The sequence below is a fragment of the Epinephelus fuscoguttatus genome, linkage group LG19 (assembly GCF_011397635.1).
Source record: "Epinephelus fuscoguttatus linkage group LG19, E.fuscoguttatus.final_Chr_v1".
In the NCBI taxonomy this organism is placed as follows: Eukaryota; Metazoa; Chordata; class Actinopteri; order Perciformes; family Serranidae; genus Epinephelus; species Epinephelus fuscoguttatus.
The window spans coordinates 17,090,394-17,234,572 of record NC_064770.1 but is presented as its reverse complement, the minus strand read 5'-3'; the positions used below and the strand labels follow the sequence as shown (position 1 = coordinate 17,234,572).

At 40.4% G+C, this 144,179-nt stretch overlaps 5 protein-coding genes across 7 annotated transcripts; 2 read left to right on the top strand and 3 right to left on the bottom strand.

Annotated features, from left to right (window-relative positions):
- Nucleotides 1-39,284: 39,284 nt before the first annotated feature.
- Nucleotides 39,285-44,661, bottom strand: mrm2 (mitochondrial rRNA methyltransferase 2). Its single transcript, XM_049561172.1, has 2 exons — nt 44,335-44,661; nt 39,285-40,491 (listed from the first exon to the last, which is right to left on the bottom strand). Exons 1-2 carry the CDS (start codon nt 44,621-44,623, stop codon nt 40,055-40,057), a joined length of 726 nt encoding a protein of 241 aa, XP_049417129.1. The 5' UTR covers nt 44,624-44,661; the 3' UTR covers nt 39,285-40,054.
- Nucleotides 44,662-46,136: 1,475 nt separating this feature from the next.
- Nucleotides 46,137-52,352, top strand: nudt1 (nudix (nucleoside diphosphate linked moiety X)-type motif 1). Of its 2 annotated transcripts, none has more exons than XM_049561398.1 (4): nt 46,137-46,340; nt 46,456-46,616; nt 48,866-49,011; nt 51,800-52,352. In XM_049561398.1, the coding sequence occupies exons 2-4, from the start codon at nt 46,465-46,467 to the stop codon at nt 51,925-51,927; spliced, it is 426 nt and encodes a 141-aa protein (XP_049417355.1). In that variant the 5' UTR covers nt 46,137-46,340; nt 46,456-46,464; the 3' UTR covers nt 51,928-52,352. The 2 variants fall into 2 exon arrangements, with proteins under 2 accessions (XP_049417355.1, XP_049417354.1); XM_049561397.1 differs by lacking the exon at nt 51,800-52,352 and adding an exon at nt 50,700-51,672 and having other exon boundaries at nt 46,147-46,340.
- An 832-nt stretch (nt 52,353-53,184) lies between these two features.
- Nucleotides 53,185-64,947, bottom strand: snx8a (sorting nexin 8a). 2 transcript variants are annotated; one of them, XM_049561395.1, is made up of 14 exons: nt 64,771-64,947; nt 64,606-64,672; nt 63,789-63,916; nt 62,366-62,495; nt 61,329-61,519; nt 60,898-61,018; nt 59,035-59,171; nt 58,798-58,878; nt 58,551-58,711; nt 58,224-58,353; nt 58,060-58,128; nt 57,383-57,532; nt 55,660-55,809; nt 53,185-53,757 (listed from the first exon to the last, which is right to left on the bottom strand). In XM_049561395.1, the coding sequence occupies exons 2-14, from the start codon at nt 64,640-64,642 to the stop codon at nt 53,677-53,679; spliced, it is 1,566 nt and encodes a 521-aa protein (XP_049417352.1). In that variant the 5' UTR covers nt 64,643-64,672; nt 64,771-64,947; the 3' UTR covers nt 53,185-53,676. The 2 variants fall into 2 exon arrangements, with proteins under 2 accessions (XP_049417352.1, XP_049417353.1); XM_049561396.1 differs by lacking the exons at nt 63,789-63,916; nt 64,771-64,947.
- A 1,128-nt stretch (nt 64,948-66,075) lies between these two features.
- ttyh3a (tweety family member 3a) lies at nt 66,076-96,249 on the top strand. The gene is made up of 15 exons (XM_049561311.1): nt 66,076-66,495; nt 66,976-67,158; nt 70,252-70,421; nt 73,335-73,446; nt 73,604-73,824; nt 74,983-75,078; nt 75,979-76,051; nt 78,029-78,104; nt 83,206-83,261; nt 84,008-84,100; nt 84,972-85,064; nt 85,843-85,979; nt 88,178-88,351; nt 88,811-88,886; nt 93,753-96,249. Exons 2-15 carry the CDS (start codon nt 67,033-67,035, stop codon nt 93,825-93,827), a joined length of 1,578 nt encoding a protein of 525 aa, XP_049417268.1. The 5' UTR covers nt 66,076-66,495; nt 66,976-67,032; the 3' UTR covers nt 93,828-96,249.
- Nucleotides 96,250-107,964: 11,715 nt separating this feature from the next.
- lfng (LFNG O-fucosylpeptide 3-beta-N-acetylglucosaminyltransferase) lies at nt 107,965-115,496 on the bottom strand. The gene is made up of 8 exons (XM_049561996.1): nt 114,971-115,496; nt 111,023-111,071; nt 110,708-110,810; nt 110,463-110,616; nt 110,277-110,362; nt 110,002-110,167; nt 109,690-109,775; nt 107,965-109,597 (listed from the first exon to the last, which is right to left on the bottom strand). The coding sequence occupies exons 1-8, from the start codon at nt 115,376-115,378 to the stop codon at nt 109,531-109,533; spliced, it is 1,119 nt and encodes a 372-aa protein (XP_049417953.1). The 5' UTR covers nt 115,379-115,496; the 3' UTR covers nt 107,965-109,530.
- Between the last annotated feature and the right edge of the window lie 28,683 nt (nt 115,497-144,179).

Below are 144,179 nucleotides of genomic sequence, written 5' to 3'. Positions count from 1 at the left end.
GTAGCATGTAGGCTGTGTCAGAAAATAAACTGTCATATAATCACTCAACTGGAGCAATGTGCAACCACATTCAACTCAAGCATTTGGATCTTAACCTGCACAGAACAATTGCTGCTGCTACTGGCGGTGCTAGCCAAACTCAGCCCAAATTGACATTGTTCACCCAGAGAAGCTGTGATCCCGCCCGGTCTGAGAAGATAACGCAGCTCATCACGGCAATGACCTGACAAGATATGTTTACACTTAACTTTGTTGACAGTAAAAGCTTCAGGAAGTTAAAGAGGACATGAAACACTAAACATAGTTATCATAATTTAAAGAGGGTCTCTCACCGTAAAAAGATAATTTTAGTTTAAACACTGAAAATGAAAGGAATCTCAAAATCCTGTCATTTAAGTTCAGCTGTTAAAACAAAGGGTGGCGCCATGTCTGTTATGTTGCCAGACGTGACATCACCGGAGTGGTTGTCAAGCTAGCTATCGCAGTGAAGTGAAGACAGTGGAGCATTTCTGAACTGGGTTGAGCGCCACACTTTTTGACAATGGAGGAAGACGAACTGGAGAGGCCTGTTGAGTCTGTGACAAGCCCCAATGCCTACGCATATGAGCCTATAAGGCGTGGGAATCGAGCAGTGGTATAACATGAGTTTTAGGTGAAAACTCTCAGGCCCGGATATTTATATGGGTTGTGGTTAATTTTTAGTTTCGGACAGTAACTTTGGCACATGCACCATGTAGTGTTGCCGACCCTCTCCTGGCTGCCATCCTCGTACGGAACAGCTGCCGCCTCCTCCGCAAAATTGTGACTTTCCCCCTCCTTCTCATCACTGGCTCAAAAGCATAGGCTACTAGGTTTGATGATAGATCAATATATCTTTCGGCTTTGTCGTCTGACATCTTTTCACTCGGTAAATTTCCTAAACTACTGCTTCTTCGTCTTCCTCCATCTACAGACAGTGTCGTGAAACCAACCAATCACTCCGATGACATAGGCAGTGACGTAAAATAAAGATAGCGCTGAGCACGGCCCAAAATGTATCGTAAATGCATTTAAAAAGTGGATTTTCTCTAAAATAGGCTGACTTTTCCGACTTTTTATTTCGTCAGTATGTCTTAATAATGCTGGTGTCTGTTCGGTTGTTTCATGTCCTGTTCTGTGGAGTCTGAATGTTCATGTTCACATTCATACCACACAGTGCACAGTGTCTCGTACTTCAGTGGCATTTAATATTATCTAATATATATTAATATCTGACATAGTTGTTGAGGATTGTTATTAAAGGCTCCATAGGGCTCTTAATGCACACAATATTTTTTGGGACAGTGTTTCAAATACTTAACAATAAATTGTGCTAAATTTTGACTGTTTTCTGAGTGTTTTTCTCTTTTTAGACTAGTTGGCTAGTCTTAATTAAATTTTTCGTTTGGTCGACAGGGAAATCAGTCGCCAGGAACTTCCCTAGTGGAGACCTCTGCAGATAATTCGGCTCCTGAGGCCTTTATGAAGCAGGGTTTGGGGTTTGCAAGTTAAGGGGATAAACCACAGGAGTAACTTACGATAAATTCTCTAAACCCCCTGGTGGCTACTATTTTCTTCCTGCTGGACACTGAATGTTCTTGTGGAAAACACTGAACCTAAGAGGTGCTATGTGTCAATTTACAAAACAGGTAATTTCTTTCACTTCATGTTTACCAAGTTATAAAGTTGTAAGTGGGTAAAAAACTTACCCTTTTTAAGTGGTATACATACGGCTCAAGCCTTATTGCTCTCTGCAAGCAAGTTTCTGGAGGACATCTTCACATTAACGTCAATTCAATCAATACTTTCCATTTAAACAATGAATAGATCTATGTAATTGAACCTCCGGGGTCCAGTCAGAGCGACTAAATCATTTATCTAAATGGTTAAACAGCTCACTGATACCTGTTGTAATTTTGTGAACTGCATGCAGTGAGCTGAAAACATTAGGAGCTGGAAATGAAAGACTGCATTGATGGCTGTCGAAAAGACTCTGTCAGTGTTTTCCATTGAATTTCTGCTCACAGCAAATGGGCTAATATTAGCCAGTCAATGTACCGCGAAAAACTGCATGAATATAAATAACTATTTTATTGAAATGATGTATTCTTCAAACATCTGTGCACGATACATTCTGCACAAACATTTTTTCCAGCACCAAAACCAGCTGAGAGGATTTTCTGATGTTCACATTATCCTCAAACAAACACAAGACAAGAGATTTACAACACTGTCAGACACCATCTCTAACAAATCATGTACAATTTCAGTAACAAGGTGACATTTCCATTTTGTCTGCATCATTTGAAAGGAACAACATGGAGGTTTAACAGGAGTAACTGCAGTAGTAGTAGTAGCTGTATTTGTAGTAAAGATACTGTGATGTTAACATAAAGACAACGCATTTTCTTTTTCACTTTTCTTACAGAAGAAACAGATGTCACATTTCATCCTTTTCCTACCACACCTGCAGCTTATGACTTTCTTTCAATTGCTTTTCTCTTGTTAACCACACTGGGTGTCTAAATGCAGCAATTAGACAAAGCCAGTTACATCCCACAGCTCCATATCAGGCAAAACTTTTCTCATCTGATCACTTCTGTATTTCTGAATTGCACTTTGAGGTGTCATAGAAACTGAGGACGTGTATTTAGACACAATTGAATTGGATCCTATTTAAAATCCTTGTAGTTAATGTTTTTGTCCTTCTCACTGTTTTTATCCACAGCCGCTTGACAAAGGTGATGCAGGCCTGTTTTAGTCACTTCACAGAGAAATGTTTAACATCTCAGAGGAATGGAACAAACCCTAATTCAGATGTGTTGGAGCCAAAGCAACCAGACGTTAAGCTTTGATGTTGCACACTCCATCTGAATAGTTTACAGGGAATCCCATCAAGAATTACAGCAATATGACGAGGCGGTAACCTTGTGAGATTACCGTAGATTTTCATTCTGGTTGGGAATGCCTGCAAGACATTTCCACCCGCAGAACCTGGTGCTTACTCAGCTTTGTGGTGAGTTAAAAGGAACTTAAAAATGAAAAACTTCTTCACAAAATGGAGAAAAAAAACTGTTAAATGTCACACAACAGGTGGGTTCCTTTTCATCCACCTCCACCTGCGTTTATCATTGATCTAGTGGGGAACAATGATACTGCATACTGATGAGATTTTAATAAAAAATAACCCAAAGCCTTTTACAGCCACTTTTCAAAGAATGAAATCATCAAACAACACGTCGTTTAACCCACCTTCCAACAGAGAAAAACATAAGATTATAAGAACACTGTCTAGTTTTATCTCCTATCTTACAAAGTATTATTTTAAAAAGCCATGATACCAACACCAGCAACCTTATAATGATAGTAATACCAATAGTCTGTTACCGCTTATGCTGTTGTGGGTCGCAGGGAGCCTGGAGCCTATCCCAGTTAACATTGGGCGAGAGGCGGGGTACACCCTGGACAGGACGCCAGACTGTCACAGGGCTGACACATAGAGACAGACAACCATTCACGCTCACATTCACATGCAAATTCCACACAGAAGGGCTCCCCTACCGCAGGATTTGAACCCCCGAACCGGGTTCAAACCAGGAACAAGGTGACAATGCTAACCACTGCTGCACCATGCCACCATTTGAACAACTCTTTTTAAAAAAATAAAATACTAAGTAGGAGAAGATGTCAAATGCAAGGGGTGCAATAAAAGATTTTAATAGGCCATGGAAATTTCAAAAAAAAAAAAGTTTAGCTTAAAGATCATCATATGGATCAATGTCTTTGCATTGATGATGCAACATTATTGATCACTGAATTGATACATGATCCACATCAAAGGATGTTTTTGTAGTATTTCAAATGGTTGGCTCTTATTGTAGATATATTACTGTTTATATTTCACTTGTGGGTGAATAAAAATCATTCTCAAAGATTGAAATTGTGAATATGTTATAGGAATAATCCCTACAAGTGATACAATTCCTAAGAGATGCCACAGGTGTGTAGCATACCCATACTTTCAAACATTATGGTGGCAGCTTGGCACGCTGAACTGTCAACTTCGCAAATACGCCACACTCATTTTCATCACTCCATGGACTGTATGGGTCGTAACTGCTGTGGTAGTGAGCCGATCACACATTTAATTAAACTGAAGAACACCTATGATGATTGGTTGCAAGGAAAACCACACAAATAATATTTCATCTCAAGATCTTGGTACAAAAAAAAGGATCAAATGCAGGTATCATTTGACTGGAGAAGTTTCAATATTACTTGGCACTGGCTTATTAAATATGTGATACCTTAAAATGTATCAAGCACAGATACCCAGCCCTACACATTACATTAGTATTGACATGTCTATACTCTGTCTTGCCTCTGTATGCATACTGCATCCGTCCTCGGGACAGCCAGTTTTTAATCATACACAGTGCAGCATGCTGCAGACATATTGCCCTGTTCTCAATAACAGCATACTAGAAACAAGCAGTACATAGAGACAAGGATGTATTGTGTTGTGCAATGCCCGTGTCCTTGCCTGGCTATTAGAAATCTGTGCTTTCATTAAAAAGCAGATAACAAGCAAAAACATGTTTTTACTCATTTTTCTTTGTACAACCTGGACAACACATTTGCCTGTGTGAAGGCGTACAATATGCAGGTCTGTTACCATCTCATTTGTCTCAGCTGACAATCAGACACCCTGTCACCTTTACTTAAAATAATGGTTCCAACAACTACACTTAATGACCAGATAAGATGCTAGCAGATACAACATCCAGATATCACTGTTTACAAGTACATTTCATAAAGCACGTCCATTTACAGTGGGTGCACAAAATCAGTTTGAACCCAAGTGTAGCACAAATGTTGGTAACCCTGTGAATTACAAGCCAGAGAATTATACAGTCTGGTATGCTGCAATACAGTGATACTGCCCAAGCCCACATTTTCCAAGCTTGTCTGAAAATTTGAATCAGCAACCCCATCATTCATTTTCTAACTTTTAGGGCCCCACAGTAGAGCTTCAATGAATATGGAAGAGGAAGTTCTTTATTAATCCTTTTTGTTAAACAGCAAATTTGATATTAAAAAAACACTTTTGCATATTTTTCATTTGAAAATATTAAATGGTTGCCTTCTAATAGTGCTGGGGAACACATTGGGGATTGTTTCACACCGCAACAAGCAGGAATTAATGGGCCAGCAGCATAAACTAATAAAGGGAATGTTTATCTTCCAAAGGACATGTGTCATTTGAATTGAGGCACAACTTAATATGGCTCGAATTTGAGGACAAAGCGAAGGAAACTGCTGCAGGACTCACTGTTTTAGTTAGCTCATTAATTGGTTGGCAATTATGGAAACAAATCCTTCAGGCTGTTCTGTCTTCTGCAGCTGTACTGAATACTGTATATATTGCTCTCGGATCCATTAGCGATAGTCTCTTCAGTCCAGTTTTAAAAAATGTAAAAGATGCTCCAAGCTTGAAGGCAAATGTCCTGAGATCACTGAAAATGCAGTTCATTAAAACAGTGTTTCTTTTTCAGATACACAATACTTCTTCATGGTGTCAATGCATACATTATGAGTTTGTGAGAAACACTACAAAGTACACTTTCTGAAAGCAAAATCAGAAGTAAAGACATCCGACACATAGATAATGCAGTATTTGTCATTGTTGTTTTTCACTTCTTATACATGAAAGCACTTATTTCTGAAGGATTTTTCCGAAATGTCTCCCAAACCAGCTTAAAGATGAAAGGAAAACACTAATGTTTGTCACTACAGTGTAATATCCTACATACTTCTGACATTCTCCATGTTATATTTTCCACCACATGAGGATGCCTTTGTAATGTAGAGGAGAGTTTAAAGTTGTTTCTGTCATATTTCACGACACACTGTTGTTCTTCAAAGCAACAAATGGAACAATTTTGTGTCGGCTCTCAGATGTGCATCAGGGCCCGAGGATGAAAGCATAAAGATGGCTTCATTGAACATATAAGAAACCAAAGTTATAAATAAATCTGCATAGTTTCTTCTCTCCTGATATTAGCAACCATTGATCCAGCAATACTGGGATGGTACAGAATGTGTTCATTTTGTCTGTAAAAGCTTATTTTAATGAAACTGAGTGAAAAAATTTGATTTTTTTTAGTATTTGGATGCACTTCAGAATTCAACATATTTTATTATAATTATTATAATCAATGTATCATATATCAGAAAGACTATGGAGGAATTAATCTACAGGCACATCCACACAATCACCCTTGGATGCATGAGACACAAACACACACTGCTAAATTACACATCAGTGCTCTGCACTTGTACATGTGGTGTATTTATTTACTCCTCCAGCAATAGTATATGTGCTCATATATTTATTCAATAACATGTAACCCTATGTATGTACTAAATGGTACATACATTAGCTGAACTGATTAGACACTACGCCAGTAATTGAATAATCGTTTGCCTTTTTTTTTTTTTGCAAAAACACCAAAAATGTACTGTTTGCACCTTCAAGTGTAAATATTTGGTAGTCTTCCATAGCAGTAAGCAGTCTTCCTCTCTAAAATAATAATAATGATGATTTTATTAAGGACCCAGAGAAAGGTCCAGAGCTTACCACGGAGAAACAGACTATGTATGTCTATGTACAAAAACACGATAAAATAAATACAACAAAAATATAAATATATATAAAAGACAGGAAATAACCAACAGTACATTGCAAGTTCATATAGAAAGACAAAATTCATAACCTGCACCCACAAACAAGCTGGAGAGCCAGTGGCCCCACACTCTAGATGAAAACCTGACTGAGGCAGGGCAGGTAGGCACACCAACATTTACAAACATTTAGCTGGCACTACACCATCATAGAAGTTTAAGAAGCAGTCTCATGCCATCATTATAGGCCACATTAAATCTTTGCATGTTGCTCTTTCCAAAGGAGTACCACAAGTTGGCACTAAAGTGACAGAAAAAAACAAAATGCTCTAAAAAGAGCTATCTTCACGCTAACTGAACTACTAGCTTGTGCATACAACTTGCGACACTGTCTGTGAATATCTTTATTATCAGATAAATCATTGACAATATAATGGCTGAGATATTTAATCTCATCACACACTTTAAGAGCAACACCAGATACAAAGAATTCAGGATACTTATTTTCTGTCCTCTTTACTTCTGACAATCATAATATTGCTCTTATTGGCATTATATTTGATGTCAAAATCAGCACCATAGTCAGAGCAAATCTTCAACAGCTGCTGTAGGCCAACACTATACAGGCAGGAGATTACAAAATAATCTGCAGTAATTAACAGACAAAACAAGCCAATTGCATATCCCAACTTGGGCCCTGGGAGATCATGCTGAGCGTGTGTCATTATTTCCTGACAGGTCATAGACCCAAAAATTAACTGACTGTCTGAGAAAATAATCAGCAGATTATTCTATCATGAAAATGATCATTAAATTCAGCCCTTCATCGAACACTGCAAAGTTTTTCAGAAAAATAAGAGGATATAGAATATATACAGAGGATTAAATTATAAGAGGATATTTCCATTTCTTTCTCTTATTCATGGGAATATAATTCCTGTGGAAGAACTCACATTCGATGAAACGTGGGATGTTAACTGCACTTAGATGATCAAACCTCACATGAAGTGGATTTATTGAGAATGCAGAGTACTGTGTTGATATTTGGCATGAGTCTCTCTCCCCTCTCATCACTCCCCACATGCACCAAGCTTTGCATATCCATAATAAACTTCCAGTCAGTAGTGCCTTAGATACAATACTGCATTAAATATGGCAGAGTTTGTGTGACGGGCACGCATATCTAAACATCGCATCCCACCTGATATGCAGCACCAAGCCATGAAGCAGATAATTGTTAACAGTATCTCAATATTCACAGCTTGCAGCAGATAGTCTTATGAAATGTTATGAAGCGATGATAAGCTGCAGATGACCATCAGCACATGACTTTCAGATCAAGGCTGGCAAAGAGTGAAGCTGAATGTATCAGCAGTCTACACTATAAAACAGGAGCACAGTGGTTTAGAGGTGATTATGAAGAAGAGTAAATAAACCCACTGAAAAGGAGTGAAATGTTTCCTCTAATTCTTAGCTGCACAGGAAGCGTGTGGGGGGAAAAAAATGTGCACCTATCCAAAAGAGGAGGAAATGATTATATATCAATAGGCTGTGTGCAAGACAACAACAATGTTTACATCCTTGAAGCCAACCCTCAGTGTTTCCTCCACTGCAGCAAGAAACCAAACAAAAACAACAACAAACAGAGGGACTACTGTAACAAAACATATCCAGCCCAAAACACTCCTGCTACTGACATCAGCATAATGAAAGCATGATAATGGATATGCCAAACAACAACCATATGAAAAGTAAGCTCATCACAATTCACACTTAGCACCAACATAGCAGGAAACAGTAGAAATTAGCAGCCAGCAGATGGTAACACATTGTCCATAAAACATCAACACACAACACACAACTGATTAAAACAAACAGCAGCAACGTTAGAACAGTAATTTAGCTTACTTTGAGATGGGAAGTTAATTCTTGACCTTGGTAACATTGGTTTACAGTCCATAAAAGCCCTTTAAGTGGTTAGAAAAAGGGTTAAACAGTAAGGTTAGCTGCTTTGTCATGTTGCTCAGCAACGAATTAGAGTTCACGTGACATCAAACACACATGCTTACCTTGCTGCGGTGTTGTTTGTGCACTTCGCTGAGTAGTTATGTGGTTTAAAAGTTGTAGACAGCAGAGGGAATCACCCGTTTTTGACGTGAAGTGAAAGTGTGAGGCCCAAAGCTAATTATGAAGTGCTACGGGTGCTGCAGCGGACCAAAATAGCGGGCAAGGCCTTGACATCTTTCTGCAAAGGGTGAGTTGAATTTATGTTAAACTGTGTCACGTGTCTGCACTCAAAGAGCTCGGCAACATATTAATGATATGTGATATCCCAGTATGCGACTATATCCTCTTAGATTTTGGATATTGTAATATTTTTTCATAAATTTGTCCATTCCTGGTTTTAAAGGCTGCATTACAGTAAAGTGATGTGATTTTCTAGTTTTGAAGTTTTATTATTTGCCCACGTAGTCATTAGACCCACATTACTGATGATAACTGCGTAAATATTTTTTCAAAAGCACCAATAGTCAACATTTAGTCAAAAATATCATAATATTAGCCTATATTTTCTCCATGTCACCCAGCTGATGAAGGGTGTAGGTCACAAGTTTACCATACATAGATGCTTTGGACAATGATAAGATGTTTGCTGATATCACAAAGTCTGCCATGATACCATTTCAGTTTAATTCAATTCAAGGGCCTGGATCAATATGAGACAATATCAGTAAATATGCTCACTGTCTTTTTCTCAGCTTCTTCCCATTATCTGCCTGGCGCCAGGCCCTAAGCACTGTTTGAATGTTTAGGAAGGAGATTCACTTGGACAGAAATAATGACACACACGCCATGGGAATTTCAAAAAAGAGGTGTATCCTATAGATGGCAATATGTATTGAGGTTTTCACTTTGCATTCATGAAGTTAGATTGTTGATTATCAAATGGATATAATTCTTGATTACATTTTAATTAGTTAAGCTTAGTTAAGCTTTATTGGCATGATATTTCATGCGTGTCATGTTGCCAAAACACAATTACAATTTAAGACAGTGAATTCAGAAACAATTAACCAAAAAGTAATAAAACAAAGACATAAAATTTGAAGGAAAACAAAAGTCATCATGTGTAGGAGCAAATAAATAGACAGAGTGTGATCTGTGAGGAGATGGCGGTTGTGTTGGTTGTCTAGACTGTGACATGCATTAACAAATCTTTCAGTCTCCAGGCAGATGTTGCATTTTAGTCTGGTCAGAGGGTGAATCGAAATCTTGGAGTTTGCATTTGATTTTCGTAGAGAAATTTGTCCTGATGTCTTCATGTGTGCTACATTATAGCAGGAGATGTTGCTCTGCCTCCACCTGTCTCTGAGGACAGAGCTGACACAGCCTGTCTTCTGCAGGCAACCAGGTCTGCCAATGTCTGCCAGTCTCTATGTCCAGGCTGTTTTCACTGAGTCTGCACATAGTCAGTATCTTTCTCAGTATCTTCTCTGATCTGTCACAGTGGTCAGATAGTTTGCCATTGTGTACTGTCCATTTAGGGCCAAATAGCATTGAAGTTTGTTTTAGTAGATATCTGATGGTTGATGTAGTTTTCTTTGTCTTTAGCTATAATGTGGTTGGGCTGGTGAGTGAGGGTTGTCCAGAGGCCTTGTGCTGTTAGAGCAGGTGAGCCTCAGGACCGACTGACTAATATATCTATCTAGATCGATGTATCGTTACACCCATAGTTGTAATTACTGCACACAGGTCTGAATTAACAGAGAAATGACAGCAATGACATTATCATAAATATATGATAAACATTTAAATTAAGAATTACAGTATATCAATTCCAAATGTAATCAACAATAAATAATGGAAACAAAACAAATTAATAAACAGACTGTACCTATATGCAATCTAAAATATGAGCTAATACAGAAAGTAATCAGGAACTTGACATGACAGGTAAACAGCAGCTCTTTAATTAACTTTAATCCAATTAAGAACTAATCTGCAGTATGCTGTTAGATTTACAACATTCTGTTATATTATATTTTTTAATAATCCCTAACTACCCTGCTGAGGTTTTATTTTTAATGAACACCATATTATCATGTCACTTTTAATATGGAAAATGGCTGATGTAATGTGGTAGAAACCTGGTAGAGAATTAGGTTCATAATTGTTTTAACTAAGGCTTCCAGTCATGTGCAGCAAAGTTTGTTCATTATTTTGCAATTTAATGGGATTTTTTTTTCTCATTTAAGCTCAGCCTGAAGACAATTGTTTTCCCTCCTTCCGATGAGTTTAAGTTGCTCTTTGTTTTCTCTGTCTTCAGCGGGTCTTCAGCAGATTTAATAGGTGCATGCTGATTTTAAAACAATTATGATGTGCATTTGCCTTTATTTGTGGAGATAATTAGTGAAAACTTAAATTCAAAGTGGCTCTGTCGTTTTACAAACCCATGACACACTCAGCTCATTTCTAAAGAACTATTAAGGACTGTATTTTGGGTGGATAACTGTTTAATCTCATATATTTTTAATTTTGGCACAAATTAGCCAAAAACTAAATGTTTCATTGTGAAGGCAGTGCGGCATTTTGATGTTATTGCAGAAATAAATCTCTGGTATTATTGGATGTGGTGTAAAACATAAAGGTCATAATTTGCCATAACCAAAGGAGCTTCCTGTGGTATGCTGGAGACGGCGAGGACTCAGAAAGCAGACTCCTCCAGTTTTTATAATCGGAGATAACACGACCATTACAGTCACTGTAATAACTGTACATGGCAGTTATTCAAATCTATCTCTGTAATATCAGCATCAGCGCCTCCTCCAGTCATAAACCTCAGCAGAAATCACATAAAGAGGGAAGGGAATTACTGTTTTAACTTTTATATAATGAGGCAATTGCCCTGCAGATGAGTTACAGGTTTCCAGACTTTATTGGACAGGCTGCAAATCCATACAGGCCCAAGTCGTTGTTGTTGTCAGAGCTGACTTCCTGAACTCCATATCCTCTAAGTTCAGAAATTGCAGAGGCACAAAGTAATCAAGCCAAAACAGATAACACAATAGCTGACCTGAGATTGTTTATTTTAAATCTACAAATATGCCTCCAGGAAAATCTTCAAGGTTTTCTTCTCAGTATGATGGATGTAGTTTTAATTATGCCTAAAGCACAACAACAAGAATACTGATTTAACCTGGCAGAACATCAAAACGTAGATAATGCTGAACCCTGTTAGTTTCTGCAGCCTTCTGCTGATGTATTTATCACCTTTATTTTGTTCCTGTGTCTTTTTTTATAATTTATATCAGTAATACTTGTAGATTTGTTTTGGATTACTTTCAAACTTCAGATGTCTGTGAAGCATGTCATTGTGAATGAATTGTGAAATGTAAAGTTGCCCATCCATATATTTTATTGCCCCATAAAATGCATTTTTACATTATATCTAGTGGGTGGTGAAATATGAAAATATACTGCAGACATTTGGCTTTTACAGTGTGTCAATTAGTGTACTCATGTTTGTCTTTTAAGGGGGGTACAGGGGTCATGTCCCCCTCAATAATCAAAACGTTGTCCCCCAGTAAAACCATGAAAGGAGCAGAGGACTTTTATTTTAACTCTCCCACTCTCCCAGTTTGTGGGTCATAGCCACGAGTGCACTGATTACGACTGGCAACGTATCTATCACCACTGCTTTCTTCTGTTGTTTGTCCGTCAACACAATGCTTAGTCATCACCAGTTTGTCTGTCTGAATCTGGAAGTCCCACAGGATCTTAGCTTGGTCATTCTCAACCACCTTAGGAGGCGTCTTCCATTCTGACCTTGGGGACTTCCAGCCCATAGTCAGTGCAGATACTATGCCAGCCACTTGGTTATGGCGTCCCATGTACGCTGTACCTGCCTGCATCTTACACCCTGCTATTTTGTGCTGAACTGTCTCAGAAGCATCTTTGCACAGCCTGCACCTGGGGTCCTGTCTGGTGTGGTAGACCCCTGCTTATATTGATCTTGTACTAAGTGTCCTGTTCTTGTGCTGCCATGACTAGTGCTTCTCTGCCGTCTTTCAGTCCAGCCTTTTCCAGCCACTGGTAGGATTTCTTGATATTGTTGGTGGTTTATGCCATGCAGGGGCTTGTCCTTCCATGATGGTTCATCCTCCTCTTCTGCTGTCTGAGGTATTCACTTAGCAGCCCATCTTTAGGGGCCATCTTCCTGATGTATTTCTGGATCTTGGTTGTTTTGTCCTTTGCAGTGGCTCTCATGCTCACCCAGGACAAAACAACCAAGATGCAGTAATATATCAGGATATATACGTCCTTTGCTCCTTTCATGGTTTTACTGGGGGGCAACATCTTAAATATTGAAGGGGACATGACCCCTACGCCCCCTTGAAAGCTACACATGTGTACATAATTAATTGGCACACTGTAAAAGCCAAATGCCTGCAGTATATCAAAAATAATAACATGTTATATTGCTATTTCATCACCCAAAGGATATAATGTTAGAATGCAGATTTTATAGGACAATAAAATATATGGACAGGCAGGAAATTAAGTGTTTGAAACACCAAATTTTCTAGCAGAGGACCTCCACCACTTTGTTTCATCTGTGTTTCCCCTGTGTATCCATTACTGTTTTTTTTTTTTTTTTTTTTTTTTTTTTTTTTTGCTTTGTTTTGGCCACTTGGAGGCAGTCCAATAAGCTGCAAACACAAAAATGATATATTATCACTCTGTAAAGTCAATATGGCAAACTTGTTAGCAAACAGTGGCTTGTTTTTTCTTTTTCACTTCAATATTCACTCTCCTTTACACCCTATTTTGGCCTCTATCAACACCTGAGAGAAATCTGGAACTACAGCAGCTAAATGCCCCACCATGCTCACCAGTTAGTCGCCAACTTTGTCTGCTGTTTGGTGCTGGGCAGATAGTGTTCAGTGGATTTTTAGAGCGTTTCAGCTGCAAACAGCTGCCCCCCGCTGCCAGTTAAAAGGGGCTAAAATGCTTAGTAGAGCCGAGGGGAACAGCAGGTATTGAGTGGCTTTAATTTTTAAATTGATATTCAAAATCTGCCAGACTCTCTGCAGCCCACTGCATTACACTTTAGTAAAGGTCAGCTGCAGATTAAACCTACCTGTAGAAGTTTTAAGCATGCCATTAAACACACAAAGCTCTACTCGTTTATAGTCGCTGCCAAAGACACATGGGACGTGTGCCTGACTGCTGACCTGAATTAGCAGTTTGATGCCTTTGGCTGCACCATGGGAAAAGGACAGTCTGTACTTTGAGCAGTGACAACTAGTTTCACACTCACTTCAGGTGGAATATTGTTAAAGAGAGAGCCTTTAAAAACTGAAGACTTGATTGATAAATACACCTCAGGAGGCAGAGACTGAGTGAGAGACCTGAAAATGAGATATTTCCAGTTAGTCTTTATAGCTACAAATCTGCGTGTTGACATGAAATATGTACGTCCCGTTTGTGTTTCATCTTTCAAAGAACAATTGTATAACTCCTGTGTCACATTCACATGCCCTCCAGATCTGTCAAAATATGATTTAACAGTCCTGAAATTGGAAAAAGGAGTGAAGTAATACATATCAATGATACATTCATTTATAACCCAATTATATACTCTTCCTATTACCTTATACTTTAATACAAAAATGATTTCACAGCTTAACTAATAATAAATGTCTTCAATAAAACATTAGAATTAGCGCAGACTTCAGCCGTCTCGCAAGATTTAGAAATGCAATTAAGGTGATACTCAGAATTGCTCACCCAGAGTCGATTTGTTTTTGTCTCCCAGTTTAAGACCGGCCTCTTGATGATAGGTTACTCATCTATTGTCACCGCAACTGCACATCCACCGTGATGATGGAGAATAAGCTCATTTCAATTTTGTCATGGATAATGCCACCTGATTTTCTGCTGCTGAATCTCAACAAAACATCTATCAAAGTATCCACATAAATCATCCCTGACAGGGTATTTAAAAACAAATACACATTAAAATCACAAATGCAGAGTTACACGGCACCTTGGCTGTGCACTGACTCCAGCTCAGTATCATCAGCCCCACATTCGGCACCAGATCATCACTTAAGTCTTCTTCTTCTACTCCTATTAGTGTCCACAACTACACTGATTAATAATGGCATTTCATTTTTATTTTTAATAACATGCAATTGCTTTCTGTGCAACAATGTAAACGTGTAAATGATAAACAACAGTGCATGAAACAAGATGGACAGCAGAGTTGTGTGTGTGTGTGTGTGTGTGTGTGTGTGTGTGTGTGTGTGTGTGTGTGTGTGTTTCTGTTTGTGTGTGCGTAACCACCCAGGCGGGCCACTGTAGAGGCTGTGATGAGAAACAACTTTCAGCTACATGACTCACATATTTGGATGAACACACAGAAATCAGGATTTCATTGAACGTCGATGCACCACTGGCTTGGAGATTTCCCGCTTCATGAAAACACACAAGACTTTGGCCAAGAATAATCAATCAGTGTGTTCTGCCAGTTCAGCCGTGAAACAAGTTAAAAATGTGCCAGTATCCTGCAGGGGAAGAAGCGGTACTTGTGGTACTTACTTTGATGTAATTTTGCTCTTTCCGATAGATAACCAATATCTGCCTGCAGAGGATGCTGCGATTATCAAGTTCAGCCCTGCGGTCGACCTGCCTGTTGCATTGGAATGTGCCACCAAGACTGTGAGGATGCTCAATGGACGGTTTTCCATGTCTCCATCTGTCTCTGAGGTAAGGGAAGTATGAATCAATCATGCCCAGTCTCCTCAGAAATGACTGTATATTCACATTGGATGTATCAGTACAGAAATTATCTCCAGTGCCAACATTCAGAGCCAGCTGGAAAAGTAGTATACCGTTTATGTAGCGTGGTGGAAATTAAAAGTACGGATAACAGGGTTAGTAAACAGGCAGGTATCCCAGGTATGCCAGGAGAGAGGTTTGTGTCTCACTTTCAGACTTAATGTTGCTGAAGCATTTTAGTAACTATTGGACAGATGGTCATTTATCGTGGTCATTCTCAGGATGTCAAATACTTTTGTCATGTTTGGGTGCCAACGCAAAGGGCTTGCAACAAAAACGCAGGGTTGTCCAGCAAAAAAGTTGAACCAGACTTAACTTTAGTTTCAAGGCAGTGTGACATCATCCAGCCAAATATTGCATGGCCAATGACATACATGCAACAGCAAACATATTTCCTGGTCGAACACCATCTGCTGTTTACTGTCACCACCCAAGCCGTACTAGAAACCCACTCGCCAGAATAAATGTTGGCATTGTAAGTCTCTGCAAAGCCACAGATATGTTGCATTAGCACATTTCATATGTAGCAGATATGCTGAAACTTTACATTTCAATTTTCAGTTTTATATTGGGACAGTGCTGTGGTTAATGTGTGGTTATATTGGACACAAAAAACACATGGTTAGAGTTAGGAAAGTACCTTCTACGGACTTCATATAACCATTTTTATTTACTACAAACTCGGCTGGCAATGTTTTAAACTCTTGTTACGCTTTTATTGTTTGTTTGCTGCTGTCTACTGCTTAGCAGCCATCTTGCCTAGGTGTCACGCCATCCAACATCTCATCCTCCTCCTGATGTGCATCTCAGCTCATATAGGCTACATGTAATCTGAACTATGTCACTGAACAAATGTACAATGCCAACATTTTATTCTGGCAACTGGGCTGGTACCGGAAACCCGATTTGTATGGGTCCAGTTCACTGATCCAGGCTGTCCTAATGCTAACCATTCAAGGTCAGTGCCCAACCATCTTTGCACATGCATAGAACAAATCAGGTTGTTGGTACAGATCGGTCAGCAAAATTTACATCCTGATCATTGTGACCAAAGATAAGCTGTGGTGAACTGTCAGAGTTGTAAAATCCTTTCTATGACAGTTCATTGTTTTGGTGTCTGAGAAGCTTTACTCCAACTAAACTTCCTGGATAACATTTCATCATCTCACTGGTAACTTCAACGATGCAGTTTGTTTGTTTGTTTGTTTGTTAACACGGAGCTGTTTTGGTCAGAATGCCTACTTAATTTTGTTAATTCTATGATTCTATAAAAATTTCAGCACACATTAGGTTTCAGTATGTATAACCTTATTCGAGATTCACAGAATTCAGTCACCTTAATTGTAACCTCAAACTTTTTTCCTACTCACTCACAAGCTCATGGTAAACTAATTATTGTAATTAATGGCCTCATATTAAACACAAGTGATAGCTGCAAAATTTGTATTGATTTTCAAACCAACAATGTAAGAATGGCCTGTAGTTGTTTGCTGTTTCATTCTGGCAATGGCCCTGCAAGAATAGGACTGGCTCAGATGTGTGTGTGTGTGTGTGTGTTTTCTGTGTGGTCGGTTCAATGAGGGCGGTGATACACACCGTTTTCATTTTTTACTCAACATTGTCTTTTACTTCTGTTCTGTTTCTCATCAGTTTTTTTCTGCTGCTATTGACTGTGTTTTCCTGAAGTAAATGTGAAGCAAATGTGGCATTATTGACTGAAAAGTCTCATTTCAACACGCGGCAGTGGAGCAATTGTGTTATCAACATGACTGCAAGCCATATAAACTTTCACTCTTGAGTAATAAAGCTTCAAATTAATTAGGCAAATCGTGTTGTTGTGTTTGCTATCAGTGGCCCAGGCTGCAGTGTTTCATCAACACACAGCACGCCAATACTCGCCATTTTCCAGGAAAGCACATCCGCTGTTTGGAAACAGTTTGTTCACGTCCTGAGTGAGGGACTGAATGGGGCTTTAGCAGAGTTCTTAACAATATAGCATAAATTGAGGCTGTGGGCCGCCCAGCATTCTGGCTTCCTCATTTGCGCCTCAATTGGTCTCGTCTGATGAAAATAAAAGACTTAAAGCCATTCCTGAAACAGACAGTCTGACTGAAGGTGCATCACTCTTCACAGTGTTGAAATATGCACGTTTGTTAAACCTGACTGCTTTTCCTTTATTGTACCATGAAAAATGTAAAGTATTGTTTCCTTCAATATAGGGCTGCAGCTATCGTTTCTTTTAGTAATCAAGTTTTCTATTATTCTGCCGATTGATCGGGGAATTGAATAAGAAATACTGCCTGTTTTTATGAAATTATTTGAGCTTTGTTTCAGGGCAAGAGTGATGTATAAAAGAGAAAATAATAAAAAGTCTCTGAAATGAGAGAAATGAGCAACAAATTTGCTTCATCTTTTTGAAAATTCAACATTTCTATTGCTTTAATTGCAAAAACATTTGTCTGTGGTGTGCACTTTAACAGTTGTGACAGATCAAATGAAACATCTGCTGTCTGTAAACTCAGCTGCTTGCTTATTTGAACATGGTGGAACCTTCTGCCCAAAGCTGTCCAAAGTACGACTCTGTGATTTAAGAGTATAATTTTTTTTTTTTAATTGATACTTGGCCTTCATAATTATTGCACTTTAAGTTCCTATGGGTAGTTTAGACTCATTCACTGTGGTCAGGGGGTGCCTTTCACCTGCTAACCCTACTTACTGCAATCCCAATTAATATACCTGCTGCATTTAGGCTCCATTTTCTACTGTATGTGCAGGGGCAGACTGGCCATCTGGAGGTTCTGGAGAATCACAGAACGGCCGGTACTCCAGGACGGCCGGCGGGCGCCACGCAGTCATCACCATTTTTTTTTTCTTTCTTTTTCTCCCTGATAATCTACTGTTCCACGTCCAGTCCGCTAGGTGGCAGCCTTTAAATTGGATGCCAGCCGGCCCATAGGTATCTATGAGCCGGCCAATCAAATTGAAGAAGAAGGAAGCACATACCGTATGCGCACTGGTTGTTGTGGGCTGGGCCGAGTCAAAGTCCAGGGCTGTTTTTTAGTCCCAGTCCGCCCCTGTGTATATGTGTCTGAGAATGAGTGCATGAGTGTGTGAATGAGTGAGTGAGGGGTGCACATGTGTTAATGTGTGTGTGACTAATGTAATAACATGAATGACGCTAAGGCTTTGACAAATTGACTACAGCAGTTTATTTTCCATGTCTTGCCATATTCTCTAGCAAATTGGCTAATACGCATGATACATCACCAGGTAATGTCAGCCACCACACTGATGTCTGATATTATTCAGCCATTATAAATACATTATGAATCTCAGTGATTAAGTTTAATTAAGGTTAAATTCTTTGCCTCGCAACTTTTTAGTAATTGAATTATTCGAGTTACTCAAGGAATCATTTCAGCCCTACTTTAATGTAGTGTATTAGTGGTTTAAATTCCCCTCTTGAACTGAACTACAAGGTAAAGACCCATAGGTCTAAGGCTCTGGGGGCACCTGGGACAGAGACTTTGTTTACCTGCCTCAACATTTCTTGTTGTAAAGTCAATCAAATGTCTACAAAGAGACACAAAACGACCACAACAAGACACAAATAGACTAAAAAGGGATGCAAAATAACTATAAAGATATGCATACTTTCTACAAAGAGACATAAAATAGTCAAAAACGGATGTAAAACAACTGCAAAGACATGCAAAAAGACTACAGGAAGACATAAAAACAACTACAAATGTATACTCAACCACAGAGACATAAAACAGTCATGAAGAGATGCAAAACATCTGCAAAGACAAGCAAAAACACTACAGAATACATATATACAAAAAAAAATACCACAAGAAGACATAAAAAGGTCACAAACAGACTCAAAACGAGTGCAAAATAAGTGGGGAAAAAAACAAGGCAAAATGACTACAAAGAGATGCAAAACAAAATACAAAGATCCACAAAACAACCACAAGGAGACATAAGATGGTCACCAAGAGATTGCAGAGCAATGCGAAATGACCCCAAAGAGATGCAAAATGACTAAAAACAGATGCAAAATTATCACAAAGAGACACGTAATAAATACAAGAGACACAAAATGACCACAAAGAGGTCTAAAACAACCAGAGGAAGACATAGAATGGTCACAAAGAGATCCAAATGGGAACAAAACGAATGGAAAGCAATGCAAAATGACTAAAAACAGATGTAAAACTAACATAAAGAGACACAAGAGACACGTAACGACCATGAACAGGCACAAAATGGTCACAAGGAGATGTAAAACAAGCACAAAACAAGTATATATCAATGCAAAACAGGTGCAAAACAATCAGAGAGACATAAGAAAAAAAATCACAAAAAGACAAATCCCCCAGAGACTACAAACAACTACAGAGAGATGCAAAATGATCAAAAAGAGACACAAAATGCCTACAAACAACACAACCGCAAGTCTTGTTTTGTTGTGTGAGGGGTGGGGGTTTTTACATGTCTGCTGTATGCAGCCTATTGTCTCATAATCGGCCCATGCTCAGAGCCGTTGAACCAAATATCCAAGTACTTCCTGCCACACACACATTCCTCCAAACATATTGAGAATCAAGTTGTAAGTAAAAAGCATCAGTACAAAAGCTCATGTCAGTAAGTACCACTAGCATTTCATTTTGGCCATGCTGTAATAATGTTCTGATCTGAAATGGCTCAGTAAGTAGGAAGCCTGTCAAAAGGTAAAATGTATGCCTCTTATTTATGGAACGTCAATAATATGGATGTTCTATCTGCAACTTGCTCCTTTGATTAACTCACTTCATTCGGATCTACTCTCATGGGCTTGTTTCAGTCCACCTCCAATCGATGACCCTTTCTGTTTATTAAATAGTCACATGATCCCGAGTTGTATTTTTAGCACGGGCAATGCAATCATTTATTGCATTGCCATGCTGATTCCAGATTATGCGGTAAATTCTTTATGTCTGCTATAAAATGTTAAGACAGCAGCGTCAGGCATATGGCTTTGGTTTAAGTTACGACATGATTTAACATATTTGCTACTGTCAGACTTCATATTTTTAACATTATACAACCAAAAGCGCCCTCATAATATACTTACATTACATCAGAATCACTTTGCTTAATTCAGAGCTTTACTATTATATTTCAGTTCCCATTTCTAAGCACATAATTGTTTTGGAATCTTAAGTTTTTGGTCTTTGTAATCGGCTGAGCTGAGCTACATCACTTTACAATAGAGAGGAAATAAAGCAGGACAATTACTTTTACAAGCTCTGTTCATTAAAAAGAAAATCCACCCCTCATTCAGGATTGAGACGCGTTATTCCCATGACTTTCAGACTGAGTGCACTTCATAATGATCCAGGTCATTCTGTGTGGATGTGGACCGCTCTTAGCTCTTATAGTTGAAACCACAGATCCACAAATCTCATGAGGACTGGTAAGCTGCTGCATTGACAGTGATTGCAGTTACGGTTAATGTGATGGATGGATGTAGCCTTAAGAGCAGCGTGAGAGGCTTATGGATAAGTCATGGCTGAGACAATAACTTCCAACAATAACTGCAGTGGTTTCTACCTAAGATGGACCACTTTGCATATAGCAATGGCTCTGTAGCTACTGGCAGTTAGAAGTAAAGATAAATTAGTCCACACATGACATTAAAGACTAATGTACCAGCAGTGGAATTGGATTAAACTTAACAGTCTCACTCAACACCAGTGTTCCGGCCTCCAGCAGCGTGCTGTCAAGTCTGTTGGTGCAAACTGACAATAGACCTGCATTGATCATTTATCCAGCCAGACAAACACAGGGCCTTTCTCAGCAGAGGTCAAAATTTTTGCTTCATTAGTCATTTTTTGTTTTCATTAATACACACTCAAATCACATCTCCTGTTGTGAAAAACAGCCGATTGTTCCACATGAAAACAAACAAAATGCATCACATACTTCCTTCCTGACACAGTTGATCAAACACTGGGATGATTTAAAGGAAAATCAGCAGAAGAACTGCAAAGGTTTATGACTAGATACATACACACACACACACACACACACACACATATGTATATGTATATATATATATATATATATATATTTATGTTATGACAAGTTATCAAATGTGTTGCCGTTAAATTTGCTGCATGTCACTCCCCCTCTCTCTCTCCCCCCTTCACACTTCACTGTTCTATCAATTAAAAGCAAAAAATGCCCATAAAAATATCTTTTTAAAAAAAGAATTCAGTTTACTTTCATAGATTAACTCCATCTGATTTATGAACAAGAATCTAGCAGCTCTGTCAGACTGTAATCTGGCAGTTGTACTTTTAGCTAAATGCTAGCATGCTGATGATAAGCAGGTATAATGTTTACCATGTGCACCATCTTAGTTTTGCGTGTTAGCATGCTGACATTTGCTACTTAGCAACTTAACACAAAACTCAATCAGCTGGTACCAGACGTCAATGGCATCAGAAAGACATTGAACCTTTATGTTGGACAGACGTTGAATGAAAACAGGGTTAGCGATATTTTAAATGTCTAACGACGTTGTGTGGATGTTCACATTATGATGTTTTGCACATGATGGGTTTTGTTCTCCACACCTAACTAAATTCTGCATCAAGATGACTTTGCATGAGCCATTTGGAAGATATTGGATTTTGGTTACTAAACAACACAACTTAAAACCCAACAGAATACCAGCATCATCTTCAATTTCAACCATCATCATCTTAAATTTTGGTCACCTGACGTCACAACCTTAATTCAACCAAATATAATCCAAATAATCTATATCAACACATTCTCACTCCGACCTTGTCACATATTGACGTGCTTGGTCATGGACTTTCCACATCCACATACGACATGCAAGGAACCCTAGGTGTGTTGGTTGTTGACGTTCTGGGACATCGTGTTAAATTCTCTTCTTTCAAGATACACTTTGCTTTTCATAGGAAATTTAATGTTTACATACAGTCTCTTTCAAAATAAACGTACTACGTCAGGGACACTGCAAATTGATGTTTTTTTCCTTCAACAACAAACACACATGGTTGGGTTTAAAGTTAAAAGTTAAAGTGGGCTATAACTATAACAGTGACTGGCCGTGTATCACGCTGACATTAAAGGACAGCTTTTTTTGTCGGTGTCTAACGCCGCAAGTCACTGCCCAAGTGCTGGATTTCAACAACTTCAGAGTGACAGCGGGCTCACCAGATGGAATAGAAGGAATACTTCACACCCCAAGTGACCATTTGTGCATCAATTATTTCAACCCAGATCACGTTAATTTGGTGAAGAAAAGTTTGTTTTCTCTCATGCCTCTGGTGAATGAATAATCCAAAAATGGAGAAAATTCTTGATGAATGTAAGTAAAAGGGTTCCATGATAAAGAACAGCAAAAATATGTCAAAATGTCTGTTTACAAACTCACACAACTCATGTAGTATAATCAGAGATATTGGATAAAGGAGATACCCCAACGTAGGCTTATCCAATGTTAAGAAAACGGTTACTCTTCCTGTCTCCTAAGTGGGCGTGGTTAGCTCTCCCTCCAATCAGAGCCTGTTCTCCCTCAACCCCATTCAAAAGAATTGACCATAAATTGATCATGTTAATTTTCCTCATTGACGACAATACATTCAGAGCTGCCACAAGTCTCCTACGGGGGCGTGGCGCTGACGTCACTGAATCAGGAAGTGAGCTGAGTGGGGTATCTCGCTTTATCCGATATCTCTGGTATAATCCAAGTCTCATTTATCCATTCGTATGCTCAGTACTCCTCAGACTGACAGCCCTTTCCAGTGGGGGACTGAACTAAAAGTGAAACTTATCTATGCTCTCTTCAAAGCCAGACTTCATTGACAGAGAGGGTAATTTTATCTCGCTGAACATGGGAGCTGCTGGTCTACCACTGCCTTCATCAGTTAGTTTGTAATATTGTGTGACTTTGATTCTGAACTAACCTGTTACTGTCATTTAACACAGATCCCTTTAACTTAATTTCATCAAGATTTCATCAGTTTTTGGATTGTTTGTTCATTGGAAACATGCAAAAAAAAAAAGCAGTTTTCCTCAGGAATTCAATGTAACACAGGGTGAGTAATTGATCATTCGAAGGTGAAGTATTCCTTTAAAGGAGGTTTTTAATAGTTCATCCTGAGATTAACATGAATGTGAGCACCAAATGTCATGGCAATCCATCCAATAGTTGTTGATACATTTCACTTAAAACAAATATCAACCTCATGGTGGCATCACAGGAAGAATCAGGGGATCACCAAAGTTAGTAGGAGGCATTCTCTCAGGTATGAAGTTTTCATCTTCATCTATTTTGTTTAAATTATACAGGTTGATTTAAATATTAATATTCATCATATAAAATATGTGACAGAGTAGCTGGACTAAGGAATAAGAACTGATTAATATAATTCATGTGTTCTGATGTATCACATGTGGAGGCCACAGTGTCACAGTGGAGCGCTCATATGAATATAAAACTTAACCAAACTTTAAGGACAGACTGAGCCTCAGCTTCCTGCACCTGCTGCATAAACCAGCTGAATAAAAGAACAGGAAATTGTATCACAGCGTAAGTTTGTTATTTGTCGTGTCTCTAGTCCAGCTGAGATCATTTTCTGCAGGAGATAAGACACTTCAATTAGTCAACTCCTGCTTCACATTACTGTTTAAGTGGCAAGAACCATTTGTGGTCACACGGCAAGTTAGAAACCTTGATTACAAGGGAGTGTTCATACAAACAAACCACTTATCGTATTGACCAACTATTGTGGCTAAGACAGAACTTTACTTTTTTATGGACACATTCATTCATCTAACCAGTTTTTATATGAGATTTAAATCTATTTTTTGAGAGTCTTGTGCAAAATTACAACACAGTTACATCACATAAACCAGCACATAATCTAACCACCAGAAGGGACAGTGATGCACTAAAACCAGTCATTAAAATAAACCATTTCCTGTGAAGCTATACATCGAAACATTTGCATAACAAAATGACTGAGAAAATATAAAAATACATGCACATAATCATATGACATCCTGAAACATAATTGCATATTATTTAATGCAAATATATGAGGCACTCACTCTGTATACAGGATGGTTTACTGCTGCTGTGCATTTGAGCGTCTCAGTTTATCTGGAAGGCAAAGTGAAGGCAGAGAAAGACAAGGACAGAGTGACCTGTGCAGTTATTGTGGTGATGAGAGGTCGTTTCATTTTGGCTGCCTTGACAATGGTGATTTTTCACCATTAGGTTCCATTAGTTTTAGTTTAAGACTTTATAAAGGAAATTATTCGGCATAATTTGCTATCACAGCTTGTGAGGAATGGCGGTGAGGCGATTACACAACAGCCCAAACAGAGATTGTGAAGGAACCAAGAAAGTCCCATGAAGGGTGAACAGCCTTATATAATACCATGATAATAATGTAGCACTGAAGTGAAAATTAAATATATTTCTAGAAATAAATCTGATGAATAGATTAAGTATTATCAAGGCATTACAAATATTTATATGTATTTAAGACCAAACACAAAACAGCCATGCAAAACCACTACAAAGACAAACAAAATGACCACAAATGTACACACAGTGATCTTAAGGGAAGAAAAAAAAGCATAAATGGTCACAAAGGGATCCAAAATGAGCACAAAACTAGTGCAAAGCGATACAAAATGCCTGCAAACGACATGACCACAGGTCTTGCTCCATTGTAGGAGGGGTGTTGGGCCTTTTACGCGTCTGTCCCGAGCAGCTCATTTTCATATAATCGATCCAAGCCGGTAGTTGTTAAATTTTACCATTATCCCACTATTTCCTGCCACACACACATTCCTCTAAACATATAGAGAGTCAAGTTGTAAATCTATTGTAATCAATTCTCTATCTAATCTGCCATGTATTTATACAATACATCAAGCAGGATAGCAAGGGGTCAAGTCTCCTGCCCTCTCATGTATAAAATCTATACCACTAATATGGGTATGTGTTGCATATGCATGTATGCATACATAAATGTAGGAATGTGCATCGTGTAGGTGGATTTGTCACATTGAAGTACGCCCATACAAAATCGGCTGAAAGTATCGAGCTGGAGCTGGAAAGCAAGTACTTATGCCATGTCTACGTCATATGTGACAAATGGAAGAGATGGGGATGTTGACAACTTGTGAGTGTTCGCATCATTGAACAAATCAAAACAGTTGTATGATTAGATTATTATTATGATTATGATTGGGGGGGGGGGTGTCAGGTGGTATCTATCTGAAACAAACTGAAAATTCATAGCCCACAATCTCTTCTAAGGGGGTGTTACATGCTGTAACAGTTTATTAGACCACCCAGCTTTAATGTGTACCTTCTCCATCGGTTGCCTGGCAACCTCATTGTGATGGCAAGACTCCATGAAGTCATTATGCCTAACTACTGTTCACCAAAGCACAAACACTGTAAGGATAAAATATGAAACATATTGCTTTGACCATGCGGGGCTTTGGATCGATGAGTTTTCTTGAAGGACATGAAGCACTGAGACACCCGATGTGAAGTATGTGCAGCCAAGCATGACCCAGGCAATAACACAGCAGGTCTTCAGCTATGATCACTTATTGCCACAGGTGATGCAGACTTTTGAAATCAGAAATCTATAAATCAACTGCTTGGTACATTGGCTTCTTCATGATAAAAAATTTAATTGTGTCCTGTACAGCTCCTGATATTAAACTGCTCTGACAGTAAACACCTAATGCCTGACAATTCTTCTTCTTCTCCTTCTTCTTCTGCTATCTCAGCAACCTTGACTAAGCCCAGTAAAACTAAAACGATGCCCTTGGGAGAAAAATGTGCAAAGCAACAATCCCAAAATACCAGAGAGTTGTTTTTCAGGCAACATGTTTTCTTTTTGCTGGAGCTTTGCTCTTTCTTTCCTCTTTTATTTCAGAAAACCAAAGGACCATGGCAAGAGATGTTCTTTCATTTAACAGAAGGCTGAGGAAAATGGATGAGAGAGCAATTCTGAAACAAAATCAGAACAATAAAATTGGAAACAAAGAGACCGCTCATCCTGCATGGGGAGGGGAGTCCTGTCACAGAGGAGAAGTTTTCAAAAATGGTGGCTCCTGTTGAGGCTCTTCTGCACTTGAAAAGAAATGAAAAAAAAGGAAGGCAACAAAAGACTATTTCCATAAAATAAAACCCAGACAGAAAGAGATGAGGCCACCATATGGTGAGGCCGTGGAGATAGGTTGTGACTGCGCAGAAGGACGGGGACAGATATAGAGAGTTAATGGGACTCAGGTGCTGCTCGTTGTCTCATCAGGCCGCCCCTCACCTCTCTCCGTCTCCTGACCAACAACCCAGCTCGGCCCTGCTTGCCACACACATCCATCTTTTGTGGCCTTTTTTTTCCTCTTCTCGTTTTCATACCTTTCACGTTGATGTGTTGGAATATTGTCAATTTGTTTCAAAGCTTAGACAGAAACTAATTTGAGGCCACTTTCTCTTGTTGTTCTGCACAGCACTGCGATAGAGACTGCTACATTAACTTTAATTCTGACGAGCATCTCATAAACAGATTCATATATTGTTCACTTCAAAGGCTTTTCAAAGGTTCCTGTGGCGAAAAGGCAAAACAAAAAACATCCCAGAGCAGCTATTGTGTATGTACAGAATATATAAATACCAGCTGACTATTTTCCCTGGAGAATCTGGATTTCTTATCATTTTATACTGTAGAGAAAGAAACTAAGGTGGCCCCTGAGGGTCAAAACACATTTCATTTCACAGAATACAACATACACAACTACATTTCAGAAAATACTACATTTCACAAAACACAATATCATTTCACAAAGCAACATTTTAAGAAAACATCAATTCATAAAACAAAAATGACATTTCACAAAGCACAAAAACAAAACAAAAACAAAACGACATTTGGTTGTGGTTGTGTTTTGTAAAATGTTGTTGTGTTTTCTGAAATGTTGTGTTATGTGAAATATTGTGCTTTGTGAAATGTCATTTTTGTTTTGTGAAAATGCCACTGTGTTTTGACCCTCAGGGCCACCGTAAGAAACACATGTAATTGTTAAAGTGAGACCAATACAAGGCTGTATTATAGCAGTTATTTGGTGTTCAAGTGATATGTTGTTTGTTTGTTGATATGTTATTGTTGTTGAGAATCCACACCACCTTAAAACTGAAAGGTCCTCCACATTAATGCAAATTATAAGAATATTTCAAATCACAGCTTGAATCCACCAAACCGGTAAAAAAACAGGTACCAAGTATAATCCAATCCTCTTGCATAACAATGAGGACATGTTTTCCTCTACATTCATCAACCTCCTGCTGCTCGCCGCTCTGAGAGAATGTTAGATGCGTTGCCAAAAGTGTTGTGTTCCTCTCCTGCTGATAGAATGACAACTCCCCCAATAGGTGAAGCTTTACACCTTCCAGGAATGAGATGAGTCAACCATACCAGCCAGTGGAGCACTGTAGGGGCACGCAGACAACTCGTCCGATCTCTTTCCCATTCTGCTTGAGAAAAACAAAACCCAGCACAGCACCCCTGGTTGAACAACTGCCTCTCCATACAGTGCTGACATGAACCCCTGGGGCACCTGCTATACAACCATGTCAAGTTCTGCCTTCAGCATCTTTGGAAAGATTAATGAGCAAGCCCACTCCAAAAGACTCCCCTGCGCCCTCTCTTACTTTCTAAGTAATCCAGGGGGGGTTCCAGTCATTACCTGAGATGCTAAGTGGGTGAATTTACTTCAAAGTCCTGGATGTGATGAATATTCTTCATTTATATAATTACAGCCCAGCTGACTTCCACAAGATGCATAAGTGTAATTTTGCCCCAACAATTGAAACATTTTTCAAAATTAAATGAGAAAATATTCACTGGCTGAGAGAAAATTTATAAGTAAAGTAAGTGGTTTCTCTGAGTCAGCCACTTTGACATTTTGCCTGACTTGGAATACAGATAATGTAAGCTTCTCTGTTCAATATGTAAATATGTAAACAGTTACATGAAGTAAGATGTCATACAATTAGCCCTTGCACCATCTGCCTTCGGCCCAGACTTCATTCCCAGTTGTATTTTTTTCATTTTGCAATCCACCAGCAAGCAGATCGGCCCCACGTTCCCCAGAAGATCGCTCCCCGCCTGTCCTGTGACAAGTTAATTAAATGGAAAAGAAAACAAAAACCCAATTAAAACTTTTTCCATATTTCTGCTCTTCGCACAGAGCACTTAGACTGAGAAATATGCATGCGTGTAGTCCCACACTGATGATTCACCATAAGTTATCCTTCCTGTTCACTAAGAACCAGCACAAGAACATTCTTTCTTATCGGTAAGGTGGGACAAATGCCCCACAACCACTAAGCACAGTGGAACTGCAGAGATGTAAAACAAAGATGAAAATGCTATCGTTGCAGCCATGTCAGCTCAAGTCAAGGTTATATCGCCCAAAATCACAAACAATGTCTCAGCGGACCAACATCATTGGGGCGTCATGATAGCTCGGGGGGGGGGGGGGGGGTGTTACGACACTGACCATGTAATCACAGCATCCCCATCTCAAATTTGCCCGGGGATTTTTGTTGCATGACATTATTTCCCTCTCTCCCCACATTCCTTGTCAACTCTCTACTTTCCACAATCAAAACAAAAGCAAAAATCATTTTTATGAAGTCACAACATGAGAGGTTTTTGACCCAGCCCAAGCTGTGTGGGAACAGAAGGGAAGACTCCTCAAAGCAAACATGTATGAATCAGATTTCCTAACATCTGAAATGTTGTTATTGTTGTTTAGAATTTTATTGGTAGTTTTGTTTAACCATTGAATACATAATCTATAGATACAGAGGCAGTGTTGGCACTGCACAGCTCTGTAGTAAAATCCTCTGTTTTGGGTTTGGTTCCCTCAAGGTTCAGCCATAAACATGTCAAAACTCCGGTTGAAAAGATATATTAAAATGCAGGGGGAGTAAGCAGTTGTAATTATTCTCTCATAGTTACCAACAGCAGCTTTAATGCAGCTTTTTTAGTCTCATTTGAACACCCAAATCAGGAGTCTGGTCCGTTCTTTGCAGTGGCTCCTCCAACTGTATCCATTAGCCAATGACCAGTTTGTCCTGTACAGAAGAGTGCGCTATTAGAGCTGGGCATGTGGGAAAAATATGAGACGAGGAAGATTTTTTTCATTTTTCATTAGGAGAATAAAGTCAAAATGTCAAGAACAAAGTCAGACTTTGAGTATTAGTGCCAGACATAAAAAACAAATCAGAGGAGAAATATTTTTTTTTCTAATTTCAGGAACGAGGTTAAAATTACGAGAATAAAGTTGAAAAGAAGCTCAGCATAAGTTTAATCAGGATGACTTTCTTTGTGCTCCACCATTCACAATACTCTCCATCACACTCTCACTGCTTCCTCTAATCAGCTGACTATGGGTGTTCACTCTTCTAGATTTCCAATCAAGCTGCGCCACGACTTCTCTCAGCCAATCAGGATGCTACTGCAAAATTTTAAATCTGCTCTCTCATCTGCTGCTGTCAGTTGTCATTTTAGGCACCCAATTCCACCCCGTTGACCTCCAGCCATTGCATCCAGAGTCCAGCAGTGTGTCTCAAATCACATACTTCCGTTAGTACACTTCCATGTAGTATACTATGTGCACTATCTACTTATCGGCGTAGTGCGCAAATTTCGACAGGGTAGTGTTGTCTCAAACCAAACACGGCCGTTGTGCACGAACAGGAAATGACAACCACAAACTAGCATTAGCATTCGCGTTATTGTTTGTGGTACCAAATCATTACAGATACTACTGGCTTATATCTGACAACAGTATTGTGGTGCGTTCATGGTCACACAGTCCTCCGCCATTTCCAGTTTGAAAAGTGGACCCTCCCCTTCCACTACGCAGCCAAGGTGGCGACCATTGAGGGCGAGAAGTGTCCATAGTTCCACACTCAACTTCTTGATCGTTTTGAGTGCGCCATCTGGGTACTCATAGTGTACTGCATTTTTCCATGCTTCTCAGTGTGAACGCACTTATACACTCAAAATATTAAGTCTAAGTACAGAAGTATGTGATTTGAGACACAGCACAGGACAAGCTCAACAAAGATTTTTTCCTCTACTTATCCAGATCATTGGCACTTCTTCATCTTCTTCTCATCTCATCTTCATCACCTCTACCACCAGCGTCTAGACCCTAGGGAGGTTCCCTATTCGACTATAGATTCATCACCCTCCTTTAATCATACCATCTCTATGGAGTTTTCACATTTTTCATTCTTATATGCACATGTTCATAAATATTCTTTTTACTATAAAAAAAATGAGTCTCTCCTGATTGAAATCATACCAGCATTAGCACATATGGCTGCCTCCACAATATTCCTTGTGTAGATGAATTGGTGAAACTGTACTCCAGAATCAGGCAATGTGTGTGTGGTGTGGTAATAAGTATTAGGATGCTGAAGAGATTGTGCCAAAAGTTGCGTCTCTCCAGAAGGAGAAACCCCAACAAAATGGAAGAGGTGGTAATGACAGATGGAGAGGTATTGATGGTTATACTGCATACAATACAGAGACACAATTTGATGGACCAGAGAAGTTGGTTTTGTTCTCAACATTTTGACTTTACTCTTGTAATGCAAATTTAAAAAATGATCCTCCTCTAATGTTTTTCCCTCGTGCCTGGCCCCAATGCTCTTCTGTAACATTAAGATGACGAGATAATTAAAAAATGTAGACCCTCATAGCAGATAAAGAACAGCAGCACTTCACAGTTTGGTGCCAATAACTCTCCGCTCACAAACTGTAAAGGTTGTAAATCATGTACACTGATCAGTATCTTGACAAAACAAGTCATCTGGGTATATGGAGATTAGAAACGGACACTATCTTCACAAGAAACACGGGGGTGTAGCAAACAAGGGAGAAAAATCTAATTCATGCCTCCTCATTAGCTGATTCACAGGAAACATGATTTTAAGATCTAACTATTACAGTCGCTTGAAGTGTTTACAGACTGATAACTGCTCTTTCTTTCTGGTCTTCAAAGGATAGCTGGGGATGATAATTAAGCATTATCATTCATGAGCTCCAGAGGGTTTAAAGCTATACTCAGTTTTAGAGGGTTTGAAAAAAGAGAGCTGCCACTTTGAGCCATAATGTTTCATCAGCTTAGACCCAACTAAGTACTGCAATTACTAACTCTGATCAGTTCGTTTATCAATGGAAGCTATGTGGACAAGTGTGTTTAAGTGCAAATGCAAAGCGGACAGTAGCAAAGGATGGTGCTGACATAAAGAGGGACTAACACTATATATAATCCCCATCATCCTCCTCATCTTCCTTCCACATTTAAAAACTATGCGTTCATGCTTGAAAGATGGTTTCCTTTGCCAAAACCTAAAAGTCTGATACATTACCTAAAGGAAATCCACACTGGCAGCAAGAATGTTTACATAAGGTTGTCAGCTTTCCATCTGCAGTCACTTTCCATACTTTCTAGTAAATGTCAGGCTGAGCTGATACAAGGATGCAAAATGGTGCCACAGAGTGCAACCTCTGCTTTGTTTGTTCTCCATAGCCTGTGTTTTGTTTCTACCTTGTCCCTTTAACCCTCCTCCTACAACCATCCTTCACCCTTTGTGCAATAATGCTCCTGACATTTTTCCGCAGGACTGACGCAACCTTGAAAAAAGCAAAGATCAAGAGGCGATTGCTTGATTATTCACTGACATGGGTCCTTATTTTACGATAGCACCAGAGATGCAGAAACAAAAATAATACCTGGAAGTTTTTCTGGCAAACTTTTATGCATCGTGGTGTGAAATGCACTGGAGCGCTGTGGCTCCATCATCATGTGTGAACAGGCATGAATATTTTAATTGCATGCTTCATTTTAAACTCCCACATTTTCTGAGGAACCCAGTTGTTTACAGGGAAATTTCCCTGTGTTATTATGTCAAATGGCTTGCCAAAACAGCGACATCATAAACTGAAAGTGGCACCAATAAAAAGAGTTGCAGTCGTCATAGCGTCCTGAGATTTCAGATTCATTTAGCTGTGGAGATGGTATGAAATTATCATCATAATAGTAGTCATTACTTTGTGTCAGTGAATGCCTGCTTGGCTCAGTCTGCTAACATTCGGGGACGAGCTCAGGGAATGATGAATGTTGTCAGACGAGCAATTCATTTTGGCAGCTCAGGTCAGCCAAGGGAATGAATGGCACGATGGTTAGAAATGATATTACCATTTCTTTAATTTCCTGTCAATTTGAGACTTTCACTGTGTTAATATTAGAGCGACTGTTTGTTTTTATTATTCAGATGGAGCAAAATTAAAAGAGGAAGCATTCCCTCTGTGAAAATGTACCAGGTTTTTGAGCGTTGTTGTATCAGATGAACATCATTTGCTAGTTTGTATCTGAAAACCACCACATTTTCTAAATCACTCCAAAGTCCAGCAGCTAAACAGCTTTTATAAAAGCATGCATGCAGGGAACAAATTGATTCTGAGCTTTTCTAATTTGATGTTTTCTGCAGGCTTTTGACACCAAAGCAAATAATGTCGGCGCACACAGGACGAGGCTGATGTATCAATAAAGAACTCGCTCAAGTGAAAACAATTTTATCCATAATAACCTGCAACTAAAAAGAAATACCTTCCTCCCAGAGACTGTTTATACACAGAATTCCCAGGCAACACTTGATCAAGGTGACACTTTTAAGTGGCAGCTGATTAAACTCATCTTCATCACCACAATTTGATCATAAATCCCCTCCTGCACATGAACTACAGAGGAAGAAACTTTGTGATATTTGAAGTTCACCTGATATTAGACTGAATTTTCAAATCATTACATTCCATCTTCAGTCTGACACTGCCTCCACTCTTACTGATTTCCATGGAGGATAGGGATTTGATTTTCCCTAACCACAACAACACATCTGCCTAAATGCCTAAATAACTAAATAATTGAAGTCGACACTGATGCGTAGCCATGCCAACATACTTGTTTTGCCACCAGAAACCCAATTTGTGCACGTTCTATCCCCTGACCAATGGGCTCTTTCTGACCCATACCATTTAAGATCAATGCTTATTCCCAGCCACCTTTGTACATGCATAGAACTGAGTTTCCAGTATGGATCGGGAAGCAACAGAGTGGAGTGAGGTAAAAGCAAACTACAATGTTGGACGATAGTAAGAAGACATGTTTAGAACAGCCTTGATAGCAGCATCTGTCTTGTTGTTATTACTCGTCATGGGCTCTGGTGCATAGCTTTAATTGCTTTCTATGGTGTAAAATCACCTGAAAATAAGAATTGTCGTGTTTTCGTTACCTTAGAATGAGCAGTTTATCTACATAGGGAGAGGGTCCTTGTCCATGGAGTCTGCCATGTTGCACCACCATGTTTGTACAGTAGCCCTGTACATACAAACCAAACACTGGAGCCTTTCGCAATTTTTTTTTTTAAATGTGAAACTGCTTTATCAAGTGTTTTTACCTGCTATATTACCAGGTGCTGTTTTGGAAATAAGGAGACCTCTGTAGATAATTCAGCACCCCGTAAAAACTTTGGTTCTTAAGTTATCAGAGAAAAAAGGTGAGCGCTCATTAGCAGGTGCTGGACTAGTGGCCCATATGTGACATGCCAAACAGCACCAGAGAACACTGATTTGTAACATGAAACTGCTTTATTTGATGTTTTTACCGGTTTAAATCACTGGGTCTGTTTGTTTTGGAGAGGAGGGAACCTTTCCAGATAATTCAGCTCCCAGTAAAAACCTCCTGAACCTCTGTGCGCAAGTTCACGCAAAGCATATAGGAGAAGTTTCAGCTAGTTGCAATCTGCAATCCTCACTGCAAGATGCCACTAAATCCTATCAATTCAACACACTGCTCCTTTAAAAAAGCATTTAGGCTCTTGTATGAGGAACATTAGCATGCCTTACCTTTGATACTGTGAATAGTGTCACGCTGTTAAGTTCATGCACATATTTTTAACAAAAAAAACAAAAAAAAAAACAAATCAAAGCAGTTCAAAGAGGTTTTTATGCAACAGATTTGTTTTCAAAATTCAGACAATTATGGAGTGGATTACAGCATCTCAGTGCCAAATCTGAATTTAAAATTCGCTGCTCTCCAACTGTTTTCTCTCTTAATTTACTAATATTTACATCTGAACCTGCAGCTGGCCAGAGAAGAATGAATTAACCTGTGAATGAATCATCATTCATCCTGAGCTGAGGTGCTCAGCTCCAGTGGAATTTACATAAATCCCACAGTAATTTTGGAATAATTTGAATCTAAATAGCAGAGGGCTGAATAATCAACAAGTAATGAGAAGTAAAATTGGTCATCTGTTCACATCTTTCACTATCAGCTTCATCAGCAGGCACGGCTGTTGCCATTCATTCCAAACAGTCATATTTAGAGGTCAAGCCCCCCCTCTGTGCAGTTTATTTGACAAAGAGGCACCAAGGTTTCAGTTCGTACTGTGTTAGTCATCACTTCTGAGACAGAGAGGCTAAATAGCAGTCTTGTTAATTTATTCATGTGAGCCATCTCTTCCTTTGCTGCCATAAATGCGAACTCAGTCTTGATTAAGTTTCTAATTTTAATTTTGTGGGATGATCACATTTTATAAATCTATTCAGGAATAATTTGATTTCATAAACAATAATAATTTATCAGTTATTTGAAGGAGTTCATTTTCATAAGAAATTGATTTTGCAGTTACGCTATAATGAACATGTACTCAGCCAGATAATTTATAAAGGATTTTTTTTTCTACATGGGCCACCCTGCAATTTAACAAAAATACTTTCTGACTTCCATGAAGTTTGATGTTCAAACTTGATGATTTTTTTCTTAATGTACTTCTTACATAGAAAACAGATTTATAATCACCTCTTCTTAAAATGTTATCTCCAAGCATTATGCATAGCATTCATAATACATAACATCCTCTAACTGCTGATTATCAGACCTGTTATTAATCTGTGAATGGAAGCAGGAGCCTCATAGTGTGGGGAATAGTGGAACAAACTACCTGGGGCCCAAAAATCGGCAGAACACTCAAGAAGCCATAAATAAAAAGCTTGTTTTACATCTGCAAATTTTAATTTTACATTGTCAGCCTCATTAGCAAATTATTATATGTGGCTAAAAAAAAATAGTTTCACAGTCTATTCTTTGTTTCTAAAACACTGTTGAAGCCTCTGATGCGCTCTCTTCCCTGTGTGAGCTGTAGATGGTTTAGTCCACCAGCAATAAGGTTAAAAGGTTAAACCGTGGTAATTGCATGCTTTGGGGAATTCAGAGACTTTCAGGCAATCATGTCAAAAAAGAAAGAAAGACATTAATAATAATAATTTGACGAAAACAGTTCAAAACAGTGACAAAATCGTTTCAAAAGACAGTGTCTTAGAGTAGCTATGACTTAGCTACCTAGCATCTTAGCTTGCTGATAAATTAAGCATTACCCTGAAGTCCCTCCGTATTCTCATGTTACTGAGGATACCACAGAGTGGCTACTAAAATATGTATCATGCCACCGCAGCTGTTAATGCTGAAAGATTGGGATCAAACATCGAGTGAATGCTACCCAGCAGCACTTTAAAACATGACTCCAGAAAAATCTTTTATTCTGAAATACAGTAATCTCTTCTCTGCGTGGAGGCCAGAAAATATATTTTTTACTACCTTTTCCCATGCCTAGTGTATTAAAGACTTAAACAACCACGAAAGAAATATTATTATATTATAATCCCGCTCCAGGCAATCTTCATAGTAAAAGTATCTCAGATTTATTTGAGTAATTTTAGATTAAAGGGACAGTTCACCCCAAAATCAGAAATAGATGGTTTTCCTGTTTATCACTCTGGATTGTTTTGGTGTGAGTTGCCGAGTGTTGGAGATATCAGTCACAGAGATGTCTGCCTCCTCTTTAATATAATGGAACTACATGGCACTCGGCATGAGGTGCTCAAAGCACCACATAAATATATTTGAAAAACTCAACATTGATGTCTCTTTCCAGAAATCAAAGTCTGATTACTCAAGACAAGCAGCTAGCCCTTGCTCCAAGTGTTGCTACAAGTCACAAGAAGATGTCCTCATTTTCATATTGGTTACATAATCTCACATTAAAACTTTGCTGAATTAGATTCAATCAAAAAATCCTCAATAAGAGCGATAGCATTTAAACTATAGTGTACCACTTTTTTCACGCTTCCAGTCCAAAGAGCAAGAGCATCACCGTAACCATAGAAGCTTACTATAACTGACCTCCCATGGCGAGCGGCACCTCCTCTCCTCCTGCCCTGCTTGTCCCACACCTGCTGCAGAGTGCAAGAGAAGAGGGGAGACCCTGTACTGATGGTAGGAGAACTGTGGACTGCAATTACACTCAGCAGCAGGCACGGGAATTAATTACAATATATTGCTCTCTTTTTCCCTGATGGTCTGACTATGTTGCTGAATTTGTTGCTTGTCGCTTTTTTGAAATAGAGTCGCTAAGAGGATCTGAAAAGTTGCTCAATAGATCTGACCACTCAAAATGCTTTAACACTACATGTCACATTCATACACTGGTGGCTAAGGCTACCCTACAGGGTGCCACCTGCTACTCAGCTTTAACACACTCACATTTGAGGTTCAGTATCTTGGCCAAGGATGCTGTGGCTTGCAGGAGCTGGGGATTGAACGACTGATCTTCCAATTGATGGACCACCTGCTTTACCTCCTGAGCCACAGCCACCCCAGTCTAGCAAAAAGTCACCAAGGTGCCATGTAGGACCTATTTTCTTTCTACCTAACAACACCTACCAAACATATCACCACACAGAAGGAAGTGTGCTTCTACTCATGGATGAGAGGCTCATGCTAATGACACTGTGAGATGTAAACTTTAATGGTATCCTCCTTGGCTGAGCTGTAATGTTAGCTAGCTCAGTGGTGCTAGGTGAGCTAGCAGTAGATGCACACTTCCTTCTGCACAGTGATACAGTTGGTGGGTGTAGTTTGGTAGAAACAAAATAGTTACTATATGAAACTGCTCACAACAAGGTCTGTGGATTATCTTGAGAAACCCGGTCATGATTTCTGGAAAGAGACATTGCTGATGAGGTTTTTAAATATATTTTAGCTGAGTGTTATCTCGTTCCATTATATTCGAGAGAGTGCAGACATCTTTACAGCTCATGTCTCCAGAACTCTGCAACTCAAACCAAAACAATTTAGACCAGCAGTTCCCCACTGGTGAAATGCGGTCCAAAAGTGGGTCACATGCCCATTCTGAATGGACCACAAGTGACTTGTAAGCATGTCAAATTGATTAAAAATACACTTAAAGCCACAGTGTGTAGGACACTCTCCCATCTAACATTGAAATCATATATTGCATTCAAACGGATAGCACACTCTAGCACCTCACTGTTTCAAACGCGTATTGCCACACAATGAAACCACTTCATGGAGTATTCATTCAGGCTCCTACACAGACACACGCGACACGAGTTGACAAACCCCCTCCTCACCATGCTGGCTGTGTTTACAACGTAGGACTGTTGGGGCGGGTGTAAATTGAAACAAACCAATCACGTCTTGTCTTTTGACAACTGACAAGTGGCTCAACCTCACACACCTCATCCCTCCCCTTGCATCACTGCGCCACTGACAGCGGCACTGGCCTGTGATTGCATTACCTTTCTCCTTCAGCAGCTCTCTCCACCTGGGAAAGGCTACCCCAATGTTGACCCTCATTTTTTGAATTTGCCGGTCACGTTGCCTTTTTGATTCCCTTTTGTGCTTTCTTGGCGACGAGGATTCCGTCTCCCGTGATGCTGCATATGCACGACCCTGCATTATGCTCAAAGAGTGGGACTTTGTTATGCTGCAGTAGTGCAGGCTTTCAAATTTGCTAGGGTAGTAGCGAAGTGCCTCTTGCTCTTCTCCTTCGACTTCTCAGTCACACAGCGACTTACCCGCCCAATGTACAAACAAATCCAAAATTCTCCTTTTACAAGAATAAGTCAGATTATTGGTGGAGGTAATAATACACCAAAGATGACATATTTATGAATGCAGACATCATTTTTTGCCAATAAACAACTGAAAATGCTACACAATGTCCCTTTAATTTTGAAGTACAGTGATTTTCCACTATAGAGCATGTAGCCTATTTGAAAGTGCCGTTTCTTGCTGTAGAGTGACTGACTAACAGACAGACACTTGTCAGAGACAGCAAACTAGCTCGACGACATGGCATAAACTCAAGAATAACGATGAAAATATCAGACTGTGTGGGACTTGAACTAATGACTAAGGAGAAATCTGGGCCCCGTGGCTAGATCAGTGGGGAACCACTGATTTAGACTAATAAAAAGCACAGGTAAGAGGAAAAACATGTTTTTTTAAATTGAGGGTGAATTGTTCTTCAGTTATTTGTACATTGAGGGGCATGTCCTGTCATCTTTCTACTGTTGGCATAAAATGGGAAGGGGGGGGGGGCACTCAGACGCATGAGCATGCAGCCAAGATTTTTTTGCTATGCTGCTGGTACAGCTGACAGGTGTATACTGTGAACCCCTACATAGATCTCTGTAACATCAAATATGTAAGTTATGTCGTTTTAAAGCAGCTTTAGTAGAAATATCCTTTTATTTCATTACCAGTGATTCAGAGCTCTGGTCAGACAAAAATCAAATCAGTACAAAAAAGCACAGAAACAACAATAAATAGTACTTTTCAAAGCATCCAACACTGCGATTTAAAGAATCTTGAAAGAAAATCTGTCTACTGGGCTGAAAATATTTTCACAGGAAATGGACATCTCTGCACTGTCAGAGAGCAGAGCCCGACAACACTTGCAGCGTGCCAAGCTTCAGTATCATCCCACTTCCCATTAGTCATGCTGTATGTGACTCTGTATTAGGTTGTCCCTTCATAAGCTCTCAATGAGAGAATGATTACATATTTCTACATGGCTGGCAGTGAAAATTATTAGCATAAGCAGCACTGGTAAATGATTTTCTGTAACAAAGCAAATACCAAGCTGACTGTGTAGAACAAACACTGTGGGGCAAACAATAACTTCAGAGAAAACACAGCATCGGGCTCTTGAGGAATATCACACTGATGATTCTTGCATAGGTTTACATATTACTGATTCACTGCTGCTACTGTGTTAAGTTTGCAGGGATAAAAATCAGCACCGGCAGTATGTAATGTGTCAACGCCTGCAGCTGTGAGCCTCACTGATGTCTCAACAGTGCCACCTTTTGATCAGAGCTACTGAGTAAGCCTGCTCTTCATGTTTAATCTTCAAAAACACAGTCTGTGAACTTCCATAGAACATCTAAATTGGAAAAATTGTTAATTTTAGGATACACATAGGACAACTTGAAGACAGCTATGATAATTGCACTGGTTTTCTGTACATTCTAGCGAGGAAATATCTCTCAGCTGAATCCTTCCTGCTGGCGTTTGGCTTTAAAGTCTGAACACTCTTGAACACACTCGAGAGTTTCTCCTGGAGTTTATGAGCAAGGATCCCGTCCCAGTATTTGCAAACCAGAGAGCCCCCTGGCTGTAAAATCCTCTCAGCCAAGTCTATCAAAGACAGACACATTGTGATAAGTTTCTCGTGGTCCATCTCTCGGAAACCGCTGGCATTGGGTGCCATGTCGCTCAGGATGACGTGAGCCTGGCCGTTCGGGAGCAGGTCCCGCAGCTTGGCGTGTGTGACTGGGTCGGTAACATCATGACTGGACAGGAAGTGGGCACCGTCCAGAGGTGGTATGTTCAGCAGATCGATGCCGACAACTGTACCATGAAGTGACTCTGGATCTAGGATGCATGAAAACATTTCAAATGTAATTTACAAGGAGGTATTATTTGTTACTCGCATCATATTTGATGTATCGTGGGCTGACACAGCAATGTGGTTATATAACACAAACCAACAGGTGATGAACTGTAGCTATTACCACACAAATAAGAACTAATTATAGCAGAAATGCAGTGAAGTCACATCCTGAGTGATCTGTGAGCAGTTAACCTCTTTCCCTGTTCCCTGTTTTAAAATAAATGCATTAAAAATAGCCTATGCTATACTTTTCAGAGACAGATATTACTCGCTCATTTTTAAAGCTGTAATTTCAGCGCTAAAGGAAAGTAGTCATTGGTTGAATTCAGGCTTTACTGATGACACTAACAGCTAACTTCGAACACTGTTAATGGGCTGAATGATTCCATTAGTGGTGATTTGTTCGACAACCTTAAGACCTTAAAGCTCGTTTATGTGCTCTTTAATCTATTGTTCAATATTAAAGGGACAGTTCAGCTGTTTTGAAGTGAAGTTGTATGCAGTGCTTATCCATAGTCAGCTCTTTCAGACAGGGAACTGAACTGAAACTAAAACTTATCTATGCTCTCTTCAAAGCCAGAGTCCATTTACAAAACAGTAATTTTTAACACAGGAGCTGCTTCTCCACCACTGCCTTTAATAAGTTAGTTTGTTTTAGTTATCAGGTGACTTTGGTGTATTGAAGAGTCAGTTTTGATTCACCATAGTCACACCATACCATAAACAAATTACAGATCAAGGCAGTGGTAGACCAGCAGCTCCTGTGTTCAGCAAGGTAAAATTACTGCTTTTGTCAGTGGAGTCTGGTAGCTTTAAAGAGAGCGATATAACAGCTTTAGTTCCCCGCCAGAAAGGGCTGTTTTTACAAAGGTAAAGTAGTAAAAACAAGTAAATATAGCATGCACTTAGACAAGTTTTTTTTAGGTGGGCCTTTTTTTGTGTGTCTAAATTACATTTTGCTGCCGGCCCCGTCCACAGCAGTACTTTGCTTAGCTTCTGTGACAGTGTTCCTGCCTGCTTCTCCAAACTGGAGGCATGCTGACCAACATCTATCAATGTGTTCTCATCCCAACCCTTCAAATATCACTTTGTCGGTGAACTTTCACGTCTGCATATGACATGCTAGGTATCCTCCTGCATCTGTTGCTGATGTTCCAGGAGCGTGTCAATTTAAGCTTGTCACATGAATTGTGTCTTCAAAATACACTTACATCTTCACAGGAAATGTACCGTTTCTGCTCATTAGATGCATACAGTCTTTTTTTTTTTTAAATAAATTTGCAACATAACTAACTAACACTTTGGATTTTTTTTTAATATTTTATTTCCTCATGCAGCAAAAGCAGGTGGTTAGGTTTAGAAAAATACATCATGGTTTGGCTAAACATTCAAACAGGAAGCAAACAGCGGGGTGAAAGTCCAGGGTTTGTTGGACCCATCCACCTCCCCTCCCACCCGCCCTATAGGCACTTTCCAGCTTGATTTATTACTTTGTTACCACGGTATGTTTCATAACGCCGTGAAAGGTTTTCTTGTGCATCAGTATCTTACGTGGACGTCCACTGACATAGGACAGGTATATGATGAATTTAGATGGTGACCCCTGCATCAACAGCTGTTGCTGCCTGGTGCATATTACCGCCACAAAATGTGCCTTTGTGCATCAGTATCTAACGCCTGATCACTGACAAAGCGGTGGTATTTTACAAGTTCGGAATAAGAACAGGCTGGTAATTCACATCCTGTCAATCAATCAACCATTCATTTGTCACATGGAATTATACAAAGTACAACTCCAGTGAAATGTGAACCCATCAGCTCATTTAACTTGTGCACTGTAATTTAATCCTTTTTGCATCTTCTTACATTGTTGGCTGCTGCTTTATAACTGTCCATGTTTCCAGATGGTTCTGTTGATCTATGGTTTCTGGTTGTGGAATGATTTAACTGTCTGTGCATCTGGCTGTATGGTTGCTCCTCCTGAACATGGCAGTGCTGCGCTGCTGCTCTGTGGAGGTTAGCAGTTATCCACAGCAGGATGAGGACAACACCTCTCATCTCCACCATCACATCAGTCCTTAGTCACCATAAAGCACACACCTCCTCTCCTCCTCTCACCAGAGTCCTCTGCTTTGCCAGATCACCATAAGGAAAAAAGAGCCTCCTGGTTGAATAGCGCTGTGCAGGATTTAGTCAGTTGTGATCAGTCAAAGTATATCATAGTTCCTGATATCCCAGTGGAAACTAATGCAGCCAGAAGGTTGTCCAGTTTATTTTCCATTACCTGTACAATGGCTAGCAGGCGGCAGGTTCAGCTGGTGTCCATTATTCTCCATCTTTTCCTCGATGTTTACTGAAGTCTACATTTGGAAACCTTGACCTGGCTAGCTAGCAGCTAATTAGCTAGAAGTCGGCAGAGGGAGAGTTTACAGACTGGTGCCTTGATTTCCTCATCCTGATGAGGAACTTGCAGCCACATGCCACCACTGTCTAACACGACCACAAGCACCACTAACACTTGCAAAGTAGACACAAGAACCTAAATGTAGCATAAATGTAGCAGAGCTGACAGAGAGGCTGCTGAAAGAGTCCACACCTGCGCATTCTGTGGGAAAGTATCTCATACAACCTCACTTAAAAAAATCAAAACTATCCCTTTAAGTTAATATATAAATTACCACACTACTGTTAGGTATATGTCTGCTAACCAAATGCTTACTTTTTTTATGTAAACATCCTATCCTCTGATGAGTCACTAGTTCCCATTAGTTAGAATAAAATGAACTTGTATAGACTTAACGAGGTCCTGATATTGGTTATCCACCACATGTAACATCTCCTCTGCTTGTTTATTTGCTGCATGATAATGTAGTGCATACTTTACAAAACAACATGCACATACAAGTGACAAAAGTAAAACTCTGGCCAGAATAAAAACAGACATGATGCACTGTTGATTTTTAATAAAGTAAATAGAAGGCAGAGGCTGACTGCCAGGTGGAAAAAATAAAACTAATCACTAAAACATTCAAAAACACTTGACATCACCAGTGACATCTACTACATAAGCATACTTAACATTCTGTTAAAAAAAACCCTGATAATTACAGAACATTGACTCTGACTTTTTCTCTCCATTGGTGTAAATTTTAGAGGCTATCCAAACTTTCAACTGCAGGGATGTTTCATAATGACTGGAACTCATCAAACTTAATTACTTATGACGACACAATAAAAATTGTTAACACTTTTATGAACTGTCCATCGTTTATAGTTAATTGCAAGTCCAGCCTTTCAATTGTGATGGTGTTATTGTTCCCTAACTCCCCATAAACTCTGACATACACAGTATATGTATTACATAATTACAAAAGCGATGGGCAGACATTGAATGATACAATACAAAGTCATACCAAATATTTAAAAAATGAAAAAAAAAAAAAATGTAAAGAGAGGTACTGAGTCAATAATATAATTGTTCATATGCAAATGTAAACAAAAAACTCCTATTTTAGTAAAACTTGATTATCTTGAAAAATCTGTTGAGTAGTTCCTGCAGTGTTATTTATTCCTCCATAGATGACTGCAGCCAGAAGAATATTTCTAATTATTTTTGGATGAGTTATGGCATTTCCCAGGACTGACTAATAAACAGAGCGCGTTCTCCAAGAGATGATAACTTAGAACAACTTCTCCAATAAACTTCAGTAATATTTTAAGGACAGCCAAGGTCTTCAGTACTTCTCTGACACAGCCTCAACAATACTGAATCATACTGCCTGGTGTCCCTGTTATCAGTAGGTGTCCCCTCCTATGTGTCTCACCTGTCCCGGCTGAGTTGACCCTCTGTACCGCCACCTGGCTCCAGGCTCCAGGTGCAGCTCCACAGTCCACCACACTGTATCCGGGCTTTAACAGCCTGAACTTGTCATCTATCTCCAGCAGCTTGAAGGCGCTTCTGCACCGGAAGTTTTGGGCGTGAGAAGCTTTAACATACGGGTCTTTGAGCTGCCTCTGGAGCCAGCGCTGCTCGGCCGCAGTCTTTCCCTTTAACTTCTTCATTAGACATAAGGAGGAGTGGAGAAACCTCCTCTGTTGGGAGAAGCACCACATTGTTTTCAATGCGGAGGGTCATGTCATGTGTAGCGTGTGTGAACTGCGCCTGCGTGGGAATACAACTCGCTATTGGTCAGAGGCAAACACTGTGCGTCACACGTATATGTGTCCCCTCACAGCAAAACACTAACAACAGTTCCTACATGGGATAGTCTTGTGTCTTTCAGCTCAATATCTCAAACATTTAAACTTTTTAAATATGAAAATTATTTTTTATGCATTCACCACACCCCATCAACACTGCTGTAATAATATTATTTTCCACTGAGGGCCCCAGGCTTTGAAGAAACACACCATTATGTAGTTAATGTATTTTTTTTGTTCATTTCAAACCTTTTCAAGTCACATATTTATGCATTTTTATCTATCTATCTATGAAATATATACGATACGATGCAAAAGGATACTGTACAATATGATACAATACAATATGATACAATAGACTTTATTGTCCCTGTATGGGAAATTTGTCTTGGACTCAGGAGCTGCACAAGTATTGCTGTCTTATAATAATAGTCCAGACTTCACAGAAACACATCATACGTAGCCTAATTTGTGTTTTTTATTGTTCCTTTCCAAAGTTTTCTGGTCATGCATTTATACCTTTTCATCTATCTGTCTATGAAATATATATGATAGGATACGATGCGATGCATTACGATACGATACGATACGGTATCGTACAGTATGATATGATAGGCTATACATTATTGTCCCCGTGGTGAGATTTGTCTTGGACTCAGGAGTTGCAAGTATTGCTGCCTTATAATAATAGTCCAAAAGAAATGAAGCATACACCACAAAAACATAAAAACACATAGCTACACATAACAGTATTGCACATCAGCCATTCATGTATTACATATAACGCCAGCACTCAACACAGCACCATTAGCAAAACACAACACCAACCCCAAGCATGTATAACTCAATAGTTGTTTGTCAGTTTACTCACATCTTTAGACTGTTTATTGTACTGTTGTAACATGGGAATTTCTCTGGAAAGCAATAAAGTCTTACCTACCTGTATCTTACTGTATCATAGCTTGTTTTATCTTTGTTTTATTACTTTTTATACCATTAAGCTATCTGTAAACCATTTGAAAAATGTTATAGGCTATTTAAGTTTAAAAATATTTTATTATTATTATTATTATTATCATCATCATCATCATCATTATTGTTATTATTATTAGTAGTAGTAGTAGTAGGAGTGGTAAAGTCAATACGTAATCTAAGGTTGGTATGTTGTGCAGCAGCATGCAATTTTACATCATAATATATCGACACATTATATTGATATATTTACAGTATATCAATTACAATATATTCACATTTTCAATCAAATTGTGGATTATTTTAAATCAACAGGTGTGTAAAGAGAGTTTATGTGAGTAGTTTGAGTGGAGAATACGCACACACTGTATAAGGACACGTCAAGTAAAATAGCCGACATCTTTAATTTTCTGGGAGCACGTTGGTTGTTTCTAGTCGAACATATTTCAAGGTTACACACTCAACTGATCTTTCAATTTAATGGTGGGACCGGTAGATCCAGTCTGACGCTGATGAACCCAGTCCGTGCTCCTACATATCAGCGCATCATGTGACGTCGCCTGTCGCGCTGCACGCGGGAGTCATTCAACGTGGAGTCTTGTTTTTATACAGTACTTCTTCTGTCGTTTTATCGGCTCACAGAGCAGAAACTGAGCAGGTGATGATGTTAATGCAGAGCTTACGGAGCTCATACAGTACAGAACTGCTGCTATTGTTGCTCCAGATGGTGTATACGGTGTGTTTGTGTCGCTGACTTCCTCACTTCCTCTCAGACAGGTGAGATGTTGACCCCCAAGCTGCTGACCCTGGTGCTGGTGGTGCAGCCGGGCAGGGTGCTGCTCGGCATGAAGAAGAGAGGATTTGGGGTTGGGAAGTGGAACGGGTTTGGGGGCAAAGTTCAGCCTGGAGAGACCATTGAAAGTGCTGCAAGGAGGTAAATTCATCTCTCAAGTTGTGTTCACGAGCCTGAAATGCTGAGACACTTAAACACACAGTAGAAAGGATTAATATCCAAAATAGTTCTGATAAAGCCTGAATAAAAACAAGCTGTAAAAGCTGTAACAACAAAAAAAGGTGCATATTATTACATCACATATAATAACACATCCAACATGCATTAATAAAAACAACACAACAGGAGGTATGAAGCTGTGTTTTTGCATTTATAATCAATCAATGTGTGTATGTTTGGTGTCAGAGCAGGTGAATGAGTAGGGGAATAAATGAGTGGTGAGTCTGGACAATGTTTGGCTCATCAGTCATAAGCAGGAAGTTTGTTCCAGAGTAAAGGAAGGAAACCTTGAAGGCACTCAGGCTCCAACCCAAGCTGTTTTCTCTCAAATAAGACAAAAAGTCCTGCTTTGTGTGAAGAATACTCAGAGACTTAATAAATCAGTAATATCTCAAAGCTATTTTAGTTACGCTTTTAAGAAAAGTATTCAGGGAATCTAATCAATACTGGAGGAAGCATGTGACAAATCCTAGTTCTTTATCAGTTAAAAGTACTCTGTGCTGGGAATGGTAATACTGGTATGAAAAAAACTTTACACAATGCTACGATACCATAGCAAAAAGAAAAAAGTGTTAGGTAGAATATGTGGCTATGTGTATATATGGAGGGGCAGGCAAATTGATACCATAAAGAGGCCGCAAGGAAGTCAGCTACAGCCAAATACCTACACAAGGAGGCTTCTTATGATGCATGGAGGGTTTCATCCCAAGTCCAGCACCCTGAGACTGGACACTAAGTGGAACGAGGGGGGCCGAGGACTGGAGAGCGTCAGAGTCACTATCCAGGACGAAACAACCAAGATCCAGGAATACATAAAAAAGATGGCCCCAGAAGATTGGCTGCTAAGTGAATACCTCAGGCAGCAGAGGAGAGGGATGAACCATCATGGAAGGACAAGCCCCTGCACGGCATGTACCACCGATAGATTAAAGAAGTAGCTGACATCAAGAAATTGTACCAAAGGCTGGACTGAAAGACAGCACAGAATCACCGATCATGGCAGCACAAGAACAGGCACTTAATATGAGATCAGTAGAAGCAGGGGTCTACCACACCAGACAGGACCCCAGGTGCAGGCTATGCAAAGATGCTCCTGAGACAGTTCAGCACACAATAGCAGCACAGTGTCAGATGCAGACAGAAGCAGCGCAGCACATGGGACGCCATAACCAAGTGGCTAGCATAGTATCTGCACTGAGTATTGGCTGGAAGTCCCAAGGTTACAATGGAAGACACCTCCTAAGGTGGCTGAAAATGACCAAGCTAGGATCCTGTGGGACTTCCGGATCCAGACTGACAAACTGGTGATGGCTAACCAACCGGACATCGTGTTGATGGACAAACAACAGAAGAAGGCAGTGGTGATAGATGTCCCGTGTGACAGCAACATCAGGAAGAAGGAACACGAGAAGCTCGAAAAATATTAAGGACTGAAAGAGGAGCTAGAGCACCGGGGGCTGTGACCCACAAACTGGGAGAGTGGCCCCAGCAGATTCCAGGGACAACATCTGAGGTCTTTGTCCAGAAGAGTGCAGTCCTAGGAACAGATAAGATACTGCGCAGAACCCTCAAACTCCCAGGCCTATATACTATATATGTATATATATCCAAAGAATCCATTGATGTACATGTACTCTACTGAACCTAAAGTGTTGCTCAGGGAGATAATAATAAAGAAACAAGTACTTAACATGGCAGATACTGTATCAGAGCAGGACTTCAAATCCCCACACTTTAAGAGTAAACAGCATGTTTGGTGGTTCTGTAAACTTTGAGGGAAGTAGTGTTGAGTGGGGAAACCCAATTCACATCAGTCAGTCATCAGTAAATAATGGTTCTTGAATGCACCATGGTGGCACATGTTAAAAATCAACCTGCAGTTTTATTTTGACATATTTTGTTTGAAATTTATAAGGAAAAACATTAACAATATCCCAAAAATTTTTTGCAAACTAAAGACATCCACTTACTGGATTTTTTAAGAGCTCTCAACCACATCCCAAAGATAACTTTGTGTGTTTTAGCATGGGTACACAAACAGATCCACCACTGGGAAACACTGATATCATCACTCTACTTGCTTTTAGATCCTGTGTGTGAAGTGTACCACGAGTTTATTTTAAAAAAGAAATACACATTATTAAATATTTCTTTGATGTTGTCATTTTTAGAGAGCTGGAAGAAGAAAGCGGGCTCACAGTGGACGCTCTGGAGAAGATCGGAAACATCAAATTTGAATTTGTTGGAGAAACGCAGCTGCTCGACGTCCATGTTTTCCGAGCCGACGATTATAATGGAGAACCAACAGAGTCAGAAGGTATGAGTCACCATAATTTTTTCAGGGTTTTGTGCTTATAGGAATATAATAATCATAGTGAAAGCTATAGTCTCAAAATAGGTTTTTAAACAGTTACTTACAAAATGAAGTGTAATTGTCGCCATGCTAAAAATATTCATGGCCTTTGTGGAGAGGAACTTCACATTATTGTTGTACATAATTCCAAGTAACCAAAATGTAATCCTGCAAAAAATCCCTTTTTACTTTTAGTTCCTCTTAATCTCGACTTCCTTTTATGTTATCTCATTGCCAGTCCAGGCTTCATGGCAATTATTGTTCTGTATTGTCCTTAAAGTTTGGGTATGAGACCCTTTGGGAGTCAAAACAGTTTTCAGTTCTACTTTAAAACCGGATAGACCACAATGACCCTTCTGAGTTGATTGAAACACTTTTCTGGCAACTTCTCCCACAGACATGACTGTGAGCAGGGTGAGCACATTAGTTAAGAGGAAGAATCTTTAAGGGCGCTCTCAGTGGTAAAGTTTAAAGGGCTGTAAATACACAAAAGAAAGAAGAGGCCCTCAACAGGAGGAATGCAGAGACCTGCAGTGATCTGTATTTCCTGAGAGTTTAGTCAAGGTCAACTGGGTGAATATTAGAGGCACACAGCAAAGTGCAGCACTCAGCCAAAGAGTCTGGAGGTCAAGAGAAGCCAAACAGCCAAGGGGTGAGGAGATAAATGGAGGAAAAAGCTTAAATGAAATGTGCTGAAGTTGATGAAAAGACAGAATGTAGAGCTGGTAACACTGATTTGACAAGATAGGAAGCAACAGCTGAGACTCGGGGAATAGTTTGACTTTGTTGAGTTTCGGAAGCAGTTTGAGAAAGTGGTAATGTTTAATAAATTAAACTTTGTACTTCGTCCACAGGGCAGGGTGGCAAAAGTTAGCGACATAGTTTGTTACAAAGTGCAGTTACAGGGGAAGCCAAGCCCCAGTGGGAAGTGTGATCTTTTTTCTTTTTTTTCAGTTATGGGAAATCAATGCCCAATTTCTTCCTTTTGTTTTCAAACAGAGACTAAATTTCCCCCTAAAATTCCATATTTTAAAAATGTCCACCATTTTAAATCTTACGGTTTGTTTATTCACTTTCCTGCATCTTATTGCTGACACTGACACTCAGAGGGTAGATTCACATTTATGCTGTCTCTTACTCACATGTGCTGTACAGTAAAAGAGTTGGTAATTGGTAAGAGTTATTCTTTTTAATAGCTATGTAGAAATCTCTTCTTAGTGCAAGTCCAATATAAGAGATGATCGACAGTCCTTATTCTCAGTAAAGCATTAACTATCACAGACAAATATCCAATGTCAGACTAAATCATCCAAGTTTTACCTCAGTCGCTGTGCGCTCCCGTGATCTCTATCATTTGCCCAGTGTGAGGTGGACACCAAACTCAGTCCAAGCTGTATTAAGTCAGTCTTTTTCCATTAAATCAAACTTGGCTAATATTACTATGAGTTTTTAGTCTCATGCAGACAGTGAAGTTCAGTGATGTGAACATTTTTAACAACCAATAGCTGCATTCTCTCCAGCACCAAAGAGAAAGCAGCCAACCAGGTAGACTGTAGACATGGAGGGGACTCCGGAGGGGCAGGAGTGTGGAAAAGTAGTCTCACCACCAGACAATCAGAGATCTACTTATTATTTTCCTTATTGTTTTCTAGAGATGCGGCCTCAGTGGTTCGAATGTGACAAAATTCCTTTCAGTCAAATGTGGGCCGATGACATCCTGTGGTTCCCACTGATGCTCCAGAAGAAGAAATTTGTGGGATACTTTAAGTTTCAAGGTCACGATGTGATCCTCAGCCACAAACTGGAGGAAGTGGAGCAACTGTGAGATGACCTGCGTTTTTGGGGACATTTTTTTTACTGCAACAAAAAACCATCAATCTTCCAAAGTTCCTCTTTAAATTTTAAAGCTGTCACACGGTTCAGCGTTTGTTGTTCAGTTTCACTTGTGGGAGGAAACGGCAAGATTCCAAGAACCATGTTAACTGTACGTGTGTTTACATGTAAAATGACTGTAACTTCTTCTTTTCTTTTTTTACGTGTTTTCTTTAGAAATATAGCCAGCTGAAGATCTTTTTTTTTTAGTCACACCTTTTTAAAAATGAATAAAATAAAGCCATTTACTGACAGAAATATCCATTGTTATTTTATTTTTCAGGATAACTGATTTAACACAGTTCAGCAAGAATTCCTTTGATAAAATATTTACAATATCTACACTGACAATTTTATTGGATTTCATATTCTGTGCAAGTTAGATAACTTGATTCCTGATGCATTTTTCTTGCCAAAACAAATGTTTCATACTGTATATACAGTATTACAGTTTCTTCATAGAATAAAAGTTGAAATATGTGCACATATCCTGATTTGCATGTTGGCATTGCTCATTTCAACAGTCATTTCGGTGTGTTAGATGGTGTTAGTTGGTGACAGTTTGTGAGGTAACATGAGAGCGTATATGGCAAATTGTCCCTTTGACTTTATGTTTTATAAAATACAAGATAAACTGTATGTGTATAGACACTAATATGCATAGTTGTTTTCATGCCAAATATCTGAAAAATAGAAAGTCTAATAGTGTATGAAAAAGGATGAAATGGCTTGTTTGCCCTGATACACACTGGGCCTCATGCAGGACGCAATATATTAAATGTCTGCTTATTTTTGTTTATATTCAGTTTGTTCTTATTTTGTTTGTACCCACTGATTTCTGTGACTCACCAACGTTGTCTTATTTTTTCTCTTCTCTTAGGTAAAATAATATTTATTCTGACTCACCAGATGCAGACTGTGGGTATACACCTGACATTGGCTGCCTATTTCAGCCTGCATTCTCCTCCATTTCCACTGTCTGCGTGTAACCATTTTGCAGGCACATAGTCACTGCATCCTCGGCTTAGCAGCACCCAAGATGACTGATTGGTTTTAAGAAATACAACCCAGAGCGCTTTTTTCCCTCTATACCAGAATAATAAAGGGTGCTTCCAAAATTTTCTCTAGGCCCGGGGAGATAGGTCTGGGTACTGGGTAAGAAAATTTCACAAGTGGAAATTCACTTCTACCAAGATAAGAAAAAACACCTTGTTTTCACAGTCCACAAATTATTTGTCAGCAAGGAAACAAAAGTTTTAAATTTGAGGGACATAAAAATTGCTTCCATTTCATATTTAAACCATTTTCTTTCATTTCAGTTTCTGTGCATCCCTCTGCTGACACATCATTTACAGCATCACAACTTTTTTGGCATTGCTGGTTTTTCAACTGTCTTGAAACAGCAATCAAATGCTCTGGAAAATCATATTAAATTTGTGTATGTTTATCTGACAGTACATCGATTTACTACCTCTACCACTCTTACGGCCTTTTTTTGGTGGCACATCTCCAGTTCTTGGGCATTGACTATTTACACATGGCACAACACCTGCCCTTATATAGTGTTTAGAGGGGTGTTAGCTTTGCTATGATCAAGTGGGATTCATCATTCAGCAGCACTCCTGGGTAAGAGCAGATCTGGATGGTGAAGAACGTTTGGTGCACCTGGAGTTAATTTCTCTTATTTTTAATAGAGAACTAAAAGAAAATATCAGAGAAATTTAAGAAAATGTTGCTGCATGAGGCCCATCATGACACAAATTTTAATGAGGATTACTTTAACTGCCTCCATCTGTAAAGTGATCCAGCCAAAAACCTTCCAGTAAAATTAAAGTAATACAGGCGATTATTAAATTTTAATTGTGTAGGAATCCTGTTATATGATTTACTGCACATTTATTGCATTTATTTTATTTTAATTAATGTATATGATTTATCTTTGGTAGTAAATCAATAGCTTATAGTGTTATAATCGACATTATTATGCCACTAGTGCCATTTTTAATCTGTAAATCTCAAATCTCTGCCCTTTGTAGTATTAGACACTTTGAGTGTAGGCCTTCCAAAATAGCTTATAAAAAAACTGGGAGTCAATTTAAGTAGAGAAGGCAAATATGTTTCTCTATATAAAAGTAAACACGAGAAATAGCACAATTGTCTATAAAAATATAAAGTATGCTGCTACACATCCTTATGAACTAAAATCTGTATCAAAAATACATTGGTCTGAAGTTATTCAGTAAGTAAAACCTTCATGACTGGAGATTTAAAATAATCCCATCCTTTAATAAAGTCAAACTCTCTGTCCCTCTCAATTTTTCTCCATATTCTTAGTGTATAAAACTTGTCACAAGGTTAAGTTATGAACAGGTGCTGTAGGAAATGAGTTGGAATGCATGAATATGTTGTGCTGAACGTCTGACACGCTGAGTGGTCCCTTGTAAAATAACATTTAGAGGATTTTCCGTCCTACATTATTTCCTCATCAAGCAGAGCATAAAATGACACATTTATGAGCACACTGTCTTTTCCAGTTACATGGTTGATGATCAAACCCTGAAATAAGTCGAGAAGTTGAGAACTCATTTACATAAAAAAAAAATCCCGTGTATATATGGTGTGATAGAAGACTTTGTAGAAGGAAGAAAAAAAGTTGTGTAATCTACATTTTTCTTTAGCTCACAGAGCAAGTTATTTTCCAGTTTGTGATCTTCATCAGTGGCTGTGTTTCTCTCCTGCACCTCCAGTATTCAGGCTTCAGATGGGGGGCTTCAACCCGTTATTGCCGCCAAAGAGACATCCCAGCTTTGGCTGGAGTTCATTCCACACCGCTCCCATCTGGAAAGAAAGCAAAAGGTCACTTCTCTTCATACAGATTTCCTTTAGGCTCATTATACTAATAGAACAAACTGCATCAAAATCTTTCTTTCAGGAATCATTTTCAGGAAACACTGACAGCTATGTTCACATTACAAGAAAATGTAGGAAGATTCCCTTTTTTTTATTTGCTTTCATGTGACATCTGATAAGTGTGGGCACAGAAATCCAATTTTTTCCAATCAGATTTGGGGCCCCTTCGTATGTCTTCGTCAATCTGATACCTATCCTCTCATGCGCCCGCTGTGAGAGCGCTCATATCAGAATTCATGTGTGTTTTTCCCCATACATTCATAGTTCTTCCACATCATACTTCACTATGCAGGCACATAGCGAAGCGGTCTGTTGAAACGATAGAAGGCTGCTGTTGCTGTACTGCGATAGGCTGGCCCAGTAACATGTCAATAGAGCCTGACTGCCAGATGCTTTCTGATGGGGACAGCTTGCCAACATGCTTTAACAATGTTGTTGTGAGGCGCCGACAGAGATATTGGAGTGTAGCTCTGGACATCCTAAGGTTTGGAGGAACTGTTCCTTCATGAAACTGTCCACACTGTGGTCCCACTAATCCTGACTCCTCCCACACCCACACCTCTCTCTCCACAGAACTACCAGTAATAACTGCTAACTGAGCTACAGCTTTGGTGTTCCATCATCTCTTTCCCCTTATGCTATTGTAACAACAGCTCTTAATCCAGAAGCCTCAATATGCCAAAATGTCACATTACCCCAAAAAACAAATGGCAGTCGATGATGTCATACTGCATAGGCTCATAATTGGCCATGTGCTTCTGTTTGGGAGAGTGCCGTGGGAGAAACAGCCCTTTCAGCTCAACATATGGCAAGCTGTCATCTGACCTCTGCAGCAAAATCATTTGGGAGATGAATGTTTGCACAATTATGTCATTAGTTTTTCTCCAGTAGGTATAGCTGTGGCTGGAGCAGCTATGTAAACCGCCAACCAGCTACATGACTTAACCACTGTTAGTTCACGATCAGGCCCCTGCACTCCTTGGTCAGAGGAGCAGAGGCCCAGCGGAAAATGCTAAGTTAGCATTTAGCTAACTAGGTATGAGGGTCAAAAGAGAGGCAGGTAAGGTTAGGTTTTGGGGTAGGGTAAGGCTTACATCTCTTAACTTAAACGGTAAATCATGTCTTAATACAGTAAATGGATAAAGAGGGATATTGCTATGTTTGGCCTTGTGTTTAAGTCACTACAAGTGACTTTTTAGCTGAGTTCAGATAACCATCGCGTTAGTGGGTTTGTCTTGTACTGAGGGTGGGCGCGGCTTGCAGGGGCATGACATATAGGCTTTAAACAGAATGTGGCTGCAGCTATAAAATGTCTCATTTTTTTCCCCAGATACCGGTTTTGCAAATGTGATATTTTTTGTTGTTGTTCGATGTATGTCACATTACTGGTTGCATGTGAGGCATTTCGGGGCAGAGATTCATTCACACTTATGTCAGATAGACTACAGGTCATTCTAAACATGAATGTGAATCGTCGAGGAAGAAGGATCTGATCTAAAAACTTAAGCATTAAGCACTGTGATGTGGACGTAGCCGTGACATTATATTGGAGTTTAAGTGTAAAAGGCTAGGTTCAAAAAGAGCCATCTAACTTAATAAATATACACAGTGTGCTTTATTTGATTTTCAAACAGGCAAAGGCATATGGGAGATTCACTCGTCTGTGTGAAATGTAAGTCGGCTCAGATCCTGCATGAGTAGAGAACATCTCACCAGTGATACCATCCATCATTATTAGTTATTTCGTTGGACTTCAAAAGCCAATTTAAAACTGATTTGACCCTTCTTAAAGGGTCTGTGGAAAAATGATTTCCACACAAGTGGTCTCACCTCTCTGTGTCCTTGGACCTGGGAGTTAACGAAAGCCCCCAGAATGTGGGATGTGATTGGAAGGTAGATGAAGATGAGCTGTGTCTCTTGATGAAGGCAGAACAGGGAAAAGTAGTTACGCAGCTCCATGGTCTGAATGGCGTTCTCTTGCTATTAACAGAATAATAAAGAAAATGAATTGGGAAGTTGTCATCACTTACCGAATGATAATGATAATCAGTAAGAAAAAAAAAATTGTGGAAATTTTCCTCCAACGATACTTGAGATGTGATGAGGACGATAAAGCTCTGCTCAAGCAAGGAGATGGTTATAAATCATTTCATTTCATTGTTAATTGGCTCCAAATTTGATTCACAAGTGAACTATTGCTTAATCCTCTCCTTCTGACTTAATCAGTTACTGACACCAACACTGGTTGGTGTTAGGGGTGTAAATCACAAGTTTCATCACAATATGGTACACAGATTCTTTGGACAATGATATGATATTTGCTGAGGGAGGGAGTGCTTTCGCATATACACGCATTAAACAGAACGCTAGGGAGGACTTGCTGTGGACAAGCCTACTGATTGCGTTTACTGTAGCCAATACTGTTGAATGTGTGTTGCGACCCCTTGCCAACATTTCAGATTTACCGTAGTTACTAGTTTAACTCTGTGAACAGCAATGAGGCCAGCCTGCTCTCGGCTGGAGAGTAATTCTTGCCACCACCATCACCTAAGCCTGTGGATTTCCCCAACGAATTTGACAGGGATGAAATGGAGAAAGAAGATGACCATGATGAAGTCGTTTGAGTTGAGATCTGAAGCCAGCAGCACTGCTGGTGAAGGAGAGATGCAGCTCATCCCTGCGATGAAGCTGATGCATCTCAATGGTAGATAAAGTGTTTTGTTGGACGCAAAATTAGTATCCAGGAAATGACAAACTCTAAATACTATTAAAAATACCAACAAAATGACTTGTTTATCATTGCCGGGCCAGATGCTGGCATATAGGTGACAATCAGCAACATGTGTGATTAAAAAAGCAACTTCGGCTTCATGGGGACTTTCAGTCTTAAGTAACTGAATAACAGTTGATGACAGGGTGGGTCAGCTGACAGTTACAGTCGTCTAAGCCCAAACTGACAGGTCAGAAAACTGCCAACTTCTACTCTGGAAATTCATGACCACATTTGCTAAATACAGACAAACCACACTACAGGAACTACAGTCACAAGATGAGAACCAACAGGGAAACACCAGTATCCAGTAAGTTGACAAACTGTTAACTGCTGTTAACTGGTACTGAACCTAATGGGACTCTTCTTTGTGCCTGTGCGTGAACTTGGTTCATTTAAAGCTCTTACTCATGAAGCTATGTTAATGTATCTGTCCCCTTCAATGAATAAATCAATGCAATTTCTCAAAATTTTCTCTCGAAAATATAAAATAGCATAAAAATCTTTTGGTACAAACTCTTTAAAAATATCTCACATCGCTTTTACTTACATGCAGGAGATGTTGTTTAAAAATGTATTGTATACATAAGTAGAGTGCTGAATTTGAGGATGGGCTAATGAAGGGTAATGAGATCTGTCCTTGCTGCGTTTCAGGGGAGTGTATTAGCGATAGATAAACTCAGGCCAATTTAGCATTTTTTTATGACTAAACTAAAACAGTTTGCTGTCAATCAGGACACATTGTCAAAAATGGAAAGAGAGAAACCGAAGGAGATTGACCACCTGAACAATTCGTGACTCCAGCTGCTCCACAGATGCCTGCTCTTTGGGCTGTACTGTGGCGCTCATCATCTGCCTCTTCATCATTCCGTACTTGTGCAGAGCTCTCTGGTGCTCGTGGAGCACGCCTTTCTCATGGCGCTCACAGAGATCCTAGAGGAAAAAACACTGTCAGCTCTTCTTATGTGCCTCAATGTGACATGGTAATAAGAAAATTAACAGTAATACACAACAGCCAAGGACAATGGAAGAATGCTGACATGATAATGAATTGAAATTACCATACATATTACTGTTAATAGATTTAGTAGAGGCTATAGAAAATGCAGCTTTATCTGCCCACCAGTCCCCTTATTTAATCTCAAACCACCCACTACTAAGAGCTATGTTGCTAAGTGAGATAGACTGGTTGGGTGCGTTGTTATTAAAATTAATCATTACATAATTGAGTTACTAACCGAAGATGGATTTACTGTAAATATACAGCTCCTCGTTGTGTCTCTCCATCAGAAAGCAAGAGATTGATTTTACTGCCTTGATGGATAAAATCCGTTTTGCAGTACTTCATAAAGTGAGCATCATTGGACTGGGAGGTGAAATGTGCAAACATCAAAACAAAATCACCTGTCCCTGGGGGTGGACTCGAGTTAAATGAGCAGAGCAAAGTGAAACTAACTCACTCTGTACGACTGCAGTAAATCCAGGAAAAGATTCAGTTTTTCCACAACATCATCCTCTTCCCGTCTGCCCTGAGGACATAAGCAAAACAACATTTATTACCCATTGCCAGTTTTGGACAAGCACAGCAGAGCAGGTGGTGGGGATGAAGGACTAAGGGCTATACCTGCTGAGCAGCTTTGTCAGACAGCACGGCGAACTCCACAGACAGACTCTTCAGAGATTGACGCAGGGTCCCCCAGGTGCTTTGTGAGGAGGCCAAGGAGGGAAGAGACGAAGTATCTGAGCCCAGCGTACTGTTGAAAACAGCGTTATTACAGAGCCAGAACCCAACACTGTGATGTCTTAGTTGCCAAACTCATTTCAAACTAACAACCATGAAGAGACCCAACAACACAGAGGATTTGGAATCTTATTAACAATTGTTTTCTTAGCCCGAAACCTCTGCATACAAGACACAGACTTTAACTTTATACCCATAATAATGAAATACCTGAGCTCTCTGCCAAACATGAGAAGATCAGTTGCATTCTCCTTAGAGCGCTCCGCCATTTTCTCAGCTCTGTCCCGCAGCTTCTGAAAGCTGTTGTGAATATTTCTAATCAGCTCTCTGCTTGTCGAAAACTGAGCTTGAATGTCAGCAGGGAGATATTCCTACAAAACAAATCAAAGAAATTCTAAATGCAGGTAATTGTTTAGGAGAAAGTAGTTTTTTTTTTCATCGTACATATGTGACAAACCTTCGCCAGGGTTGCGATTCTGTTAGTCATGAACTCATCACCCGTTTTCTTGTAAGTGTCACGCAGCTTAGTCTGAACATCCTGTTAGGGAGGACGGTTGGGGAGCATGAGTGGAAAAAGACACTGAGTAAGTGGAACAGGATGCATCTCACTGTCAAGTCATCATGATGATAATGCTCATTGCGCAACAGCCGGTGACACAGCAGGAGGCAGCGAGTTACAAAAACTACAACGTACGGAGCCACTGAAGGTGAGGAAGGTCTTGACCAACTCGTCCTCTGAGAAGAATGGGTGCCTTGCCACCAAGTTAATGAATCTGCAAAGCGCACGTCTCCTCCCTTCAATGAAGTCACGCTCAGAGACGGAGGTGAGGACTGTGGACAGAGACAAGAGAAAACATGACGAGAACACATTAAGCAGTTTGACCAGAAGGGTTAATGTGGAGAGAGTTGGGGCTACAAACTTAAAAAGGGATAGCGGGTTAGCAAATACAAATGCGACTTTTATATTTAAAGTCAATCAAAATAATGTAGTATTCCTTTAAAGGGGCAGTTCATCATTAGTTAGTTAGTTTCATTAGTTATATCAGCGGTTCCTGGTAAGCTAGCAGTATCGGTTAGCTACAAAGTAATCTGTAGATGCATGCTTCCATCTGCACAGTGATACAGTTGGTGAGTGTAGGGTAGTATGGTAGGGAGAAAATAGTTCCTACAAAAAACTGCTCCCAACAACGTCAGTAGATTATCTTGAGTAACTGGGTCATGATTCCTGTAAAGAGACATGGCTGTTGAGTTTTTCAAATGTATTTTTTGGCACTTTGAGCACCACAAGCCGAGTGCCATCTAGCTCCATTATATTTGAGAGAAGGTAGACATCTCTACAACACTTTGTTAACTCCCAACAAAACAATCCAGATTAATAAATAGCACTATGGGTAAGAGGGAAAATGTGTGTTTTTGATTGGAAAAAAAAAAAAAAAGAAATACCAAAGGAGAACTATTTCATATGTGAAAAGAAGTTCTTTAAAGTCATTTGTGGCTCTATAGGGAGCAGGGCAAATTAAATAAATTGCCTTGAGTGATATCACTTGAGTCTGCGCTAGTTGGTGGTGAAGGCTACATGATTAAAAATGAAAACTTTCTGGGGGTGTGGAGTTTAAAGTTACGTTGCCTCTGTAGCCTGCTCTTCCTCTCCGCCTGAGGATAGTGAATCTCCATCCTAAATATTGGTGATGACGTTGCATTGTGGGTAATGTAGGCAATGGGTTTTGACAAGAAATAAGAATGCATGGAATTAATACATAGATATGTATTTCTTGTTCTCTTGTCCTCTCTGATGCCACTATTTGAATACGTTTTGTCTGACAGTGTTATAGAGGTGAAATGCTACAATCAGTGGAGTGCTCCTTCAACATACCGCATGTAAATTAGCCATTTTCAAAATCTTACTCAAATCTACAAACTTCCTCTGCACTGATTACTGAAAAAATGAATAATGAAGTAGATCTTGAGCTACACATATCAGTAAGATGAGATGAAAAGGGCACAACTGGCGTATTTACACGTGAGGTTTCTTTCGAACACATTTTGTACTTGATGAAAATCTCTAATTGAGACATTGTCTTATCAAGTGTTTTGCGAGGATTCTAATGTGTGTTTGTGTGTGTATGTGTGTGTGTGTGTGTGTGTGTGTGTGTGTGTGTGTGTTTTGACATAATTATCATTCCAAAGCAACAATAACTTATTGTGAACTGAAACCAGCTCATTTTACACATCACTAGTTTCCTTATTTCTTTCAGGCAATAACTTTGATGAACAGCGATTACTGTGCTTGAAACAACAGAGCCTGCGGGAATAACAGCTTATATTAAAATATAACATTCATTATTTATCAAGCAAAAGCAAAAGCAAAACAAAAAAACACTCAGTTACCAGAAGCACCTGGATATTTACAGCTGACCTTTGAGTAAAGCATAGAAACCCAAATCCAACAATGCTCAGGAAACAATAATGGGCTCAGAAAGAAAGATGGAGGAAATGCGGACACAGAGTAATACAATAGTAACTGTGTAGATGTCAGAGTTCAGACAGAGTAACGTACCTCCCTTTAACATTCTCTTAGGTGGCAGCGCCGGCACAACTCTGTAGGCGAATCTCTGAAGCAAAACCTCATGGAAGACATCAAAATCACTGTAACGCCGGTAAACTGATATTTTATAATGCTGAAAGCAAAAAAAGCAGAGAAAGAAAATAATCAGAAAATGGTTAAGAGCATTCAATATTAAAATTTCTGTTGGTTAAATGGCTAATAACTGAAGGTAAATCTGAACTTTTCTTCATAGAGACTGAAAACGTCTACACGACAAAAAACACTGGCACTAATGTGAATTGGAAAATGAGACGTTAAGTGAGAAGAAATTATTTTGCACCAGTGCCATCGAAGTGAGACAAACAAGAAGAATCCTGCACCGTTTGTTAAAGGTTATTCTAACACAGTCATTTGCATGCAGTGGGAATAATGGGATCCCTTGCCTGGCTGGTGACCTGGTACTCCACATGTTTGAGGAACAGGCCCTTTTTCTCAGGTATGAGCTCAACCTGGACTGTGTCCCTGAGAAGCAGCTTGTCCAGCGTGTGAGACATTGTCAGAACGTCCTCCTGAGCCGGCTGCATCCTTAATGCTTTCAGGTCACTTGGCTCCCCGAGCTGAGGTTTTGGTAACTCTGTCAAGCACACAACCAGCACCAACCTCTAATATTTGTTTTTATGAGTACATCAAAAATATGTAGAATGAAATGAATTTCCTAACTGTGAGGAATGCTGGTTTTAAAACCACTTTTCTCTTTTCAACAGATTACTACGTGTCTTGCTCTGTTTGTCTTTAGTTGGCACAGTATTGTGCCTGGTGTCTGGTATTCATCCCTTTCTGTGCATTCCAAGAAGGTCATGAATTGAATGTAATGTACTGCGACAAATGCAGAAAACTTGTTCTTGCGCAGATGAGGAAGTGGCATGCAGCTAGCTGCCATACTGCCCACACCTGAAATAACACTGAGAGCCTTAAATAATCACAGAAGGTTGGGAATGGATCTAACTCAAGCCAGCATAATGGCTACCTCTATGAAAACCATGAAACTCCCTCCTATCATCTTCCCACTGTGGGACTATAGTGAAAGAATGCAACACTTAAACATAGCTGAGGCTTCTCTACCAAAATAAGATAAAACAAATAGCTGATTTACATCAAAATTCTGGCTTTTATTCTGTTGTGATAGAAATGAAGTATTGGGTAAAATTTATATTTTTGTACAAATACATTACAAATAAATACTCCTAAATGAATTTGAATTATTATGATATGCAGTATATCTAACTTAAAACAACAGGTGAATGTATCCCAGTGTTAACCTTGAGTCTGTGTGAGACAATAAAGGAGTGAAATTTGCCCTGTTCATATGAAATGTCTTACGGTAGCAGGATAGCTGAGGTTGCCCTCACACACACACAGGAATCATCAAGCTACTCATTAAGCAAAACCTTTACTGCTCTGCTGTCACACTGTCACTTACCTTGTATGCAATTCTCTAACAATTTGGGGCTTGGTTGCTTTCCTTGCTGAGCAAGAGCAATCAAGGCGAGTGCTTTATAAAGTGACAACTTGCTCAGGAATCCATCTGTGGTGTCAACATGCTCAGCAATCTGAGGGGGACAAAGACAATATGATGTGAAGCTCACCGCTTTTCGGTCCAAGATCCAAATTCAACAGTGGTCTGCATTCCTCGACGCAAAAAAGTGCTCACTAGACACAAAGGCGATGATATGCTGAATGGTCAGGAAAGGGGAAATTCTTCTGAACCATGACAAACATTTCAAGCGCTAAGCGTGATTTCATAACACCAGTGTGTTGTCGCATTAGCTCATATCTAAAACCAAATCTGTGTCTTTCACAATCTGCTAACCTACACACAGTACCTACCTAACTTCCTGTTGACAACACATTACTCCTATATCTGTATATATACAAATATATTATCTGTATTGCCTAATATAAATTCCCAAAACATAATGCTGTATTAGAATCAAACAAATATTCAGAGAAATTTCCAATACCATTTTTTCCTTCCTGATGCCAATTACAATTCCTGAACTTGTTTGTCTGCCAATACCGAGTAAAGATCCAATACCACTGGGTTAAAAAAAATGTAACAACATGATGTGAAATGATTGGTATCATAGTTGTCACTAAACCCTTTATAGTACATTAACGGAAACATACAGAGAATGGACACAATAGAACTGTTTGATTATGTAGTTTGACATTTTTCTCATGGCTAATGTTACACTTTTTATCGAATATCAAGTCTTTGCTGCTCTAAAACACTAAGACAGTAGTAACCATTGGCTGCACAATACAACTTGATGTGCGGGCTACTGTTTTAGAGCAGCAAAGAAGAATGACTCCCGGGAAAATGGCTGTTTCATTCTCTTATGAAACTACTTGAAAGTTTATTGGCACCGACAATATCGGATCGGTGCTGGGCCTGTGTACTTGTCGACACTTGATCAAGCATTTTAGGCAGTGTCGCATGGCATTTCCAATACTGGTATCGGTATCAGAGCAACTCTGCACAAGGATATTACATGCTCATGTGTTTAACTTATTAATTCATTGCTTTAATTAAAACATGAGTCTCAGCCTTTTCAATTTACTAATCAATAATTACCTCATATTCCAGTCTCTTTTCACCCTGAAGCCTCAAGACTATAAGAGCCAATAAGTAGATATAGAGTATGTGGATGCATGGATGGACAGGATACACAAAGTATATACACATGTCAGGTAAAAGACAAGAAGCTAAAAGTGACACTTGTTTGAAAATGTTCTTTACTGTTGTTTCTAGTGGGTGTTGCCTCTGTATCATTACAAACGACAGCTTTTTTCAGACTGTTGCTTGCTGCAGCCGCTTAATGTTTTAAGTGTGAGCCCCTCACCTGGCCTACAACCGTCTTGGAGAGATCGGTCCTTTGGAGCAACCGCTGAAAAACTTCAACCTGCACTCTCTCATCTGTCCTACAGCGGATGGCCTCATATACTTCCCTGTAATAGGCAGGAACTGAGCCTAAAAGGGGAACAACACCTACATGTAGCATCACAACCACCCAAGTGTAAGAAATAGTTGATCAGAAGCATAGCCCTAATGAAAAATCACTGCAACATAAGACCTTACCTTACACCACCTTTTGACAAGACTACTCATTTTATTTCCCATCATATGACTTTATATGATCCCAACACAGATTGTACAGTTTTACTTTTCAAAGTATCCAAAACAGCACATAATCAGCTTTATCATAGCTTTACAGTAGTGAGCAGTAGATAAGATGGTGATATGAAATCTGACTTCTAAGTAATATACAGCTTATGTACTGCAACCGACTGATTTTCACGTGGCAGGAAAAAAAAATCATCAAAACTTTCCTAAACCCGTTGCTTATCTTTAACAGCAATAGTTACTGTAGCTCATCCGGTATCAAGAAAACATTAACAGGCGAATTAAAATAACATCAAGCACTCATGGAGGGGGTTTACAATGGAGCAACTTCATTTTGAGATCTTAATGTACCCAAAAGTTCTCATTGGTCAGTTTCCATCGCGACTTCACCGAGCACATATATCCACGTTTTAAAACATCTAACACAATATTTTCAACCGGTTTGACACTGCAACCCCAAACAAAGCAGCAAAGTGATTAAGAAACGACATGGCAATACTGTGTTAAGAAGAGCAGAAGAAGTTTTCGCACTGTACCTTCATTGATCTCTCCTGCCATGGCTCTGACTGTCATGTGAGCGCAAGAGCACCTCCATGTGATTTCCTGCAGAAAAGAAAAAACAAGTAATTTATTTCTTAAAGTTGCAGCGAGCGCTGGGTAAAGTCCAAGTGTGCAGCAGAGCGATATAAACCTACACTTACATGCACTGACAGCTAATGAGCATGTCATGTCCTGCAGTGGTGAAGTTTTAAGAAGTGAAGAAGCGCTGGTGTTTGTTTGTATCAAAGCAGCTCAGTCAGCAGCTGTGTTAATGCAGTCAACATTTATCATAATAGTGTGGGAACTGTTGTCTTAATAAAACCTGTTTATTTCCTGGTTTCACTTGGCTGCAAGTAAATTTGCTTAAAACATTCTGTTCCTCATTCTGTATACTTGGCTGAATAACTGACGCTGCGTTCAAGACCTCCTCGGAAGTTTCAGTTTCTGTGATGCTAAAGCCATAAAAACGAATTTCCTGATATTTAAATACAATTACTATACTCGGTACATTTACTCAGGTACTGTACTTCTATTTTACTTGTACTTTACTTGAGTATTTCCATATTATGCGACTTCTACTTTACTTCTTTTACTATTTCCTGAGAAACTAGTGTACTTTTTACGTCACTGCAAGTATCGTTAATTTAGTTACTTTGGAGATTCAGATTAAAAATACAAAATATAATCAACGAAAATTTATGATTTATTGTCATTGATTAAAATAAAACTTTGCTGATGGCCAAAGGGTAAATTCACAATTCACACAGAAATATATAAAGTTAAAAATTTGGCTCCACTTTTACCAGCTGCAACATTAAAGTGATGAACACATGAAAACATTAATAATCATAATCCATCATTATATTATTCTGAAATGAACCATGCTGTAGATAGATAGATAGATAGATAGATAGATAGATAGATAGATAGATAGATAGATAGATAGATAGATAGATAGATAGATGCACTTTATTGATCCCAGACTGGGAAATTCTTTTGTTACAGCAGCACATAAAAATTAAAAGCAGTAAAACACAAAAATATACATACCACACCAGAGAGAAACTATATATCAAAAAATAATAAACCTTAGCATACTCTGTAAGTATAGGATAAATATTTATTTAACATCTTTAGAATACACAATGTAAAAATATGCTGTATTGTAATATATTGCCATGTGCAAGGTTATGGAATAGACTCTGGTATTTTTGTACTTAAACTTTTGTAAAAAAAAAAAAAAAAAAAAAAAAAAAAATTTTGAATACAAAACTTGCACCAGATTATTTTTTAGGCACTGTGGTATCGATATTTCTATTTATGCAAAGATCTGAGTTGCAGTCTACTTCTTCCACCACTGGCATTTGCATATTTGAAAACAAGTACATGACTTCTATTTCTTCCATTTCATTTTGTTGCCACAGCTGCATGTTTTGAACACATATGAGGTTAAATCCCAGAAATCCCTGCTTTCTGCTCGTATTGACCACCAACACTGTGTCGCCTCCGGGTGGCGCTACTGGGTCATTTTGATGCCGGTGAGGTGGGCTGTGTGCGGGCCGGGCCGGGTAGACTGCCAGCTGGGTGAATGTCGTGAACAGTCGCCGCGTTGGCCCCAGTCTCCCCGCACTCCGCTAATAACTGGATGGATGATTTATCCGGAGGCGCTTCTCAGAGCTGTTTCGGTGGAATAAGACTGCAAGAGAGGAACCGAGGGATTAACCAACTAAACAAAACAGGATGTAACTAACCGCAGAGCAGAATGTCAAGTGGAACAAAAGAGACTTCTTGTTGTTATTCGCCTCCGTGCTCGAGTCTCATCGGACTGAACTAACCAGCAGCTAAACCGGCTAACGTTAGCTGAGTTAACGCTAGCTATATTGCGGGTAATACTAGCTTTTAAAACCACTGCTTTTTGACGAAATTTAAATGGACCACGACACTGTGGAGTTTTCAACTTACACAACAAGAGGATAGCCGCTGGCGACACAACAATTGACTTAAGTGGCATGTTAACAAGCTAACTAGCATCAGGTCGCCCGGGGTTAACCTTAAGCTAATGTTAGCTACTAGTTAATGTTAGTAAGCTAGCTGGCTACATCAGTGTTTGTCAAGTTAGGGAAGTGCTGTCTGGTCGTGCTTGTAATACTAATTATCTTAATACATTGTGTGCAGCTTTTAAATTGTGTATTGGATGAGATAGATAAATATTTTTGATTGACACAGTTAACATAACATTTAAACGATATCTAATGTGAGCTAGCTTACTAACTTTATTTCTAATGTTAGAAAAGCACTACTGTTTTTGTCTTTCATGCCGGATACAGACAGACTTTATGAAGTGGATTCCCCCTCTGTGTTTACAGTTTCAAGCATCCTTGCTTGCCTGTTTGGTGAGTGGATCTCATTGACATTTCCTCGCTATGGCAGCAGTGGTTAGCTACTCTCCACCATGGTGGGTGAACCTTCTACACAGACTTCCCCATTTCAACTTCATGTTCGAGCAGACAAGCAGTGACTTCCGGCCAGAGGACTGGACATATCAACAGGTAAGACATACCTCACTGACCCCTTGCCTTCTCTCACATGACCCAAGAGGTCGTGATTCCCAGGCATCCTACAGACGCCTATTAATGTGTCTTTCAGTGTTACTTTCAGTCTAGTATTCGCCTCCAAGAGCAGGATAATAAGAGTGTGTTCAGTACTTTCTCCAAATGTAAAGCCTTAAATTCAAGTCACAATTATTAGTATTTCTTTGTGCCAGATGACCTGTCTGCACCTGTTCCTCCTCTTCACCCTTTGATCCATGCCACCATCTGTGTGTAGCTGTTCTTTCCATGTCTTGACCTTTTCCAGACACCAACCAGCTGGCATTATATAGTATGATCCAAGATACCTAAGTTGAGCTTATCAACCATACTCTGCTTATTTTATTTTCCTTAAGATATAATCATAACCTGTATTTTGTTGTATAATGTGAGGGGCACATGGACTGTGAAGTAGCTTTGCAAAAAACCTTATCTGACCTATCTTAACCTCATCTACTCTGGATGTCTAGATTAAAGAGGTTCAATTGGTAGCATACGTCCATAAGTAGGCTGCACAGCCTAATGAATATCTGAGACTGGGGGGAGGGGAGAGCAGCATGGCATTTGTTCACATGGTTAATATTAAAGAAAATCTCTAAATTTAGGTCAAGTGGTACTTCGTTTTCCGATTGCAGTGGTAGTTTTGACGGGTGTTAAGCACTTACTGTGTTCTAATTTATGCAGATGCTATTGGTTTCTGTCACGCCTCAGTTGGTGTGCAGGTTATGTTTCTCAAAACAGTGATTGACACAGACACCTATTAGCTTTGACCCAAAGGATCGAGGCTATGCATATATTTTGTTTAAAAAGAAGTAGTAAAATAGCATCGCTTTTGTCAGATGGCACAGCGTTAACTTCAGATGACCTTTTTGGTTTAACATTCAACAAAGAAATCCTACAAATCCTGCAAATCCTCCTAAGAAATTCCGTGGAAACTGTCAATTCAACTGTTTAATGAACTTAATTTGCTGTCTTGTAAGATGGGGAGTTGTTTACTTTGCCATGGGCGTGATAAAGAGTTAAATGTACCAACATCATTTATTTTACCATAAAATAAGAATAATTGTCTTTAACTAACTGCTTAATGGACTTTGTTTGCACTGCTCCTTTTTCAAAATCGTTAGCTTCTGTGGTGCTGTGGTTTTTGAAAGACACTGAGTTATGAGCATGCAGCATTATGGTTTCACATACCACTTAGGGCAGAGGGAATTAACAAAAATTATGGGGTCGTTTTCAACAAGTTAAACATTGCCAGATATGGGTGGAAAGCTTAAGATGGTGCATCCCTTTTTCTGTGGAAGTATGATTCAGAAAATGCAGAAGTGAATCATGGTCCCTGAGAAACAGGAAGACGTTCCAGACATGCATCATTGTGAGTGGCGGTGTTGTGCTGAAGCTTGTACAGAAATTCATGTTTTAAAACGAAAGTAATCAAAGCTGTAAAACTATAAACATCCTTGTTTAACGACTAACTTATGTGGATGTCAGATATTTGCTTTCTGATTTCAGTTCTAGTTCAGACAACATGAGCATTTTGAGGACTGTATTGTTTACCTGAGGTAGCACTAGAGTCCATTTGCTGAAAAAGGTCGTCATTGTGCCACCTCACTGTTGTTATTTTCCATCTCTCTGAGGTTTCACTGGGAGCCTTTTTCTGGTCGGATATAGGAAGGGTTCATTGACTGGATAATGGCTGCAGCTTTGTATGTTTGGCGCTCACTTTGTACAGCTGGGAAGTTCACTGTAAAAAACACTGTTAGTAGGATATGGATATTCAGTGGAAATTTAATGCATATTTTATCAGCATGCATATAGAGCTGGTGGAAGACATTATATCACTCCCTTTACACTGTTATTACAACAAGAGCAAAACATAAGAGGTGTGATGACAGGCTGCTAATTATTGTCAGTGCAATGCTCTCACTCAGGCTTCAGGGGAAGTCTTGACTTGTCATCTGTCAGTAATGTCACTCTTACCTCTTGCACAGATAAAATGGAAGCAAAGCACCAAAAGTAAAGTGCTGTAAGATTTAAGTTTCTACTCCTGGATGCACCCAGTGAGCCCTTGGGTTGAATTGTGCAGAGCAACATACAGGAGCCAAGTCATTCAATGGTATTTGTGTCTTATTACCCAGTCTGTCATTTGTTTTGTATCACAGTTGCTAAACAGGATTAGTTCAAAGGAGAAGTCTCACCAAATGCTGTGTTGTCAAGACTGTGCTTTGAGCCTGCAGTCGTTCCAAGATTGAGTTCACTCACTGCTGTGAAGCGGGTCTACAACCACTGCACCAGGGCGTGTCAGTCACTCTGATGCATCGTTGAGAAGACCGAACAAACAGAACAACCCTGGGTTTTTACAAAACAAAAGTGTCAGGATGAAAATCTGTCCCAGCAGTGAAATCTCAGGAGTATACAGTGAACACAGAAGCCCTCTGTCTGACCTACATAGGAAGTGCTGCTGTTGGCTTAAAGGTTAGACAATGATAGTATATTGCTCTAGCGCCAGCTTTGAAATGTTGCCAATGTGCGGCGTTGATAGTTGTAAATCTACAGCAGGTATTACCAGTTTTGTCTTGATGTTATTGCATAAAGTATTTCTCTCTCAATGTTTTTTGTATACCACTTTAAAGAGGGCCTTTGTTTTTGTTGTTACTGTTGACCAAGTCCACCACTGGTACTGTACTTATTGTGCTTAGATGAACAGGCTTTTATGGTCTTCTTCAAAACTGAAAGCACCTTCTGTTCTTTTGTAATCAGGGAAAGGGATGAGGCATCTTATTTTAGAGATGTTTTCTCGTGATTGTAGTGCATGCGCCACGATCTTGTGAACAAAACTTGCTATCAGTTTAATTTAGTATCATATTCATTCAAGCTTCTGGTGCACACTAATAAAAAATCGAGTGTGATGTATTTGAAGGTTAAGCTCTTCTTCAAGACTACTTTGTGGTGTTTCTCTGTGGGACATTTTGGAAGCCCATTATCTCCCCCACTGTTATTGATGTGAAAGTGGTATGAGCAATGAAGTTTCCACAACCCTATCCCTCTGTCCACCAGTCTATCCTCTTACTGGGAGGTGTGGCGCTCGCTTGTCTGGCCCTGGACCTTCTGTTCCTGCTCATCTATTCCATTTGTCTGTGCTGCCGGCGGAGCAAAAATGAGGAACAGCCCAACGCTGACTGCTGCTGCACAGCCTGGTGTGTCATCATTGCAACACTCGTCTGCAGGTGAGTCCAAACACATAGGCCTTGTTTTCAGATCCCCAAGCATAGTCACATTTTGAAATTTTTCAGTTAATCCTAAAAAAAGTTAATTCAGAATATCCTGAGACAAATTGATGCATTTTTTTGGAGAGTATGTATTTGAACTCTTTCTCATGCTTTGAGTTATTTGGGTTTGACCGGGCAAGACACAGTAATCATGTCTGCAAATGGCATTCACCAGTTGTGTCCTTGATGTTAGCTGCTTTGCATCCACACACACACACACACACACACACACACACACAGACAAAGATACAGGAAGAGGAAAGACACCAGTCACTTACTGACCAATCTTAGCTAAACATGTAGATTGCATGGAAATTATGTGGTCACCATGGAAAGCTACAGATTCACATAGTAGCACGAACTACCCTGAGGCAGTCTATATCCTTAAAACACCAGAGCACACAACATTAACTCTACGAACACACAATTTTGTAATTACAATAATAGGAATAAGTAGTGCAGAGTGGTATGACCAAAAATGTATATCACAGTAATTTTTCATAGTAAATCACGGTATCTCTTCCCTCCTTTATATAGATGTACCACAGGGGATACAGCTTGAGTTTCCTCACCTGCACAAAGCTATTTTGACTTTCACTTTGCTAGCATAGCCTGCAGACAGTAGTTACCTATGTGATTGCTGTTTATATAACTCATGGGGAAGGCAACATCATGTCACACCGCTGTCTTTAGGACAGCAGGAGAAGTTTCTAGTTTTGTTGTTTCTCTGTCATCTCTGATTCTGGAGGTAACCATGGTGTCTAGAAAAGTGGAGCTGCAGGCTGACATTACCAGTAAGCTCCGCTGGGTTGTCTTTGAAGTGTTTTCTTCTTTTTCGGGCGCATGCAAGTTGGATTTTTTAAAACCAAAAAAGCTTCCAAACAGCAAACACAGCTTCTCTCTTGGGCACAAGTTCTTCTCGTGCCTCTCCAGTCATTTGGTCGTCATCCTCCTAGAGCGACAGAGGCTCTCCCAGCTTAATGGTGCAACAACTTGTTTAGGTGTCACACATTGTTTTGTGCTATGGTGTATTGCCCCGTTGGAGAATATTAGTTAGAAGGGTGTGCAATTTAAAAGGCTCCCCTCTCAATACATACTATGCACTTTTCTTCGACCAGGTTGCTCCTCGCGATGAGTTCTGTAAGGAATATTTCTACCTGTTGAAGAGTTGCAGCGAGTGTTTCAACTATGCACTGGTATGGTGGTGTATGAAAAATTCATATCATATGGGAATTTAGACATTTGAAATTTTGCTCAGTCCCTCAGTATTTCTATATGAAATGGTCAAGAAAAGAATAATATGCTTGCATAGCTGGCAAATGCCTGAAATTCGACACACCCAGGATCAAATTAAATCGCATTTCTGTAAAACAACTTCTAACCAGAAAGGACTTAATCACTGTAAACTAAGCATCTGAGGCATCTGAGGCAAGACTTAGACCCAGACTGATGACCACAAAATTGCACAGATGACAAGTGAGTTATACACTTGCTAGGAATTTTCAAACAAAAATTGTACAGTAGTGCCGAAGGAAATTACAGTTCCATATGAGCAGACATAAAACACAAAGACAATAGGAGTACTATGTAAACAATCTTCAATTTTATGCTTTGTTATTTTTGTATTTTATTTGATATTTGCAGCAGATAGTGTGAGAACTGTACCATCTGGACATGCTTTTTTTATTCTTGAACACTGCATTTGTTTCCTGTTTTCCTCCCTCTGTTGATGGGCCACTGGAGAGCCATCACGGTTGATTCAGAGTAGCACAAAGAGCTTGGGGACCTGATGAGTACAAGAACTGCATTACAATCACTGTATCTGTGTGTGTGCTTGTTCCCCACGCAAAAGTGTGTTTTAGTGAAAGCAGGAAAAACAGAGTCGGAGAGATCATACATATCTATGCTTTGTTTTGTTTTGCTTTTGTTCCTTGGCGGAGTTCTCGCTGGGCATAATTGCACAAAGAACTGCACCACTGTTGACAATATTGGGACTATCATTATTTTATTTCTGTTTTTTACAGTTATTTTTTAGTCTTGTTTTCGCTAGTATTGAAAGAGTTTCCACAGGTTTGTCATCACAGCAGGGAGTTTTGTTTTTTGCAGTGACACTGCTCCTGTTCACCTTTTCTCGCTGCAGAGTGTGAGAGGAAGAGATTAGCAGCCCTCCAGGAAGCGGGGAGAGCCCATTGATTCACTGAGTGCTGTTGGCTGTACACTGTTAGACTTGTTCTGACTTGGCTTTGAGTGATTCGCTTATCATCAGCCTACTTGATAAAATCAGCTCTGGCATAGGATGGGGGTCAGCAAAACGACCAGCAGCTGCAGCACATAAAGAGATACCGGTTCTTGCTTCAAATTGCTTCTCAGAGCAAAGAAAGAGAGGGTTTTTTTTGTCACTGTGTCACTATGAATGGCTTCTACTCTATGCTATATATCAAGATAGTGGATCATAGATTGTGTACAAATAAATTGTTGGAATATTTTATTTATTTTTGTTGCTGTACCTATGGAAACTGTTTCCCATGCAGTCGCCAGAACTGTTTCTGCAACCTGAAGCCTGTCTGTGCAAATGAGAGCTGATCTCCTGCCTCAGTACAGCCTTTGTCAGCCATAGTGTGGGGTTTGGGGCATAGCTGGTCCATTCCTCTGTGTTTCCATGGTTCTGTATGGAGTCTTTCTGCTGGAGCTGAAAGGAGCCTGTTGACTGGGGTCTGAACTGACAGGGTTAATGTAGAGTTCACACGCCTCTCTCCCTGCCTTGCTATCCCCCTCGCTTGCTCTCTTCTCTGTCTCCTCTCTGTGTCTTTTTTAGCTAATCCCTCCTCCTCACCACCCTGTCTCCCCACCCTTCCTTTTGTCTCCCCTCAGCGCTGGCATTGCTGTCGGTTTCTATGGGAACGGCGAGACTTGTGATGGAGTGAACCGGCTGACGTATTCCCTGCGCCATGCTAACCGCACAATCACTGGAGTGGAGAAGCTGGTGAGACTAAGGGCAGAAATTATGCCAACGTGTTTAATAATTCATCGCCCTTCTGCCATGAGCATCCCTGGTTTCCCCCCTACCACTAAAGCTGTGTAGTGAATCTCCTTTTACTTCATCTCCACCATGACCTTGTTTGTCCCTGTGCTGGCTCTAGGTATATAACTGTACATCCTCATTGAACCAGACGGTAGACAACAATCTGCAACAGCTTGAGGCCCAGTATGCGCAGCACGCGGACTACCTGTCCATCATCCAAAAGCTGCAGGGCCAGCTGGACGAGCTGGTCAGGCAGATGGTGGAGATCCCCTTCTGGGACAACACCAACATCTCCCTGGAAGAGCTGGCCGTCAAGATTGAGCTGTATGATTGGTACAGGTAAGACTGTAATAGTGCGGTCCAAGCAATCACTCAGACAAAGAGTTTCATATAGCATAATGCAACACATTATATATTCAGCTTCTGTCTGATGCCGGAGAGTAGGGAGTGGCAGCAGCAGCAGCAGCAGCAGCAGTGAGGGACGCAGACAACAACAGACCATGATTTATGTGCCTCATCTCTTTGATTAAACTTTCAGTGCAGACACACACTCCTTCACTAATTTAATGGCTTGTGAAGACTTGGCTGTCAGTCAGCTCTGAGTTCATATATTGTTGAAAAGTTGAAAGTTACTTGGCTGAGGCCGCACTGTTAGATATGTTTCTGAATGAAAATCTTAAGTGAAGAAGGAAGCAGATGCGAGCACAGACAACAAGGAATGAGACGTGCTTGTTCGGCATGTCATTAGGCAGCTGACTTACCAAGAATCTCAAACCTGCATTGAGTTTTCCAGTTTGGTAGAAAATATTAAAGAGTGGTGGTAATCCCTCTGGGCTGTATTGGGTTTGCTTACCTGTATGCCTGAAGTTATAAATATGCAAGTGCCTGGCCAAATGACTCACAATGGTTTTCAGTGTCTCAACTGGAATTCAAAACAGAAATTATATTAGATACACATTGTAAATACAAATTTAGGGTTTGCAAGGTCATTCATGTCGTCTAAGTTAATACTGGTGGCCAATTGATATTTTTTATAATTAGAATAGCAACAAGGTCTGTGAATTATCTTTAGTAACCAGGTTAGGATTTTCAGAAAGAGACATTGCTGATGAGTTTTTCAAATGTAGTGTTTGGGTGCTTTGAGCACCACCAGCAGAGTGCCATTTAGTTGCATTATATTTTAGGGAAGGATGACATCTTCGTGGTCGATTAGTCCAACACATGGCAACTCACACCAAAAATATCTACACTGATAAATAGCACTCCAAGTAAGAGGAAATATAAATATCTTTGAGGGTGGACTGTCACTTTAAAAGAAAGCCCTGCTTGTTTTAAATATATTTGTTTAGTTAATTGTAACAGAATAAGAATTTTGCTTTGATGAGATACGTGTTTAAATTATTGTTCTTGCTCTAAACATGAAGCTCTTTATTTGTGATGAGATGGTGTGCTGTGCTGCTCTTGGCCATTTGTTGGTAATGACATTTGTCCTCACAGGTGGCTGGGCTACATAGGCCTGCTACTGTTCGACGTCCTCATCTGCCTCCTGGTGCTGTTTGGCCTCATTCGCAACTCCAAGGGAACACTTATTGGGTGAGTCTCATCAAGGGATCATGGCCACAAGGGCACTTAAGGGAAAATTGTTCTGCCCTGGGAAATAATTTAAGCTGTTGTCACAGAATGAGCGGCAATTATTGCACATGTAGCCTTCAGGTGATCAAGGCCACCTTGTCATTACAGTTTAGTCACGATGAATTTATGCCCTAAAAAATACCAGCCCAACCACAATTCGTTTAGCAAATCACCATGATATTCTCAGTATTTGGGTGATTACTAATAAGACTTCGTGTTTTATATTCAATAGAGCAGCTGCGAAGGGCTGTTTGCCTTTTATAGGCACTAAAAATAACTCAGTAAATGCAATAAAGTCTGCAAAAGAAAATGAGACTACTTAGTGTTTTTACAGTTTTTCCTTTTATGGTAGATAAGGGCAACAAAGCAAATATATAATCAAACAATTAATTTGTTCTAAGTAAGTCAAATAAACAGTAGGAGCAACATTTATAATTAGTTTCCATGTATTTTTAATTTCAACAATGGTTAAATTCAGATCTTATAGTCAGTTTTTTTCCTTAATTCCACACTTGTTCCAAAGGGTTTCCAGCACATCATTATTTAGCAGCATTTAACTTAAATTATTAATTAAATCTGTTGTGTTAATCTGTTTATGGACCTACTGAGCTCCCTCTCCTTTTGTTTTTTCCGTATTTCAAACTAAACTTGCACAATTTCAAGACTGTGTTTGAAGATGAGATTAGTGTTTTCCATACAAAAGGTTACAAAAGGCTTGATACATACTAAAGGATCAGCTAAATTAGTGTTAACCTATCTCCCTCCGCACTGTATGGATTGTTGTTGCACACATGGATAGTTTTGCTGTAATGCTACAGGTTAAAGGTACTTAAACCTCTCACCTCCTCTTGCTCTCCCCAGGGTGTGCTTGTTTGGAGTGGTGGCTCTGGTAATCAGCTGGGTCTCCCTGGGGCTGGAGTTGGCCGTCTCTGCGGTAAGTGTCTCCACCAGAGCATGATCCTGTTTTCCAGGTAGAGCTGCACAGTTCATTACGTATAATTGGATAACATGATTTTTGTGTGCTCAGCCAAGGAGTGTTGAAGTTGGCCCAGGAGGCGTGTTTTATTTTTCTTAAACTGAACAGTTGAAGTGGACTAGACTTGTTTTAAGACATATAAATACTGATATTAGGGGTGTCACAATATACCGGTATTGATGATAACCGGGATATTTAAAAATGAATTCTTGATGTCATGTTAATAACACAAATATGATAATATTGTGTGAATACTCCAGTACATCTTAAATCATTTCTGTTTCTTTATGATCTTGCTTTGTCTCCCTCCCCCAACGCCATCTGGTTGCCTTTTTACTATCCACAAAGTGTAATTGCTTTTTTGTGTGCATTCGTTATTGTTACAGACTCTCTATCTCTATTTAGAGACAAAAAATTCAAAAATCAAAGTTAAAGATGAACGTGACTGACAGAATTGTTATTGCCTTTTTTCTACTCTTCTATAAATATTGCAATAATATTGGCAACAATAATCATGTAGTGAAAATCTGATCAGACCTAACTCATTAAATGTGTTTTTTCCACAAAATAAGTGAAATTACCTCACTTACTGCTGGAAGCAAGAAGTCTTCTACTTCATTATATAAGTCCATTCTTAAGTTATGTTTACTAGTGGTTTCAAAACGCATTTTTTGGTACTTAACACTCTCTGTAAAACCAAAAATGGAATTTCTGAACAAGTTGGATGGGTGATATAATCTTGCTCAATCTCTTTCTCTTGCACTCATAGTCAATCCTCAAGTCACACCCAAGCCAAACCGCCTACCTGAGCAGGACATGTGCATCACAAAACCTCTGTCTTTTCATTTCAGTGCCCATGTTAACAGGTTAGAGCAGCTGCACAGCTTGGCTGCAGCTCATCTAGAGTTTCAGCGTGTCGCCTATTTTTTCCGCGTGAAGTGCACAGTTCTCAGTAAAGATTGAGAATGAAAATTAACTGTTGGTAGTCATGTTGACATCACACCAGCAACATCAAGTTTTCAGCCTTCAATTTTAATGACTATATCTGTAATATATCTCACACACAAAAACATAGGAATATGTATGTTAAACTCAGCACTGTTTCTGTCTGTAGAGTTTCTGTGGACAGAATCCCTTCATTTGGCTTCTTATTGTGAAACACATGTAGGACTGTGATGTGGAAAATTCAGTGACTTGCACGGCTCCGTTAATATAAATGTTAAATGTTATATTATTGACGGCCATGATCAGAGGCAAATTCAGTGTAGAAAGATCGGGCTGGCAGGCAGCACCACAGCAGCAATGTTGTCTGTGTTGGTACCAAACAAATGTAGCAGTCTAGTGAGGTAGCTGTCACAGGTAGACGTAAGTGGTCTCACAAAGATGTGCTCTCATGTACTGAAATTGAGCCCTGATTGATAACGTGAATCGGTACTCTGTAGTACTGATGTAATTCGGTCCATACCCTTAAAAGTAGTGGGGGGGAGCTTTTATTAATGTCCTCAGTTTTTGTTGAAACCGCTATTCATAGTAAGAACAAGTATTTTTGCAAACGTTGAATGTGAATATCGAATTGTTGTAATTAGTTGCATCAAAATCATAGGAATGCTTTAGATTAGCAGTAGTGCGACCTGTGATCACAAGCAAAATAATTGGGATTAGCATTGTAGCCATAACATTCCAGCCAAGGTTCACAGAAGACCAAAGCAGCTAATTTGGCTGCCTCATGGAGGACAAAAACTGCTTAACTGATGCTGGAAGCTCAGCTGGGATGGAGTCAGCCTGTCACATTGTAAACACATTTTGAAGCTGCAATCAATCACTCCCATGTTCTATCAAGCATGACAGTGCATTTAGTGTTGTGTTAGTTTGCAGCAAAAGTGTCACTACAACTGTGTCTTGTTTGTGTCAACATCTTTATTTTCTTGTTTTTAGACCTCCAGTGACTTCTGTGTTGCTCCTGACACGTATGTCACCAAAGTGGCAGACCAGTATGGAGTCATCAGTCAAGGTAGGAATTGCACACAGGTTTCACTCACATGGCGCTGAGATTACCATGTTGTTATGAGTTGGTCGCGTATTCGCTCCAACATGTCCCTGAAATGGTGAATATTAGTCATCTCAAATTGTCGAGGACACATTAGCCTGAATTGTTTAATCCCCTCCCCCTTCCTGGGCTCAATGCTCTGATTATTGTGCAGCAGTGAGGCGGCATTGTTCTAAAGAGCGGGGCTTGGTCTCGTCCATACATGGCCCATAAAAAGGCTCTAAAAATTACTGGCACATCTGCGACAGGGTCAAGAGGGCAATGAGCTGCCTTTTTAGGCAATACAGAAGCCTCTCTAACACATCTCGTTTTAGTAATTGCCCAATCTGTCCCATGATGGGCTGCGTGTTAGGGAAAAGAATGATAGTGCCTTGGGTGTGTGTGTGAAGCAGAGTGTATGAGGGAGATAAGAGCAATGGAGAAAATAATCAGACACACAATATATTTCCTGCATCTGTCTTCAGTCCTTGGAAATAAAAATGAGAGGATGGTGCTTAGAAATTAAAATACCAAGACTTCCTGCCCACTTGATATTCTTTTTTTTCTTCCATCATCAGCTTCACAATTTGTCTGCTCTCTTCTTCAAAACGTGGTACTTGCTGAACACAAACCAAGCTTTTATTAGTTAAGGCAGAAGTCAGAGCGTCAGCTGTAAATAGTGTGACTTCAACTGAACCATGAGGAAAACTATGCACTAAACTGTATTATGCTGCAGCTATGGAGCTGTATTTTGCCCCAGGGCTGATTTGTGCAGGATGGGGGTTTTCTGTTCTATTTTTGCCCTATAATACTCGTTAACTGTTCAGCTGTTGAAAGAATCCTTGTTATATTCTGACAGTTCAATTATGCTCATTATTATTACAGTAATATCGCAAATATAGAATATAAATAACGCCTTTACATAAAGGTTACTTTTTGAAAAGGGAACATCTTACTCAGAGTTGTTGTATGTTTTCCCTTTATAGCTCATATCTGACTAAAATAACACCAGACAAATCTCTGGAGAGAACAAAGTGTGTTATTATTACAGTGAATTTATTGCTTTCCTCCTCTGGACCGCTGTTATATTTATTTGAACATGCATCATTTCAACAACCCTCATTGTTATTTTTCATTCCTCTGCTGTCTCCTCATTGCACAATTATGTCAGACAGATGGTTTCAATCCAAACAGAGAGAGTGAGAGTTGATCTGTGTGACCTGTCATCTTGCAGCCAATTTATTTCTCTGTTCTCTGGTGATTTACTTTGTTAAATTCTTAACAAATGGTAGCAGCAGTGAAAAAGATAAGCTGCATTTTCATTTTTCCAAGACAAGGACTTTTAAATCAGAATTTGTAAACCTGAATAACTATGTCAGCACTTAAAATGACTATATTTTAAAGGGCTCTATTCAGAATTCAGAGCATGTAATTTGTCTGGACACAGTTCTCAGCATGGAGGAGGCTGAGCTGGCAGCCGTCAGCTAACGGTGCTAACTCCATAGTCAGCACTAAAATGGCAACTGTGCTGGTAGAGCTAACAGTGTTAACCAGGGGGACAATGAAGGGGGTGTGACGATGCCATCTTGGTTAAAACAAACACAGATTTAAGGACACGATGCATGGGGTACATATGCAGCACATCACATAGGTGGAGCGGGATTGTTTTTTTTTTACCTGCTACACAGTTCTGTCTTCGCAGACAAAAAACAGGGTTGCTCTTCTGCTTTCCTCTGATGCAATGAGGTATTTATTTTTTATCATTTTAAAACAAATTGTACTCGTTTTTTTACACAGTTATATGAAGTTTTTTCCTGTCGGAGCGCTGTGGAGCCACAAATAGAGAAAAAAAAAAAAAAGACCAGTCGCCAAAATATTATAATGGGCACACTCTGCCACAGGCATGCAGCAAATGTGTTGCGCTGCATCCATGTCTCATGTATTTTGGCCTCTTGCACGACTTCATTCCCTTCTCAGGATGCTATTGCTCCACTATATTTTCACATAGCAAGTAGTGGTTTGCTGCTCTATTAATGCTCTTAATGTTCCATACAGAACCTGCAAGTATTTATTCACTCACTAAACTTGTTTTGAGACAGTTAGTCTCCCTCTTAAGCATTTGCTTGATTATCTTGGTTGACATCTGGTAGTGAACAATTTTTCATGCTTGGAAAACTTGATAATCCTCAGAGAGCAACTTTACTGAAGCTCCAAGGACTGAAGGCAGATTTGTTTTGACTCCCTCTCCCTTCCTGCCAAAATGTTGAACCTGGTGGGATAAGGTGCTGCCAATTCTCTGTCCAGTAAGCAAGCTTTCTTGTGACCATAGCCTGAAGCCACAGCTCACTAATAATCTGACTGTAAAAGAGACTCAAGCTGTCCATGATGTCGTAACTGAAGCTTTATTCTGAGGTTTTCATAACTAAGTCATGGGCAGAGCAGATTCCTAATTTTCTGCGACATGGAACAGTGGCAAAAGAAGTAACAGATTTATGTAATGGTTCCTGAAACATATATTTGTTTGATCATTACTTAAGTCCTATTTCAGCCCATTGTGCATTATGGCAGAAAGAACTTATTCTGTATGTCAGCACAGTCGACATTAAGTGATAGAAGAACGTCATTTATTCCATCCATTACCAAAGGTCAGACTGTAGGAAATGTGCTCTTCGTGATATTTCTGTGTGTGGGTGTGTGTATGACAGAAGCTTGCTTAATATGTACCTCTCTGTGCCGGAAATCCTCCTCTTGAGCTTGGTCAACTGTGTGGGAAAGAAGCTCCTGACACAGCAGTGAGTGTGGACGTCACTCGCACCATGTGCTCAGTCGGCGGTGGCGTTCTCACAGCTTGTATTTGTTGACGTTGGTGCAGCTTTTGAGTCACTCAGGATTTCTCATCGACTCCTACTCACTGCTTCTAGTTAGTAGCTAGAGTGGGTTGTAATAGCATGTGAAAGTCCAAAAGTTTAATTAGAGTCTGCTTTGCTTCCTGGTGTACCGTGAGCAGAATGCAAGTTCGGTCATGTTGTAATTTTAACAATAACTCCAGAGATGATTAAACCGGTCTTTGGGCCGTTATGCAGGAGGCTCTGTGCAGTAAGAAGGGTTATACCTAAGTCTCTCATTGGCTTTGGGTGCTATTGTTGGAAAAGTGTTGCTGCGTCACGGGAAAAAGCACATTCATTCATACTATACAGCACATGTGAACTTTATTCTTTTGGAACATTTCACCTCATAGCTCAGGATTAGCTCAGTGGGAGCACAGTTACAGAAGCAGTCAAGCTCTAACAAGGCAAGCGGGGACACAGCGAGACAGAGCTGGAAAACAAAATACAGTGTCTCTGCATCCGACTGTTACCTGACTACTGGCCTCTAGTAGTGCCCAAAGCAGTGATGTGGGGAAGAGAAAACACAATATAGCATGAAAAAAGAGATACCAAAATCAAGAGTCGAAACTACATTTTGATACAAGAATGAGCAGGTATGATTAAATATAATAGAACGGACTGTGAACTATTTGTAATAGACTGCATTGGCATCGCTTTCATGTGGCCAACAAATAATTTTAACACAGTTTGTACCCTCCACCATGTGATGTGCTGTTAAGAGGTCATATCCATTTCACAAATTTGTGCAGCACCATTAATATTTTAGAAGGAGGGGTGACCCAAAGTATTCCATGTTTAAATATTCCACAGTTAATAGTTAACAGTTGCAATAAGCTTTAAGTAGCTTCTATGGGGTGCCCCTTTTCACATGTCGTGGAGCATACTTTGGTATACTCTGATGCTGATGTGTGTGCAGCTGTACCTTTTGTTGACGTGTGAATAAACATAAACTTAAACTTAAACTACTCTACAACTCTACAATATTTCCGCTCGATATTAAGGTATTTCTACACATCGCCCAGCCTAAGGGAATTGAGAGTTCAGTCTTGTCTAAACTGTACAAATTGTCTGGTCATGTGTTGGCTTATGTTCTCTGGCCAAAACTACAAAAATAAGACTGAAGTTGTGATAAAGCGCAAGTTATCACGATAACAGGCTTTTGATTGCACTTTCGCTTGTGGCTGTTTGGAACGTAGTTAAATCACCTCTCCTTCAAACGTGTTTGGACAACACGTACAAACTAGTGTGTTCAAGCATTGGTCAACCTTTGACGGCATTCTGCCACTCATTATTACATGCCTCCACTCTGATCAGTGAGCTTCGGAAAATGAGGTGTTTTGAATGCAGTATTTTACTCCACTAGTGCACTGTGCTCATGCTCGTCCCAAAAAACAGTCGTACAAAGCTTTAAGGACCCCCCATATCAGATGATCTAAATAGTCAAATAGCACCGCAACCAGCAGATATTTTCATTATCAATCAATCTGCCAATTATTTTCTTCATGAAACGATTATTTTTTGGTTAGTCCAAATTTACCAACATATTATAACTTAACTCGACTGGAACTGGAGTTTGAGGCCGATATCAATATTTGGGAATTAAAAAGAATCCAATAACTTTATATATGGGCCATTGTGATTATTTACACTGTTGTTGCAATTGCGACATGAAAGGAATGATATTTTTTACATCGTTATTCTCTTTTTTTTTTTTTTTAATTGAAAAACACATTAAGATGATTATGGCATATTGGTGTGTATGGTGTGGTGATTTTCAAGTCTGTGGAATATAATGTGTAGGTCAGGATGCCTCTGCAACACAACAACATCTAATTTAAAATGGTATTTGACACACATTTTGCCTTTGACAAATATTGTGCCTCTTGCGATTTGAAAATTTCAGTTGGCTACACTGTGATTTCATAGAGTTTTGATCAATTGTTAAACCCTACTGATATATCTATAACAAGCTAATAAGTGTGAATAAACAGAAAATCAATCAGCAACTTTTTTGGCACAGTAGTTGATTTGTTTTTAAATGTCAGAAATCCATTTGTTCTAGCCTCTCAAATGTAAGGTTTTGCTGTTTTTCTCTGTCATATGTGATATTAAATTGAATACCTTTGATGTTCCAGTTGCAACCCCTCAGCTAATTTATGTGGCCCTGCTAACGTGTTCTGTCCTTTTTTAATCCACAGATATCCTGCAGCACTACCTTAGTTGCAATTTGGAACAAACAAACCCCTTCCAGCAGGTTTGTTGCATATTTTACTACACATTTGTGTATTTAACGTGTTAAATACAAGCATTTACCCTTTAGATAAATACCCATATGCTCTCTGACTGGTAGCTTACTAGCTCAATATTAATGTCATGTTTATGAAATGAAATTCTCAGCAGTGACAACATTTTAGACATATTCTCTGCATGATGTATGACCTTGTGGTAGGTGAGAATTCAAGCTGGCACAATGAGTCACTCCCATTGCCCCAAAGAAGGACTCTTTTTTTTCCATGCAATAGTACAATACTTCCCATTCTGCCAGCAGGAAAACAGATGCAGAGCAGCTCTTCCTGTTTGTCTGTACTGATAGCATGTGTGCGCATCAGAGGATGTGTGTTAGAAGCTAGAGAGGCAGAATGGCACTTTTACTGTGAATCTATAGTTTGCTTTAATGGACTACCTTTATTTCATCTTGTAACCCACATGAATAAATCAAAACATCTGAGTGCTGCTCAAGTCCAGGGATCTATTGTTAGTGCGACAGTAAAGAAAAGGAAAGGAAGCTCTTTCTCTCTCTCTCTCTCTCTCTCTCTCTCTATATATATATATATATATATATATATATATAACTATATGGTATGTAAGCCTTTCAGCTCCTCCACTAGATGTCCACAGCACTACAAAGGCAGACAGATAACTAATGTTTTAATGTAATGATTAAAATGTTTGAAAGATTGTGATATGCCCAGCTGCTACAGTATTCATACTTAATTTCAGAAGCTCTCGGGGAGCCACAAAGCATTAGTGGAGATGCAGGATGACGTGTCTGAGCTGCTCCGCTCTGCCACCAGAGAGTACAAACAAACTCAGGTATGTTTCCAGCCTCATCACTACACCATTAACTAGAGATGCCACATTAGAGGGTAGCTGTTACCATAAACATTCACCCTCCCTACCCCCTACACACCGGGCCATAAGCTGTCCTGTGCTATTGTACTGTTTGTGATGACAGAATATCCCAGTGAATGGGACCAAACGACTGACCTGCAGAGAAGTGAAGTGCACCTGTCTACATAAAGATCTGCTGACGGCCCACCTGGGACCTGCATTATGTCCATTTAGCTGCATTAGGCTTTCACTGGCCCTTGTCAATACAACACTGTGGTATTGTCTGGCGCTGGTCCTTACACTGTGTTGACAGAGGCACAAATGAGAGCTGACATTGGGAATAGAGAGAGGCATATTTCACTTCACATACCCACACAGAGAAATGTGCTGAGGTTGTGGAAATGTTTATATCAGGCTATCAGACGTATTTTCTGCTGGAACTGCGATGAGAACTGGAGGAAGAACAGAAACAGTGTATTAAAATGTATCGCACATTAAAATCTGCTTTTTCAGCTGAAGCTTCCGTGTACTGTTGTATATTGACGAAAGACACTGATAAATGTGTGTAGAATGGATAATCACTGAATTAATCACTGTCTAAAAAATCGCAGTTTACTTCTTACCTGCTTCCTCCATTCTGGAAAAGTTGGCTATTTCTTATTCTTGACTGTTTACTCCATTTGGTTGTATTTTTGCAATGTAGATACTGAGAATTATACAAATTTAGTTTGTTTCCGATGTCTTTTTTAAAGGTTGTTTGCAGCATCCAAACACCAACAGCTACCAAATTTGGTATTCAAGTTAAGCCTCTTTCAATATTGCTAATCGTGTGTTTTTCCTTGTTAATTCTCAGGGAAGTTTAGAAAAGATCCAGGAAATACTGAACACCACAGAGATCAGTCTACATCAGCTCACTGCCCTGGTGGACTGTCGCAGCCTGCACATGGTGAGCAGCAAGGAGAAGACTTACAAATCGAGACATTCTTACTGTAGGGTTTCTCCATGTCTGATGAAAAGGCGCCGCACGATTGATTTGTTGTGACATCCTCATAGTGCAGCTTAGCTGCATAAAGCAAACCCTCTTTTTATGCTTGTGCAGCTGAGTACACCTGTCACCATAAATAACATTTGCCTTCCTGTATGTGAGTTCTTGTCCAGTTGATGCTGGCTTTGTACCATTTCTGAAGCTGGCTGAATGACAAGTACTTGGCTATTGGAGTGCTTGGGAGAATTGTCCCTCAGTGGCTTCCAAATTCCAAAGGCACACGTGCAACTGTAGCAAGAACTTTCTCTTTGCTTTCTGCTGTGCTTCCTCTCTTAAAAATTTAACCACCAAAGCTCATTATTTCATGAGAATTAGATTATCTTCAGTAGAATACAAAATGTGTTTGTGCTGTGCAGAATGGGGATTCTCAATCATGATATTGTGGGGTGTAGTACTTCTTTTCAAACCCAGATAAAGATGCACTGCCCTCCCTCTAGTTTGCCAACCGTGAGCTCATTTGTTTGACCTACTTTAAATTAGAAATCACAGTAGATGCATTTTAAAGACTCTTAGAATCCACATGCTGAAATTTAAAAACGATATTGGCCTTTTTACTACCTCTTCACTATCGTTTGGTTCTCTCTTTCTTGGGTTTCTCAAATTGCTGTAGATGTTTGAATGCAGACTTTGATCTGGCCCTACCTGCCTTTTATAAAAGTGGTGTCTCCCCTTTTCACAGGACTTTGTTCAGGCCATGACAGGACTGTGTTATGACGGACTGGAAGGCGTCATCTACCTCGTGCTCTTCTCCTTCATCACTGCTCTCATGTTCAGCTCCATTGTTTGCAGTGTGCCTCACACCTGGCACAGCAAGAGGTGAGACATCTACTGGCCACCCATACACTCCTCAACTCACAACCACATAGGAGCCAGTGCAGAAGCTTTTAAGCTAAGTTCATGCACAGGAGTGTGTATACAGTGAGAAATAATTTAAGAGGATAAGCCTATCAATTAATTATGGCTTTATGGCATTTTTTCTAACCCTCCTCAGCACTTCTTTTTACACGGCACAGGAATGAAGCAGACAACGAAATTCAGGATAAATCTACACGCATAGAGAAACACGATTAGTTTTGTGTACGGCTGTGTTTACCACTGGGACGTGTCCAGAAGGCCCCAGCTGCTTCCTCAAATAGATTGCTTCCCGTTATCCCCACTAATTGTGCCGAGTTGGCCTAAATCTATCATAAACCACCGCCTGAGCTGGTGTCGTCTTCTGCAGCTGAGGGGTGAAATCATTCTGATGTCTTTGTCCTATCAGCAGCAGATAAGGTTTGCAGGATGACTGCGAGGAAAGTGGTTTCCCAGGCACAGCCGTCAGTCAGCTCAGCTGCACCACATAATTAACTGATCCCTCCTAACAATTGGGGGGCATGTTCATCAGTTTGATCTCAGCTGGTGCTTCCTGTTATAAAGCAAAGGCTTACACGCTACCACTCTGTTTTTCTCAGTGGTTCCTGCTAAGCTTGTTCTGTTCTGTTTTGTTTCTGTTTGAACATACTAATTTTCTTCTACCTCATCTGGAAATATATGAAAGTTTATAATGAATATTTAGGGTTAGTGTGTCGAGGGCAGGATGATTAATATTATCAATGAGTAAGTCACAAGTTTTATGATCTCATGGATTAGATATTCAGAAAAATGCCTGTGCACTGTAAAAAAAAAAAAAAAAAAGTACTGTAATGAAAAGTAGTATTTGGTCAAATAAGTGGGAAAATACCAACACATCTCATGCACCCCAAATATTAACAGTAGTATTCTGTCTAAATTACAGATTTTGCTGATGTGTCTATTTAAATGTTCAGTGTGTAGGATTTAGAGGGATATATTGGCAGAAATATAAGTGTGTTTTCTTTAGTGTGTACTAACCTGAAAGTAAGAATTGTGTATTCCTTACTGTAAAATGAGCCATATATATCCACAAAAGGAGCAGGTCTTTGTTTATGAAGACTGCCATGTTGCACCACCATGTTTCTACAGTAGCCCAGAACTAACAAACGAAACACTGGCTTCACACAGGGCCATTTCGCAGCTGCCATCATAGTAAGAAGCCCAGCTGCAATGAGCCGTGCCAGAGTTAACCTGAATTGTTATGTGAAGCTGCTGTTTTCAGTGTTTCCAGCTATTTAAATCACCTGGTCCTTTTGTTTTTGAGAGGATGAGACCTCTGTGAATAATTTGGCTCCAAATAAAAACCTCCTGAACAATGAACACTGAAGGAATTCTTACTGGTGGCAGTTCACTGCTAGTTGCCACCAAATCCCCCTAAATCTTATACAATTCACCTTTAAATGTACAGTATAAAACCTGTTATCATTCAGCAAAAAGATATCTTCATTTCTACAGAAACAAGATGTTAAAAATACGGTTTTAGTTTGTTAAATAATGTTGATTTCAAGGTAAAACATGTCCTCACAGAAAAATAATAGTTTTTCCAAAGGTCTTCTGGTTCTACAATGAACCATCACCAATGTAATAACCTCATCACTTAGTAGATGTTTTTTTGGGGGGTTAGTCAGATGAACACTAGAGGGAGACAAGTTCCATGATGTCACTGTTGCTCTGTTTTGACAGACCATGTTCAGTGCATTGTTGTTTCCTCACAAATTCTATTGAGCTTCATTGTTTGAAAAGTATCAAGTGGAATCCAGTCTCTCTACAGGAGTAGGCTACTGCTTTTGTTTGACAACGTGAACACACACACATTTATAGTGCCAAAGCAATATTAGGGCTTTTAATTTTCCTGCAGAAACTGAACCAATTACATGAGGCTATTTTTACCGTCTTTGTTCAGCCCCATTAAGGTCAGTGGAAAACTGCATCTTCTTTGCTTCACACAGCAGAGAATTCATCTTGTTTTCTCTCCCTCAGGCAGCGATGAAAGCGAATTGAAATGTGACTGAGAATGAACACAAAACGTTACCACGTGGCACTTAGATTCTCCTTTGTCATCAGTCAGATAGGACAGGGGGTCCCTCTGGTGGTGGTTTCACAGTGCTGTGTGATGTTTACAGGAATGAGGAGGACAGTGAGGATGAGTCTCTGAGCCACGGAGGACGGCAAAACCATGATAACCTGTACCGGGTCCACATGCCCAGCCTGTACAGCTGTGGAAGCAGCTATGGCAGTGAGACCTCCATCCCCGCCGCAGCCCACACCGTCAGTAATGCACCTGTCACAGAGTACATGTAAGTCACCACTGCTTTAAACTGCTGTGAACATAAGTAGAAATCCACACTAAGTGAAAGGCAGAAGTGGTAGATAATTTATTTTCACAGCCTGAGGTTGCGGCTGATATTAGATATGTCATGTTCTCAGGAGGCGGTATTTACATCCCCAGAGAGGAGCTTAGCTCTACTATAGAAAGTCATGCAGTGGACAGCAGATGCAGCTGTTGCTCTCCAGCTGTGAAGCCTGTGAAACTCAAAGCTCTCAGCCTCATGAGTGAAGCTCAGTGTTGGGGAAACTGCTGGGGGAGGGGATCCCCCATTTTCTGCCTTTGTGTTTTAATGCCTTGGCATGCTGAAAACGGACGTGGAGAGTTTCATGTATACAGTATATTGTTTCATGTCTTTAAAGCAGTGTTTAGGGGTTTTTACATTTCTCAGCTTGTTGCGTTTCATCTCATTGTGTGTTTAATTCAACAGGGCTCAAAATGCCAACTTTCCAAACTCCCGCTGCGAAAACACGCCTCTGATAGGACGAGAGTCTCCTCCGCCCTCGGTAAGTGTCGCATTTCCTGTTTTTAAAAAAACCATGAGAACTATAGGAACACCTCTGGGTCATTTGGCAGCCACTTGTGAGGGACTAACCATTGACCCTTTTCAACCAAAATGATCCAGTGACTGTGGAACCAGAGGAACTAAAATCAGGAATTAAACTAGCAACTTTGCATGTTATTGTTTGCATTTTTACAGCCTCTAAAGAACCTTGAATATTATGCAAATTAGACCAATGACAAATTTACAAAGACGGTGGCGTTTGATAAGCAATTTTCATGCAGTCAGCCTTTTTTGTGTGTTTACTGTTTTGTGAAAAGCACAAATGCAGAGGAGGCAAAGGAGGCTGAAAACTGCCGACGTCTGACTCCACAGTAGACAGTCTTTGTGTTTAATGGTCATTTATTTCTGCTTTAGAACATAACTGCAATGTAACCATCAGCAAATTGTTTTATTGCTCTCCCTCACTCACTTCCTCATCGCCGCTCTCTAGCTTGCTTGACTGCAGCTTTGTCTCTCTCATCACACACACACTCTCTCAATCTTTCTGTTTCTTGACAACAAAGCCTAACTTTGTTTGCAACTCTGATAATTATCAAGACATATCCGCCCCTTGTCATAATAATCAATACTAGAAGCACTTTTTTATTCTGTGAATACAAGTTGAAGCAGCTGCGGCGTCTATGTTTGACCAGTCCTCCTGAACCAACAGAAAGTATTCCCTCTAGAGCAGGGACATTTTTATACATATTAAACTATCCTACAGGAACTAAATTTAGTCCCTGGTTCTTGAGTCAAAATGCAGGTTTAGTTCCTGAGTTCCTCAAAAGGTTCTTGGTTCCCTGGAGAATTTGCTGCATTGGCAAACGCCCTTTTTAACAACATAGAACCCTGGTCTCTATTACATCACTGTACCCCATAAGAGAAGTGTACATATTAACTTGGGAGCCACAGAAACTTGGATAAACATTATGATTGCCATTTTTATATGATGGCACACTGTTAACTGTAGCACTACCATGGTAGAACCTTAGTACTGTAATTGGACAGTGAGGGAACCAGCATTTAGAGAGAACGTACTTTGTGTGGCTCTTGTTTCTTTGAGCTAAGCACAGTCTGATTTACACAGTGTGTCTTTTTCAGCATGGCAGCACTGTACTTGCCCCTATTTATGTATAGGGAAGCAAAACAAAACTTAATCTCCCTACATGCATCAGTAAAGTGTCAAACTGTAACCTGACCCATACAGTATATGTATGAGATGGCAGTGTTTTCTGTCTTTATTTGATACAAGTCGAAAAGAAAATCAAGAATCCTGCGCACTGTCCATCACCTATTGACATTTTCATCCTCATCCCTCCATCATGCGAAGTTCATATAGACAAAGAGAACAGGCTGTAATCCAGGAAAAAGAGCTCAGAGTCATGTTTATTGCTGGTGTCCTCTTACTGGCAGCTTTTTCATGGGTGAGAGCCTATAGAGTGCTGGAGGAATAAGTCCTCAAACACAGATATGACTTAGCATTTTTGTACTTAGGGTTTCCTTGTCTCAAATTCAATGGGTATTTTGAATGGGGTTTTGGTTAGAAGCCTGAAATAAGATCTGTGGTTAACACAAGCTTAAGAGATTTTCACGTTTTGTTCTACGACATAAAATGCATGTCATCAATAAAATGAGTGCAATGAGTGCACAGTGTGCGGGATTCTTTATTTCCTTTCCAAGTCAAGACATGACTGTGACTAAGACTTTATGGCGTGTAAGAGCTTTTTTGAAATTGCGACTTGATACAAGTTGACCAGTTTTTATCATGTATGAGAAACAAACCTCAGTCATTCCCTCCTGCCCCCCCCCCGGCCTGAATCTCCACCAGAGATCCTCCCCTCCCTGGTGTCCGTGTGGCTTTGTGTATCTTCTCTATACTCTCTTCTTGTCGTTTTTTTGTTTTTTTCCTGCGAATCCATACAGTTGTATTTGACTGCCGCGGACAGTAACAGCGGTCACATCTGGCAGTTAAAGCCTTCGGAGAGTTCAAGATCGTTTTGGTAACCTCATCTGCTATGCTAACAGGTACAAAACAAGCCCGCCTCCTCCACCTGCTGGCCTGTTCCTCCTCTGTACCACCTCCCAAACTCCCAGCTCTACTCACCTTCCATTCAGGTCCCACCAGGGCTGCTGGACCCCTCCTCCCCACTCTCCCCCTCTGTCCTGACTCTTGCTAAGTGTCCCACCTGGTGTCTCACCTGATTTGTTTTCTGTGGCCCTGGGCTGCATGTTCCCCTACCCCCCTGCACCACAGATGTATTGGGAGGAACATGTGAAGCTGTAAGTCTGCCCCGGGGCTCACTGTGACCTATGAGTCAATGACAGAGTGAAATTACGAAGCCGTTAAACTGTTTCATGTGGGTCTGCTTTGTCTTGGTTCTCGGGTGTGAGGGTGATCTCGGGAGGTGAAGTATCAGGGATTCAGTTGTTAGGTGTGTAACACAAGGAAAATGAAGGCACAACTTTTTTTGTATGAGCACACACTGAGACGCATCACTACAGGTGTGGCCACTTCAATATCGCCATGTTTAAAGCCACAGTAGCCAACATGAAACTATCACGAAATGATTGATGAATTCCCCCTCCCTCTCACACACAGCTCTCTCAAGCTCCAACAGCTAACCTGCTAGCTAGCCTATTTATCTTCACAGTAAATGGCATTCTCCTCACAAGAGAGATTCATTTCATGCAACTCCGTGCACACATTCACCAATAATTGAATAATGGGGTGTTCTTCATTGTAATTAAATACTGCATATTATCAACCTGTCGTCTGCATTTGCCAATATCCCAGGGTTCCTACCACATCTACCAGCATCAAACAGTAGTAAATCCCACCTCTTACTTGATTTGAAGTGTAACACTGACAAACAGTGCGACTCCACGCCTTGCGCTGAAACGTTGTGAATATTTTAACTTTTATGCGCAATGCACGGCACACACTAGCACTTGCAGGTGTGCCGTATCATAGGAAACACTGGTTTTGCTGGTATCGTCTTTCTAGCAACACGTCTCTGTGAGATGGGGCCTGACCTTGCATGTTTTTATTTTCTGATATTTTACTTACCACTACTGCATTTAGTGCTATAGACAAATCTGCTGGCTGATTTATTTGTTGTGATCACTGCCACCATTACTGCAATGGCAAAGTGACACTGAACATATTTAGACTGACAGTGAAACTAGGGGTGTTTGGGTTAATCACAGTCAGCAGTTGCCAGCTCTGACAGGTAGTCCGTGTAGATGTAGAAGTTATTTACGCTCAAGACACTATTATGAAGTTGGACAAAACAAAACCAGCTAAGGATGTGGGGAATTACTAAACATGTTTTTCACTGTTTTCTGATATGATAGGCAAAACAAATAACAATTAAATAACAATTACAGCCCTACAAATGATACATGCTTTTCTTAAGCATCCAAGGTAAGTCATGTTGGTTCATGGTTCCCATGTTGGTGCAAATACTCAGCGTTCACATGCGGACCAGGCTGTCCAAATGTCTCTGAATTCTGACAGCAATATAAGTAAATGTATTACAAATGGAAAGCTTAGTGTTTCCACATGAGTTTGAAATGCAGCCTTTTTGTGCTTGTATCGCCTGTATCAAAAAAATGCATGGGTGCATCCTAAATGTATATGAATGTGCACGCAGGTAAAAAGCAAAAAGTGAAATAATTTTACAAGAATTTGTGTTACATATTTATACAACTCCTTGTCCTAGTCATCTGTAGCTGTTGCTGTGATGTTCTCTGTGTATTTGAATCATTTAACATCCCTTTAGATTCCAGCGCTCTGGAGTAACTAGTTCGAAAGGTAACCCGTGTAGGATTTTCTCTGATCTGTTGAATGAATTGTTGAGCTTTGATGTGTCCAATGTGCGTATCTGTATGTTCTTCCACTGCTTTTGATGTTTTATTTACCAAAAGGGTTTTCTTCTCACTCAAAAAATTATTGAGCCTTTGAATCTGTTTACTACAACAAAAGGTACATTTTTTAAAGGCTTCAAAGGGATAGTTTAGATTTTTCAAGTTGTACAAGATAGTTGTCTATAGACCGTGGATTTCCTACAGTCAATGGTGGACGGCATGCACCCAGCTTTTAAAAACATGGGAGAGTACCACCATGGAAGCTAAGCAACCTGCTACCTCTGGACAGGGGGAGCAGCAAAACATATATTAGGTTAAGTATGCGCTATAGTTACAATATTTTCACTGCTTTATCTTGCCATCAGACGGCCCTTTCCAACAGGGAACTGACCTGAAAGTGAAACTTACTATATTGTCTTAGGAGCCACCAGACTCCATTGACAAGAACATGTCATTTTACCTCAAAGAACTCAGGAGATTCTGGTCTAGCACCGCCTTGATCAGTTTGTTTGTATTACAATAACACAAACAAAGTGACTGATCAAGGCAGCGGTAGACGACTCCCAAGTTCTGTGAGGTAAAATTGTGGTTTAGAAGAGAGCAATACAGCGGCTTCAATTCCCCGTAAGAAAGGGCTGTGTGATGACAAAATTAAGCCATGAAAATATTCAAAATAAAGTGTACACTTAAATTGGTATTCATTTATTTGATGGCTACAATACGTTTTGCTGTAGGCCTCATCAACAGCAGTACATTGCCCAGTTTCCAAGGCTGTACTCCTGCCTGCTTCTCCAAACTGAGAGTGTGCAGACTGCAATCTCCTAAAAAAAAACCCTACATGGAGTGTGTTAAGACTGGACTGACCCTTTTTGTACTGCTTGTAAGTAAATGTTTTAACTATGATGAAAGAGATCATGATTCATGTTGGGTTTTGTTTGTCATTTTCATTTTTCTTCCGCAGTATACCTCCAGCATGCGGGCAAAGTACCTGGCCAACAGCCGACCAGATCCCAACAACCCTTCTCCAGCGCACTAGACAACACTGGACTCATCCTGTCTGCAGCGCTGACATCTCTGAAGTCTCTCATCCAGTCAGTCAGTTATTATTTCTCATATAGCCACTCCTCCTCCTGCTTTCCTCCGCTGTCTCAGTTGACTTAAAATGGAAAACCAAATGTGCTTTTCGCCGGTTGGTTGAAGCAAAACTTGAGGAGTCCTGCAGATCAAAGTGCACATATGCTTTTTCTCCATCTTCCACAACCCTTGGCTGATGTTTATTATTGCAAGAAGCATCATCGCTGCTGGGAATTCATCTCCAACTGGACTGACTTTTACACTCCTCCTTTACACATGAATGCACCACCATGTACAGCATCACATCTTACAAGACATTGCAGTGTTGAGGACTCTGGAAGTGCTCCTAGACTAACACTGATTACTACTGTTTGTTGTTTTTGTTTTGTTAAGTACTGTACTGCACTCTCATCGCCGTGGGAGACTTAAGAGAACTGCCTTACATGTAAATTTGGGAGGAATCAACTGCTTTCTTTCCACCTTAATTGTGGACATTGTTTCTCACGTAACACACAGCGTAGATGAATCTGTCGTAGGGTAGATTAATTTCACAGTGCGACATCTCATTTTTCTGCTTGTGAAATTTGAAATGCAACAAGATGTGCGTTATTCTCCAGTTTAAGTAGCCATACTGTCTATCACACATGCACATTGGCTTGTTTTTGCATTTTGTGTTAAATCAAATGTCTGGGACCAGTTTTCCTGCCGTATTGCACGTCTTACAGTCTTACAGGTCTGATTTTTATCCCCAGACACTGGTGTTTCCTGTGGCATTTTTTTTAAAAAATACATTGGTGAGCCACTATTTTGCAGCAAAGACTATAAACTTGTGAAGCTGTGAACTTGATGCTCTCAGAGGATTCGATGAGGACAAAGATGAGCTGCGTGATGAAAAAGCAGCTGTTTGACGAGAAAAAAAAAGAATGCAACCGTAACAAGTGTGACAGATGAGACGTTTTTATACTACTGGAAGCAGAAACTTTTTGTTTTTTACAGCCCTTTGAAGAGGATGGTGAAGCAGAGGGGGACAGAGTTGTGCGTGATGTCTTGTGCAACATTACTCCAGACTTACTACGATAAATTGCCGCTTCATCAGACTGCTTGTTATTCTCTCCGTGTTCCTGTTAAGTTGTAAAGCCTCATCACCCTTAACAGAACTGGGGATTGTCCACACACACCCTTGACTCTATGTGGCAATGATCTACAGCGGTTTGGAGTCCAAAATTCCTCTCGCAAGAATCTTAAAGCAAGTTTATGTGACAGTATGCATATGGCAGTTTCAGTTTCAGAGAGAAACTTTATGCATTGGCAATGCAGTGTCTCACAAATGTGTTTTAGCATTTATAACAACAGTAGATCTGAGTGAGTGGATGCTGTGAAGGGATTGTGATAACTCTGCTCTCTCTATAATCTGAATATTGTCAAAGAAAACCTGCTGACTGCCTGTTGACGCGTGACGATCCTTCAAATGCGGAGTGAGATGTTTGTACTTGCTTCTCCTAGATGTGCATTGTGACCAGTGCAAGAGGTGATTTTGTTTTGTTTTTTTTGAGACTGTGCCAACAAGTGAAGCACAACTCTTTTACTATCTGAATATCTTTTTAAACGTCTTTACTCGAGGCCACTTTGTAAAGTTGACCGCTCCTGGCTGCCTCTGCGCGATCAGACGAGAAAATGAGCCTGACTTTATTTCAAATCATTTACTCTCTGTAAAACATTATTACACTGATGCAGTCTTTCTGTTTTTGGGTAGTAGTCATATTCTCTTTGTTGTTTGTAACGCGAGGCAGTTGTACAGATTATAAACATTAGCAAAGTGAAGAAAAAAAAGTGGCTGAAATTGACATTTCATTTTTTTTTTATCTCTTAAAAAGCTTATTCCACATTTTAAACTTTTTTTCTATTTGATTTGCTTTTGGTTTTTTATTTTTTATTTTAGGATCGTTAGCAAGCACGATGTGTTGCTTCATTAATGTGAATACGGTAAATAGATTTTAATTTTCTTTGAGTTTTTTCTGGAAAAAAAATCACTGTAGATGTCATCGTTTTTATTTTATACATCATTTTTTTTGCAATCTCTAAAATGTGTACATGTTAAACCTGTGGTTATATTGAGCTTGAATGCTGTGTTTTAAAATTAAACAAACCTTAACTGTAGTGCAGCTGATTGTTTGGATTTCTTTGTTTTTGCATTTAAATGTTTCACTTGTGAAGCTGATGCGTCCTGTCAGTGTGACCAGGAACAGACACTAGGTAGCAGCATAACTTCACTGTCAGCTCTGTTTTCACCCCTGTTTACTTTCACAGAGGTACTAGTTATTTTAACACTCTTTTATGAAGTTTTAACAAGTAAAACTCTTTGTTCTTTGAGTTAAACAATAAAAATTATTGAAATATCGCCAATATATGTAATGCACTACATTTATCCACAAGAAAGGTTTTAACAAATGGTAATTTTTCTTTACTAGGTTTATACGTAAATGTGTGAATTATATTTTGATTATACTTTATCGTGTTTTTTTTGTTTTGTTTTTCATTAATTTCTCATTAACCAGGTAATCTCTTGATATACACTTTCTTTTTTGCAAGAGAGATGGCACAGACCCCAGAGACACCTAAGACAATCAATGTAGATGATCTGTTTCATGAAGTTAATTTAGTTGGTGACCCTGGATAGCCACTTATTATTAATATCATCAGAACCAAAGGCTTTTCTCATTTCCTAGTTCATACATTCTCAGTCCCTTTCCTCACTTCCTCTCCTCTCCTCAGATGCAAGTGGAGGAGGCAAGGAAAAGACATGAGGAGAGAGGAGTCAAAGCAACAGACATTTAACAAAATGAGATATCAGTGTTCCAGTGCTGTTATTTTACTGTGATGTCAGTTAAATATGACTTGTGGCACAGCTGCATCATCAGTTGTGTGTCACTCCGCTTACACCTCTCTTATACATCAAGGGTACCTTTAAAGTTACCCCTGCGTGTGTAAGTTTCAAGATGCTGTGCAGTGCAAACAATAAAAACTACACAGAAGACAAACACCTATTACAAGGAACTGAGACATCCCTTGACATAGCTCGCTGAGGTTGAGTTCCAGGTCACAGACAGGAGGACGGAGGAGAGAGGAGACAAGGAGGCACAAAATGGACAAATGAGAAAAGTTCCATAAGTTAAGTACTTAATAGAAAATTAGATGAAACTGTGATATCTGCGGGTAAATTTGGTGACAGCTGCAGCAAAAAAAATATTTTCAAGGAGTTGAAATATAGACATAGACAGACACAAAACTAGAATTAAATATAAAAATGCACATAATGAACTTTTCCCCATATTTATACTGAAGATGTTTTAGTTAAGACTTGGATTTCAGTTTAGACTTTAGACGATTTTAGCTCCTTCTAAAATTTGAAGATCGATAGAAGATGTTTCTGCAAGATAAATGCGTATGTTGGTATTTATTTGTTCTGCAGTGCAGTGACAGACCACAGGCTTGCATGCAGATCACTTTGAGTGGAGCAGAAAGGCAGTTTTGTGTTTCTGACCTCTCTGGGCCGACAGCAGGCGAGAGGTCAGTGTCAGCACCGGGCCACCAGTCTGGTTTTGTCAACTTCCTCCATACCGCCAGCCAGCTGCTGTCGCCCCAAACGCTGACTTCTCATGTGGAAGTCTGGGGGTTGAAATGGATTATAAAAAGATAGAGGAAGTGGACCTTCTTCATCCTAAAAACATACTGTTTTTATCTTCTTAATCTCAACAAATTTGGACCAGACTGTTTTTATTTGGTCTATAAATGTTTCTCTGAACTTCAAATATTCTTTTAAAATGTGTGTGGGGTTTTTTGGTAGGAACTACAACCAGACTACTAAGATATTAAAATGCACCATTTTTGGCAGCAATTTTTTTTAAAAAATCCTCTAATCTTTCAAGGTATTTTCTGTCTGAAAAGATGAATATAGAGATTACACAATCTCCTGGGTTCCCTGCTGTTTATTGTGGGGGCTGAACTAAACAAAGCGGTAAACAAACAAAGCATGATGGAGGCAGAGAGGTTTTTACAACCCGCCTTACACAGAGACCCAGAGATGCAAATGAAATTTCACACGGTCTCACTGTCGAGGAAATTCAATTACCCTGCTTGTTGCTGGACTGGAGGAATGCATTACTAATGCTTTGAGGTGACGAGCTGAATGGAGAGGGAGGGAGGTGGAGGAGGGAGGAAGAGGGGGTGCCTGTACCCTCACACCCCCACCCTCTACCAGAGACACTTCCTGAGTCTGGCCGGGCTCTCTGCCAGGTGGTCAGACCACAGTTCCCCTTCTCCTCGATGCCAGGCAGCTGCACGACGGCCAGGAGACACACGAGAGAGTTAAAGCTGCACCAGGCAAGACTTAGATTTAAAGATGCCCCCGTTTAATCAGCCTAAATCACAGGGCAGCATCGCAGCCCTTATAGTTTCTTTGTCTTTGTTCAGCAGAAATTCTAGTGAGAGAAATGTTCTCCATACCCACAAGAAATGACATATCAGAGCATAAACCTGTGGCTTTGCATGTTTTAGTTTAGCAAACACAAATCATGTCTGCAAGACATTACTGACTGATTTTCCAAAGCAGCATCCCATAAATATTTATATGTATTTCCTGCCATTCTGACTGCAGAGACTGACAGCCAGCATAAAGCTCCCTTTATCTTTTAGTTACAGAGCAGGGAGTGTTTTGTAAATCTTCCTCATTGGTGCATTCAAGGTTTTAACTACTGTTTATTCAGTCAGGTAGTTTAATACAGTGGTTCCAAAGTTAGGGGTCAGGCTCCCGCCAAAGGGTCACAAGATGAATCTGAGAGGTCGTGTAATGATAAATGGGAAAGGAAGGAGAAAACAGATTTTTGCATTTGTATTTTGTAATAGTTGCTTTTTGGGGAGAAATACTGGACAATTTTACCTCTTTAAGCCTTGAACAGTTTGAGAAACGTCTGGTGGAAATGCTAACAACTCATAGACATCCGAAACCCAACAAGGAGCCCCAACTGCAGATTGCTTTTTTGTGTAGTCACAAGCCAAATAGATTAAGAACTGTAGTTTAAAGGTCGGGTGTGTAGGATTTGGGGGAAAATATTGGCAGAAATGGAATGTAGTATAGTAAGTATTTTTTTCTTTAATAGGGAGCGGGTCTTTGTCTACAGAAATTGTCGCTTTGCACCACCATGTTTCTACAGTAGCCCAGAATGGATAGACCAAACATTCAGTATGTTTACATGCAGCTTGAGAAAAAAAATTTTGCCTTTATGCATGTAAACAGCTTACTTCGACCTAGATAATTCAATTTGAAAATCAAACTATTGCTGCATGTAACCACTTGCTCCACTTGAATCGGACTCGGCATTCTCCGCATGCACCACTTTTTCTTTCACAGGCTTTCACCCAGGACGAAAGGAGATGACGTAGCAGCAGTTCAGTACATAGCAGTGCAGTAACTCCCGGAAAAACAAACAAACAAACAAACACCATGGCGACCAAGAAGTAGAGGATGCACTTGTGGATGGACGAAGAAATTACATTCATGCTCTGTCATCTTCGTTTGTCGTAAGCTTCCTCTTCGGGTCAACCGGAACTAGTTCAATACGCACTACATTAAAAGGGACACAGCGCCATCTATCAAGGCGGAGTCAGACGTACTTGGTCAGAATTTCGATTTTCTCTTCTGCATGTATACTCAAACAAGAGGTGAAGTCCAACTTGACTGATTAGCCGAGCTATGAGCTTAGCTCGACTACTACGTGAATGTAAATGTACTCACTGGCTCAAGCCATTCATGTTTTCACATCGGCCACTACAGTTGGCAGCCCCTCCATGATGAGAGTGTTGGAAAAACATAAATTCATTTAATGCAGAACTCCTTTATTCAGCGTTTTTGCGTTTAAATCACCAGGTCTGTTTGTTTTAGAGAGAAGAAGAAGAAGAAGAAGAAGAAGAAGATTTATTTATAGAGCACATTTCATACAGAAAGCAACACAATGTGCTTCACAAAAAAAAAACATGTATAAAAACATAAAATATGAGCACATATTTACAAGCACGCAGACAGACAACAAACAAGAACATGAATGTATGCAAGCATACATGGATGCATCTTATTTAAAGTGCATAGTGATTCTAGTATTTAGTGATAAAAAAAATAAAAAATAACAGGCTAGTTAAAAACAGCAGTAAAGAGAAATATCTTAAGTTTACTTTTAAAAGAGCTCAGTGTTGGCACATTTCTGACATTACTTGGAAGGGCATTCCATCTGCTAGGAGCATAGCAGCTAAATGCTGCCTCTCCAGCTTTAGTGCGCACACGGGGAACAACGAGGAGACCATTAGCTAATGACCTGAGAGTTCTCATTGGCTCATATGGCACAAGTAATTCTTTAATATAATTAGGGGCAAGGCCATTCAGTGCCTTATAGGCAATAAGAAGAATTTTAAATTCAATTCTGGCCTTCAATGGGAGCCAGTGTAAGGACTGAAGAACTTGGGTGATGTGTGTATATTTCTTAGTTCTGGTTAAAATACGTGCAGCAGCATTTTGAATAAGTTGCAGTCGTTTGATGGATTTTTGAGGGAGTCCGGAAAAGAGGCTATTGCAATATTCGAGTCTGCTTGTTACAACTGCATGAACCAGTTTTTCAGCATCTGAATTTGTCAGAAAGTCTCGGATTTTTGAGATGTTTTTCAAATGGAAGAAGGATGATCTTGTGACATTGTTAATGTGAAAGTGAAAGTTAAGATCAGCATCGATGACAACACCAAGATTTCTGGCATGTTCTTTGCACTTGAGAGCAGATGAATGGCAGAGACTTCCTGTCTTTTTGCTTTTGGACCTATGATAATGATTTCTGTTTTATCATTGTTTAGCTGGAGGAAATTTTGGTTCATCCATGTATTAATGTCATCGATGCATTTGAGTAGTGTTTCCACAGGGCTCAAATCATCAGGAGAGAGGGAGATATAGAGTTGTGTATCATCTGCATAATTATGGTATTGTATATTATGTTTCTGGAGAGGAAGAGACCTCTGAGAATAATTCAACTCCTGTTAAAAACCTCCCAGACAATGAACAGTGAAGGAATTCTAACCAGGAGAAGTTTCAGCTGGTTGTAGTCTGAAATCTTACCACTTAATTCCTCTAAATCTTAAACACTGGACCTTTAATCTTCAAGAATGTGTGGTATTTCATATTTTTGAATGCAAAATCTTAACTGGCATCTAAAGCTGTCAAATAAATCCAGTTTAAGTGCAACATTTGTCTCTAAAATGTCTTGAAGCAGAACTATAAAGTAGCAGAAAATACAAATATATTAAGTAAAACTACTTTCATCTCCTTCACTGCGCTAGTGTTCACTTTCACCTCCCGTTTCTCAACATGTCCACCCTGTCATTACAGGATAGATGAGGCAGCTGAACGCTGAATGCAAACACAGGACGTGAGCACCTTTGTTTCCCATTTCTGGAGGGAATCCTGCTGCTTTGTTACTGCCATGCTTACAGAGGCAGAGGGAGTCGAGGAAACAGGGTGCCTGGTTTGCCTCTTTTGTGGTCAGGCTCAGAGGGAGGCAGCTGTGTCCTGGGAGTCGCCGCTCACGTTATTCACACCTCACCTCCCCCTTTGAGTGCATCACCCCGGACCAGTCAGAGGGAGCATGTACCTAATGAAGGATTTATGGAGCTGTCTGGTTATCCCTCGCCTCATCTTTTCACTCGCCCTGCTCACTCTGATGCTCCACAACTTTCTCAAAGCTCTTCCCTTTCCTTCCTGTTCTTTTAAAGTCGTCTGTGTGAAGTTTTTGTCATGATCCAGTGGTTTTCCACCACCTTAAAAAATGAAAATGAACCACATTAGAGATTTAACCACATCATCTCAGCTCACAGCCAGGACGCTAATGTCTCCTTATTACCAAGGTTACACAATTTATAAAAGGAGGGAGTCAAGGTTGTTTCATTTAAACACAGTACATAACACTTTTACACCAGTTAGTGTTGCAGCAATTAGACCATTCCCATAAGAAAAGTTACTGAGTTGGTGTTTTCCTGTAATAATACTCATGAGTTATTTCAGTCTGAGGTTGCACAGCATTATTTGCATCCTTATTTGCATTTTGGCAAAGCACCATGACTCAGTTATTTTACTCTGATGCAAATTACCTTTATATAACACATTTATGCTAAGCTATAAACAGTCTAATCAAACAGTTTAAATCACCAGTATTAATGTAGGGACATCTGACTTAAACATACAATAAGGTAGCCTGTGTCTGCTCCTTTATCACTTCCTGCAAAAGTGCTGACAAAACATTTAACACCCTTTCCGTATTTAGTGTGCATAAACAGTTTCATATTGGGTATTTCTTCTGATATTCTGTTAAAAAGCTGAATGTAGACTCTGGCAGGATGGACTGAAATGGGCTTAAACAACACATAACATTAAAATAAATCATTTTAACTGAGAGGAGAAAAAAAAGGTTTTCCTTCGAATTCCTCACATCCTCTACTCAAGTGCTGCTTACTATAAAGTTCAAGTCCTCGTATAGCAGGGATATGTGATACCTGGATTATAGCAAACTCCCACTTGGTGTGCCTTCAGAGCACATGTTGAGCAGGATTAAGGCCTGTGTGCCAGTTGCTGTAAGATCTCTCTGCAGGCCAATGGGACTTGTCCTGCCGCTCCTAATCCTGCAGACAATACACGCTGTTAATTGGAGACTGACTGATATAGCAATGGGAAGTCATGAAGACAATGTGCGAGTGGCCCACGTCTCTGTAATCCCCTGCACTCTGAGGAATGTCCCTCTGTGGCAGCCGTCCATACTTCACCATATGTACTCCAACTCCTCACCTCCCACTCTGGGTGTTTTTTTTACTGACACTTAGAGCTGCTGTTTTGTTTATGAGTCAGAGTAACACAAAGGCAGTGACTTTACAGAGTTGTGAAATTTCACATCTTCCACTGAGAGCACTGATAGGAGGTGCAAGAAAACACACCCAGGTGTTTGTGTTTTAATCAGCAGGGTACAAACTGTAAACAGACTTTTGAGAGTTTCCTGTCATTCCACCTCAAGACAGGGCTGAAATATCACAGAAGACATTTTGACTTGTCACAGCAGGAAAAGTACAGGTGTAAATAACGGAATGAACGGCAGGTGAACTCCATTTAGCTGCTTGTGCATGTTGGCTAACCGTCTGGCACACTCACTGGAACACGTGGATACAGCAGAGCCATCATTACTGTCATCAGTAATGTGCTTTTCCTTCTGTGCCAAATGAAGTCTGCTGTGAGAAGGCCTGTTGTTAAAACCTGTGAAGCCTTAATATATAGAGTTTTAAAGATGTTTTCATATGTAATCATGTATAAAATATGATAAAAAATAAATAAACATGAGTCATAAATCTTTTTTTTGTAAATGCAAAGTGAAACACTTGAACCCCAGAGAGATATAAAACCCTCAGACTGAAAGAAACAAGCTGTTTTGGCATCATTTAATTTCTCTTTTTAGTCATGTTGTGTCTTGTTTTCGGTCTCTGTGGTCACTTTGTAGGGATTTTACATTCCTTTTTAATTGTTTTGTTTCCCTTTGGCAATGTTTTGAGTCTATGTGGCTTTTTTGCATCTCTTTAGTAGAAGAAGAAGATATACTTTATAAATCCCTGAGGGGAAATTCAGTTTTTTCGCTCTGTTGTCATATACACACAGGCCCGAAATACACACACATGCACTAACAGCACCCATACATGCATTGAATGGAGAGATATCAGAGCAAGGGGGCTGCCTTGGACAGGCCCCCCAAGCAGCTGGGGATTCAGTGCCTTGCTTAAGGGTACCTCGGCAGTGCCCAGGAGGCAAACTGGCACCTCTCCAGCCACCAGTCCATGCTCCAGACAGGGACTTGAATCAGTGACCCTCCAGTTCCCAACCCAAATTTCTGTAGACTGAGCTACGTAATTACATTACTATTTAGTCATTTTGCATACGTTTGTAACAAGGCTGAGGGTTTTGCTTCACTATTGGGGGGGAAACATGAAACAGGGGGTTTGGGAGTTCTCCACAAGAAGAATTTTGACCATCAAACACTTAATTTCCTGCATTCTCGTAAATGTTATGCTCCAATTTGTGCCTTTTCTGCAGAAATTCATGGTGTAAGTATCTTAAATTTTGTCAGAGTCCTCTGTTACTTTTATGTTTTTATTGGGGAGTGGACAAACGCGCATGTTCTAAATATTGAGGGGAACATGTCCCCTGTGTCCCCCACCCCCGAAATCTATGCCTATGCTTCGTATCGCTTTGTGCCTGCTGAACCAGTTCAGTAATATTATACACACAAGCCAATTCACCCTCTGACTATTCCAAAGTGGGAACTAAGGGTGGCCAACCAGATGTAGAGGGGACCAATGCCATCCTGTCTGTCACTGCACCACCACTTCTCTTTCATATTTATGCTAACAGATTTAGCTGAGTGTGATATACAGGAAATGTCCTTTTGTGGGATGTAAAATAGAATTTAAACTCTTCCTCAGTCAGAAATGTGAGAGAACCAGTCACAACAAGAACAAAACTCTTAACTGCTTTCAGCTGAAGCTGTCGGGTCATTGCATGAGTGACAGGCATGATTTCTCCCTGAGGTGGAAAAAAAACATAAGTGGGCAGAGCAGCTGCACTTCTCCTCAGGTGTGACTCATATTGAGACAGACACAAGTCATGCAGGAGTTTTATGTTTTGTAAACCAAACATGATCGACATTTTGGATACTGGATCCTTTATCACAGGAAGATAATCAGCCGCAGCAACAGCCTCCAGTCATATTTCACCGCAGCTTACTGACAGTTGGGTGGTCGGCCAGCGGGGGATGTCTGTCTACAGTTGGGTGTTTGTGTTCTTATAATCTCTCGCCTGTTGCCACACCACACATATGCAAAACGGTATTTCTGAATTGATTCCAGTGAACGACAGTTTTTTGGAGACGTTGCACCTGAGTTATGAGGCTGGCTTCTTATTTAAGGAAATGTCATATGATGATATGGAAGTAATTCACTTTAAAGTGGAAGAACTGAAATACCCTCATAAAGTAAAAGCCAACAAAAATCAATAAGCGCCTGCACCTCCTCACTACTCCTCACTACGTCTGCCCCCATTTTCCAGCTTTTTCTTTTTTTTTTTTACCTCTGCTTCTCCTGTTTCGCACTGTTGGCTTTGTTTTTTTCTACCCAAAATGCACTACGTTTTATGTCATTTCCTCTCTTTGGTTCTCCTCCTCTCTTTGGTTCGCTGGATAGTCCATTTGCATTTCCCACTGTAAGCGTCCCATACCAGGGTTCACTTGCAAGTGAACCGAAACCCCCAGTTTTCAAGCGGCGCAGGATTTGCTCGTTTGATCCGCACCAGAGTTTGAATGAGTGTTCACGCCAGTCCAAACAAACCCAACTATCCTTGGAAGCGTACCAGGGTTTGTTTAAAGCGGACCAAAGAGCACCAGTGTGAATGCGTCCTATGCACTTGACCAGGTGTGCTACTCATACGCGCAAGTGTTTTAAATAGTTGTAGCGAAAATGCATGTGTTTTGAAGGTACTGAACATACAACTATATAAATGAGACTTAAATCATGTTGTACAAGTTTTGCTGTTGTTAAATGTGGCCCCTTTTACTCCAGTACATCAAGAAATTTGTGTTTTTGGATTCTTTGTTCACCGTGAGGCATGTAAAAAACATTTTCTTTATGTATTAAAGGGAACACGGGGTGAGTAACTGATATATAAAATGAATATTTTGAGGGTGAAGCCATTCCTCAAGTAATAGTTTGAAATGCTAGGCATTTATGTGTATGTTTATTTTATTTAGAAAGGGACAGTGCACATTAATGAACATGATCACTGAAGTCATGTAAATGTGCCAGATTTAGCCATAAAGGCTAATTTTCATCTGCAGTCCCTGGCAGGTTAACGGTGTAAGTGTTTATAAGGAAAAGACACAGATCGAAGATACCCCTCTTATATATTTGTCTGTTAAACATGACGCTACAGCTAGCAGCTAGTTAGCTTAGCTTAGCACAAAGACTGGCAACAGAGGGAAACACCTAGCCTGGCTCCAAAAGGAAGACAATCTGCCTTCCAGTACCCCTAAAGCTCCCTGATTAACACATCTCATTCGATAAACTGGTATTAAAATAGGAGTGTAAAAACAATTTGCTGTTTTATGGTGGGTTATGTGGCAGACAATTTCTTCAGGGCCCGAGCAAGACATACAGTAAGTCAGTCTATATGAATTAAACCAACCTGCCTACTTTTATTTAAGTAACAATACAAGCCAATGATTTACTCTACTGCTTGCTGTACTAATGCAGTCACTACAGTTTGATTAGTGTCTCGAGTGTTTCCTCCTCTCTGTCCTCAGCCCAAACTGTATCCCTGCATTGAGGCTGAAAGCTTGGCCTCATCTCAGGGTGTAAATTGAAATGCTAATCGCGTACACTTACAAGCTCAGTCTGACTGTATTTATTATTCTGCAGCTGCTGGTATGGGAACAAACATAATTGCAATAGCAAACATTAAGGAAAGATAAACAGTGGAAAAGCACCAAAGCACAGTAATAGCATGTAACAACAGCCATTCATTCAGAGCTGCTCACAGATGCAACAGATTGGTGTGTTTGAAGGATTACTGATGCAGGGGGATTACAAATGAGGTGGAGGAAATGGTTTTAGGCAAATTTCAATCTGATACTTTATTTCCTCTCATTGCAATAGTGCACATGCAGCCTTTGAATGATTTCCCAGGGAACAAAAACACTGTGATAGTGTCATGTCTCTGCACGTTATGACTTTAAAAAATGTTGCATACAAGTGACAGTTTTGAGAGCCTGGGCTTAAAAAGATTAGAGACAGATTAGACCAACACTCTAATGATTTGTTATGTATGTAAAAACCTTTCTCTTTTATTGGAGGAGATCAAAGTGCTGCAGATCCGATTACTGTTTGCACATTCACAGCTTGCCAGTTTGATAATACAAGAGTTTTATACTTAAGCCTCATGCCCTCTTTTCCCATGGATGCAGTGCCAGAGGAGGGATCTCTCTCTTCCTCTTGAGTGTAGCTGATCAAGCATTTGCCACTGAATAAACGGTTACCGCTAGCTACCAATCAGACTGCTGTGATTGTTCTGTGTCATACAATGTATGATTTGAAACTTCTGCACTGATTTATTGGGAATGCTTTATGAGTCCACAAAGAGCAGACAGAAGGTGCAGATGACTGATGTCTGTTTGAACTTGTGATTCAGACACATAAAAGACTGCAGTTTTTCCCACTATACATCTCTGGAGGGCAAAGCTCTGATTATGGTTTGTGGTGGGGATGTTTGCTCCGAGTAATTTGTCTCCCATACAAGGCTTTGGGGACGGATCCTCTGCTCCATGTCTGCCAGAGTTCAGTCAGCATGTGCATATGCAGGATGATAATGTTTATTTAATTGGATTTTCAGATGATAATAAGTAAAATCTTGAGTATTCTATTTTACTGTCAGAACTGTATTCTTTACAGTGTAAAATACTGTGAGGCAGACCAAAATGCAACCCCTTAAATTCATTGATATATCAGTTTTTGTCCATGTCATGTGAAGAAATCCAAAGTCCAAAAGGGCATCAGACAATGTTACATTATATGTTGTTCATATAACTCTAACATGTAAGCAGCATTTAAATGTTGGAGCTGACTGCTCTGGAGCTATTTTACCCCAATTTATGCACTGCTGGCTGCTTTAATCTACTGTATTTCAACAATGCCTCATATTTTATATGTTTATTACAGATTTTTAGTATCTTAAGCAGCAAAATAGTTAGTAGTTGTAGCTGTCATGTAAATGTAGTGTAGTTAATAGTACAATATTTCCCCCTAAGTATAGAGCAGTAGGCTACAAATTAAAGAAAGTATATATACCTCAAAATTATATGTACAGTGCTGGACTAGATGTAAGCTACTTAGTTCCACCACTGGTTGCCTCATGCATGTATCAATAACACTATATGTACAGTAAGTACAGTAATATTCTGAATAACTTGGACGACGTCAAATAAAAACATGACCAAATATGTTAAGTTTCTCAGTGGTTATGCACTTTTATTCAAAGTTTTAGGTCCCATCGTGGGTCCCATGGTAGTTAATACCAGGATCAGCTCATAATCCCTGAGAAGCCAGTATTGGGAATGAACCGTTCGAACCCTCCAGATACTGGAGAATAAACACCACAGTCATTTAGCACAGTTCAAAGCAGTACAAAAATCATGTCCGGGTCATTAAAAGCATGTGTAAACCACAAAATGGGGCATTACATTCTAAACATTACACAATCACTACTAATTCAAACAAAGGCACAGTACACAATACTGCAATCAACATGTACAGTGTGACCCAATATGGGCAGGAGAAAACACAGAGGGGGTGAACACCTCCATGTGGAAGCACTGATGTTGCTCTTGTAAAGCTCTCACCTCACAGGCCTCAACACTAACCAGCCAAAATTATGTGTAAATAAGGAACATTAATGTTAATAATAACAGGCTCATCAGTCTTTTGTGCAAACTATTATAGACTGTGGCTCAGATTACACATGTGGTTATTATCATAAATATGCCATGTGTTTTTTCTTTGCTCTTATGGGTTTCTCCGAGCTAAAAGTCACTAATAGTTTACTAATGAACCTTTTGAGGTGAGTGTCTCTTCAGGAGCAAACATCAGCTCATTTGAAACTCAGCTGTGCAATTTCAAAACAAACAAAATACAATTTTCAAGAGCAATTCAAAAGGTGATTGTAACCCCGAATCAAAATCTCTTCCACTCATTATTTTTCCCTGATTGTAACAAATGCAAGGAGTGTTATTAAATACATAAGAATGAATAGATAGAGATCTTGAGGGGTTATTCTTCTCTTTTTTCGTTTTGTTAGTTTGGACACAAATCTGAGGCATGTCATTAAAGGACGTAAATTAGGTTAGTCCACCAAAAAATATCAAAAAGGGAAAAGTGCTTTGTCCTGATATACCTCAGATTAGGTCACCCAAGGATGCATTTGGAAATCTGCCTACTGCCAGCTCAGTTTATGGGAGAAATAACACTGTTAACTTAAAAACACAAAAACATCTTCATATCAGAGAGTTTGTCCGGAGTCATCAGAGTTAAAAGATCTAAACAAAATGCCTGACAAAGCCAATTATATGTGATAGAAGCCTACAAACAAAGACCTGTATGGCTTTGCATTTTTAAAAAGCTAAAACAGAAAAAAGTTAATGTAAAGCTGGCAAAAAGGCTCGAATATATGACAATACATTCTATGAGAATTGCAGATACATTTACAAGCAACATATACATCACAAAGCTCAACTGATTGCCTGCAAAGCTTAACGCTGAAAGCTACTTCCTGCCGAGAGCTGGGTTCCTCCACCACTACATCACGGGGTGAGGTCCTGGCTCCGCACAGGAAGCAATTGTCCCGAGGCGGGCCGCACAGCAGCCCAGTAAAACTATTAAAGACCGCACACAACTGCAGCGACAACACAGCAGCGGCGCAGTCTAATACGAAACACTGGTCCCCACGAGCCTTTCAGATACCGAGGCACGACGGGGACGAGGATGAGAAAGGAGCGGTCGCCCTAAAAGGCAACCTGAGGGGGACACCATGGGGTGTCTGGGTACAGGAGACAGTGCACAGACTTGAACCTGGAAGAGAAAAGAGGGTCGGAGTTAGATTTGCTGAAAGGGGCTGAAACTGAGATGAAATCTGTGTCGCTGAATGCAGAACAATGTCTCACCTTGATGGATCCTCCTCCACAGGAAAAGCCCCTTTCAAATTGATGATATTACTCTTGTTCTCAAACATCCCATAACTGAGGGTTATCTGCAGGAAAAAACATAAAAAAACATGAGCAACATAGAAAAAACACCAAGAATACTAGATAATGATTATGTATTTTAAAAAGATGAGCTCTAAAGGATGGTTTATACTTTTGCATTGACTCTACAGTGTAGGTACAGTGTAGATGCATAACCTATACCTAAGCCTGGAGTGCACCTCCTTGGCAATGCAACTTCACGTCACAACAACAAAGCGTTTAGTTTCTTACCTGCTTGTGAATCTCAGATCTTGACACTTGTTGCAGGTTCTCCAGGTGGGAGTGAAACAGGTTGCTGCGGGTCAGAGGAACCCCCAGAACCGACTCAATGATGTAGCCGATGGTGCAGTCGTCAGGCAGGCGGATTTTCTCTGCTGTGTTCATAAAGTGACCACCACTGAAAAGACAAAAAATAGACAGACACATGGTCAGGGCTGATTTTGATCCCCAAGACTAGGGTACAAATGTCCTGAGTGACAGTAGTGAATGTGTGTAAGTATCTGTACCTGGCCCATGGGCTCATCTTCAGCGCCAGACCCCGGCTCACACAGAAGCCTGCTCCTCCAGTAGCAAACCAGAAGTTGACAGGTTTCTATGAAAGAAATGGAAAAATTTGTCAATATAAAGAATTATCTGTAAGATAAGCCGCATAATCTTGAAATAATTATGCATCAAAATAAGAATCTACGTACCATCTTGTTGTTCCCCAGCCTCTCTGTGGCCTCTATGGGCCGATCCAGGCTGGGTTTCCCGATGTACATGTCCTGTGTGTGCGGGTACTGGGACAGGTGCTTCACCAGGGTGCGAACATTCACGTAGTTGTCGTCATCTACATGACAGAACCACCTGAGAAACAGAAGAATTGTTAGATCATGAGATATTCATACTAATAAAAAAAAGTCACCTTTAAAATTTGTATTCAGTTGTAAGAACTTACTTCTTCCTAGACTCTATGAACTTGTCATATTCGACCGCCATCTTACAGGACAGAGCTTGTCGGCTATGAGCAGCAGAGCAATTGGTGTTGATTGCGTGACTCCCTGCAGCAACAGTGACAGAAATAAAGATTTTTGATTGAAGATAACATCATCAATGGAGACTCTGTGTATTTTAATTTCATCTTCAACGGAAAAGGCTCAAAGCTGAATTTTTATGACATATTCAATATTTTTTCTCATTATTCCAAGTTCCCTTTCCAAAACAACAATGTACATCTCTGTGCCCAACATGAAATCCCCCTTATAAAACTCACCAATTTTCTTTTTTAGGTCCTCATCTTCTCCATCTGTGAAGATGTACGTCTGTGAACAAACAAAGGAGAACACAGATGAGTGGGCTTGGTCTTTAAATCCACAACATCAGACCCACTTCAGATGATCATGTGAAGCAGTCACACGATCAAATTCAACAGTGTGTCCAAAGTCCTTCCTCACATCCAGCCCAGTGTGATTAGCATCAATCAACATGCCTTTTATGCAGTGGAAAACACATTGAGTTAAACAACCCCCTGCTCTAATAAAGGCCTTTTGTCCTGCGTTTCACTCTCTCCATGGCAACTATGCTGCCGCCCCGAAGCATCCCAGACATAGAACAAAGGAGGAGGCAGACTGTCCGCCCCCACACACACCCCATTCATGTATCCCATCCCCCGGCTGAGCCCCTTCGCTGTGCTGGACCTGCTGCCGGGCCTCAACGTGTTGAATGCAGCTAAAACAGTAGCATAAACCACTGACACAACGTTCTGTGTGCTCGCTGCTGTATGACTGACAGCCTCAATAACCAAACCACGAGCCTGCAGGCGCTGGTTAAATGTTGCAGTTACTCATAAAAGGAGTTTACAACAAAAGGCACCTTACAGGAACACACTTTAAAAGGAGCAAGGGAAGATTAGACTCCTCTTTATGATGCCTCATGCTGAGCAGGTGCAAGCTGCTGAATGGTGATGATGAAAGGGCCCTGAGCTCTGCAACCGCCAGCGGTCTGTTTACTCTTCCCCTCAGGTGAGGCAGCACCTGCCGAACATCACGCTACCTTATCTGAGCCACGTGTCTCAACACGCCAGGTCGTGGCGCCTTCTTAGCCCATACTGACAGAGCACTTTTTGTCAGCTACAACCCACACTCCTGCAAGATCGCCACCCAGCTGCCAGGCAACTGCAATGTGTGATCTGCATCCAGAAACAGGCTGCTGATTTTACATGAATGAAAAGACACATCTTTCAACCCCAGTTTTCTATTTCTGCACAAGGCCTCGTGTACAGTTTGTGGGACAAACTCTGAGCAGATGTTGCTGATGCTCAGGCCGTGAGCCGGTATTTGTTTAAGGAAGGGTGGTGGTTTCACTGGTAAAGGGATCAGAGGCTGGCGCTGTTTGCTTTAAAGCCCGTTGAATAGACAGCCTAATCACTGAGGCAGCTGCCAGAGCTGCCAGGGCACTGACAGAAAGAGAGGGAGGAAGGGAGGGAGGGAGGAGAGGGGTGGAATCTCTCTGCTGATTAGTAAATCGAAAGCCGTGTGTGGCCATTCAGCCCCACTTCATCCCCTATCCTGCCCCCCCTCCGCTCCTGGCCACATACACGGCCAGAGCCTCTTCAATAGAACAATGCTGTGAGTTTTCATGCTGGGTAAAGTCTCCACTGGGTAAATTCTAAATATGTTTGCCAGCATTTGCATACAGCTGCAGGAGTTAACTAAAGAGAAACCTCCCTGGGAAGGTTTTTTTTCTGTCTTTGTTTCTGAGCTGAAACTTAAAAGAACAGTTACTTTCCTGGAATACTAATTCAAACAAAAAAAAAAAGAAAAAGAAAAAGCTGGCTGTGTGTGAAGCAGAGATAAGAGGCGAGGGGGCATAGGGTGAGGAGAAGAGGGAGATGAGAGCAAAGAGGGGGTGGGGGTGCTGCACTCCTGTCCACAGGAAGGCATGGCACGGCCCTGTCTGAGCTGAACGTGGTGCCTGGCTGGCTGTCTCCAGCTCTACGGGAAGGAAGGGCATCAAGCTCCCCTCCCTCCATCGAACACTTCCACCCTGGCTCCTTCCCCTTTCTGTTTCAAAGCATTTTCATCCCATTTTATCAGGACAAATGAGTTGCACCATTAGCTTACAGGTTAAGGTAAATGGCATGTAAATGTTAGGCACATATTTTTAACACAAGGCTGTCCCCTTCAGTGACACCCACCCACTTTGTGACCACTTGTACTTCATAGTGAAGCCGTTTCATAAACTCAACTACTTCGCCAAGTGTTTTTTTCCTAAATTCTAAAAGCGCTCATTGTTGGGAGTGCTGGCTAATTACCATACTCTTAAGAGAGGAATGCATGGCACACCATGAAGATGTCAGTGCCAGCTGCAAAACGAATCTCTGCTCTGATAAAAGCAGCTCCTGCGTGCCAGTTTTACAAATCGATTGTGCCGCTGATCTACACTCTGAAACAGGAAATGCTGTGATCCATTTTTGTCTATTGTTTTATGACCCCCCTCTCAGCACAAAGCTATATTGTTTGAGGAAGACTAAAAGAAAACAGGGAATGGTATTATACATGAAAAAGTTATATAAGGATTTTAAAAGAGGATTTCTGTTTTAAAAGCACCAATTCACAGACAAATTGGGTTTGACATTTAAAAGTCGTAAAGGGTAACCTTTAACCTAAAGGCACTAACTGGATGGATTCACAAAAAATGACATTTATGCTCTGAATGGGCTCAAAGATTAAGAAGGCCACAGGCACAATTGTGTCAACAAAGCTATCACAGAGATAATCTTTCCCCCTGTTCTCATGTAAACAGCTGCAGATAGCAGCTCCATCTGCATACAAGCAGAGAGATCTCACTCTGAGCAGAAAAGTAACAGGAATAAAGCGTCTTCCACTGTTGTCCCTAGTGCCACAATAGTGATCCAAACTCCACAGATGTCCATCAGCTGAGCGTGAGAATCAAACCTGAACACTGAGGATGGCCATATGTACATGGTGGGAACTCAGAGCATCATATGGCTGGCATTAAGGCCGTCCTTTGTTTCGTCTCTCCTGACCACCTGGCACCCTTCCTCCAGGAACTCCCTCTTGCATTGTGGGAGCCTCAGTCTGTGCTTTTTGTCCCAGCAGCCACCCACCAGCTGCCTGCCTATAAGCCCTGCTGTTAACTCTGTGGGATGGGTTAACTAACATCATCCAGTACAGTGATTACAACCAATTAGTACAATCGACTCACATCTAAGCAGATGTTGTGGTGCATGGTTTGGACATTAAAGCGAGCTGTGCAGGTGATTCTGCCTGGCCTAAGTGATTGTGACAGCCTATTATCATTAAAATTTTACAGATAGAGAGGAAACCTCTCCTCAAACTTTATGACGAGCGAGACTAAAGAGGGGGAGAACCTGTGTGTGTCAAATTAAAAAGACTTTTGAAGAAAGCACATGTGACACCTCTGGGTGCAGGATAAAATCACTTTGAAAACTGTTTTCTTCACACTATGGCCACGTCTTTGTGCACCCTCTGAAGGAGCTTGGTTCTCAAGGCCCTCATATTCACACTCAGCGTGCCGCTTCCCAGCATAAACTTGCCTATAGATGCACCCCTTTGTCCCAGGCATTCCCTTAACGAAGCCCCCGTTTTCCCATCCCTCCAGTAAGCTTGACCCAGACTCAGCTCCCACGTTCCCATGGAGAGAGGGGAGACAAGGGGCTGGGAAAAAGCTTTTCTTCCCCCTTCAGAAAGACGCTTTGTTAGTGCTGGAAGGGGGACAGCGCTGGAGTCGGTGCTGTGAAGCATCCATTGCACCGGGGGCATTCACAGGGACACCCAAAAAGAGGAGGGATAATAGAAAGTGGGGAGAGAAGGGGGGCTGGAAGAGGGAGTCCTGAAACTGCTCCCTCCGTTCTCAGGGACATCACTCAGAGGAGAATAAAAAGTGACAGATCCCAAGAAATTCAGCATGGTTAACAGGGGCTGTGTGGCTATTTCAGTGTGTCATCTGGTGACAGGGGGAACAATGACAGCACTGTAAGCAGCCATCAAACAGACATCACCTGCATGTGTGCCCTGATTGTGCAGCTCTGCAGCAACACTATCAGCCCACAAACATGCACATCACTTCCTGAAAATCTATTTTGCAACTTGTGCATGTGCATAGTAACTGAGATATGACTATGCAAATAAATCAAACATGAATTACAACAAGGATTTCTTTTGCACTTTTCCTTTACCTGTTGCATGTTTCTGGAGATCCACGTGTCCAGGAGCAGATTCAGTCTGGACTGGTGGAACTTCTTAGTGGTCTTCACAGCGATGAAGATGTCATCAGCGCTGATGTCCTCGGCTGGAGAAGGGTCTGCAGCGGACGCGGAGGACCGTGCGGGCTTTTCCACCTCCCTCCGTCCCCGGGTCAGTTTGGTGAAGTACGCCGAGAATCCTTTCTTGGCACCCTGCGCGTCCTGCTGTTCCTGCTGCGCAGCATCTTGGAGAAGAGAGCGCGTCCCGATGTCCTCTCTGTTGGCTGCCTCATCTTCCACCTGAACCCGGTGATGCTGCACAGCAACCAGGAGCAGCACCAGACAGAGACATGCTGTGCTGGCTATAGAGATAGCTGTCTTCTTTCCATTGTTTTTCAACATGATTAAACTTAAAAAAAAGACTAAAAACTATGAAGCGGCGCAACGAATCCCCAAGTCCATATGGTGTTTTATTCTCAATAAAACACAGAACAATAAATGTAAGGTCCGTAGTGGTACATAGCTGAATCGCAAATAAGTAAAGTGTTAGGAGGGAAAATTTATAAGCTCCTATGCTGGCCACGCCTCATGGGAGGTCCTTGAATGCAGCATGCCAGCCAGTGACGCCGCAAAGGGGCTTGGTTACAGCTCTGTGTGCGCCTGTGCGTGTGTGTGCGCGCGTGCGTGACCTGCAGTTTAGCTTTTATAGATAAAACAAGTAAAAGATTGACCCTAAGGAAACAAACCTGCAGGTGGTCATGAGGAGAAGTGTGTTTCAAACTGCACCTTGAGAAAAAAAACTGCCTCACTGACACAACAATGTGCTTAAAAAAAAAAAAAGGTTTATCCTCCAGATTTAAATTTGCAACCAGATTTAAGACTGATTTTTTTTTTCCAAGGTGAAGCTCTATTTGAACTCAGCCGAGTGTGAGCCGGGTGTTCACCAGAGAAATGGGCTCTATTGTTCTCCGCCGACCTTGTGAGGACTCTAAACAGTTGGCCATTCCTGAACACTTGTTATTCAAATTTTGGCTCTCACAACTGAGAGTGCCGTCTGGTGCTGGGAGGCTGACCAAAAGACATGAGAGCCCATTTAGACCAACATGCAGCTGGTGGAGCCTTCAATAACCTCCCCGATGCTCAGCAACCAACAGATTTAGACAGTTTAGTATCAAACAAATGTCGGGTTAAACAGAGATCTGAAAGGAAATCTTCAACTCTGGTGCAAGATTGAAGCCAAAATCCTTTAAGCCAAAATGCCTTATCCCCAGACATGAGAGAGTTTTTCTGTTGGTGTCAGTGGAGGAAGTGAAAGGCTGAAAGAAAGTGAACTGAGGCGAAGGTCGGAGCTAATACAACTGGTGAACTTTAACAGCACTTTCTGTCCCCTTACCCTAAAGCATTTAAAAATACCAAAAGTATAAAGATAAACTTTTAAGTCTAATGCAGAGGTAGCTGAAAACACTGACGATTTTGGTCTCAATCCAGACATTAGATGGGATAATCTCCCTAAAAGTCAATGTTGTCCTTTTAGGTGTATGAGGCTGAGTCACACCCTTCATGTCTGTAATAAATTTTACACACATCCTGCTTCTTCAGTTAACTCTTCTTCCTTTACTTACACCAGTGTGAGATGTTTTTTTTTTTCAAATCTTTTGCAAGAGAAAAACAAGTTTTCCATTGCATGCAGGTGTTTCATTCTCTTTCATTCTGGGACACACAGGACATAAGTTACCTCTATGCTTTGTTGCTCTTGACAAGGCCTTTTGTTCACCTTTTAAAAAGTGTGCATAGAAAGGCGTCTAAAAGCAAGTATAAGAAACCAGGCAGAGGGGGTTGTCTCTGTGGCCTTCATTCTTCCTCAATCAACCGCCTCTTTCTGCCGAGCTTGCAGGGCATTCATCCCACCTCGGAAAACTCTTTCTGGGCCTTTGGAGTTGTGAAAACAATGTCAGTTGTTAAAATGGCAAGTGAAAGAGTAAAGTTCTCCAGTTGTATTTGCTCCAACCTCTCCCTCGGTTCAGTTTATTTCAGCCTTTTGCTTCCTCCACGGACAACGACAGAAAAACGCTCTCTTGTCCCCTTTGAGATTGCCTCATCTTTGAGCCCCCTGGTCTAACATCGCAGCTGAATACCAGTGAGATTAAACCCAGTTTCTTCAGACAGCCCACTTCCTCACCATAGTGCCCACAAACCTACAAATAAACACCAAAATGTGCTTGATTTTCCCCTTGATGGTATCAGCATGTTGGGGGCTTCGTGCAGCCAGTAAAGCCTCAGCATGGTAAAATTAAATGGCTGCTATTTATAGTTCCTGCTCAGATGATTACACACGATGCACATACAGCAGGTAACAAATCCCAGCATGCACTGTGACCAGAGTGTCACACAACATCCCCCAAACTGGCCATAAAGCATCATTACAGCACTAAGTATCTCTTTTTATCCGCTGATACACGCCACAAATGCTTGAAACACATGTGCACACTCAGCTCTGTCAGATGTCAGCTATAACTTGATCCTCTGTATAATGTATATATATCCAACGTGGAACACATTAGCTCAAAGCCACATCTTTCTTTTCAAGTCATAATGTTTCCATTTATTTTATATTTCAGTCTGTTTAACATTCCTCAGGATGGTTCCCTGAATGTTTCTGCTGTTTGAAGAAGCTTTTGTTTATTAGTCACTGATTGAAATATGTATCTACTAAATTCCAGTCTTTCACATAATGTAAGATGGTTCTGTGAAAAGTTGGCTAGCCGAGTCTTAGAGCTCCTGCACACTACACTCAGAGTCTTGCTCCTTTACTGCTGATTAATATTAACTTACAGCCATATCATGGATGCAGTCATGGTTGTGTCTATTCATAATAACCACACAGTGTAGGTTAGTGTCAACTGTCTCTGTCTATGTGTGAGCAAGAGCTATAAAACAGTACAAATTGAATGAGACCTCGCTGACTGCCCTCTGTAGACCAAGGGGATGAGAACCAGGCGGCGGGATCAGTCTGCGGTTCTGTTTATTTTCCCAGCATGGACACACCGGCTCTGATTGGATTACAGGTCACACCAGAAGTGAGAGCCAGGGGACCGAGCGTCCTCCTCAGAACTCGGCTTCAGTTTCCCTCCTCATGCAACATTAGAGGAAACTCTCCAAGGACCAAAGGCTGAGAATGCTTCAGCTGCTCCAGAGACAAATAAATACCATCCATTTTTTTATTGATCTGCAGGGTGTATTCCCATAGGTCTCAGTGAACTTCATTCAGATAAATACAATGAACTGGTCCTTTGTTGAGATAAAGGAACAAACATCCCCATAATGAATGAGATACATAATGATAGTGCAAAAGGCTGCACAAAATAGATTCTTTCTGTCTTGAGTATCAGTACTAGTACAGTGTTTTATGCTAGCCTGCTACAGCAGAGGAAGTAATCAGGTCTTTTACTTAAGAGGAAAAAGCAGCAAAAGCAGACATCTCTATGGCTAATATCCCCAACACTGCAACCCATACCAGGTAAGAGGAAGAATATGTATTTTTAATTTGGGGGTGAACTGTCCCTTTAGGTTCATTGCCATGGTAAATGTGGTGTTCTACCACTTGTGTGCCATCATGGCTATCACAACACTTATGCAACAGTAACAGAATCTCAAACTGTGCATACGTAATAAACAGTAAATGTAAAAATTGTTAATTTTCCATCCCATTTGATGCACTATATCCCCAAATTTGGTGATTTTGATCATTTCAGATTAACTGAAGGATGTGTTGAGGAAACTTTCTTGCTTCTTTCTTTTATTAGCTCCAAGAGGCATTGAGACAAAGCCAAAAACAGAGTTTATTTCCTTAGCTCATATAAAGTTAATTTTTTGGAGACGTGGTTTTCACAAGATGGCACATTCTTTTGTTTTATTTTTGTGAAGCAGATTGATTTTGTTCAACTATAAATGATCAATGAGGAGCTGAGGGCGTGTCAGGTTACATGCTGGCAAGTCTGGACATGTTGAATATAATTTCTTCTACTCAATTATAATAAGACCTGTAAACCACCTTTATTTGTGATCATCTGTGAGTCACCCAGTTGTCAAATCAAATCAGTTTTTGTCATTTACTGTTCTTCTTTGTTTCAGACTTCTCTACACTGTACAGAACCACTTATTGTTACTGGGAACAAGATATTCACTGGAGACCCTTCAGGTTTATATTTCCACTAAGAGCTCAATAACCTCAAGGGACTTTTAAAAGCTGCTGACAACTCTGAGTTATTTCCATATCATAATGTGAATTTTAAGAGGTTGGTGGTTGAATGTCCATGAGAAAACCCTGTGAAAAGGTTCCTTGTTTCAGGGTGAATGGCCATTTTCTCAACCATCACACAGTCTCTTTTTGTTTGTGGCCTATAGGTACCTTGCTGGGATGTACAATAGGAGGTCCAGTAGACAAAGAAAAGAGTCATTGAGGTACTTTTAATTGTCTGTTGTCCTCTCATCAGGCCTTTTCTCATTTAAATATGTCGAATGTGTGAGCCGTTGCAGAGGTGGCCTGCATAATCTGGTTTGTTTTTCTCTGCAGTCACAGGACATTTTATATAGAGAGTTACTTGTACCAGGTCAGGGTTACAGGACTTTTGGAGGATGTATCAGTAGCGATAAAGTTTACTCTAAATTTCTTGGCTAAATAAACAAGCTGAGCACTGTAAGGCAAGGCGAGGAGAAAGACACAACTCTGCAGATCCAATAAAAACAGGAAACTCACGGCTGGTGGTTGATGTCCCATTTCAAAGTTCTCCCCCCATCATAATTGTTCCCTTTTCACTCCCCTCTCCATAACCAGGCGAACATGAGCTATTTGCATAACTGTTCAGACCTGCTCGTCACCCCCTGCTCCTGCCCTACTTCCACTCTGTCAGCCTAATGCTTCCCAGCACTCTTTCTTTGTGCTGGTTCCTGTTGTTCTGGGAGCATCAAGAGATCGACACATTAATTTGGGAGGACTGTAGTCTAGTCTAGTCCTCAAAGAAATGCATTTAGTGGGTCGTCCCACATTATGAGTCTGGCATGGTTTCCTACTTGTTGTCTCTTTTCTCACCAGTGTTACAGGGAAGGGCTTTATGTTGTGGAACATGAAGAGGTGCAGAGATATGATCTGTGTGTGTATTATAGTGGAAGAATAGGGCTGTGGGATCTGATACTGTGAAAATGACAGAGCAGTCTGATGTGTCAGACTCTCACGGGATGGCAGGAGCTGCAGCGAGAGAGAGAGAAGCTCCGGTGGGAAACTGCTGAGGTTACACTCTGGCAGTGTGATGTAGGTGTTACACACATTGTGTAATCTCTCTTTTTTTCAGAAGGCCTAGTCTGCACGCACACTGGTAATTTTTAAAACATAGATTTTTTCCATGCATTTTGGTCCATGCACAAACTGCTTTTAAGGTCACTGAAAACAAACCTTTTGTAAAACTCCTTCCAGGAAAAAGAATTTCAAAAACTTGATTTTCAATGTTGGCTTGTAGAAAGGAAAACTTTGTTTTTGGCTAGAGAGGTCGGAGTGTGCGTTATTTTTTCTTCTTTCTGAGGCATCACGAATGAGGCGATATTGCATGCAGTGGTGCACTACTGCAGCCAGGTAGCCCTCTGGTAAAAAATAGGGGCAATTCTTCCCTTTCCAGTGGATCATTATTGGAGCTTATTTCGGTATAAATATGCACAGTTACTGGCAAGAGACAAATAATTTTGTTTGAATTGTGCCATGGGTTACATATATGATGTTTGTACATTTAAAAGATAATTTTGCAAGTCAAGAGAGTCACTGTAATCATAAAACTGTTGAAAATACATAATTATAAAGACACAAGTCGCGTAATAACATTACGTGATAGATTTTTCTCACTCTGTATTGTTACTTCTATGCATGAAACTTAGCTAAGTTACATAGCCAACTAGCTGGTGTGGTGGCGTATATCATGTGAGAAAAGAAATGTCTGGGCTTCACAAATTAAAACTAAATGGTAGGCCTACTCCAAGAAACCTTCGAAAAAATGGGACTTTCTTGACTTACAAAATAATGTTTTCAACCGAAGAATCTATGTAAGTCATGGCACAGTTCGAAAGGGATCTAAAAAATATATGTCCTTCACTGTTTACTTTCATAAATAAGGCTCCATGGGGCATATGTTGCCTCTATGTAGCTTTATTCAGGTTTCTGGTTGGCCATCACCATCGTTTTCTTCTTTGCTTGATTGGGTTATATCGCTGCCTGTTGGTTTGGCATGCTCTTGAGAGTGCTTCATTTCTGTTTTGGCGTTTTAATTTGAACTGATACTTTTTTTTTCTTTCTGAGAATGAAGACGGAAAAAAACACATTTTCGAAAATTCCAGTGTCTGTGTAGACCAGGCCTGAGTGGCTACAGACTTGTGGGTTTATTGGTAACAGTATAGTAAATACACCTACAGTCTAAAAAATATTATATTCTTCTTTGGATAAAAGTGGTCTCAGTGAAGGATCTGTTGTTTCTTTATCAAGCATTTCATTATACAACTTCATTTACTTAATTTTAGTTATCATGTGGTATAGCTTAGTGGTAGAGCATTTTGACTCCAGATCAAGGGGTCTCTAGTAGGAATCTGGACGCCCCTTTATTTCCTACGAGTGTGAAGTCTTAAAGTCATTTTACACAAAGCACGAATTTGATGATGATGGCGATGGACTGATATGCACTTGCTAACATATTGGTCACAGCTGTGGACTAGCCACAACAGCTAGCGTTAGCATCAAATAGAGGTGCATTCAGGTTCAAAATGTGTAGTTAACATTAGCCCCTTACATTCTCTCTTTGGATAGGTTTTTGTTCTATGGAATGGATACAGGCACTATTTATCTTTATGACGAAAATTAAACACGGCAACGTGGATAATTTGGACCGGACCCAATGTGCATAGTTGTCATATGGAATAGTTGCATGTGGATTTTCTGAATTCCTGTATCACATTTTCACATTGCTCATCACTTTTAAGCAGTGATGTAGGCAATATGGATAATTCAGTACAAACTGGCTGAATGCTAAAACTGAAAAACGACCTGTCAAACACAACTTATTGATCATCTCTAAAGCAACTGATAATATTTTGATGATTAAAAGGACAGAGACATGGAGCACAGGTGCATTATTATTTGCTGCAGTGAGACTTTTATTGGCTTCTATAGTGGCCATGTGACCACAGGTAAAAGGGCAAGAGGACCCCCTTGGGTCTTACACTTCAGAGTGTCTTGTTACTCTTTCTGTTTAGAAATGACCAAACCTCTGTGGCCTCCTCACTTCCCAGGCCTCAGGGCTTTGTGGTCTCTCCCAGCAGGCTGAAAGAAAACCACCGCAAACATTCCCCGTCAGGAAAGGCCCGAACATTTCTAAGATGCTTGGTGCCCCCTGAGCTTTTATCACAATATTCCCTTCTGATACCATGACACCCACCGTCAATCATCACTACAATATACTCCATCTGTATCTATTTAGGATTCTAATGTGTGTTTGCTCTGCAGCCAGAGGTCTATTAGCAACCAGTAAGATTAATTAACCTCCCTTTAATTTCACAGTCCACAAGAAATCAACCTTTTACTTGTTGTTTTTAAGACTCGTGTGGTTTGTAGTTCATGTTTTTGTAATGCAAAGCGACAAAGTTCAGTCATGGTTTATTGTTTACGGAGAGTCAGCTCCGCAGGGAGCAGGGTGATATACTGCAACATGGGAGGCGAGACAAATTAAGGAGCCATGGCAATGTAAAGCAGATGTGACTACAGGGCAGTTAAATTACTTTATTGCTATGTGAAAACAATGAGAGACAATTTAGTAAATGCTGGCTAATTGTTGGAGACACTCTGGTAATTGGGCTAGCATATAATGCTTAATGTAATGTATAGAAAAGCTGGAACAGATGTTTCTCCTTTTCTCAGTGCTGTCCTTAAAAGTCACACCCCTATCTTGTCTTTCATTTTCTCGTGACTGCACATCATTTTTCCAGCTTTGACAGCTGTTATTTATTTTCATGATCCGTTAATTGCTATTAATATCAGGGATCTGGTGTTAAATGACAACAGCAGGACCCAGTATTAAAGGATAATGGGTAAATGGGCCAAGCAGAGACTGCCACATGGCACATATTGAACATACCACCTGTCAGGAAATCCTGCATCATTACAGACTCCATAAACACACACACAAACACACACCTTCTTCCCAGACCTTGTCCAACCTGGTTAGCTGAGGGAATCCCTTCTTTTTTGTGACTGGGATTAATTCCTGGCACCAGTCTTGGCCCAGCTCCAGCCAGGGAACAAGAGCAGCTTCCATCCCACAGAGCAGCGGTTTATCTCTTGTGGTGGGTCCAACTGGGCTGATCCTCTCATATTAAATGGATTAGCAGAGTCCTTGTTCTACTGTCAGGAGCTCATGAAAAGAATAGGGATTTAGCATGTTGGCATTTTTTTCCCTGACAAAATTTCAAACTGTAAATGTAAATCATGTACTTAATGAAAAGAAATCTTCCAGCCTGTTCACACTGGGGCTTCCAAAGTGAGTGCATTTTAAGTATTTCTGCACATGTAAGAAACATGATTCTTAGCTGACCTCTCCGAGTATCAGCCATGTTTAGTTCTTGTAGTATCCGTGGGAAACTGTAGCATTAGTGCTGCTTACAAGCCTTTTTGATTTCCCATGGGAGACATCTATGACAGGAGTAGGTTAGGTTGGGACCCAAATGCTGCATGGCATGACTGGGATGGAAGAGATCGTGTTACAGATATCAGGAAAAATCACATGAAGGGTGTGAGGTTCTCCCTGAATATCAACATCTGCACATCAGACCATAGAGTGTAGAAAATAATGGACAACGCGACCATGATGTCACCCACTGGTTTGCGGACTCCCATTCTGAAGCCTCATGTTTGCCAACTTGGATTTTTGGAGCCAAGTGACCATTTTTGGACGAGAGGGTGGAGAAAACCTTAATGCTAGCTGCAAGCTTGGTTAGAATGGTTCATTTACAGCAATGGTTAACTGTGATAATAGTAATTTTCACTTGCAAACAAAAGGGTTAAAACCATTAAAACAAAATGTACTGTCTGGAAACACTGAACATCCAACTCCTTCAGATTGATCTGTATATATGCAAGTCAACCGGAAGTCCATTCATTCCTATGAGAACCTCTGTGATCTCCAATGTGTTTGCAAAAAAAACCCCAAAAAAATGTTTTCTTTCTGTCTGGAATTTGCCTTGAAAGAAAACTGGACTTTTGTAGCAGATTGTGGACTGACCATATACATTATGCCATGGGAAGTTAGGGCTAGGTTTAGGGTTAGCATTCTGCCCATCCATTAGGAAATGCATTTCCTTGCATTGAACACTAGGGGCATACTCTGTAAACTATACGTAAGTATGAACACAAAATAAAACTATGTGGAAATGGGGCGTCAGTGCCTAAGTGGTAGAGCAGGCGCCCCATGTACAAGGCTGTTGCAGTAGCGGCCTGGGCTCGACTCCAGCCTGTGGCCCTTTGCTGCATGTCACTCCCCCTCTCTCTCCCCCTTTCATGCTCATCTATCCTATTGATTAAAGGCTTAAAAATGCCACAAAAAAATATCTTAAAAAAAAAAAAAAAAAAAGTATGTGGAAATGACGCATTAGAGGGTCTTTTAGTAAGCTACTACCAAACGCTGAACAAGACTGTGTTAGGCAACCAGAACATAACAATTAATTTCTATGAACTGAAAACACACTGAAACAGCTGTGGTTATGCCTATACTCTGTAAATCTAGGGTCACGCCACAGCTGTGAAGCTGGACATTTCAACATAGGGGTATAAGAGTTATGGAGCCAGCCTCAAGTGGCCATTCAAGGAACTGCAGTTTATTGCACTTCCATGTTCGCCTAATTTTTCAGCCCTGGAGAATGCCACTTGCATCAGACTGGATTTACTCTCAGACAAATGTAACTAGAATGTCTCTTATCGCTTTCTGCTGCACCTCACCACCTTGAAGTTATTGAGTTATTTAATGCCATTTGTACTCCTGGAAGACGTCAAACACAGATAGCGTTAGATCTCATGCTCTGCCAGTCTTTGAGTAGACGGATGGCAGGTGCTCCTCTCTGCATGCACTCTTATATTAATCTCCTTCAGAAGGCAGCCGACCCATCACCCTCACAGGCCTCAACACGGGCGCCAAACTAATCACACTGTTTAATAGCATGCCGTCTGTGGCCGAGCCCTCACACCACCACAGATGTGCTGAGATCAGGCTGGGCAAAAACAGCCCTGACCCCTGATCAGCCCCCTGTCCGTGCTCCAGGACCAGACTCTGCACTGATAAGCTTGTGTTAGTCTGTTTTTGGCCAACAGGGCTTAGTGTGGATCTTCATAATAATGTTACTATTATCAGGAATTTGTAATCTATTGACTGTAGGCACAAAGCCAAGCTGAGCTTCATGTGATATTCTTGCTTTGGGCCTTATTTGTTTATTTTTGCTCCAAACTTAATTAAAGCAGTTTTTTAGAGTCCCCCTCCAACCAAAAATGTGCTTTGCTTACTGTTACTTTACTTGGATGTTTGAGCTTCACTATGCTGAAAGAGCCCTTCTGTGCAGAGTTTGCATGCTCTCCCCGTGTCAGCGTGGGTTTTCTCAGGGTGCTCCAGCAGTCTGTCTCTACAGTATGTGTCAGCCTTGCGATAGTCTGGCGACCTGTCCAGGGTGTACCCTCACTCTCACCCAGTGTCAGCTGGGATAGGCTCCAGCCCCCCTGCGACCCCCAACAGGATAAGTGGTTACAGAAAATGAATGAAATGAATGTGCAGAATGATGTATGTGCTGAGTTTGACACTAAAAGCCTGTACATGACTTCAAACATAATCAGTGCATCTTGTTTTTGACACATCATATGTATATTCACACTCCTGCAGATAACACTGATAACACTGTTAACACTGGGGCGGCAGTAGCTCAGTTCATAGGGACTTGGGCTGGGAACCGGAGGGTTGCCTATTCAAGTCCCCGTCCAGACCAAATATGGAGTGTGGACTGGTAGCTGGAGAGGTGCCAGTTCACTTCCTGGGCACTGCCGAGGTGCCCTTGAGCATGCACCAAACCCCCCAAGGCAGCCCCCTCACTCTGACATCTCTCCACTTTGTGCATGAATAGGTCCTGTTTGTGCATTTGTGTGTCTTTCGGACCTGTGTGTTAATGACAAAAAGAGTGAAAAATTTGAATTTCCCCTCAGGGGAAATATTTTTATATAAAGAATATATAATAATATAAATTTTTTATATAAAAAAAAGGAAAGAAAAAAAAAGCATTGGAAAGCAAGCAAGAAAGAAAGAATTTCTTGGGAATTTTTACTCCATTATATTGGAGAGATGGCAGACACCTCTACAGCCGATATCTCCAACACTCGGAAACTCACACCAAAACAATGTGGACTGATAAATAGCACTACAGGTAAGAGGTAATATATGTAATTTTGATTTCAGGATGAACTGTCCCTTTAAAGTCCTGATGAGTCAGAGCTCAATGAGTAACTCACATGCACCCACCTGTGTGGTGTGTGTGCGTGCATGTGAGCTTAAGCATATGTGAATGTGTTTGTTTGATGGGCTCGGCTGTTAGATCACATGTGTGTTTAAAAACAAACACACACAAACAGAGTTACGTCTGTCCTGTCAGGTTCCGACAGTCTTGGTCCTGTGATCTACAGTGAGCCCCCGCCTCTGGCTCAGCTGGACTCAGCCCAGTATCATTAAAGTTTGTGGAGTCCATTCAGCGAGGCAGGACCAGCCCCCTGAGTGAGGCCACACTTACTCACTGGCCCTTTCCCACAACCTCCAGGCACCTTGGAGGAAGTCATCCATGCATAACTGTGCTCCTTAATCAAAGGCTGAGTGTCGAAGTTGTCCCGGAGGTTGGCTGCTGCAAGTGCGGCATTAGCAAAGCACATGCTCTCCTTTCACACAGAAACAATGCTGCCCATTGTGTCCGGCCGCAAGTGTCTATTTTGATTTAGAAGGGGATCTCACAAGTAGACAGACAATGAAGAGAGTATCTCTGACGACAGGAACAACACACAGGATGCGTTCAGGACTGCACACCACCAGAAAATTAACAAGCCCCAGGTGTCAGCATCATTCTCGAGATAAGAGAATGCTGCGTGCTTGACTGCAGCTTTAAAGTACAACATCAACCGCAACTAGTATCAAAGAAGTGAAGATATCAGCTGCCTGAGCTGCAGAGTAATGTCTTCTGTTTTGACAGGTTGAATTTATCTCTGTTTTTAACTGATGTAACAAGCTCTATTGGGCCCCTTAGAGATGTCACAATAAGAGCTTAGTGTGATAAATGAATGAGAACGCCGGATCCCTGGATTTACTCTGATAAGAGCATTAGAGGAGTCGTTAGCGAGAGAGCAGCAGACACACAAGGCAGTCATGCGGGCCTGATAAACATCACCTGAAAATTTAGCTTGTGATTTGTTTAATTCAATATATTTGCAGTGAATAGCAGTGAATGCACAAGAATAAACCAGAAACATCTTGACACGGAAAGCATGAAGTGTTGCCTTCAACCGACCTCCTTTGGCCTCTTCGCTGGTTTATAAATAGCAGTGACCCATCTTTAAATAGGACATTGTTTTGTCTATTGTCTTTCAGTGCTGTCCTGATCACTGATGCTGAAGCGCTGCGGTAAACATCCTCTGACCCTCTGAGGCCAGCACTCCTAGACTGACCTCATGTTCCTAATCCTCAGTTACACTACCCAGACCTCAATGTTTCTAGGAGTGTTCAAGAAAAATGTGGCCAAAAGTTTCTGTTTTAGATATAAGACGTTGGTTATAGAAGTAACCATCCAGAGTTGAGTGTATGAACTTTTTTGGATTAAAAAACCCATGGATGGGGACATATTTTGATGATCAACCTATGGCCATTTTGATTCAGTGGAAACTATATCCATTAGCATGTTTACATTAATCTCTTTAAATGCGACAATGGATTGTAACCTTCCCCAAACTAATACATAAAACAACCATCAATGTCTTATGGTCTGTGCTCTTTTAATTGTGTCATCTTGTTGCACCCTTTTCCCTTGCAATGGTTTAATGACAGCTGACAGAAAATTAGCATCAACAGCTTTTTCTCACAATGTGCTCAACATCTAAAATTTGCATAACAGTAGTGGCTGGTAACATGCATTTACTCATATTTTCTTTTACCAATTTTCTGGAAATTCTGTTAAGATTTGCCCTAAATTTGGATGCAAAGTCGACTTTTCTTTTTGCACATTCCATAAAACCATTTTCTTCTGAATTTGTTGAGATGTTAAAGCAAAATGCACCAGCTCTAGAAGCGGGAAATAAAACTTGCTGAACACGGTTTCTCCTTTCAACGTGATTAGGCTCAGCATCAGACTGTTTAAGAGGATTCTTTTAAAAGGATGTTTAGGGGCTTGGAGCAGGGGCCGTGTTGGAGTGGTGGTTCCCCATTCTTCTCATTATCCGGCTTGCCATTTTCATTGGAATGAAGGCCATCTATCAGGAGCCCCTATAGGTCTTTTCAGGGCTGAATAAAAGGATCACTGTGAACAGACCTGTCTGTGGGTTGCTCAGACATGGGAGACAACAGATGTGTTAAACATAGCCGGCTCCCTCACAAAAAGCAGAGAGAGCTGGGGCTGCGTGCTCTCTAACGGAGAGGCAGCTTTATGTTAATTGCTGAATGCAGTCAGTCAAAGCTCCTGCGTGCTTTTAGTGAGCACACTCAAGGAGGAATCCGACATCATAAAAAAGACCTCACTTCCCTCCACTTCCAGGAGAGGAAGAGCAGCAAAGAAAAGGCCATAAAATTGTTACAAGACCTTTAACCAAACTGCACCTTAAGGTCCCTCAGAAACCTACAGTAACTTTAGCTGAGTATAAAACTACAACAGGAGTTTGTTTCCAGAAAGTTTGAATTATTTGGACTTTAGATTAGGAGTAGGCAGATTGATAGGTTACCCAAATAAGTCTTGTTTTAAAAGCCATTTTACACCAAGCACAGATATTCGTATGAAAAATTGAAAGGAAATTTATGAAAACTGATTTTGTTGGTTCTTATGAATACTTACACACCCGAAAAATATTTGGCCACACCTTGACGGCAGAAATTTATGTTTGACAAATGAAATCCTTTGTTCTAACTGATGTCATACCTCCAGGTCGTAGCTACAGCAGCTTGCAGCTAAAATGTGGGGGAACGTGTTATCAGTTTGGTTTCTCAGCACTCAATGTTTTACGACATACATCACAATGACTAGCTCATCAACCATATGAAGGACAATGTACAGCTGAAGATTGCCCAGCTGCTTATAAATATCATATGCTGTTCACAGAACAGGGCTATCCCCATAGACTGTACAATAAGGACTCCTCAAAAGTTCAATCGCCGCCCTTTGGCTGGCTGCTTTGTAGGTCATAAACCCCGCCCCCTTCATGTTAGCAGATGGGCTAATCTAAAATTTCAAATAAATTTTGCCCAGAGGTGGTTTCTGTCATTTTAGGTAGTTCTTATCACACAATTCTATGTTCAAGTGTTCATTTTTTGGATTAGTTTGGTTAGTATGTGCACCAACCGGTGGGCTTGCAATCAATTGCACTGCTCGCAACTCAATGTTTGGGTGTATGGGTGGGAACTCAATACTACTTAGATCGCTACTGCACACACACTGGCTTCAAATGACATCACCAGCGCAAGATGGCAGCTGTATTACTGTATTTTGGCTTCATTTTTGTACAGTGGGATTCAGTGGAGATTGTCCATCTTTATTATACAGTATAGTCTAGCCACAACAGCTAGCGTTAGCATAAAATCTGGGAGCTGATTGGTTCATGTATCATGTAGTTATTGTTACCCCTTAAAACAGTCTCTGTCTGGGTGGGATTTTTGTTGTGTGGAGTGGACATGGACACTATTTAGGCTGAAATTGTATACATTGCACTGTTGCAGCTTTTAGTATCAATATTATTGCATCAGTGTGGTCATAACCAAAAAAACTGATCCATCCAATGTTAGATCAAAACCAGAACCACCTTTACCTCAAATGTGTTTTTGTGTGTCCTTAATATTGCTTTATTTTGGTTCAATGTCTCTTGGTTGCAGAGAACAAAAGAAAAGCATGGCTTCCATAGGAAACTGTGTAAGCCTGTTGCAGATTGTCTGCTGGGGCCACGCTAACCTTCTGTATTCCTGTGGGAATCAGGATAATCCAGGGAGATCACAACTTTTTGTCGGAGCACAAATGCCTCATTTATTTTCACAGCAAGTCAAACATCCGTATACATTTTGTAACATGCAGAGCAGCTTATATGAAAACATACATAAAAATGATTCAATATTTTGTTGATTTCACTCAAACACAGAGAGATTCAACTTCTGCACCCCAGTATCCTTCTGTGACACTGAAGGAGGGGGGAGCAAAGGTCCCTGCATCAAAACCCCGCAGCCTAAACAATGGGAGCTTGGCGTGGACAGCCCGAGGCGAAGCCATCTGCCACAGAGAGAGTGGAGTCCCTTTGTCAGCTATTGTGGAATGTAGAGGCAGATTGATGAGGGCCGGGTGATTCCTTTAGGGCCTGGCAAGGCAGCCGGCAGCGCAGCAAGCCCGAATAGACACCACAGGGAACTCCCTCTCCTTCTGTCTCCACATTCAGCAGTCACATGACAGAGCTGCCAGACGCTACAACCTGGGAAAATGAAAAGGGAAAGTGTTTTGAGAAGCTGATGTAATGTTTGAGAAAGTCCAGGTCAGCTGTGTAAAGCTATGCTCTAAAAAATCAAATAATGAAAAAAAGGCTTGGTTTTGATATTTTTTATGCCTCTTTTTCAAAAAGTGTAAGAATGAACATTTTCTTCTTTGCTATACTGTGTAAGAATGTCATGCCAGGTCATGATACTGTGTCCCTGCTCGGATTATGACCTCTAACCCTCTCAGCAGGTGTGTGTGGATGGCCTTTATTGAGAAAAGCCTGTCCCGAAGCTCTCTGGCTTTTGGAGTGGGCGGGTCAGGGGATTGGGGGGGGGGACAGGGCAGATGTTGTATGTGAAATCCCCCAGGGAAAGTGTGCCGCCACCGAGGGAAAGGGTCAGGGCAAAGGGCGGATCTCTGACACAAGCAACACAACAGACAACTCTGGTTTCCATGGCAGCTTGCTGCATCACTAAGCCGTCTGTTCTTGAGGACATAAAATGGGACTTTAGGCTCTGGGATCACTGACAAAACAAGCCTTTATTCTGCTTCTGATAGCACAGAAACTCCAGAATCTGGTTGAGAATCAGCGTTAGGATCAGATTTAGTTTCAGTACATTTGCAGGTACGAGAAACTTTGATGATGAGATTGGTCGAACAGGGAGAGAAACACACAAGCAGTAATTCTGTTTCATTAATTCACTTTAAGTTAAAATCATATATAAAATTCAAATAAGCTACCCATAGAAAGTGCACCACTGGTGGATACTGAGTACATTTACCTGAGTACTGCACTTAGGTACAATATGAAGTACTTTACTGGATTGTTTTCATTTTATGTCTCTACTTCACAACATTTATTTTACATAAAAGAAACACATATGTGAGTCTTTACAATAATGCACTGTTAAAGGTCAAACCAGTGGTTCCAAACTATTTGGCTTGTGAACCATTAAAAAAGCAGCATGTGATTAAGGCTCGTCGACATGTTTCAGATGTTTGTAAGTTGTTAGCATTTCTACCAAAGAGAGAGAGGCTTAAGGCCTGTCCTATTTATCATCTCACGACCCACAAATGAATTAAAACTCAACCATCTTCAACACTAAAATGCTGCTTACACATTAATGAACCCATATTAACAATCCCATGTGTAATATACATTAATACTTCATTCAAGAAGTTTTCTGTTTCTGTTTTCTGCAGAAAGAGCACTTTAACTTTTCATGCTTTAAGTTGGATTTAAAATGCAGGACTTTAACTAATAATAGTACTACTATAATAGTAATGGAGTATTTTTACATTAATGTGTTGGAAGTTTTACTTCAGCAAATGATCTGAAAACTTCCTCCATCACTGAAGTGCAGGCACATTGAAACTGTTTGGTTTATATTTGTTTTTCTTTAAAGATTTACAACAAAATTTTGTACAAGTGCAGCACTTGAGTGAATGTATTTTCCACTGCGTTTAAGAACAATATTTGTGCATCATTCCCATCATTCCTTGCTATATTGTTTTCTTCTGGTCAACCCCTTTGTAGACCACACAAACACAATACTAAATCTTGACCAATAAACAGTGTCTATAATAAGAAACTTTAATGTCTGGGGACGGTTTCAGCTGCGGAGCTTCAAAGCCACAGGGTGCAGCAGAAATAAGACGGAGATAAAAAGCACAGCTTGTTGTCTTCACTGTTTACTCGAGCTGGACTGTGAGTCATTTCCTTTGAGGTGACGACTGCAGAGGAATGTGACTCTCTGCTGATGTCTTTGATCAAACCCTGGTTGTATCAGGTTATCTCAGAACAGTATGCACTAAATGAGCAATAAACCGTTCGCTTCAGTTGGCTGGAGGATAGCCCGCGGATTGTGGTGAGCTGGTCACATCCTTATTACAACAAAATGTCAGGGGGGCATGATTTTCATTGGTTATTCTGAGGCTGAAATCCTTATTGACTAGGATTACGTTATCTTAGTGGGAACATGTTACAATAGCACATTACTGCCAAGCTTGTCAAAGACAATGTACCCTCAAGAGCTTACACAATTACAATTTTTCAACATCTAACCTTGAACATCAAAGCTGAATGGCCATAAAGGGCATGTGATAAATTGTGAAACCCTTACAGAGTTATAATTAATAAACCACGCTACACAACAACACAAAGAACTTTGTTCTTCTCAAGCATTGCTCAAAGGGAGAGCTAGCTTAAGTAATAAATATAGCTTAAGGGAAACAATAAAGATTACAATAGATTTTGTAGAAGAACTGTTAGATGAGTTTGTGGGCAGAAAACATCCCCCAACAGTCTTAGTGTTTTGTTTTTTGTTTTTCTTCCTGACCTTGTCCGTGAAAAGCCATTGTTCATATTGCCAAGGGTCTATTCTTTCTACAAAAGGCCATCTCTGCAACAGTGTTCACAGGCCAAATGCTCGCCTGTCAGTCCTGTGATGCATGACATTTGTATAACATTACTGGGGTCACAGCCCACAGCCAAGATGACCGGGGTGAATGAAAGAGAGTGGGTCAGGGTTCTGGACAAAATCTTGAACTTCAGCCGGCATGAAGAAAGCACAGGTCAGATCATACTTAGATATGCATCTTCAGCCAATGGTTGGCCATAATGTTTGAAAAGAGCCCCTCAAAGATGCCAGTCATCTCTCTATGGAGCTATTGTTGAAGAGGCTGAAGGAGGGAGGACATCAAGAGTTTCGTATCTTATCAGTAGATCCATCAAGGGAGTCAAAAGAATATTAGCATGTTCTTGATTTTTGCCTTTCGTGCCATAAAAATACAGCAGGTTTTGAACTTCTCTCTCCAGATCTCTATTTGTTTCAGTCTTTACACATCAACTCTGTCACTTTTTATGTTTACAATCAAGTGCAATACTATTGATGCCCTCCAGAAGAGAGCCTGTCTGAAAATGTGTGGCTATCCCCAAATGATTACTGTGACTCGCCCCTGTCTTTGACAGCTGGCTTTTCACTCCTCATTTGAGTGTGGCTGTAAACACTTTGGCATTCTGATGTGGTTAGATTTTTAAGCTAATGTTAGGATCAAGAAACTAAACTCATGCTAACCTCATGGTGGCATTAGAGGACATCAGATGATCACCAAGTCAGTAGGCTCAATCTTCTGGGGACCAGGAATGTCTGTGCAAAATTTCATAGCCATCAAACTACAGATTTATTGAGATATTTCAGTCTGGGCCAAAGTGGATCAGTGACAAACCACCCTGCCATGTTAGGCACGCTGCTAGCGTAGGTAAAGAACAAAACTCAAGGGAGTAAACCAAGTGGCAACCTCCATGGTTAAAAAAAAAAAATGAAGCCAACATGGAAGTGCAAAACACTGCAGTTCCTCTAATGGCCACATGAGGCTGGCTCCAGAAGGGAGTCAATCCCCATAGACCCCCATGTTAAAATTATCCACTTTACAGCAGAAATAAACACGTTTACAGCCCAGTTCAAAAAGAAAAGAAAAGAGTTTGGTTAAACATTCATGAAAACTGTATGGGGTGTCATTTTTTTTTTCCATAAAACTCACCTGTTTATACTTTATTAAGGTTTAAAGTTCCACATATTTAAGGGCGATGTTTAAGACAGGCTGTCAGCAAGAAGTCGCTACAGTCTATGAGTTACATCCACCTCTTGTTCATCCACAGCTCCACCCTCTCATTCAAATATGGTCACTTCTGGTGCTTAAAAACCAAGATGGCAACAGCTGAAATGCAGAACTCCACAAATCAATAGGTGATATCAGAATAGCTACGTCCACTATTTTATACTGTCTATGGAGTAAAAATGGTCACAGGAAGGTGGGTGCTGAGGGTGCTGCAGCGGTCCCTATTGACATGGGGTGGAACAACACAGTCCGTAAATAGTTGGCTAATTTACCCAGCTAATGGGCTATGTGAAAATTTGTTTTCAGTGTTGAACAGCATATGATGAGGTGCCTGTCAAAAAATACATGACAAAAATTATGTTTAAAATGTGCAAACTAAATCAATTTCTTGGATCTGATGTGTAAACGTCATCACATTGGGTCATAGTGGAAAGGTTGGGGTCAGCTGAACTTGGGGAGAGATTTGCGGCTGCGGGAGCTAATCAGTAGCACAGACAGGTTGAACAGGCTGAGAAAGACCAGGAAAGTTTGGTCCGGAGACGGGCTTGGACACAATGGACTTCCACTGTGAGGGCCATTAGGATGAAGTTTTATGGCAGCTCATGGAACAGATGACAAGCGGACGTATGATTTGCCCAGGGCATATGAATGGCTTCAGCAAAGAGACAACTGGATGTCTGACACCAATCACAATGAAATTGAGAGAGAAATTGTGTCTGAGGTGAGGGAGCGCACATTCTCTGGAGTAACGACTGATGAAACCATAGACTGAAGTACCACTAAGCAGTTTTTCTGTGGCTTCTGTGTAAGCATGTACACACGTATCCGTAGTGGTTACGTTCACATATTATCCTGTGCAGCACCCTTCAGTGAATCTATGTTCCTGTATGCATGGGAGTTAATGGTATGGCAACAGGTAGACTTGGAACTGGATTGCTTGTGTAAGTCTAAGTCACGTGTGGCTTACAAGAACATTGTTTATGGGTTATATTATACAGGAATGTGGGCAAAACAATGTAAAAGGAAACTGAATTATTACAACAATTTGAGCACCATGCCTGAATAAATAAATCAAACATCACTGCCAGAAAGGAAATTCTCTCCAAATTTACAGGCTGATAAACAATCTTGACTGATGAAGCTCTAGAGTTCCTCTTCTCTATACAAAGCCAAAAGATAAGTCTCTGTATCCCTGTCTTCTGCCAGAAAGGATACCGGTACCGTCATACCTCCATGAGCCAACACAAACATGGAAACCTCATCACTGTCTGTGCAGAGGTGGAGGGAGGAGTCCTTTCCTCCCTCTGATTGGGGTCATCGTCCTCTGACATCTCTTTGTCTCTGCAGTATTGACGGAAAAGATCCTGATTTCCCAGGTCATCGCCGCTGCCTCATTGGTGATGGCCTGACCTTGCTCACCTTGACCTCCGCGACGAGACACAACGTGAATGCAGCCACATCTCCAGGAAGAGTCCTCATTGTGATTTTGTCTTTGCAGCCAGCATGTTGTTAAATACCATCCTGGATATTTTTTCCGGTAATATCAAAATACTTTAATGATACAATCACGTATCTTGGTGTATATTTAACATCTGGTCTTTGCCTGTTTAACATCATACACGTCCTGCAAAGAGATTACAAAAGGACATCATGTGCGGACAGGATGAACGTCAGTTGGAGGATCTTCAGAGCCTTTGAGGATGTTACACTTGCCAATTCATGGTGTAATGTTGCATCTGGGGTCTTCTGTAAATGACAAATGGCAGTTTAGAACAAAAAAATCTGTCTGCTTTATGTGACCTTTATAAGACTTCAGTTTACTACTATAACCTCATTTTACAGCTCTTGTTAAAATCCTGTGGCTGTGTCATTTCATGCTTTCATCTTCATGAGTTGATCCTGTTGACTGTAAAAAAAAAAATCTCCCGTGGAGCAGAGGTTTAGAAAAAAGGATTCCCTGGACATTGTCCTCGATCCTGTCTGTGTTGGCGGAGAGTGGAATAACAGGACAAATAGTGAGTAGGATGTGAGCGGCCCAACTCTGACCTCCATCTGCACTGCTTCCTCTCCAGTCTCCCTGGGTGGGACTCCCCCCAGGCCGCTAAAACTCACACATATCTACTGTTCCCCAGTCATGTCTCCAATTATACGGTGCTATGCCTTCTCACACTGGATATAGTGTTTCTCAGGGTGCTGAGGTTAGGGACCCTCGTAGTCGAGGGTTTGTTGCAGTTGGGCTGCTGCCACCAGCGATATTAATCTGCAGTGATGGAGCAGGAAATCAAAAATAAGCTGTAAAACACACTGCATTAGTAGAAACAGCTCGATAATCCACCTTCTCCATAACAGTAAAGCAACTGACATGTTTCTCAGCAAACATCTTAGTGCTGAGATCATCTATAAGAGAGGAAAATCATCTTAACACAGGACATTGTGGGAAACTGAGCCATGGCTGAGTTTCAGTGGCTGCTTTAATTTAAGCAAACAGCACCATAAAACAGATTCAAAGATGCTGATAGGAGCTGGCAATGTCATTTGTTGACAGGCCTTTGGTCATAAACCCAAGGTATTGAAGAAAATGAAGTGCTGACACAATAACAGCACTAGATGCAAGACCAGGGAATCAAAATTATTAAAAATAAGTCTCTTGGAACCGTTAATGCTGGTAACAAATTTCACTGGAATTCCTTCAGTCGATAAAACAAACTAAAATATCAACCTCTTTGCCAGAATAAAATGCTCTGTGTGTTTCTGCAAACCACAGATATTTTGCATTTGTATGTATCATACGTATTATATCAACATTTCTTAAGTGATGTAGTTCAGATTACATGTATATCAGCTGGGTTTCTCATCAGGAGGTGGAGGGGATGGTGGATGGCTTGACATCTCTGAGACAGTTGCCAAGCAGCAGACAGCAGCAGACCACAATATGAGACCAACAAAGAAGCAGGTATTTTTTAACAACACATCAGAACATTTCAAACCTTGTAACAGTATTTTGAGCCAAAACATGATCTTTTCCTAAACCCTAGTTCAAGTTACACGATTTTAACCGCGATTTTGACGTCGCAGAGGATCTTGAGAGCCACCTTGGGTCAGAGGTGAGTTGGCAGATAGTCTGCCACAACGAGTCCTCATGTGTGAACAAGCCTATGTGTAAGTCACCCCCTCGTCTGTGACTGGGACTGGATATCTAGCATGCTAGAAAACTGGAGAAGGCTGACACGACTGACAAAGAGCATCAGCCAATGAGAGGCAAGATACGTCCCATGTCAGCACGCAGGAGAAAAGAAGAAACAAGAGGAGGGCAAGCCAGGAGGCAGATCTGATTCAGCACTGGGAAGAATATCCATGCCTTTGCAATGTGTCTTCTCCAAGTTTGTTGACGTCACCACGTTATCTGGGGCTCTGTCGGCGAAGGCTCGGTGGAGAAATCTTGTGGTGTGCACACACAGGTTGTAACGCAGTAAGCGAGACTCCCGCTGACAGAAACACACACCTCACCAGGTATGAACACTCAAAAGATTTCAATAGTCTCCACGACGCAAAATCGGGGTGAAAATCCTGTAATGTGAACTAGGCTTAACAAAGAAGCAGGTATTTTTCACAATGCATCAGGACATTTTCAGCTGTGTTTGTGACAATAAAAAAACAACTGGGTATTATTTCAACACATCAGGAAATTTCAAACCTTGTAACAGCATTTTGAGTCAAAGCATGATCTTTTCCTAACCCTAAACCCTAAACCTAACCACACATTAACTAAGGTGTTGTCACAAAGTAAAAGTGAAAATTGAAAGATAAAGAATCATAAAGTTTCAACATATCCACTACATTTGAAACATACAAATTTAACATATCCATGGTTAACGTAAATGTACAATGCCAACATTTATCTCACAACTGGGCTGGCGCTTGAGGAAAAGTCAGGGTATCTGGATCATGGATTTTGGAACCATGAGCAATTGTGCCAGTCGTTTGGCTTGATGGTAAGATATTTCACTGAATAAGAGAACATTTTGATCTTACAGGAAGAATATATTTTCTAGGGGCCTCAAATCTCTGTCCTAAATGACATGTCCATCCATCTAATAGTTTTTGAGATATTTCAGTCGAGACCAAAGTGGTGGACCAGCACACCGTCCTTGTCATGGAGCTGTACATAAAACATCCATTTTGTTTTTAACATACAGTAACATGAGGACATGGATCAGCATGTGGCTTGAGTTTGCCTGGTTGGCTCATTTGCCAGCAGAGTCAAACACTTCCAGCCTTCGCAGAGAATGGGGTTCAGTCTGATGCATCGCTCAATCCCCTCAGGAAGTGTGTGCACCAGTGCAAGCGAAGGAAGTTTATTCCCGCTCCACAGATCTCTGTTTATGTTGGGGCCACCTCGCTGGGATGCAGAGTAGCTTTGATTTTTTTTTCTCCATCTGTGTGTCATTAAATGAGTCACTTTTTTCCACTTGATAAGTGAAAAGCAAATAAATTGATTCTGTTGTTATGGAGCGCGGGATGTAAGTCTTGGATGAGCTAACGAGATGGGTTTAATGTCAGGGAATCCTCCTCTGTTTCCTCAGTGTTGTCACATAGCGGCATTGAGACAATTTATCGTCATTACTGCAACAATACACTGATTCTCTGAGTCTGGGCAGTTGGTCAGATTATGTAACAAGAGGACTGTCAATTAAATCACCTCTGTGTCTCTGACAGTTCCAGTGTACTGCTAAAAATTAGGTGTGCAGTGAATTACTCTAAAAAAAGAGAACAGCAGTCTGAACCAGAACATCTAAAACAGCTGGAATTGTTTTATTAAAAAAAAAACACTAAGTTTGTCCAAACAAATACATTTCCAATGGCATACCAGACAGATAGCCTGATAGATAAAATAATCTCTCGTGATGAGGTTTGATTTCTGTGCTCAAAAAAACAAAAAAAACCAAAACAGAATTATTTCACAACAGTATACATAAATGCCAAGAACACCAAATCCCCCAGTAGAGGTCACCTGGTCATAGTTTTTGAAATATCTCCACATGCTGAACAGGTGTGTGTGGCGGGCCCTAATAAGAGAGATATAGAAACAAGAGCAATGGCCTACTCGATTCTTAAAGATTTTGGATCATGGTGTTTTTTTTCAGCCTTTCCAAAGCCAAAAAGTAACAGAAAAAGTGTACTAAATGGATAGCTAGCTAGATAGTTTGTCTGCTCTAATGTAAGCTGCAAACGTTAGAATGTCCGGCTAACTAGCCTATACCTACAGTAGTAACCTTTCAGCATTTAAGGACAAGTAACATTTTATATTCCATTATTTTGTGAGGTTACAGGTTATGTTAACTTTAAAAATTTTGCTAACACCTTAGAAAAATGTCACGGCAATGGCAATGTGCAGCACAAGCAGCAACTGCCGTGGCTCAAAAATAAAGGCAACATAGAAGTGCCAAAAACTTGAATGGCCACTTGAGGCTGGCTCCAAAACAGAGTTAGTCACCATAGATCCCCATGTTCAAATGTCCAACTTTAAAGCAGAAATAAACATGTAAATAAACAATAAACATGCACCCTGGTTTTGGTCTCAATAGCTAATCCCCCCATTCATGGCAACTGTGAATTTTTCTATGATTCACCATTTTATACTACAGCTTATTATGCATAATTAGGATGTGACAGGCTGTCTGTGAGGCCTCACCTAAGCTCTTAGTCAGATTCACCCTTCACTCTTCCGCAGCTTCACCACCTTGTCCAAATACGGTCTCTTCAGGTCACTTTTGGCTCCACCAATCAGAGATGGCAAGAGCCAAAAGACCAAACTCGAAGCTCCGAAACATGAGTCCGCACATTAATGGGTGGCATCATGGTGGCTATATTGATTATTTTTATAGAGTCAGTGGTACAGTATATTTCTTACCAATTTACAGTGTCATGTTTTGTTTTTTTTTTGGTATTAATGATGAACCAGTGCAGTACATACCATTACAAGGGAACAAGATGTGAAGTTGGGAATAAGGGGGTAACATATGGGAATTTAAAAAGAACGTACAATGTAGGCGTTTAAAAAATAATTCTAAGGCTACATTCACACTAATACATTTTTGTTTTAAAACGTATAACTATACTATGTTTACACCCAGCGTCAACACCACTCCGGTGTTTTGGAAGGCCTTAAATGGAGACTTCTGAAAATGCTGCCAGCCCCATTTTAGTTTTAACTAAACTCTGGGGTTGTGTTTTTCTCTGGATGTGCGGAAAGATGAGACTTTTGAAAACGATTACGTAGACAACCACGTTCCCCTCCCAATTCAGTCTAATCAGTCACAACTCCCGGTACCATTCTGATATGTTGCTGTATTTGCTTTGCAACAGCTCCCAACCTTTGTCTTCTGTCGCACCGACCACATTATACACGTGTTTCTTTTGGTAACAGTTCCATCTTGTCATCGGTCCAAGCAAACAAATCTCTGTCTTACTTTTCAACATCTCTGTAGTATTTTCTGTAACTAAACAACCAACCGCAGAGTAGACGAATGGTCACGTGATAGGCAGTTACAGGCATGTTCGTATAGATGGAGAGTATTTCTGAAATGGTGCTAACGACGCAATTTTAAGATGAAAATGTATTAGTGTGGATGATGCGTAATATTATGGGGTACACTATGTTCTACTGAACAACTATCTGGTATTTGGAAGGACTTTAAAGATGACTTAAACTGTAAGTATTTTTAACCACCAGGGTTTAATTAATGAAGCTAACGATAGTTTAATGAGGGGGCTAGCTAGAGCCAATCTCACTAAACTCTGCCAGATTCCGGTGTATGATGCAATAAGTAGGCCCCAAGGAATTTCCATAACTGGTGTGCATTCAGGCTGTATTAAGTCTGTAAACACGTAGACATATCAGTCTTCTCTCTCTTTAACAAAGTTTATTTTCATAAAAGTTACAAGATGCCATTTTATTCCCAGAGGCTGAACATTACAAAACGACTCTTTGAATTTTGGTGGTCTTTATAGATGTGATCCATCTTAAGATAAGGAGATTTACTGTTTGCTTTAGTGGGGGGAAAATGTAGGATTTGTTTTTTCTTTTGGAGAATGTTTGGGATTTGCTGTTATCTCCATCGTGTTTTACACACTGCAGTGAAACAGAGATGTTCTGGCAGCCAGGCACACAATGGCACAGGGTTATCAGCTGTGTCACTTCATTGGCTCCCCACCACCACCCCTCTGTTTCTCATGGAGGGGGTCCTGCTCCAAAATTTGTTTCGCGTACAGAAAAGGCACGTCAGCCAAGGCCATAACTTTCACTGAGGACATGGAGGTCGTGATCTCCATCTCTCTCCATTTCCATTTTTCACACAGAGACGCCGTTTGTATTCTCAAGCTCTTATAGACTTATATGATGGAGATCTGTGACCTCACATATCCCTTAACTGCATTAAGTCTCCCTCAATAAGAAAATACCTACAACAAAAATCACATGTTACTTCTGTAATTGTACAAGTCTACTTTAAAAATCTCTCTCCCATATCCATTGACCTAAAAACTGAGATGTCATCAAAAACAAATTTGTTTTTGACAGTTAACTGTGAGTTTTCTTCAAATTTTTGTCTTGTGATAAAGCTGACAATCCATTTGATATCTGTGATGTGGGTTGCACGCAAAAAAAAATCCCCTTTCTCTTTCAGCGGAAAAATTGCATCATTTACTGATATCAACTGATATGTTTCCTGAATCGCGTTGAGCCCACATTTGAGCCTGGTCCAAACTGAAAAATATTCATAATCTCATGATTATAGAGGGATTTTTAACATTAAACATAACATACATACATTTGTTTCAGAGTGTGTTGTTCTGCCAAGCTAGAGAAGCAGAAAATATCTTCCAGATTTCCTGAATTACAAAGTTCATACATTGAGGTCAGATTTCTAAGAGATCTTATGTAGATCAGAACAAACTGTTTCTCTTTGGACTGACTGCAATGACGTAAAGAAATCCATTTCCTTTCTCTTATTGGTTACATATTGATCGTGTGACTACAAAGGGAACACAGTTTAAGTCGCACAGACAGTAATTGGGTGTGCTTTTTCCATTTGGTCTTCAGCTGCAGTTTTACCAAGGCAAAAAGATACTCTTGTTTTTTTGTCATGAAGAAACACATCATTGTGAAAGTCCCTTCACTTCCTTCCCTTTATGTTTTGCAGCACAATACATCCTCATGTAACTAGACTGTCAGGGTTGTGAAACTGTAGTGCAAGTGTAATATGTAGGCTAAATGTTTTATCACACAAGTAGAAAAACAGCAACAAAGCTTGTCCCAAAAGTTTTACTTGGTCTTTAAAGGGGCATTCCACCACTTTTACACATAAAGTTCAGTTTATGCTATCTGCTATTAATCAGTTTAGATTGTTTTGGTGTGAGTTGCTGAGTGTTGCAGATATCAGCCGCAGAGATGCCTGCCTTCTGGAGAATATAGTGAAAGTGGAACACATTCAGCTTGTGGTGCTAGAAGCACCAAGAAAATATATTTTAAAAACTCAACAGCAATGTCTCTTTCCAGAAATCATGACTCAACTGACTCAATCACTTACTCAAGATAATCCACAGACATTGTTGTGAGAAGTTTAGTGAAGGAACTATTTTCTCTCTACTGAACTACCATTCATTCATTTTCAACAACCACTTATCCTTTTAGGGGTCGCAGTTGTGCTGCAGCCTATCCAAGCTGACATTGGGCGAGAGGTGGGTTACACCCTGGACAGGTCGCCAGACATATAGATACAAACAACAGGCAATTTCGAGTCACCAATTAACCTAAACCGCATGTTTTTGGACTGTGGGAGGAAGCCGGAGTACCTGGAGATAGCCCGCACTGACATGCAAACTGACATGCAAAGTCCGCACAGAAGGGATCCCCCACCCCGGGGTTTGAGCCAGAAACCCTCTTGCTGTGAGGCGACGATGCTAACCACTGCATCACCGTACCACCCTACTACCATAGCAGCATATCACGATATGTATGAAATGGCTCACAACAAGGTCTGTGGATTATCTTGAGTAACCAAGTCATAATTTCTGCAAAGAGACACGGCTACTAAGTTTTTCGTTTCTTTTTTTTTTTTTTTTTTTTTACCGTTTTTTTTGCACTTTAGGAACAATAAACTTGAGTGCCACCTATTTCCATAATAAAAATAATAAAAACATAGCCTCCTTGGCGGAGGTAATAATAATGATAATAATTGTTGTCACTATGGTGTTATACAGCAACATACTGCAGTAATAGTAGTATAGCTACTGTCCCTGACTAGTTGCTCAGTAGTAATAAGTAATTTGTCCAATATTGAGGATAAAGCAATAAAAGTCTGTTTAATGATCTGGCACAGATTGGTGAGAACTGGGCCGCTGTGACACTATCTGACTGAGATGGTGGGAACCGAGGTCACACAGGAACTGGATGGTGTTTTCTCAGGGAAAATGAGTAACTGGAAATTAAAACAGTTGAGACCGAAAAGAAAGACAGCAACAACAACAAGGAGATTCTCCACAACACTGTGGTTTGGTTATGTAGGTTTGAGAAGACTGGGTTTTCAAAATGCAACCAACTGTGGTTAACCGAGGCGGCAAATTTATGGTCTAACTGTTTATGAACTCATGTGGGGAGACGGGGTGAAAGAGTGGAAATGTTCTGCCATTGAGAAATAACACCAGGGAACATAAGAAAACACATCAAATGTAATTTTTGATGGTAGATATTTCTGTCAGAATTATAAACACTGCTTTGTTCTGCTGTTTGAAAAGAATATTCTCTAAGTATAATAGCCAATACACA

Excerpts from the sequence above, each read along its gene's own strand:
- mrm2 (XM_049561172.1), bottom strand. The coding sequence starts at position 44,623 with ATGTGGTGCTTCTCCCAACAGAGGAGGTTTCTCCACTCCTCCTTATGT. Across the intron at positions 40,492-44,334 it reads GGTCAACTCAGCCGGGACAG|ATCCAGAGTCACTTCATGGT; the intron begins GTGAGACACATA and ends CATGCATCCTAG.
- nudt1 (XM_049561397.1), top strand. The coding sequence starts at position 46,465 with ATGTTGACCCCCAAGCTGCTGACCCTGGTGCTGGTGGTGCAGCCGGGC. Across the intron at positions 46,617-48,865 it reads ATTGAAAGTGCTGCAAGGAG|AGAGCTGGAAGAAGAAAGCG; the intron begins GTAAATTCATCT and ends TGTCATTTTTAG. Across the intron at positions 49,012-50,699 it reads AGAACCAACAGAGTCAGAAG|AGATGCGGCCTCAGTGGTTC; the intron begins GTATGAGTCACC and ends ATTGTTTTCTAG.
- snx8a (XM_049561395.1), bottom strand. The coding sequence starts at position 64,642 with ATGACAGTCAGAGCCATGGCAGGAGAGATCAATGAAG. Across the intron at positions 61,520-62,365 it reads GTTAGAGAATTGCATACAAG|AGTTACCAAAACCTCAGCTC; the intron begins GTAAGTGACAGT and ends TGTGCTTGACAG. Across the intron at positions 58,879-59,034 it reads TCCTCACCTTCAGTGGCTCC|GATGTTCAGACTAAGCTGCG; the intron begins GTACGTTGTAGT and ends CCTCCCTAACAG.
- ttyh3a (XM_049561311.1), top strand. The coding sequence starts at position 67,033 with ATGGCAGCAGTGGTTAGCTACTCTCCACCATGGTGGGTGAACCTTCTA. Across the intron at positions 75,079-75,978 it reads TCCAAGGGAACACTTATTGG|GGTGTGCTTGTTTGGAGTGG; the intron begins GTGAGTCTCATC and ends TGCTCTCCCCAG. Across the intron at positions 83,262-84,007 it reads AAACAAACCCCTTCCAGCAG|AAGCTCTCGGGGAGCCACAA; the intron begins GTTTGTTGCATA and ends ACTTAATTTCAG.
- lfng (XM_049561996.1), bottom strand. The coding sequence starts at position 115,378 with ATGTTGAAAAACAATGGAAAGAAGACAGCTATCTCTATAGCCAGCACA. Across the intron at positions 110,168-110,276 it reads AAGATGAGCCCATGGGCCAG|TGGTGGTCACTTTATGAACA; the intron begins GTACAGATACTT and ends TTGTCTTTTCAG. Across the intron at positions 109,776-110,001 it reads GATCTGAGATTCACAAGCAG|ATAACCCTCAGTTATGGGAT; the intron begins GTAAGAAACTAA and ends TTTTTCCTGCAG.